General features: G+C 41.1%; 5 protein-coding genes and 1 pseudogene across 5 annotated transcripts; all 6 read right to left on the bottom strand.

Annotated features, from left to right (window-relative positions):
* Nucleotides 1–17,003: 17,003 nt before the first annotated feature.
* On the bottom strand, nt 17,004–43,479 carry LOC118809357 (E3 ubiquitin/ISG15 ligase TRIM25-like). The gene is made up of 3 exons (XM_036572584.1): nt 43,475–43,479; nt 41,550–42,081; nt 17,004–17,120 (listed from the first exon to the last, which is right to left on the bottom strand). Exons 1-3 carry the CDS (start codon nt 43,477–43,479, stop codon nt 17,004–17,006), a joined length of 654 nt encoding a protein of 217 aa, XP_036428477.1.
* Nucleotides 43,480–46,474: 2,995 nt separating this feature from the next.
* On the bottom strand, nt 46,475–66,479 carry LOC118811920 (tripartite motif-containing protein 16-like). The gene is made up of 7 exons (XM_036576511.1): nt 65,978–66,479; nt 58,621–59,205; nt 55,815–55,910; nt 55,178–55,411; nt 54,849–55,008; nt 50,294–50,353; nt 46,475–49,377 (listed from the first exon to the last, which is right to left on the bottom strand). Exons 1-7 carry the CDS (start codon nt 66,047–66,049, stop codon nt 48,842–48,844), a joined length of 1,743 nt encoding a protein of 580 aa, XP_036432404.1. The 5' UTR covers nt 66,050–66,479; the 3' UTR covers nt 46,475–48,841.
* A 2,186-nt stretch (nt 66,480–68,665) lies between these two features.
* Nucleotides 68,666–105,519, bottom strand: LOC118811923 (annotated as a pseudogene).
* Nucleotides 89,997–105,492, bottom strand: LOC118811931 (tripartite motif-containing protein 16-like). Its single transcript, XM_036576537.1, has 6 exons — nt 104,920–105,492; nt 102,272–102,367; nt 101,621–101,854; nt 100,119–100,278; nt 99,846–99,896; nt 89,997–91,050 (listed from the first exon to the last, which is right to left on the bottom strand). The coding sequence occupies exons 1-6, from the start codon at nt 105,490–105,492 to the stop codon at nt 90,518–90,520; spliced, it is 1,647 nt and encodes a 548-aa protein (XP_036432430.1). The 3' UTR covers nt 89,997–90,517.
* A 3,656-nt stretch (nt 105,520–109,175) lies between the features above and the next one.
* LOC118809352 (tripartite motif-containing protein 16-like) lies at nt 109,176–117,720 on the bottom strand. The gene is made up of 6 exons (XM_036572571.1): nt 117,093–117,720; nt 116,640–116,735; nt 115,897–116,130; nt 113,190–113,340; nt 112,938–112,988; nt 109,176–109,702 (listed from the first exon to the last, which is right to left on the bottom strand). Exons 1-6 carry the CDS (start codon nt 117,663–117,665, stop codon nt 109,176–109,178), a joined length of 1,632 nt encoding a protein of 543 aa, XP_036428464.1. The 5' UTR covers nt 117,666–117,720.
* A 6,846-nt stretch (nt 117,721–124,566) lies between these two features.
* On the bottom strand, nt 124,567–137,507 carry nup35 (nucleoporin 35). The gene is made up of 9 exons (XM_036576498.1): nt 137,428–137,507; nt 135,340–135,507; nt 132,929–133,056; nt 131,405–131,459; nt 130,617–130,758; nt 129,361–129,430; nt 129,132–129,260; nt 128,041–128,196; nt 124,567–125,877 (listed from the first exon to the last, which is right to left on the bottom strand). The coding sequence occupies exons 1-9, from the start codon at nt 137,447–137,449 to the stop codon at nt 125,800–125,802; spliced, it is 948 nt and encodes a 315-aa protein (XP_036432391.1). The 5' UTR covers nt 137,450–137,507; the 3' UTR covers nt 124,567–125,799.
* Between the last annotated feature and the right edge of the window lie 6,672 nt (nt 137,508–144,179).

The raw sequence follows: 144,179 nt of genomic DNA, 5'->3' as shown, positions 1-144,179 counted from the left end.
AGAAATTCCCACAGACTCTCCAACATCTCGTAGAAGCTTCCCAGAAGAGTAGAAGCTGTTACAGCTGCAAAGGGGGACCAGCTCCATATTAATGCCCATGTATTCAGAATGGGATGCCACAAGCCCATATAAGTGTGATGGTCAGGTGTCCACATACTTTTGGCAGCATATGTTAGCCTTATAGCTCCAATGTTAAAACTAAAGAAGCAAACTTCGGACACCCAACATGACTCAGCTGATACATTGCATTTGTGGTAAATGGGGCGGGGGGACGGGGGACTGTGGAAATTAGATTCACACTATTCCTTTAATAAAGCCTCTAAATGCTCTCAGCAAATAAACACAACAAAATGAAAAACAACAAGAGACTCACACTCCGCTGCGCTATTAGATCTATAACCTACTTTATTTCCCCCCTCAAGGAATGAGGTTAAATGCAAAGCTATTTACCTGGTGAGTGTGTGCTTAGAGAGAAACCTGAGCTGCTGCAGTAACAACACTTATAATCCCCGCAGCTCCGGAGATGTGCTGATTTTCAGCCACGCGAAACACGTTCCAAACCTACATTCCCTCTAACGTTAGATTTACCAGCCAAGCTTTTCTTCACAATTCGCACTTAATTAAGTGATCAGTCTGCCAGCAAGCCATTAACAAAATCACACAAGCGCCAATCCCCTAATTCTCAGCCTAAAGGCACATGGCGCTGGATTCTGTCACTTCCACTGGGCTCGAATACTACAGAGACCAGCAGCGTGACAGCTATTAAAATGGATCTAGACAGATAGAAAGTGAGAGAGTGTGAGCGCCGTGTTGGATTAACTCTTACGGCGTTAAATTAACGCAAATGAAACAGTGCAGGAAAGAATCCAGCACTGCGCGTTCGTTCTGGCTCTTGTTTCTGTCTTTTCTACACGCAGTGAAATGTTGCTGTGATGGTGATGCAGGAAATAAAAGCAATCTGCTCTGGATCACAGAATCTGACCTGAATTTGATTCCCGCAGCTTCTCTCTGCGGATGCTGCAGCTTTTTCTTCTTTTGGAGCAAGCGAGCTCAACTTCAAACTGTCAAAACACCGACGTCACTGCAGGAGCTGAACAACGGAACATTCTGTTGTGCTATTATTCCTAAATCTGAAGAGGAACTGGAACAGAAACAGTGTGCCCACTGCAATTTCTCTGACCTCACAGACTTAATCAGACAGAAAAGGTCTATATTTACAGTTAATGTCAAATGTACAGGTTCCTCCTTACCTCAAATGTGCTCGAGACATTTTTCTTGTCTAGACTCATAACAAGAACACATGGCTGGGGGGCAGCTTTTTAAACACTGGTTCTGGAAAGGTAGCTGTCAGTTCTTTCCATGTTTCATTACTCGCAACTGAACGTCAGATGAACAGTATCGTAATCTTATCACCAGCCCAGTGATCTCTTCCATATCTCTTCCATTTTACTGTATTTATGTTCTCTGCACATGCAAATGCTAATTGCTGGGTTATCAGATCTATCTGCCATGGACTTCCTTACAAGCTAGCAGGCTGCTCAGTTCACCCAGCCAAAGACTAGATTAGATTAGATTAAGTGACCCTTATTAGTCCCACAACAGGGAAATGTCACCTTCACATTTAACCCATCCATGCAGTGAAACCACACACACACTAGGGAGCAGTGAGCACACTTGCCCGGAGTGGTGGGCAGCCCTATCCACAGCACCTGGGGAGCAGTTTGGGGTTAGGTGCCTTGCTCAAGGGCACTTCAGTAACATGCTGTCGGCTCAGGGGATCACAGGGCTGGTTCCCTAACCTCCAGCCCACGACTGCCCCAGAGGAATTGCATGGACTGTATTTTGGGACTTTAAATGGCCTCTTTTTGGCTCTAGTATTCTGTCATTTATTCAGTCAATGTGACCACTTTCACAAAATGCCTTCTAGCTTATTAGAACTCTTTACTCTTAGATAGTATGATTAACATTATGCATTTCTAACTAAAACTAAGCATTATATGTGGTCAAGCTTCAAAAGAAAATATCACTGCACTTGTACAATGACAATAAATATCCATTCCATTGCATTAGCTTTGTAGCTGTAGTGCTAAAATGAAGCAAATTCTTAAACACCAAACATGTCTTGGCTGATTGACTCGGCAATGTGCTAATTTACATTACATCCATGAGCCAACGACAGGCTTGTTAGACAATGCTGATAAGCACAACAGCGCCCCCTACCTTGAGCTCTGCCTATACGAGGTGCTGGATTGGTATAGAAACTTCTCTCTCAGTTTGCTCCCACCATGATGAGTCTATGCTCCCCCACCGTATTTAGCCCAAAATGTCTTACAGTTCTCCCCAGACGTTCTTGTCATAACATCTGGCCGTGTGAGACTAGTCTGATGTTTGCTTCTTTAGTTTAGGAGGCTAACATAGCTAACAAGTAAAGGAAGCTTATATCTTAACCCATTATAGTTAGTTATAGTTTATATTGGCCTGCACTGGTCAGGCAGGTCATATTGCAGCTTTTGACAATCTATTTATTTTGGAATATACTAACAATAACTGGGCACTTGCCATTTTCTGAAGAGAAGAGACTGAGTTGAATGAGTTTGCTTCTTCTAGCTTTAGCACTGGAGCTATGAGGCTAATGTAGCTAACAAGTAATGAAAGCTCGTACCCCACCAAGTAGCACCGCGCTAATTATATCTCTCAATCAAGACAAACTCGCCTCAAGCTGTGTGGAGGTGTGGTTTCTGACACCGTATGACTCACTGTGATCTATAAACATGGACTGAAGTACATTAGCATAGCTAAACACAGTAGCAGCTCCATCTTGAAGGCTGAATTTTGTTTATAATTTTTCCAGCCTTATGGAAAACCGCCAAACGTGTATGCCTTGGCTGATTGAACACATTCAAGGTAAGAGGAGGAAAGGTGTAAATTTGATATTTGTTCTCCAAACTCTTCCTTAAGCAGCATCTTCACTGAGACTGAACTACAGGAGCTGGAAAGTCCAGGCACTCGCGGGATTTAGGTGAGAATTGTGAACACTAACGCTTCTTCGCAGAAGGTAAGAGGAGTGAGAAGTTGAGCTAATAGTCCAGCAGAACAGAGACTTCATCCAGGGTGAACTGTCAGACACCGGTAGACGCTCTGACAAACTGTGAAGAGTTTAATCTGACTGGAGATGACAACCAATACCCATCCTCTCCTCCACTGCAGCCAGCCAATATCATATAAAATATTTACCATTCTATAATATACAGAAACAGCCTTTCAGCAGAGTTTATCCAGCTCTTCCTCTGTTTATCCCACTTTCTCTCCCTGCAGAGCAATGAATCCAACACCTCTATTCTGAAGGCCAAAGAGTGTAGGCTAGTGGAGTGGGGGTCACGTCTGCCCCCAACAGTGAAAAGAAGCATTTTTGTCACCATTATTCACCATAATAGGCAGCTAGCTCTAACATTATTAGCATGTGGGCTAGTATTGTTCTACCATTCCACATGCTTTTGTTTTTCTTTTGAGTTTTTCCTTTTCAGTCTTTTTTGTTCTCAGTGGTTCTTCCTCATATCTTAGGAAGTCTATCCTTTCAGTCTCAGTTCCTCTCAGTGGTTCTTCCTCATCTTCTTAGGAACTTTCTCCTTTGCGTCTTTGTTCTTCTCAGTGGTTCTTCTTCAGGTTTTTACTGCGTTTCTCCTTTTGAATCTTGGTTCATCCCAGAGGTTCTACCTCATCTCTTAGGGAGCCTCTCCTTTTGCATCTTGGTTCCTCTCTATGGTTCTTCCTGCTCTTAGGGAGTTTCTTCTTTTGAGTCTTGGTTCTTCTCAGTAGTTCATACTCATGTTCTTAGGGAGTTTCTCCTTTGAGTCTTGGGTCATGCTAGAGGTTCTCTCTCATCTTTTAGGGAGTTCCTCCTTTTGAGTCTTGATTCCTCTCAGTGGTTCTTCTGTATGTTCTTAGGGAGTTTCTCCTTTTTGTTCTTAGTTGTTTTCTGAAACTGTCTGCCTCAAGTGCTTCAACTGTCTGAAGTTTATTAGACATCCACATTTCTGGCCAAGCTTATTTGGAACAATGGCTGCAGGAGAACTTACTATTGTAATAGAACTGAATTAACTTGACCATTTATGTACAATTATGGCTTTTATGTAGGACTGAAGCTCAAATTATTTTGCTACTTGGATTTTAAGTGTAATTTCCCTATAATTTTGAAAGGTTATAGCGAAGTGTTTCTTGTATAAGAATGCACATCTTCCCAGCTCTACACATGCCTGACAGTCACCTAATCGAGCAGCTAATTGCATCAGGTCCCCCGTCATCTAATTATCAAGTGAGTGTCTATCTTGGTGAAAAGAAAAGCTAAGTGTGCTGTGTGTGCCTCCAGCACCGGGAGCCATTATTAAAGCACAGAGAGGGTCTTTTCACTCCAATCAGGAAACAATAAATCTGAAGGAGGCCATCTAACCTCCACAAGCTGAGGCACACCTGCTCACAACCTAATTTGTGGATAGAGGTCTTTTTCTCCAGGCGTTCGAGTGAACAAGGATAAATCACTCCCTATTCCAATAAGGGAAAAGGCTTCAGTGGGTTTTAAATAGGGAAATGTGCTGGGGTGTGTGTAGAGTCAAACAGGCTCACTCATCATCGCTAGTCAGGCCACAGAGAGAGAACACAGAAAGCTGTGAAAGCTCCACAATGAGCCGCTCTCTGCACATTATTACACCTGCAGTTGCACCCCATGCTAGGCTATTCACCACAGCTTCAGTGCAGTGTTTGGGTCAAAGAGAGAGAGGCAGAAAAGAAGGAAAAGAGGAGAGAGGAGAAAGCATGTCACAGAGGTAAGAAAGAGTCTTTCTTCGCCCTCTTTTTCACCTGAAGAAAAGGTCTGAGCGCTCCAGCTGCGTTTTCATCAGGGAAATTTGAAGACTCCTGCCATCAGCAGACGCAGCCATGGCCAAAAGTGCAGCAGCTGCTGAGTCAGACAGGGTGAGTGGCATCCCTTAAGTGTAGGCTGGAAACGAGAGCGCTTTTAGGCTACAAGAGCAGGAGGGGACAGCGTGAGATGAGGCTTCAACAGCCAGCCACTTTCAAATCACCTTACCTGCCTTATTCATGCGGAAGCTGTTTCTCTTATTACATCACATGCTGGGTGGGAGGAAATTGTTCAGCAGCTGTAAGAAAATGTCTTTGCAGACCCATTTGCCCATTTTTGATGCTTTCAAAGCGTAGATGGTGAACACTGTAGGATAAGTCAGAATCACAGAGCTCCACTGAACACCTTCAGGATGAGTTAGAGCGATTAAGATCTTCGGGGTGAGTTTCAGCGATGAAGACCTCCGGGATGAGTTAGAGCAATGAAGATCTCCGGGATGAGTTAGAGCGATGAAGATCTTCGGGGTGAGTTTCAGCGATGAAGACCTCCGGGATGAGTTAGAGCGATGAAGATCTCCGGGATGAGTTAGAGCGATGAAGATCTTCGGGGTGAGTTAGAGCGATGAAGATCTTCGGGGTGGGTTAGAGCGATAAAGACCTCCGGGATGAGTTAGAGCGATGAAGATCTCCGGGATGAGTTAGAGCGATGAAGATCTCCGGGATGGGTTAGAGCGATGAAGATCTTCGTGATGAGTTAAAGCAGTGAAGATCTTCGGGATGAGTTAAAGCGATGAAGATCTTCGGGATGAGTTAGAGCGATGAAGATCTTCGGGATGGGTTAGAGCGATGAAGATCTTCGGGATGGGTTAGAGCGATGAAGATCTTCGGGATGAGTTAGAGCGATGAAGATTATCGGGATGGGTTAGAGCGATGAAGACCTCCGGGATGGGTTAGAGCGATGAAGACCTCCGGGATGGGTTAGAGCGATGAAGATCTTCGGGATGGGTTAGAGCGATGAAGACCTTCGGGATGAGTTAGAGCGATGAAGATCTTCGGGATGGGTTAGAGCGATGAAGACCTTCGGGATGAGTTAGAGCGATGAAGATCTTCGTGATGGGTTAGAGTGATGAAGATCTTCGGGATGGGTTAGAGCGATGAAGACCTTCGGGATGAGTTAGAGCGATGAAGATCTTCGGGATGGGTTAGAGCGATGAAGATCTTCGTGATGAGTTAGAGTGATGAAGTTCCATTGAAATTATTGGGCTTACCTGTAGTAATGATGCTCCATTGACCTCCTTTGGGATGAGTTGTAGAGATGTGCTCCCCTGAACATCATCGGGCTTACCTGGAGTGATGATGCTCCAGTGAACACCTTTGGGATGAGTTGGAATGATGAACCTCTACTGAACAGCTTTGACATGATTAGAGTGAAAGCTCCACTGACCACCTTTAGGATGAGTTGTAGTGATAAGGTTCCATTGAACACTTTGGGATTAGTTGGAGTGATGAAGATCCACTGGAATAATTGGGCTCACCTGTAGTGATGAAGCTCCATTGAGCACCTTCACGCTTAGCTGGAGTGATCAAGCTCCATTTAACTCCTTTGGGTTGATTTGAAATGATGGAGCTCTACTGAAACCCTTTGACACGATTCAAGTGATGAAGCTCCACTGAACATCATTAGGCTTACCTGGAGTGATGATGCTCCAGTGAACACCTAAGGGAAGAGCTGGAGTGATAGAGCTCTACTAAAACCTTATGATATGATTAGACTCATAAAGCTCCATTTACCACCACTGAGATGAGTTATAGCAATGAAGCTCCACTGAACCCCTTTGGGCTGGAGTGTAGAAGCCCTACTGCATACCTTTGGGATAAGTTGGAGTAATGAAGCTCCACCTTAGGGATGAGTTGGAATGATGTTGCTTCACTGAACACCTTTTGGCTTACTTGGAGTGATAAAGCTCAGTTAAACACCTTTAGGAGGAGTTAAAGTAATGTAGCTCCATTCAATATCTTTGGGATGAGTTGTAGTGATGCAGCTCCATTAAATGCCTTAGAGCTTAGTTGGAGTGAAGAAGCTTTAGTGCATACCTTTGGGATAAGTCGAAGTAATGAAGCTCCACTGAGCACCTCAGGAATGAGTTGGAATGATGATGCTTCACTGAACACCTCAGGGCTTAGCTGGAGTGATAAAGCTCAATGAAACCCCTTTTTGGACGAGTTAGAGTGGCATTTGTGATCCAGAACTAATCACCCAACATCAGTGCCTGACCTCACTAATCCTCAGCAATGTTCCAACATTGTAAAGCCTTCCCAGAAGAGTAGAGGCTGTTAACTGCATCAATAAACTCATCATTAACAGCCTTCATTTCAGAAGAAACCAGTCGAAGTCTGGATACTTTTGGTTCTGTAGTGTAAGTTAAACACAGTATGTGTATGTTGATGGTAGTATTTGTGGAAAAAGGGCTGATGCCTGGACACAACAATCAAAAGTATGTTCCATGGTCCACGTCTGGAGGGGGAAAATGCCGCTGCAGTGCTGGAGGACCGTGATGTTCGGTGACGCACCAGATCCATTTATAGCAGCCGAGTCCTACTGCAGCACTGCAGGGAGAAAGAAAAACTCAGCAGATCCTACACTGCAGGCCAAAAGCACAGGAACAAGCAGGGATTTTTTTAAAGGGCCAATATCATGGAAAACCCATTTTTCATGTTCAAAACAACAGTTTCATATAGTAAGCAAATAATGTAAAAGCTTCAAAACATACCATCCACTTAGAAGTCCATCCAGTCTATTTATGTAAACTGCAAGAACAGCCCTCTAACAACTGTGTAGTTACACATCAGCAGTACATACAATAACAATGTAACTGCTGATGTATTCACTGTTACAGACGGATTACAGTAGTACAGCTTGCATAAATCAACAAGTATACGCAAGTGTATTTTCATTATTTCTCTTATGTAATTACACGTGTGATTGGGGGAGGGTAATTACATTTGTGTGAACTACAGGACACATACGTGTTAAAACTACCCACATTACAGAATGATTTATAGCCGGAGCTCTGGTTACTATGTCATAACACAGTCATACTAACTACTGCAGCAAGCTAAACGTTAGTAAAGTTTTTCCTGTGCAAATACAGTGTAAGTACTCTCATCATATGGGTAATCACACACCTGTTACAGTCAGAAAGGTCATGTTGCAATTCATACAAATGTAATTACAGTCAACGTATTACACATGTGTAATAACAAGAAACATGCTGTTACAATTATTAAAATACACATGTAATTATATGAGTAAAAACTGGAGCTGATACACGTGTGTGTGTGTGTGCATAAACTGCACTGCTTTAATCCATTCATAACAGTGAATACATCACCAGTAGTCACACATAATTTGTTCCCCATTTAAGGCCAGACTGCAGGCAATCAGCACAGGGGTCATTTACTTATTTCCCTTTACAGTTAGTAACACTGTTTATCTTTACGGAATTAGTGCTGTCTTCACATGTTTGTCCTAATGGTGGTATTAGCCTGATAACTCAAGCACAGTCAAACCTGTCCAGTAGGAGAAGTACAGGACATTTCAATTGTACTTTATGTAGATTTTCCCCATCTACATATATTCAAATGATTAAAAAAATATCTGGTGAAAGTCAGGTCACTACAGCATTAAAGTTGGGGTAAGAGTTGGGTCTAAGTTAAGGTTTTGGCTGGAAGCTGAGGTTAGTGTTATAGGATTATAGTTAGGCTTAATAACATCTAATAACATCTATTGCTTTTAACTTACAACCTTGTGTAACAGCTTTACCTTAAAACAACAGCTTCAAAATCACATTGATGCTACACAGACTTGAGAATGGCGTCTCTGCCGTTGCCACTCTGGGCCTGCTATAGTGCTATGTAACTTTGGAGGAGCAGCACGAGAACCTCTCGCCAGAACTGCGTAACACTTTACGGCACCACGTCACACCAACAACTCAGCAGCTATAAGAAGAAGCAGCAGCTCGGTATTCCCAGCATGAACATCATGGCAGAGGCTGAGAAGAGGATGAAGAGGCTGTCAGAGGAAAAGAAAAATAGAAAGTGATTGAGCAAGAGCAAGAGTAAGTGTCGGACTGGCATTTACTCACTGGAGAGACCTAAAAGGAATAAAAGGATGCAGGTGCCTAGCTGGCCTTCCTCCTGTTGCACTAGCAAGTAATAACTTACTAGCTGGCTTACTTATCTTGTTGCGCTTGCTTTGCTGTGATAGTCAAGTTGTTGCCTCACTTGTCAGTCGATATGGCCCTCTCACTTCTGATGTCATTGCCAGTTCTATTTCCTTCAGTTTGCCAACAAATAGACATGTACCGCTGTCCATGAGGGGGCGCTCAAAACATGATTCGTAGTTACGACAGGGGTGTAAAAGTGAATTAAGTGAACAGTAGTGGGAGCCCAAGAGCAACAAAAATCAATTCTTGAATAACACTTCTTTAAAGTTCAGGTGCATTTAATAGATATTGGGAAGACTGTTAGCTATGGGGTGTTTTTCCATTATATATAGTGAAACTTTTGGCATCAGAAAACCTGTGCTGTGCTTTTTCCACTGGCCATCAGTCCAGTACTGAAAGGTTCTGTTTGTTTTTTTTTGGTACCTTCTTGAGATCCATACCAACATAACCTATTGGTACATGATGGTGTTCTCCTCTGTCTTTGGTAACACTTGGAGCTGAAGCTAATCACAGTTTAATGAATCAATAAGAGCACCAGAATGGAAACTAGAGTGATATACTGATGTATTGATCGACATTTTAGGGTTACTATTTTGTAAGAGTTTATGGGGTGAAGCTAGTTGAGAAGCTATTAGCATTTATCATTATTAATCCACAGAATGAGTGTTTTTCATCATATTTTCACACTTTACAGAAAAAAATTGAAAATTCTACACATGATTATGAGTAATTGTAGACATTTGTGTTGAGCTGAGCTCAAAACAGTGCAGTGTGTTGTTTTATATCAGCCCATAACTATAACTAGCAAGAATTAGATGCTTTAGAGCGCTATATAAAGACCAAAGACACAATTAAATAATTATACATGGTAATTGTGATGGGAAACGAACTAGAACTAGAACCGTATGCTTGTTTGGTCTCCATTTGATTCAGTTACTGTTTTTCAATGTGCAGAGGAAAAACAGCAAAGGGCAAGGTGAACATCCACAGTTCATCTACAGTGAACTCTCAAAATAAACCCCCAACTCTGGCTGAAGACATCCAGATAAACTGAGCACTCCTTCACACAGAACAGGCAGCTGAGAGAAGTCAGGAAAAAGCTTTTCTTCATCCCAAGATTCCAACTCCGCAGAAACGAGCCACCGTCTATCAGCAAAACTGGGGCATCTCGGTGAGATCACACAAAGCAGCGCTCGTGTAGCGGGCCTGTCTCTCTGAAGCCTCGTCTAGCATCTAGCCCACTTCTGCTTTGGAGTAATTACGAGACTATGAGGTTAATTACAGCCTGTCTGTTGAAAGAAGCACTGCTGTAGTGTTTAGCAGGCCAGAAGAGAAGGGTAAAGGCTCAGACTGAGAGAGCTGAAGGGGGGGATCCTCTCTCTGTCCCCGGAGCTTACACCGGCCAGTTAATTCCTAATTCCACACTACAAACTTCACTGAGCACAGAAATTAAAGCCAGAGCGCTCGCGCACTGTAGATTCTGGGGCGTCGCAAATCAACACGCTAGACAGAATAAGTCGTACATCACCTCAAAGGCATGGCTGGAGTTTTCCTTTTCCTCACTGCTGTTTCCACAGCAACAAATCTAAGCTGAGGAGTCACTCCGGAGGAATTAGATGGAGAAGAAGAAGTCTTTATTCGCCTCTTGAACACAGATTACGCTGCTACACTCAAGAAACTCTTCATTTTGCAGCTCTCTGACTTCATAACTGACAACTGACACACGTTGTTATCCTGTGGAGAGACGGGGTCGGTCACTCGGTCACAGGAGCCACGCAATGTCACACAACTCATTCACACGTGTGGGCAGTGTCACGCGTACACTAAACCCCCGTGTCCACCTGGGAGAAACAAACAGTACTAGAACTGAGACTGCAGCATGGACCAGGTGGGCAAAATGAAAACAATAAATGAAACAGTAGAAGCCATATCGCCCCCTACACTTCCTGTAGTGTATTACAGTCTGTCAGAATGACTGTGTGGATCATATGAACATTATAGAGCTTTTTAAATGAAACAGTTGAAGCCATATCGCCCCCTACACTTCCTGTAGCGTATTACAGTCTGTCAGAATAACTGTGTGGATCATATGAACATTGCAGAATGAATCCATCTGACTGCTGGAGTGCAGGAACCAAACTTGTGCTCCTCTAACTGTATAATTTTACAGTAAAAAAGCTATGTTTTATAGTATATACATTTATTTGTGTTTATTCTAATTAAGGCTGAATGATCTGGACAAAATATTGAATTCATTTCTGACCAATATTGTGACTTTGCTTTAAATTGTGATTGCTTTCTATAAAATAAGACCTTTTTTGGCCAAGAATACCAGAATATTTACTACTTAAAGCTTTAACAGTAAACATGCCAGACTGCCCGTCAGTAGTGGTTGTCGCAAGTTTATTGGTGTTTGGTTTTTCCTGATTGGTCTCACTCATCTACACATGGTCCCAAGCTATTTTTAGGTTAGATTTCTCCTTAAAACTTAATTTAATAAAGTAAGCTATAAAACTAACGAATGACAGTTCTTGCAATTTGAATATTACACTTTTTTAACTTATAATTTTAATTAAACAATCAAATTCAGTCCAAATTCTAATGTTCATGTTCTTTCCAGTGAAATCATGCTGCCCAGATAAAATAAAATTTTTTTGTGGCTCGCTAAAAGTGTACTAGATATATTTTCAGTGTTTTATGTACACAAAATGAAACAAAAATACAAGAAGTTGATGCACAAACAGAAAAAGGCTGTCACTGTGTAGTTTATCGCAGCCACAGTAACGTAGGAATGCAGGTCGTGTACGTTGGGACCGTGAGCTTGTGGTGCGTTGGCTGACCATTTGGCATTTGCATTTGTTTACTTGCATGGGTCATTTTTCTGACCTTAGAGTGCAAACTATGAATTCATTAGTTCTTTTATTCAGTGTTCATTGTCTCAGAAGGAGAACATTGGTTTGCAGCCATGGTTCCTGTCAATAAACCAATAAAAACACATATATAAACATAGAATAAGAAGAAACTGAACAGCATTGCGTTGAATGTACTTTATTTTAAATGTGTACATCGACTCCACATGAACAAAATACATTCAGAGAGGGGGAGTGGGGGCCTGAGGGGCTGCAGCACCTCCAGATTTGAGATTGTTGAACTGATGAACTGAAATAGCAGTCTGAGTAAAGACCGGTATGGGCATGTTTTCAGGTAAGGTTTGTATTTTTATTTTATGTTTTATTTATGTTCCGCAGTGGCCGTGCATTTTCATTACAGATGAAGTTGAATCACTTTTCTCCACCAATGTTGGTCACTTTGGAGGCGTCACTAAAACACTAGTGAGTGAAAGTATATGTAGAGCCGTAGGTCAGTTCTGAGGCCCAAAGCAGCTTAATATTGTTTATTTTTTAGCAAGTAATAATGTCCCAGAATTTATCAAACTCTGGTCAAACTCCATGTTTTGTTGATTTTTTTAATGAGAAATAAGTCAAATAATGGAAAGTGAATAGAATAAAATAGAACACATGTCCACAGGTTTTAATGCATAATTACTGTTTAATGCATAATTAATGCATAACAAAAAAAAACAAAATGAGGCCTGTGCAAAAAGTATGACATTATTTTTTTATTTTTTCCAGTATGTTGAACTCAACACAAACAGACACAGTGCACTAAAATGAGCAGAAAATGGATGTGTTAACATTTTTTTAACAGTTTCCCTGAATAAATTGCATCAACACAGTTATCGCAAAAAAGTAAGTAAAGTGAATAACAGTAATTGTGTTGTGTGGAGCCAGTGTACAAAGGCAGATTAGTGATTCTGGGGCCCTTGGAAAACAACAACAATATGGCCCCATGGATGGACATATTTCACCCTCTGGGAATGTGCCTGCATGTCAAATTTGATATTTATACATCTGTCTCTCTGTCTTTGTGATAATGCACGTCATCTGCCTCTCACCGTGTGGAACTGGTGGATTAGTGTGTCCGTCTACATTTTGTGCGAAACTGACCAATGGACCAATGGAGATCACTGTTAGTAAAAATGACCTCCTATAACATTTCTTGCTACCGCAGAGCTGAATGAGTGTTGCTGAAGGTGCTCTGCTGTTTGACCAATAGGTTGTGGATCAGGTAAATCAGGTAAATCAGGTAAAATGGTAAAATGGTGAAACTGACCTTGAGTTGACCCAAAGAACAAGAAACTGAATGAAGCTGGACTGAAAGCGTAAGTGAGCAGGTCGTGTTGGGCTGCGGTGCGGCCAGCGGGCGCCGGGTTTCGAGTCGCCGTGGGATACGCTCCTACACTGCTGCAGCTCCAAAACAGGATATTACATCTGCAGTTTCCCCTCACAGGCCCACACACTCTCCAGCTAATGTGACTGTTCTGACTTTCAAATAGTGGAGCCTGTCAGATGGGATCAGTTGGGCTAATCCCCCCATGGACCCATCCTGCGCCCGCTAACAGGTATTTCTGCCTCCGTGTGATAAGTGTTTTCCTGGCGGGGCGTCTGATGCGGACGCTTCTCTGCGAACAGGGATAAACAGGGTTTTTATCGGTCTGTGGTATTTGTGGGCCACAGGTATTTCAAATAGCAATTTGTTTGATGGCGGGAAACTCGCAGCAGTCCATGGAACCGAATAAGATTTCTGGGGCGCAATTAATTTTTTTTCCCCGACGCTCAAAAGTGTGTCGCGGTAAAGGAGGAGGAAAGCGTGTTTATGTTAAAAGAGGGACGTCAACAAAAAGCAGCTAAAGAAACACACATAGAAACAGAGTAAAGGCAGAGAGTAAACACGGCGGGGCTGATTTCCTCAGAGGAAGCTGCTCCTGCTTTTTACTGGCTTTGTTTGTTCCTCTCTGAACTCTTTCTCCAGATTGCTAATGAGGAACGGCGCTCAACAGAATATGAATTCAAACGCTGACTGGCGGCGAATGTTAACAAAGTCAACTACACATTACACTGGATAAATGGGACTGATGCCATCTGCAGTCAACAGCAGGATGAGGGTGTCAAAAGAATGGGGCGAATCAATAATAACAAGAAGAAGAAGAACAAGAACAAGAAGACGAGGAAGAAAAAAGAAGAAGTAGTAGAAAAAGAAGAAGAAGAAGATTGTGGGAATAAGTCTTTATAAATGTTTATGTAGATATAAGTCAGCTGTTAATGTAAATTATTGATTATAAGCCTTTATAAATGTATATGTAGGTTTACGTCAGTTGGTACTGTAGGTTATTGATAATAAGCCTTTATACATTATTGTAGGTTTAAATCTGTTATTAATGTTGGTTGTTGGAATAAGCCTTAATAAATATTTGTGTGTTTGAGTCAGTTGTTAATGTAGATTATTGGAATAAGCATTTATTAATATTCATGTAGGTTGAGTAGGTTGTTAGAATAAGCATTTATAAATGTTTATGTAGGTTTAAGTCTAGTATCAATGTAGATTATTGGTTATAAGCCTTTATAAATGTTTATCGCTGTTGTTGGAACAAAACCTCGTATCTCCAAAATGGTAACTTTATAGGAGAAGGAAAAAAAATACTTTAATTTTAATGTAAGCCAATGGAACCAGACTTTTTACCAAGTCATTTTGGGTCGTTTCTTTTGGTCCATTCATCATGAAATTTACACACAACTTGAAGAATAACAGGCATTTTAAATTATGTCAAAAACTGAAAATTGACGAAAGTGGAGATACGAGTTTTCATCCAACAGCAGCGTTATATAGGTTTGAGCCAGATGTTAATGTAGGTTGTTAAGCCTTTATAAATGTTTGACCAGCTTTAAGTAAGTTATTAATGTTGGAATAAGCCTTTATACATGTTTACATAGGTTTAAGTTAGTTGTTAATGTAGATTGTTGGAATAAGCTTTTATAAATGTTTATGTAGGTTTAAGTCAGTTAGTACTGTAGGTTATTGGTTATAAGCCTTTATAAATGTCTATGTAGGTTTAAGTCACTTGTTAAAGTATGTTGTTAAGCTTTTGTAAATGTTTATATAGCTTTAAATCAGTAGTTAATATAGGTTGTTAAGCCTTTATAAATGTTTGTCCAGGTTTAATTCAGTTATTACTGAAGGTTGTTGGAATAAGACTTTATAAATGTTTGTCCAGGTTTTACTGCCAGGTAGCCTTACGAGTCCTGCCCTTCAGTAAAGTGTCACAGAAATCTCTGACATATTACAGTATTTCTGTCTGTGAAAGCAGAATAAATGTCATCTAATCCCTCAGTCAGGCGTCCTGTGGGGGTTCCCCATCTGGACGGGGTGCAGAGCGCCTCCAGATAGACAATCACAGCCAATCACAGATCATTTGCTCAATTTCCCCCCACAGACCATCATTTTCTATAACCTGTCATTATGGGCCATTGGTGGAAATCGCCAGCGAATTCAGACTAAAGCTGTTCCCTCCTGGGGCTGTTTGGAGGTGAAGCTCAGGAGAGTCAGACCAAACCAATCGCTCACCTCCATCCACACCGCCGCTACACGGAAACTCTGATGGGAGAACAGGCTGAGAAGAATAAAGATAAAAAAGCTAACAAGCTCCTCGGAGACTTTCGGATGCACAAGAATTCCGAAGCGAGCGCGGAGGTCAAGTGAAGATGCGCCTCCGTTTGAATTATGATAGAGAGGAGGATGCATCGATTGGTCCTCTGCCTGATCCTTCATGCGGGCGTGTGCACACCCCAGGGGGCGCTCTTATGCCGCCCAAGCTGCCTGACCTCTGCTATCTCCACGGTTACAGCGTCAAAAGCAGCGATTACCGCTGACCTCCAGCACCAGGAGCAAAGACAGAGAGGAACTGTCTGAAATTCACACTCAAAGATTCAAACGCGCTCATCTGCAGCGCTCTGCATATCTGAGCAGCAGAGGTGGGAGAGGAAACCATGCTTAGAGCCATATTTAAAAAAAAAATCTACTTATTTAATCTAGTTTCCCCCACTTAACCCGAGTGTACTGGACTGAGAGAGGTGGATAATTACAATGCAATGCATAATAAATTGTATACTGCAAAAAAAGGAAGCTTAACATGAGAAATCATCTTATATTTTATCTAAATATCTAATATTTCTCATTTTGAAGGTGGCTGTATGAATATTATGAGATTATTCAACTTATTTCTATTTCCTATTTACTCATTTAAAGTAATTTAATTGAGTAAAATGGTCTCACAATATTGGTTTAATTTTGCCTGTTTCAAGCACATTTCTTAAAATAATTTCGCTTATCTGCCACTATAGCGAGATAATTTTACTTAATTAAATTACTCAAAACACAAAGTCTAGAAATAAGTTAAATAATCTTATAACAAGCTTTCGGCAATCTCAACTTAAAGAATGTTAGAAAAACTCACTGGATTTAAGATCATTTCTCTTGCCAAGATATTTTTTGCAGTGTAAACAGAAATTTCTTGAAAATTAACAAAGACAAAACTGAAACTCCTCTGAGTGGATCTACTGCACACAAAGCAGAGACTGTAAGTGAACTAGGAAGTTTGGCGACATACTTTAAATCTGAATGGCAAGATGGGGGGGGGGTGTCATCCTCAACTCTGACCTCAGTTTTAAACCCCAGTTTGAAAATGTATCTAAAACAGCATCCGTTCATCTTTCAACTGCCAACATTTATATAAGCTTATTTCAACAGCCCACAGCAACAACGGACATTTTAGTCTGGTATGAATCGGCAGCGTGTGTAGTATAATGAAGTCTGCTGATAGACATAGCCGTGTTATTATTGTTATTGAGGTTGTACAGTGGCTAATTTGAGAAAATTACACAAACACATTTGTACAAACAAGTCAGCCAATCAAATCACAACAAATTATATTCCTTATATTTCCTGGTAAAACTATTATAGCGCTTTGTTGTTGAACCAGGCTTGGTAACTACCCACCATGCACCGTGGGGGGGTTGGGGGCTCTCCTCAAGCCTGGATGTTCATCCTTATGATGTCAGGCTGCTTGGGGCTGAGCATCGCAGTGAACAATACAGGTAGATTTACGCCAGCGCGACCGCGGCGCTGGCTGAAGGCCATCCCACCCTGAGAGCAGAGAAATGCGCACAAGATGGATGGAACAGGATAACCAGTAAATACTGCTAAAACAAGGGCGTGCAGCCACAGAGGATGAGATATTTCAGTGTTTATGATGTTAAATACCGCTCCCAGTGTCGTTCATAAAGTCTACACAGAAGTGCACAGATTTATGAATGTAGATTTTTGACAACGTATATTTATGAATGACTCAGCACTGCCTGCCAATCAATCAATCAACCAACCTTCATTCAAACTCGGGGTACACAGAGGGAGACCCTCGTTTACAATGTAGCTGAGCTAACACGGAAAACAGGGATGGAAAAATTGGATAGTAAAAACAAATCAAATGCTAAAAAAGTAATAATAGTTCAAATAGTAAATTTAATAGTAATAAAGTAAACCATTTAAATTGCAACAATACAGTAACTGAATAAATAACAGATCAAATGAGGGTAAAATGAATGAAAATAATGAATCAAAGATGTAAAGCAATATTTTGGCAATGATAAAATAAACAAAAAGAATAATAAAAGTGAAACTACAGCTAAAACATACTAAAATCATTTTAAAAGTTAACTAGTATCAAGCAGAACAGCGTCAGGCTGATTGGAGGTGTTCAGAGACTAAAAGTTTCAAATGTTCAAAGCTTTAGAGTTTCCTGTAATGAAGTCCAGCTCACTGGTGCTGCAGCTAAACGCAGATTCTCCCAGTTCAGTAACAGCTCTCAGCACCTGATCCAGTCACTGGAACGAGTCTGATAAACTGCATTATTTACACTGAGCATTTCTGGATGGCGTACGGTCAGTAAGAGCTTTATAGATAAAAAGAAGCCAACACACAGCCAGAGATGACCAGGCAACCTCTTCATACAGTACACAGTGACCGTCTGTAGGGTCAGCAGGAATGAATCTTAAAGCAGAGTGGAGTACGGAGTCTAGAGATTCAGTCATTGCAGATGCAGATCTGTATATCAGTAATCCATGATAGACAATACCGGCACTTCAACACTGAGTGTGTTTACATGCGCTTAATAATCCAATAACTGCAGAAAATCTGATTTTGTCAGTAATCCGATCAACTCGTTTACATGCTGCAGCTAACATCGCGCCACTTTGCCTGAAAATATGAACATACATCATCTGGAAGATGAAGAATATTTAAATCCTTCATTTCCTCAAGTATGTAGTCGGTGTTTTGTTGCGTTGTGCGGGTGCTGTGTTAAACGCTGCTCGCTTATTTCCGGTACCGCCATCTGTTTTTGCACATGCACAGACTGAGAAATCCAAAAGAAATCAGAGTAAGAGTTTACATGCACTGAGAAATCTGATTACTGAGCTAAAATCCAGCTTCTTTATCAGATTTCTTTGCCTAATTATCCTCTTTAGAAAATATAAATTAAAAAACATTGAAAATATAAAACATATTAAAAAAACATTGAAAAATAGGTAAGAATAAAAAAATAGCTATGAGAACTTGACAAAAACCACCAAGACTTGTTCAGTAATTGCTATAAAATATTCAGCATATTCTATAAATTATTTGCAGTAATTATTCAATAACAAATATAACTACTAGGACAACTGTGTTTCCACTATGAATCATTCAGTATCTACTATAAATTATTCAGCATCCACTATGAATTACTCAGTGTCTATTATATATTACCTCAGTACTAACTTATTTGTATCTACTATGAATCATTCAGTATCTACTATCAATTCTAGTATCTCCAATGAATCATTCAGTATCTACTATGAATTACTCAGTGTCTATTATAAATTATCCAAAACAGACTAACTTATTTTGTTTCTATTGAAAATGATTCAGTTTGTTCTTTGAATCCGAGTTCTGTGGAGTCTAAGAGGTTAAATAGTGCAGATAAACTGCAGGACAAACAATGTAAAGTGCCTGTAGATGAAGCTGGTGTTATCTGTGTGTTTGATGGTGGTGAGAGGCGGTTTTTATTTCAGTGTTTTGAAAACATGCTCTTATTCTCCTTCCAGCACTCAGTCGATCGACCTGTGAACCAGGAGCCGAGCCCTCAGGGGTCTTCAGCCTCCGAACACACTGCAAACACACTCTACACACACTCACGCCTTTTCTTTCTGTCCTCATCAGCTGCACATATCAGATTTTAAAGCCTCTCTCTCCCTCTCTCTCCCTCTCTCGCGCTGTCCGGTACTCTGGGCGCTGACTAAGGCTGGATGAACATCTGACTGATTGGCTTCGGATAAGGTTCTGGCAGCCGAACACACTTTTAGTGCGGTCTACGATAACAAGTTCCCCTGAGTTTCTGCCACTTGTCATTCAGGTGATCAAACAGGGGAAGAGATAATGTCATATCTGCACCCGGCCCATAAATCAAAAAACCTCCCCCTCCTCCTTCAGCCCACACTCCACCGCCGAAAACACTCTCCACTCACTGAGGATCAGGTGCTGAGACCTGTCACTAAAACGGCAAAATCCATTTCAATAAATCAGCAGCGATTATTTAATAATCTGTGCTGCTGCTACAGTCTTCACTGTTTCTGAAGAGGATTTTCTCCAAAGTCACGTCACAGAAACATCACAAAACCAGCAACAGTGCTGCTCAAAATGGATTACGGCCAAACTGTGCACTGTTCTTTCAACTCGCATCTCACTGAAAACAGTGAAGAAACTGTGTGGAAATTGCAAATTTATAAACTTTTAATCTAAACCACATTAGCATCGGTTGGTGTAAGAGGAGAGATTTTATTATGATTGGAATTTGATGAAGTTATTGTTGCGATTTCTGTTGCCGCCCTCTAAAGGCGTCATTACCAAACATCAACTAAACAAACGTCGCTCAGCGCCGCCCTCTAAAGGCGTCGTTAACACACATCAAATAAACAAACGTCGCTCAGCGCCGCCCTCTAAAGGCGTCGTTAACACACATCAAATAAACAAACGTCGCTCAGCGCCGCCCTCTAAAGGCGTCGTTAACACACATCAAATAAACAAACGTCGCTCAGCGCCGCCCTCTAAAGGCATCATTAACAAACATCAACTAAACGAACGTCGCTCAGCGCCGCCCTCTAAAGGCATCATTAACAAATATCAACTAAACAAACGTCGCTCAGCGCCGCCCTCTAAAGGCGTCGTTAACACACATCAAATAAACAAACGTCGCTCAGCGCCGCCCTCTAAAGGCGTCGTTAACACACATGAACTAAACAAACGTCGCTCAGCGCCGCCCTCTAAAGGCATCATTAACAAACATCAACTAAACGAACGTCGCTCAGCGCCGCCCTCTAAAGGCGTCATTAACAAACATCAAATAATCAAACGTCGCTCAGCGCCGCCCTCTAAAGGCGTCGTTACCAAACATCAACTAAACAAACGTCGCTCAGCGCCGCCCTCTAAAGGCGTCGTTAACACACATCAAATAAACATCGCTCAGCGCCGCCCTCTAAAGGCGTCGTTACCAAACATCAACTAAACAAACGTCGCTCAGCGCCGCCCTCTAAAGGCGTCGTTAACACACATCAAATAAACAAACGTCGCTCAGCGCCGCCCTCTAAAGGCGTCGTTAACACACATCAAATAAACAAACGTCGCTCAGCGCCGCCCTCTAAAGGCGCCGTTAACACACATCAAATAAACAAACGTCGCTCAGCGTCACCCTCTAAAGGCGCCGTTAACACACATCAAAGAAACAAACGTCGCTCAGCGCCGCCCTCTAAAGGCGTCATTAACAAACATCAACTAAACGAACGTCGCTCAGCGCCGCCCTCTAAAGGCGTCATTAACAAACATCAACTAAACAAACGTCGCTCAGCGCCGCCCTCTAAAGGCGTCGTTAACACACATCAAATAAACAAACGTCGCTCAGCGCCGCCCTCTAAAGGCGTCATTAACACACATCAAATAAACAAACGTCGCTCAGCGCCGCCCTCTAAAGGCGCCATTAACAAACATCAACTAAACGAACGTCGCTCAGCGCCGCCCTCTAAAGGCGTCATTAACACACATGAACTAAACAAACGTCGCTCAGCGCCGCCCTCTAAAGGCGTCGTTAACACACATCAAATAAACATCGCTCAGCGCCGCCCTCTAAAGGCGTCGTTACCAAACATCAACTAAACAAACGTCGCTCAGCGCCGCCCTCTAAAGGCGTCATTAACAAACATCAAATAATCAAACGTCGCTCAGCGCCGCCCTCTAAAGGCGCCGTTAACACACATCAAATAAACAAACGTCGCTCAGCGCCGCCCTCTAAAGGCGTCATTAACAAACATCAACTAAACAAACGCCGCTCAGCGCCGCCCTCTAAAGGCGTCATTAACAAACATCAACTAAACGAACGTCGCTCAGCGCCGCCCTCTAAAGGGGTCATTAACAAACATCAAATAATCAAACGTCGCTCAGCGCCGCCCTCTAAAGGCGTCATTACCAAACATCAACTAAACAAACGTCGCTCAGCGCCGCCCTCTAAAGGCGTCATTAACAAATATCAAATAATCAAACGTCGCTCAGCGCCGCCCTCTAAAGGCGTCGTTAACACACATCAAATAAACAAACGTCGCTCAGCGCCGCCCTCTAAAGGCGTCATTAACAAATATCAAATAATCAAACGTCGCTCAGCGCCGCCCTCTAAAGGCGTCGTTAACACACATCAAATAAACAAACGTCGCTCAGCGCCACCCTCTAAAGGCGTCATTACCAAACATCAACTAAACAAACGTCGCTCAGCGCCGCCCTCTAAAGGCGTCATTAACAAATATCAAATAATCAAACGTCGCTCAGCGCCGCCCTCTAAAGGCGCCGTTAACACACATCAAATGAACAAACGTCGCTCAGCGCCGCCCTCTAAAGGCGTCTTTAACAAACATCAAATAAACAAACGCCGCTCAGCGCCGCCCTCTAAAGGCGTCGTTAACACACATCAAATAAACAAACGTCGCTCAGCGCCGCCCTCTAAAGGCGTCATTAACACACATCAAATAAACAAACGTCGCTCAGCGCCGCCCTCTAAAGGCGTCGTTAACAAACATCAACTAAACAAACGCCGCTCAGCGCCGCCCTCTAAAGGCGTCATTAACAAACATCAACTAAACGAACGTCGCTCAGCGCCGCCCTCTAAAGGCGTCATTAACAAACATCAAATAATCAAACGTCGCTCAGCGCCACCCTCTAAAGGCGCCGTTAACACACATCAAATAAACAAACGTCGCTCAGCGCCGCCCTCTAAAGGCGTCATTAACACACATCAAATAAACAAACGTCGCTCAGCGCCGCCCTCTAAAGGCGTCGTTAACAAACATCAACTAAACAAACGCCGCTCAGCGCCGCCCTCTAAAGGCGTCATTAACAAACATCAACTAAACGAACGTCGCTCAGCGCCGCCCTCTAAAGGCGTCGTTAACAAACATCAACTAAACAAACGCCGCTCAGCGCCGCCCTCTAAAGGCGTCATTAACAAACATCAACTAAACGAACGTCGCTCAGCGCCGCCCTCTAAAGGCGTCGTTAACAAACATCAACTAAACAAACGCCGCTCAGCGCCGCCCTCTAAAGGCGTCATTAACAAACATCAAATAATCAAACGTCGCTCAGCGCCGCCCTCTAAAGGCGCCGTTAACACACATCAACTAAACAAACGCCGCTCAGCGCCGCCCTCTAAAGGCGTCATTAACAAACATCAACTAAACGAACGTCGCTCAGCGCCGCCCTCTAAAGGCGTCATTAACAAACATCAAATAATCAAACGTCGCTCAGCGCCGCCCTCTAAAGGCGTCATTACCAAACATCAACTAAACAAACGTCGCTCAGCGCCGCCGTCTAAAGGCGTCATTAACAAATATCAAATAATCAAACGTCGCTCAGCGCCGCCCTCTAAAGGCGTCGTTAACACACATCAAATAAACAAACGTCGCTCAGCGCCGCCGTCTAAAGGCGTCATTAACAAATATCAAATAATCAAACGTCGCTCAGCGCCGCCCTCTAAAGGCGTCATTACCAAACATCAACTAAACAAACGTCGCTCAGCGCCGCCCTCTAAAGGCGTCATTAACAAATATCAAATAATCAAACGTCGCTCAGCGCCGCCCTCTAAAGGCGTCGTCAACACACATCAACTAAACAAACGTCGCTCAGCGCCGCCCTCTAAAGGTGTCATTACCAAACATCAAATAAACAAACATCGCTCAGCGCCGCCCTCTAAAGGCGTCATCAGCAAACATCAAATAAACAAACATCGCTCAGCGCCGCCCTCTAAAGGCGTCATAAACGAACGTCTCTCACTGCTATAGAGGTTATTGCACATTGTGTTATTTATAAAACTCATAATGTGTGTTGATAAAGTTTTCTGCTTTTCTGCATTTTTTATGTTTAGCATTATCCTGGGGAGGCATGTCTCTGCAGTTTCTCTTAGATTACACTCCTCATTTTGTGAAGGCCCATCTTGGGGGTCAGCCATGTTGCTTGGGGCAGTGGGAGTTGGGTCAGGCCAGGCAGAGTGACCTTCTCCATCCAGTGCAGAGGGACAAGAAACAGCAGCTGGTCAGCTGGAGAGTACAGCTGCCCGCAAACGCAGGAACAGCCGGCTCTCTAAACACCAAACCAGCGTTCAGCATTCAGGCCCTAAATACCCCATGCCCCCCGGCTATGGCCTCCAATCCCCACAGCCTTCACATGCAGTATGCTCCAAATTATTCACTGTCCTCAAGAGCAACAATAAGAACAGCAGCAGCACTTTTGCTGTAAATAGAAAAAAAAATCCTATTTATTTCTTTATTTTCTATGTCCTAGTATGTCTACTCTCACTAGACACTTTATCAGAAACCCCTCATCATTAAATATTTCGTTTTTTTGTTTTATCACCTTCAGTATAATAGTGTTCAGCTAATAAATGTGGACTCTCTTCTCACAACTCATTACTTTTAGTGTAATGATGTAAATTGGTGTAGTGCTGACACAATGGTGCAGCATAACCACAGTAATGAGTGTAGCGTAACTATGAAAAATAGTGTAGCACATTCATGGACATGGGTAGTGTAGTGTAACCATGGAAATGAGTGTAGCAAACCACAGTAATGTGTGTGGCGTAACCAAGGAAATGGGTATAATATAACCACAGAAATATGTGTAGCGCAAGCATAGTAATGAGTGCAGCACAACCATAGTAATAAGTGTAGTGTACCCATGAAAATGGGTGTAGTTCAATCATAGTACTGAGTGTGGCGCAACCACAGCGTTTTCATGGAAATGGGTATGGTTACCAAGGAAACGTGTGTAGCATAACAACACAAAAGCTTGTATCATCCATGGAAATGCATGTGGTTTAACAATGGAAATGGGTGTGGCATAAATATTGAAAAGGGTGTGGTGTAACTGTAGGTGTAGCGTAACCATTGTGACTGCTGGCCAATAAGAAAAGACCTATAATTCTATAATTTACAGTATATAAACTCTACATCACTTTAGTTTTGGTGTGAGTGAGGGGTGGCTGGATTTGGAAACTCCTGTGCCCAAACTATGCCAGGCTGCAGTGCTGAAGCCAATCCTGAGTCCAGCACAGAACGGAAGCTCCGTTCGGAAGCTCGGACGCAGACGCATGCTGGGGTGAGAATAATTAGAAAACTCCCTGTAGCTTTTCTCTCCGCTGTTCGGGAAACCTGTGGCGATTCCTCATCTTCCCCACGGTATTCCTCCCTCTGACTGCATGCAGTGTATGCACAGCAGCAGTGTGGGGACTGACTGACCAGTACATACACACACTGATGTGTAGGGTGTGTGTAGTGTTTCCATAGTCTTTTATATGAGCCTGTAGAAAGCAGGCAACGTCCCCACCAACCTAAATGTCCACATTCTCTTTAAACTAGGGGATTCGGCCCCCACAAACACATCAGTATGCACATGATGGAGCGGTCTGTGGCAAAGGGGTGGGGGTGGGGGGGGGTGTGTGGTTGATATTTAAAGCTTTTGACATTAAGCAGAGATCAGCGCTCTGACTCAGACTTTTCATTAACATGGCTCACTGTATGGAGACGTTCTGAGCAGGAGTGAATCAGTAAATCCCGACTTCATTCCCGTAACTCCTTCATATCAGCAGGTACAGGAGCTGGGCTGAACCTCACTGCGGTGGAGAGAGTGAATCACGCCGGGTGTTTTCTGAGGTAAATGCCATCACTGTGCTGCTGTGGATGTGGAGTGACTAATGCAAAAGCAGATGTTACGAGTCTGACACTGTACATGCAGCAGCAGATTGTCTTTATCTTCACACCTCAGCTATATATACAGCGCAGGAACAGAGAACCGAGTCAAAAACAAACTGAGCTCTACAGCTAGAAGAAGCACTGTAACTGCAGAATTCAGCCATGACTGCAGTGTCTTAATCCGTACTGGAGCTGGATTATCTTTAGGAGGTCAGTAGTGTAATTTGATGGGATTTTACTGGCTAATTCGTACAGGATAAAATATCTGTGTAAATTACCCAAAATTACCCCAGGTAGTCTGGATATAAACGTCATAGCTAAGAAGTTCACTTCAGCATTAAGACTAGACTTAAATGAGTGTATACAAACAAACAAACAAACAAAAAAAAAAGTCCCAACATTAGGCTAGTAAAGTGGACCATCACCAAAAATGCTGTAGATTTAAATTTTTCATTCTCCATTCTGGATATTAATTTTATTAGATCTTCATTCTGGACGTTGATTTTATTAGATCTTCATTCTGGACGTTAATTTTATTAGATCTTCATTCTGGACGTTAATTTTATTAGATCTTCATTCTGGATATTAATTTTATTAGATCTTCATTCTGGACGTTGATTTTATTAGATCTTCATTCTGGATGTTGATTTTATTAAAACTTCATTCTGGACGTTAATTTTATTAGAACTTCATTCTGGACGTTGATTTTATTAGATCTTCATTCTGGACGTTCTACAACTTTCTCAGTCATTTTATAATCATCTACATTTCCGTTCATCATTCTGTACATTGTAACATTATATAACCCACTAGACTAATTTAATACATCTATGTGCAGCCAAACCGGGTTTAATCTAACTGAAAACAGAGGTTGTAAACTTTTCAACTCTTCCAGTAACAGAAGCCTGATTGTGTCTGTTGGAGCGTAATCTGGACTGAGATTAGCGCTGATTCTCCACAACGCTGCCTTCACTTTACTCTCTCCTCAGAGCGCTGGAGCGGAGCTCAGCTGGGCAACGTCCTGCGTTCAGCTTCCAGCTCAGTGACTGTAGCAGAGTGAGAGCTTATGGAGGCAGGACCACGTTAGTGCCTGAATTAAAGCGAGAGTTCAGTAAAATATTCACTCAGGTTTCCTCTCGTACCCCGAATGTAGTCGATCAGCCAAGACATGTTTGGTGTCTGAAGTTTGATTCTTTAGTTTTAACACTGGAGCTACGAAGCTAATGTAGCTAACAAGTAATAGAAGTTCACATCCCACTAATTAGCCTAGTGCTAACTGCACAGCACTCACTACTCAAATTGAGTGGCGTTGTTAAAGGGATGGTTTGACCTATTTAACCATCACTACGTCTGCTTTTTACAGGCTAGATTCAGTTTTGGTTCCACATCATATTATATAAGAATCTGATGTCTTTACACCCCATAGAGCCGTCAGAGAACGTTCAGCTTAAATGTGTGACGTTACAGTGAATTTCAGTTGGAGTTTGTTTGCGCTCATCACCTCATACTCCAAACACTTATCCAATTACAGTCATATGCACAGGTTAATAAGATCGCACTGCTACCACCCAGTCTAGGCTGGGCTGCTACATTAAAAGTAGACATCCCTGCCCTCCCAGTTCCCCAACTTACACTCCCACAAATAAAGGTACTAAACTGTCACTGGGTCAGTTCCCCTCTTATCACTGTGGTGGTTCCCTCAAGGGTCCATCTCAGTACCTTTAGTCAGGGAACATAACTGAACCATAATCCACTGAAATGATATGTTCTAAGCTGTACTGACTCCACACACCCCGTCTCGTCTCCAGGCTTTTATTTTACTGTTCTGTTTTAAAACATTCGGTTATGAAAAGGTACAAATACGAACTTTTCACCTGGAAAAACTTATTTAAGGTTCACAATCAGACCTTAAAACCACTGTTGGAGCTTTGAGGGAACATTTACACTGTTTGTACCTTGATGAGTGAAACATGTACCTGAACAGAACCTTTATTACTAACAGTGCACACGTACAACCAGTGTTGTGATAATAGTCGAGTAGTTTTATTTCTAGTTTAAATGGGCCAAACCATTCATTTAAGTGTGTGATGATTCAGGTATGCAGTTAGCTCCATGCTAAGTGGTGGGTATAGGCTGCCATCACTTGTTAGCTACATTAGCCTCATAGCTCCAGTCCTAAAACTAAAGGAGCGAACTTCAGACACCGAACACGTCTCGGCTGATAGACTGAGGTGAGTAAACTGGGGGAATTCGATTCTCTCAAACTATCACTTTAATTTCTATCCGTTAGCTGGAACGAAGCTTTTTCACGGCCCCTGCTCTGCTTCAGTCCACATCTACTCCATCTCCAGCCCCACCCTCTCAGTAAGAGGGGCTAAATGAAGAGGGATTCTTCATTACCTCCATCCAGCAGCACAGAGAGCTCCGTGGAAGAATAATCGGTTCACGTCTTCTGGAATGAGAGAGCTTGAAAGTGATGGAAAATCCTGCATCCCTACTGCGCTCTGCTCCCATTCCTAATGAAACAAAGCTTCTTTCATATACGGCACCGGAGCCCACGCACACGCGCACGCGCGCGCACGACGCCGAGGGCCGAATGCATTAAGCAAAACCACAGCAGCGTTGTTGTATTGATTCTTCACACAGGCTGCTGCTCTTAGGGGACTTTGATGAGAACCATTTCGAAAGAGAAGTAAACCTTGATGACTGTAAATCGGGAGATATTATTATTGATTTTTGTTTTTTTTTTTCCAGGCCTCATTCCACCCTGAGCCAAACAGAGGATCATTTCATCCACGGTGGCTCTCTTTCTCCAACTTAATCCCCACTCCTCGTTACGCAGCGCCACCCAGCCCAGATTAGCCTATGGCGGGTTACTTTTCCGCATTGCTGCATTTCCGGATTTAATTAAATCTATAAATTAATGAGCTTAATAGGGGCCTGCAGAAATCCTATTGCAGTTAAAGTCCCCTTTAATTCCATCCTGATCTCTTTAACGTACAATTACACAGCCACTAACAGGGCCTGCATCCTGCATGGTTTGAATTAGGCCACAGATTACTCAACGCAAAAAATAGATAAATAAAAAATAATAATGACTCCTGTTATCTTCCTCCACTGTCCATCTTCTCTTATAAGCATGTGAGGAAAATAATCAGTATGCCAAGAAAAGGCCTAATTAAAGTGATAGTTAAGGAATAAAAAAAAAAACTCATTTACACAGCACCCCCCCCCACACACACACACACAAACACACACACAAACACACACACACTCCTTCCCTCACTTTCCTCAATGTAATCAATCAGCCAAAATATGTTTGGTGTCTGAAGTTTACTTCTTTATTTTTAGCCTTGGAGCTACGAAGCTAACAGTGGAGGCTTATACCCCACCAATTAGCATGGTGCTAATGCCACAATGGCATGTCTACACCATCACTTTTACCTCAAACATACCACAATGACAAACACAGCATTACATAGACTTGCATTAGCAACAGCTTAGTTACCAATAACACCGTAGACTTATTAGCTAGCTAATTAGCAAAGCTAGCTAGCTGCAGTCATTAGAACAAAACCTGGTGCCCATTCACACTGCAGAACATATCTGAACAAGAGAAACATCGTAAATATAGTCAGATTATCTGATATTTTCATTATGAGATTGAATATAGATCTCTTATATATATATAGATCACACACACACACATAGGTCAAGAATATATTTATTTCTAGAAAACTGTTTACTTGCTTACTAATTTTGTCTTCATATTCTATGAAAGCATGTAATTCCATTGGCAGGTTATTTTACTTGTTTCAGGTATTTTTCTTCTTATTCTTTGAAACAAGCAAAATTCTCTGCGTCATTTCTCAAAACAAGTTCAATCATCTGCCAACGCAGTAAAACACTTTCAGTGGATAAAATGACTGAAAACAAGTCAAAATGTACAGAAACAGCTTCAATAATCTTATAATGTTCTATAATCTCATCTTGAGAAATATCAGATATACTGACTACATTTAAGATGTTTTCACTTGCTTGATTTTTTTTTGCAAAGCAATCTAAGTGAGTTACGTAATGTTACCTGATGAAAAAGTTAATGTTATTAATAAGTTATACGACTGACGATCACCAGGGATCTAACTCACGATCTCCTGATGACAGGGCCAACGCACATAAGCCTAAAGCTGCCTACAGAAGCTTTCTTTAGAAATTAGGTGCTGAAAAGATGTTAGTCTTGTCTAAATTCAAACAAATAAATCTTTAAAAAGCATCAAACTGCACTTTGTTTTTCTGTAATTTTATTGGCGTTACTCTGTATGACACTATTATCTGTAAACATGGACTAAAGTACATAAGCATTAGCTAAAATAGTTCCATATTGATGTCTGAATCTTGACCACACTTTTTACAGATAACAGATCAAAACTGAAGCTGAAAGTGCTTTAGAGATGTGTTAAAGTTCATAACGGTACTAAAATGAGAAAATGAGTTGAATACATGAAAGTTATCAGCAGTAACTGCAATAAAAGACATTAGCATGAGTAAAGTTAAAAAGACAAAGGCAAAAAGAGCTGACATAACAGAACTAGCAGTTCTCCAAGCGTGTTGAGCTTAAATGATGTGTTCAAAAAGCAGCAGTTTGTAAAAATGTGGTGAAAAAAAAGAAAAGAAAAAAGCTAATTTAAAGAGTTTTTTTCTGATTTTTCTTAAAAGTCTGTACTGAGCTTGACAGCGTTTACTATATTTTTAGAAGGCGTTTGTAGAAGGTCATTATCTGCAGATCTAAGATCACCTAAATACTGAGGTGCTCGGCCCATTTACAGATTTAAAACAAGTGAAAGAACGACTTAGAAAGAAAATGTAAAGTGGTAGGAGCTCTCATTCTGTACGAGTTGTAGAGGATGGATTATTTTCTCCAGTAAGATGATCATTACAGTGATCAACTGTGCTGAACAAACACATCCACCAAGGTGAGATAGAAAAAGCCAACCTTTAGCGATATCATAAAAAAAAGCAAACTTCAGACAATAAACATGTTCTGATTGGTTACATTTGGGGTGGAGAGTGTGGGGACATTTGGTCCACTCAAGTTTTCCTTTCTGTAATAACAACATTTAAGATCTACAAAATGTTTGTGTAAACGTACAGAGGACAGCAGTTAACTGGCTGGATAATTCTCACAAAACCACCTCAAAACATTTTCATAAATATCTCAATCACACAAATAAACTACAGGCGTGTTATCTAGTAGATCGTTTAAAGCTCTCTATGCTCCACCAAAACATTGATTAATTAATTTTTACATTACATAATATTAATTTTTTCTATTTTAAAGTTGTTTGGTATTTTTTTTACCCCCTCAACGTGTGTGGTTCTCATGACCAATATGTATCATTTTTCCACGCCTTTTAATTAGAAGTAATGAGTTTGTATTACCTGTAAGTGTTGAATCTCTAATGTTTGTAACAATTGTTGTAAATTGTAAAAATGCACCAAATTAACCAAAACAATAATTACAAAAAACAGTTAAGGAAAAAGAAAAAAAGCTGTCAATTATATGTATACATAGTTTTAAAACACTTAGTCTGGCAACAGTGTACAGACTGTGAAAAGAAGAAGTTGTGAGAAAACAGTATTTACAGATTTATCTTCCTTGCTGTGTTGCAGTGATAAGAACAGTCAATAAATTGAAAAGTGTTACTAAAAATTATTTGAAAATACAATAAAATCTTTTAGGTTCATTTTTAATTATTCAAACAGACATGATTGTTTATATATCCAAAAAAAGAACACATTAAGTTTTAATCAGTGTAATTTTTCCAGGTTGTGTCCCAGTGTCGGTGATGTTTGTGAGAATAGCTCGGCCGTATTGTGCGACTGCAGTGAGGGTGTTTTTTCCAGGCTGGGTAATTAAGAGAGAGTGGAACGTGCTCAGTAAGTGAAGTGGAGTGTGTCATCGTGTCAATCAAGCTTTATTCTGCAGTCTTTGTGCCGAAGTGCTCCAATTTCATGCTGAAACGTTCAGTAATATTGGGGCGACACGTCTGAGAATAAAATAATCCACGAGCGGAGCGAATTCGGAGCAGCGCGCCGGCAGGGTTTTATTTTTCATAGAGATTTATACACACTGAGCAATGGAGGCTGAAATAACTACACCTTCCAAACGAGAGACAAAGTGCTCAACTTCCAGTTCCCTAATGTGAAGGAAAACAGTTCTGAATGATTTATCATCAGGCAAAATAAACGTTTCATACAGCTCAGTAACAGCAAAGCCAGTGAAACAGCAAAGCTGGAGACGTTAATGTTAATTAAAACACATTTTCAGAACCAGAAATCTTTACTGGAGCAGAAATAAATATGTATCAGTGAGAAAGAATTCTAGAAAATGCACTAAACACAACGTAAATGCATACAAATATAATATAGAAATGTAATTGACCAAAGATAGAAGGATGTTTTTATATTAGCCAATGATGTCTGTCTGGTCTGGCCACACTTTTAAGGCCCATTTTCACCAATTATTACAAATATCAATTATCATGAATTTATCATCTGCATACTCAGCCTCATTTGCTTTTTTATGGTTTGACCATTGGCTGAAACACGCTCAGAAAAGAAGCTACAGCCACTGTGTTTTTACACTGTGTACTAAATGAACTTTTTGCATCTAACCAATGATTGCACTGCCATCTAGTGGCCACTTGTACAAACACATCCCACTACAATCCAGACTACAGGACCTAAACAAACATTCTTAGTCAGGTTTGCTTATTTAGTTATACCAGGCTAATGTAGCTAGCACTTAATGGGAGCTTATAGCCCAACAATTAGCATGGTGCTAACTGCATCACTCACCTCGTGAGTGTGGAGGTGTTCAGTAATTTCTAATAGACCTGATTATGTGGTTTCTGACACTGTATGACTCACTGTGATCTATAAACATGGACAAAAATAGCACAATGCTAATTGGTAGGCAAGCTTTCATTCCATTACCAGTTAGCAACGTTAGCCTCACAGCTTGAGTGCAAAAAGAAGCAAACTTTAGCCTTTTGTTGAGCTGTAAAAACAGCATTGGCTGCTATTTCAGTTTATTTCCCCTAACTGTGTTTTTATATGTTAACTCATGCGTAGAGATGATTTAGCATTAGACTACATGGACATTGGGCCTCGTTCTCCAATATGTTCCTGAGTTTGTTCTTAAATGTGTTCTTGAGAAAGATCCTAAGAAAAAGTCTACATCAGATTCATGATGTGTTCTTAAAGCGCAGAACTGTTCTCACCTTGCTCTTGAGTGTGTGTAGATTCGGTTCTTACCTAAGAACAAATCCCAAATAAGAGAACACTGGCGAGTCAGAGTCTTCAGGAAAACTGCGTAAGTGGGTTTCTTCTTAAGAACGGTTGGAGAATGAGGCCCGATGCTCTTAAGGGGGCATTTCTGTCATTCACTCCTAATGTTCTCTATAAAAATATCACAAAATAGCATGATGCTACTTAGTGGAGTATAAACCTCCATTACCTGCTAGCTATAATAGCTGCAACAGCTCCAGTGCAACGCCGAAGAGGCAAACTTCAGACACCAAACAGGTCTTAGCTGATCGACTACATTTGGAGTTAAAGGATAAGATTTTTCACTATTTCTCTAAACCAGAACGCCACAAAAGTTCCATCTAACCTCTTCAGCCTTAGAGCAAGGTCAGCGCACGTCAGGTCCAGCTGAACATACCAACAACATGGATGTGCTAACACTAATGGTCAGTGCCACATGGTGCCCTAGTTGTGTAACAGGTCATTAATGTAAAAGGACGTAAAGCAGCCCTGATCAGCCTCTTTCCCACCGCACTGAAGGTGCACCTGGGTCAAGGTGAGCGTTCAGATGCCTCAGGTGAGGAAACAGCAGCTGATCAGGATGGATTACATCACCTGCAGGCCCACAGGACACTGCCTGACCCCCTCGTATGCACCTTCAGCCTGTCAGACCTGAGTCACCTTCAGCATCCACTCAGCTGTTTAAAGCCCACAGGCTTAAAACCAACACACACCAGCCTCAGCCACACACACACACACACACACACACACACACACACACACTTCTTTTTATACTTTATCAGGACATGGGGTCATGTCCCCCTTTGCTGGCTGTGCTACATGAACAAGAGTTCAACTTAATTTCATTCACTATGTACTGCAATCATGCTTATAGAGAGAAATTGTGTAATTGTGATTCATATAAAAATGAAAGTGATGTTCGGTTTTTCCAATGGCAGCCAAAAAACCCTGAGGTTACTCTGTTTGTGGATCTGAACCCCAGTGACCAGCAATGTTTTATTCACTACAGTATTTAATCACAACACCATGTGGTTCTAACCAAGGTGTGACATACAGAGGGTCCTGGTGGGTCCAGGTCCAATGTTGTAGCCCTTGGCAGGCTAGCCTAGTGAGCTAATGGCTAGACATGCAAATTCTGCAATGCAAAACTTTTGAGAATTTCAAACACAAAATTTGTGAATAATCACTTTCCTGATAGCGAGAGGACAGTGGATCACTGTCCGCTCACTGATATCAAAGCTGGCGGTCGACTGGTGTTTTGCTCAGTGTTTTCCGGGCGGACCACCGGTGGTTAAGCGGAGTTTTAGACGAAATACCACTTATCATCGCTCATTGTCCACTCACAGTCCAGTTTACTGATTTTTCCTTCCTTCCTTTCTTTAGTTATACTTTGAAAATTAGTAAATAATTTTAATGTAGCTCAGTGTCAGCAACATTTTCTATGAGGTCATTTTATATCAGGCCTAGTCGTTATTTTTTCTCTCAGTTGTTTGTGATATTTGTCTAAAATAAAAGTCTCTGTCCATTTAAAATCTGTTTGAGGTGATTAAAAACTAGTTAGAGCTTGTATGCAGGAGAGTGATCTGGGTGGTCCGAAGGTGGACCAGCAGAGGCCAGCAGTCAGTGGGGGGCCGACCTTGTCAAGCCAGTGGACTGATATATGCTGCTATCTGGGATTGTCTGGCTGTAAACTTAATGTAGAGCCTTTCTTTCTGTTTTTAGTCATGTAGCATTTAGCATGCTAACACAGCTAGCAGAGGAAAGTGATGAAGTTGTCAGCAGTTTTGTACAAACCCAATTCCAAAAAAGTTGGGAAAGTAAACAAAATGCTAATAAAAACAGAAACTGTTCAGTGATTGGTAAATTTAGTTTGACCTGTATTAAACTTACCTTATGAACCTCATTGCTTCATTTAAATAAACACTGATTTAAAATCCTACAGCCTACATCATATTTTTCTAAAAAAGCTGGGACAGGAGCGTGTTTACCGCTGGGTTACATCACCTTTCCTTTAAACAGCACTTAAAAAGCGTTTAGAGACTGGAGACCCAAACTGATCCAGTTTTGAAAGCGGAATATTTTGCCATTGTTCTGTTATACAAGTCTTCAGCTGTGCAACCATGCGGGACATTGTTGATATATGACTTCCATTTTGCATCATACAGCCTGCAGTTGTGGATGCAGTGACGGACGGTGTTCACTGACATTTTATCGAAATATTCCAGAGCCCATGTGATAATATTACAGAAGCATGCAGGTTTTTAAAGCAGTAACATCTGAGGGGTCAAAAGTTATTGGAATTCACTTTTTGGGTGAAACCTGTGGACTGAAAGTTGTGTGCTGGGTCTAAACATTTCCTCCAGTTTTTCTATGAAAAATCCTTACCTGGAGGAGATGATGAGAGAGTGGAGCATGAGAGGGACGACTGCATTGACTCTTCTGGTGACTGCAGTGTCCTTAGTGGATGATGCAGGTCATTATAACTCTTGTCCAGTATCAAAAAGTCAGCCTGAGCTGTGTGGTGGGGACTGAAGTTGCTCTGTGTGTCCACTTGTGGTGAGGTGTTTGATGGTCCTTTATAATGGACAGGAGGAGGTGGAGGAAGCTGTGGCTGCATTTGTAGTGTTGAATCAGTGCACGAGGGCAGATGAATGGCAAAGAGCAAAGAGAAGGTCGTCCTTTAGTGCTTTCACTCCAGTGCAGCTTAAGTGGGCACTAACTGGCTTTAAATTCTCTGCTCCCCTCTCTGCTAAAATTATCAATATAATTGAGTCTTTTTAGGCTGCTTTGATTAGTTCTTTGAGCTGGAAGAGGCTCACTGATGAGCTGTCAACTTTAAGTGTAGGAAATAGTTCCATGGAGTCATTTTTAGGATTTCTGCCCACACGCAAAACAGTTTGATCAATTTTCCGGTACTGGGAGAGAATTTAATTCTAAGACAGCATGTTAGCACTGATTTGCTGTCTGTGGTTCTGATAGTGGAGTCACATTTTGTAATCAACTTTACTGACTTTGCTTTATTGTCTTTACCGCTGGGAATCCCCTCACTCTACTGCACTTCTTCCACAGTATACAGCAGCACTAGCCAAATTAGCCTTTTTAGCGTTAGCGGTAACGTTAACTTTCCCAGCCCATGATAAACAGTCCAGTGTTGAGGACATTAACAACGACCTGCTGCATTCATGCTTTTGGTTTTGCTCCAAGCTTATACTGGCTTATACTCACACATGGCTCAGTTCTCTTCAGCGGTTTTGACTGAGCTCTGTCAAGCTTTGTCAACTCTGTTGAGCTTGCTAGCCTTAGCATGTTGAGCTGTGTTAATGTTAGCTTCTAATGACACACTCGAGTTAACAGCATAACCATTTAACCAACACTTCTCCCATCGATTCTTGGTTTGAGTTCTGGCAGAATGGTGAGCATTCCTGTATCTAGTACAGAGATTTTCCGCCTCTAACAGTTGGAGCAGCACGGAGAAACTGCTGAAGTAAGAGGGGCCATTCTAGTCTTGAGTGCTGTGCGTGAATCCTGTCATTCTGGTGGACAAACCAGATAAAAGTGTCCAGTTTTAAAAAATTCTGTTCCTTTCCAAAGGATCTATCGGTAACACTTTCTATGAATGTCACGTTTGTAAGCATTTATAAACACATTTATAACATTTTATAATGCATTCATACGGCATTATAAACATGATTATAAGCATTTCTAAAAATGAATTACACTTTATAGCCATGTTTATTATACATTATGAATTGTTATTATAATGCATTATAAGTAGTGTTGATAACATATTATAATGTCAGTGCCAAAGAAGTCAGTCCCAGCTTGGAGAGCGTAAAGTAAAGACAAATACCAAGCTAACGGTGGTGAACATTACCTTTCCCACATTGGGTAAAACACTGATGGCAGCTCTAGTTTAAACTCTGACATTTGAAGCCTGTAATGTGCTTTACTGTGAATGTTTTAGTGTTTCAGTAAATCCTTCAGTAAATACTTCAACTTGAAGCCTCACTCTGAACACTGGAGGAGGCTTTAGTACAGTACGCTTCACTTTACTTAGAGCGGACAAATACGACTTATGAGCGCTTATAATTTGTTATGAACAGTACTTATAATGTATTATGTTAACAATTCATAATGTATAATAAGCATGGCTATAACATGTAATGCATTTTTATAAATATTTATAGCCATGTTTATAATGCCTTATGAATGCATTATAACATGTTATGAATGTGTTTATAGATGCTTACAAAGGTGACATTCATAGAGAGTGTTACCGATCTATCTTTAAAAGACTAAAAGCAGGCAGAGAGCAGGCAGAAAGTATGCAGACAGTGACAAAGCAGGAAGCGAATCAGAAAAATAAATGCATTAAATAATAAAGCTTATGATTTTCTGAGATCTAACACCTCAGAAAGATATTTGCAAAAATAGTTATCTTTTGATGATATTATGCATTGTAGAGAGTAAAATATCTAAAATTTGACGACGTCTTCCTCTCGGCCTTCTTTAATAAGGACATGTGAAGGACGTTTTCCTGAGTCTGACATCATTTTAAAGCAGTTAAAAACACAAGCGCTGCTCACTGCTGCTCATCTCACTCTGACTGGACTCACGTCATGCTGGTTATCATGGTAACATCTACACTAAGTGGTTCTCTATGTATGCGTGTCATTTTGGATCTGATTACTTGTAGTGAGCATGTAAACAGAGATTTTCCATCAGATTGATGAGCAGAGTGAGAATAAACACCTTAGTCTTCAATTATAATCAGAATTTGTTCTATCAAATTGGCAAAAATCTCTGCATGTAAACACAGCCATTGAGTCCATCCTGTGCACATCCTTTACAGTCTGGTTCAGAGCAGCCACAAAACAGGATAGGAACAGACTGCAACGAACAGTAAAGACAGCTGAAAAAAGAAAATCATTGGTGATCCCCTGCCCACCCTCCAGGACCTCAAGAACCAGGAAACAGGCAGGAAAGATCATTACAGATTCCTCACACCCTGGACACAACCTTTTTCAGCTCCTCTCTTCCGGCAGCTGCTACAGAACCTTGAACACTAAGACTACCAGACACAGGAGCAGCTTCCTCAGGCCATCACCCTCATAAACAGCTGACCAGTGATGTTATCTGCTGGGCCATAGCTACTCCTGTTTTTCTCCAGATAGTTATTACACCCTGCTTCACATCCAGACCAACTGTGCACCAGTTTTATTCCCATACATGAGGTAGATTAATGTTGTTTGCACCACCACACACATTTACGTATATTGCTTACCCCTACATCATCTGTAGTTTGCTTGTATATGATGTATTGTCTGTAAATAATATGTACATTGTCCGTATATTACTTGTCCATATACAGTCTGCATATTGCTTGTATACTGTATATATTGTATATTGTCTGTAAATTATTTGTATGTTTGTATACTGCATTTAATACTATTGAGTCACCAATGGCTGGAACCAAATTCCTTATGTGTATCAACATACTTGGCCAATAAATCTGACTGATTCTGATAGGTGGGGTGTATGTTTCCATTAATTGCTGGCTACATTACCCTCCAGTCTAAAACTAAAGAAGAAAGTATAAATGTTTAATTCCTACCATTTGTTTTCTGGTTCCTTGGTGGGATGTGTTATTACAGATGAACACTAGATGGCAGCATGGCCATTAGTTTGTCCAGAAAGCCTCAGCTGAGGTCGGTTTCTCTGGATGTCCACTCTAACAGAATGTAAAAAGACAGCGACTATAACTTCTTTTACCAATGATCAAACAACAAAAAAGGTAACAGGACAGAATATGTTGATAATAATTGGTAACATTCATGATAAGAGCTGATAAGGTTACAACCTGAGACAGCTGAAGAAATTCAACCTGCCACAGGGTCTGATGATCCAGTTCAACACAGTAATTATCGAGGCCATCCTCACATCTATAACCATCTGGTTCGGTTTCTCATTATCATCAGGACAGCGGAGAGGATCATGGGATGTATCTGCCAACACTTCAGGACAACTACAACAGCAGACAGCAGTATTACAACTGACCTCTCTCATCCTGGACATCACCTCTTCCAGACTCTCCCCTCTGGTAGAAGATTCAGGACCATCAAAACCAGCACAGCCAGACATGCTAACAGCTTTTCCCCCAGAGCTGAAGCTCATTAACCACAGTGAACACTCACACTTTACTCTTAAACTGACCACCAAACCTCCTCATTGTATTACAGTAACTCCTCTGGAACAGAATGATTATTTACACAGCTGTACAGATGTTAAATTTCTGCAAATATTCATATCATTCTGTAATATTCTATATATAACAGTTTTTATAGTATACGTCTATTCAGACCTGCGTATGTAGAGATATTCACACATCTCTTTAGCTACTCCATAGCTTTTTATTCTTTATTCTATATATATATATATATATATATATATATATATATATATATATATATATATATATATTTCTTCTCTTTGTTAAATACTTGTTATCAGTCTGTGTTTGTCTGGTCTGTTTAGTGTGTTAATTCCATACATGTGTGACTCACCAAGACAAACAGAGTAACAAACTTGGTGAAGTAAAGTGATGCTGATTCAGTTGATCACTCTTAGTAGAATGTTCTGAACAGAACAGACATCAACACAAAAATAGAAAACATTATATATAATATGAACAGAATAGATTTAATCTCCTTGATATGTATTTTTACCTAAGCCCAGTGAAAAGTTCTTGTACATTTAGTATTTAACAAATAAAAACTTCGGAATCTAATAATGATTCTTAATTAGCAGCAACATCTCCAGAATCATGACATTGTGATGATGATGACATGATTGTCCATGTGGACAGTGTTTCTCCAGAACATCTTTGCCTCTGTTTGGATATTTCTCTCAAAAGTCTTCACCAACGTAGAGTTCAACGGTCCACATCTCAACATCTCAAGGTGTCGTGTCATCCACATCTCCTGATGTTTCTACCACAAATCTTTCTCCAGTCCTGCTTCTCTTATTACATGTAGAGGTATACAGGTTGAACAAGTATGGTGACAGTGGGGAGCCCTGTCGAACTCCTTTACAGGTCTGGGACCTGCTTGATGGTCTATTTGTCCATTTTCTGTGATGATGGTGGGTTTGATCACTGTAGAGGTTCCTCCACAAAGAGATCTTCTTGTATACCCTCTCTCTTGAAGACACTCTATAATTTTACGTGGTAGACACAGTCAAAGGCTTTGCTGTAGTCAATGAAACATGTTAACATCCTTCTTGAATTCCTTGATGTGTTCAGTTATCTACTGTACATCAGCAATAACGTCTTTTGTTCTGCCTTTCCTGAATCCAACTTGCATGTCTATCAGCTCTCATACAATGTAAAGCTATAGTTTGTGTTGAATTTTTTTCCTTTGAACAGACCAGACAAGCACAGACAATTAACAGCATTAAACTAAAGGAAAAGTAAAATAAAAACTCCATAAATAGAATAAAGAATAATAATAAACAGCAAATATAAAAGGAGCTCAGGAGATGTGTGGATACCTGTACATATGCAGATATGAATGTATTTACATTAAATATACTACAAATACTATTATATACAGAATATTAAAGAATGATAAGAACATGTAAAAATGTACTTTGTACAGTAGTGCAAATAAGCATTATGCTTATTCTCGTATGTGATGGAAGGGAAATGTATGGTCGTTTGCACACTCTGTCTGGTCTCCTTTACTAATAAGTTGTTAAACTAAGAAAACCAGCAGAATTTCTCAAGTTTAATTTTTCAATAAACAAAATAGACTTTTAGTCACACAGAGCACAAACATGCAAGCATTCAGTTTCCAGCGTCCAGCTGAGAATAGCAGAATGTTCTGTGTCAAAACATTTAAGTTCATAAATCCAGATAAAGATTTCAGTTCAGTTTAAATAAACAGCTTTTGAATTTGAAAAAATGCCATGAGGGGCCCAATAAAGCACAACATTAACAAGACTGTTCTCACCCAGCTTCATGACTTAATTCCAAATTCCAAGATTAATCCAAGTGTTCCAAGGTCTTAGAGTAGAGAGAAAAGTGGAAAAACTGAGAGGATTATATTCCTTTTCGGTTTCCAATCAGATTCCAAACAAACTTTCTGCCATTGTTTGTTCTCCCCAAGATGGCTGGAACCTCCTTTTCCTGTCCAAGACAGGAACTACATTCAGTTTAAGAGTCCCATTTCCTGTTTGAACATGAACTAACTTAACAACAAAATATGAAAATAAATAAATGAAAACCAGATGTGAGAGCAGCTCCAGTCATCCTTTACCAGTAAATTTGCTACAGGTTTGCTTATGCACTTCATGTTTTTCTGTTTCTTTAGAATCAAAAAATGAAAATATTTGGTAAAGTTATTTTTAGAAAACAAGACTTTACATTCAATAATAAATTCATCAATTTAAATAATAGTAAAATATCTGTATATCACTGTTGTTGGACAAAATCTCGTATCTCCAAAATGGTAACTTTACAGGAGAAGGAAAAAACATGGAGACAGAATTTTTTCAGAGTCATTTTGGGCTGTTTTGGTACAGGGTTTTCTTCTAGCATCTACTAAGAAACATAAATCTGGTATGGATTGAAAGGTTAGAATTTGCACTTTCCACACAATTTCTCCACTTGTTTCAATGAGCTATTAGTCAGAAATAATTCATATAAAATTACTTGCTTTTTATTGGTGGCATTAACTGTAACCTCTATGGGTTAATATCTTTATATGGAAAATTGCACTTTGCATCAAAAACAGGACTAAAGAGATTTCACATCAGAAAGCAACTGCATTAAAGTGTGCAAAATTCATAAAACAATGAAAATGTATTACAGACCCCACCTCAATTCTCGATGAGCAGCTTGTAGTAAAAGAGGTTTATATTGAGTTCTTACCTGTTTCTCAGCTCGTTCTGCTGCAACTGATACTGTATCGTGTCCTTTGTGGTCATCCTTGATACACAGCATGCAGATACACTGCTGGTCAGTGCGACAGTAAACCTCCAGCAGTTTCTCATGTTCAGAGCAGATCTGCTCCTGGAGGCGTCTGGAGGCTTTGACCAGTTTGTGCTTCTTAAAGGCAGGAGACTGATAATGAGGCTGGAGGTGAGTTTCACAGTAAGAGGCCAGACACACCAGGCAGGATTTGAGGGCTTTGAGTTTTCTCCCAGTGCAGAAATCACACTCCACATCTCCAGGTCCAGCAGGAGAAGCAGTGTGGAGCTCCGTCTTCTTCAGTTTCTCCACCACTTCAGCCAGCATGGTGTTTTTACCCACAACAGGCCTCTGAGTGAAGGAGCGTCTGCACTGAGGGCAGCTATAAACCCCCTTCAGATCCTCCTGATCCCAGCAGCTATTAATGCACACCTTACAGAAACTGTGTCCAGACAAACTGGACAGCTGAATTGATCCACTGAGAGACCGCCCTCTGCCATTTTACAGAAATTCTACAACAACAAAACCAACTAAAGTCCAAACAGCAGCTCAAACAGAGTGAACCTCCTGCTTCTTGGTTCAACAACAACACGTTCCATAGAAGTTGGGATGGGTCATGTTTACCTCTGTGTTTCATCACCTCTTCATTTAACACTCTGTAAGTGTTTGGGAACTGAGGAGACACTGATGTAGTTTGGAAAGTGAAATGTTTTCCTGTTCTTCTTTGATACAGGATTTCAGCTGCTCAACAGTTCAGGTCTCCTTGGTCATATTTTATAATGCAGCAAATGTTATCAGTGGTGACAGGTCTGGACTGCAGGCAGGTCAGTTTAGCACTCGGACTTTTTAATATGGAGCGATGCTGTTGTAATACATGCAGAGTGTGGTTTGACATTGTCTTGCTGAAATAATCAAGGCCTTCGCTGAAATAGACGTCGTCTGGATGGCAGCATATGTTGCCAAAACATGTATATATTGTTCAGCATTAATGGTGCCTTCACAGATGTGCACGTCACCCATACCATGTGCACTAATGCCCCCTATACCATCATGAATACTGGCTTTTGAACTGTGCACTGATAACAAGCTGAGTGGTCTTTAGCCCAGAGGACACAGTGTCCATGATTTCCAAAAAGAATTTCAAATGTTGATTCGTCAGACCACAGGACACTTTTCCCCTCAGTTCATTTTAAATGAGCTCTGGCCCAGAAAAGGTGGCAGCATTTCTGGGTCCTGTTTATATATGGTTTCTTTGCGTTTTAGAGTTTTAACTTGCATTTATGGATGCAGTGATGAACTGTTTTCACAGACAGTGTTTCTGAGCCCATGCAGTGATTTCCACCACAGAATCATGTCTGTTTTTAATACAGTGCTGCCTGAGGGCCCAAAGATCACGGCCAGCAAATACTGGTTTTTGGCCTTGTTCCTTTATGTACAGAGATTTCTCAAGATTCTCTGAATCTCTTGAATTCTTCTCAATGCTCTTTTATACCCAATCATGTTATTGACCTGTTGCCAATCAACCACCAGGTGTTTTTTAGCATTACACAATTTTACCAGCCTTTTGTTGCTCCCATCCCAACCTTTTTGGAATGTGTTGTTGGCATCAAATTTAAAATTGGCAAATATTTTTCAAAAAACAATAAAATTGATCAGTTTCAACATTTAATATGTTGTCTTTGTACTATTTTCAATGAAATATAAGGTTTAAGTGATTTGCACATCATTGTATTTTGTTTTTACTGACATTTTGCACAGCATCCCAACTTTCTTTGGAAATGGGGTTGTATGTGTTTAGATAACTGTGCTCTGAAAAGTTCTGTGGTTCAAATTCTTTCTCTGTCAGTGTTTCCATCTGCATGTCCAAATACTTCACGTTCACATACTCCATGTTCTCCACACTGTTTTCGGAAGTATTTGGTGGTTGTTGTAATAAAACGTTGTATGTCTGAAATGGTGACCTTATAAGAGAAAGAGAAAACCTAAACATTACATATCAATTAACTATGTTAGTGTAAGAGTTTTATAATAAGAGGTTATGGATCATTTCTGTTAGTCCATTCATCATGAAATGTTTCCACAATGTAAAGAGCAGCTGGAGTTTTCAAGTAGTGACATAACCTTCTCATGTCACGCCATACAGGAGTCCTCTTAAGTCCTGCTGGAGCTGGATTAAATTTACCAGAGGAGGTCAGTAATGTAATTTCTCAGGATTTTACTAGACAATACATATGGGATAAAGAATCTGTGTAATTTACCCAAATTACCAAAGATAACCTGGATCTAAACATCAGATCCTGAACGTTTACTTCAGTTTTAAGATTAAAGTGGTCCAAGCAACCAAACAAATGACCAAAAACAATTTCCAGTTAATGCCAGACAGAATAGGATTAGGCTAGTAAAGTGGATTAATTTAACAACGCCCAGTCTCATTTCATTTTTCATTCTCCTTCTACTTAGACCATCACCAAAGATGTTGACTACAGGTTTCCTGTTCTGAAATTGAGAATAAAGGAACTGTGCAAATTTAATTTTCTATTTTAGTACTTAATCTATTTTAGCACTTAGTTTCATCTCCTGCTCACCATAAAACAGAAAAAATAGAGGTGTCTTTGTCTATTAGTAGGATTTGTTCGTATATTTCCAATATATAGCCTATCTAATGATAAATGTTCAGATTTGTAAGAATTGGTCCAAAAGATTGTTACCATAATACATACATACATACATACATACATCATCTAAACTGCTTATCCTTCTGGGTTGCGGTGGGGTGCTGGAGCCTATCCCAGCTGTCATTGGGCGGAAGGCAGGATACACCCTGGACAGGTCGCCAGTCCATCGCAGGGCAGACAGACAGCCATACACATTCACACACACTCACACCTAGGGGCAATTTAGCAAGTCCAATACTAATAATAACAATTTTTAAACTCCATTAAATATTAATTCATTATTGCCATACTTCAAACAAGACATGGCATCTTTTCATTTGTTTTTACTGACTGTAATAATTGCTAATGATGATAAGAAAAAAATGAATGGAAAGAAGAATCATTACAGCAGTGGTGGAGAACTGAGGGCCAGAGTCAGGCAGAGTGTGGTGATTTCTCTGCTCTAACACACCTACTAAACTTGACAACTGATGAGTTGAGTCAGGTATGAAAATCACCAAACTGTGCAGGAATCCAGCTGTCCAAGACCGGAGTTCTCCACTCCTGCACTACAGAATATAGTCAGAATGACCAAGATAAACAGATGGCCTCTAGATGTCACTAGAAAGACGGGTGTAAAATGTCTCAAAACCTCGATCAATTTTTCAACAAAACTGCTTTGAATGCTTCAGTGTTTCACAAAGCCTGATTTTACCCATCACTACCTCTAACATTTTGAATGATTCTCTCTCAGCAGCCCTACTCAAGTGTTTTTCACCAAATTACAAAATCAGACTCGAGACTGGCATGTGGCAAGGAAAGCTTGAGACTCGAGACTCAGCAGAGGCCAAACTAAGGGCTGCCTTTATGTAGAGGCAGACACAGGTGTGACTGGGTGCCATTAATTATTATGAGGCAGCTCTCTACCTCCCCCTGGTGGAAGCAGTGGGTCTGGTCAGTGATTGGGTGACAGTACTCCTGGTCCTGCCTGTGGCAGACTGAGGCTGACCCCTAACGCGCAGACTTCCAAATGATCCACATATCCAAAAGGAGCGGCTAATTATTGTTCCCCACAGCCCTGAGGCTTTCAGCCCAACTTAACTCTAAATATTAGCGAATCAAAACAGAGGACAGTTAAATACATCACTCTAAAGGCACAATAATCAAAGCAGCTTGTTTCTTTCTAAGGCATAAAGACAAACTGGGAAATAAACAGAAATTAATTAAGACTATTCATATTCTTAAAACAACAAAACATTAAGTGGAGTTAAAGAAACCAAGAAAATGATGAACATCCAGATGAGGCCAAGATCATTTCCATTGTAGTGATAATTTGATTTGGTGCAGAGTAATCAGATCTATATTTATCAATACAATCTACTGATCTGAGCTACACAGTTTATATTTAGATCCTGAACAAACAGTAAACCCAGGGTAGAGGCTGTGAGTGAATGTGGTGTGGACACTATAGAGGAGGGTCATTGTATCAGAGATGCTGTAGAAGGACAGAGTTCCTGCACTGTAATCCACATACACTCCTATTCTACAGGAGCTGGGCACTGCAGGGAGGACAGTCTCTTTATTACTGTGTCTGAATGAGAATCTGGAGGGAGAACAGAATAAACTCCATGATAAACGCACTCCTCTCTTTCTGCTGATGTTTTTATATGACACTGCACTATAAACCCCCCCCCCACTCCCACTTCACTCAACCTCCCAGTAACAGTGTCCACTCACACTCTCTCTGCACAGAACCTGACAATAATCAAATCTCTCTGGATGGTGAGGATACAGCTGGACTGTTTCACTGCAGGTCACCACTCTGTTCCCCTCAGACAAACGGAAGTGTTTATTCACGGTGTTTGGATCCAGAGTGAGTTCACAGGAATCTGAGGCAGATAAACACAACATTCACTTTAGTTCAGTTAGACTAAGTTCAATTAAATTCATTGAGGATTTTTTTTTTATCCCAGGCCTTCAGTTCCCGTCATTGTCAGAAGAAGCTCCCTAAGATCATGAGGAAAAACAGTGAGAGGAACCAAGACTCAAAAGGAGAAACTCCCTAAGAACATGAGGAAGAACCACTGAGAGGAACCAAGACTCAAAAGGAGAAACTCCCTAAGAACATGAGGAAGAACCACTGAGAGGAACCAAGACTCAAAAGGAGAAACTCCCTAAGAACATGAGTGTTTGATTTTTTTTTATTTCAAACAGAAGATACATGGATTACACTTGACATTTCTCATGCATTTTCATGTCTCTTCTCAAAACAACCTACCAATGAAATTTAAACACTCTTAAAATTTCCTACTGCTGCTCACTGATTATGATCACTGTGGACTGGCGATGGCAGTTTACTTGAAAGTGAAGGAGAGTAGAGAAAAAACCTACAATATTGTTTTTTACTTAAAAGGCATTTGCACAATTTTTTTAAAATTTGTTTTTTAAAAAACATTTCACACCAAACCACTCTGAATGACTGTTTATGTCTCAACCACTGAATTATTAAGAGATTTGAGTGGAAAAAATAATATCAATCCACCTATCAACGTTCTGATTTTCCAGATTACAGACTCTGTTCACCTGTTCTCTGTATCATATGATCTAGTTAGTTAGCCATAGTTATTTGTGAGGTATTACTTCTTTCTATAGCTACTAAGTGTTATTTCTCATGTGTTTGTTTTCCATTCCGGTTCTGACCTGTAATCTCTGTTTTTTGACTCTTTTTTTGTTTTTTGTCTTCTGGTTGCTCCCTTCTGGATTTGGTTGCCTGACTCTGGTTGTCATGTTTGCCTATTTTTGTATTTTATTTTATGCTGGATTTGACCATTGCCTGTTCTTTGACAACGGCTTTGGCTAACGAATGGACTAGTAAATCTTCTTTTGCTCGTTCTATCTGCGAGCGTCTGACTGTTTCTGTCCCATTACAGGCATACGGTAAGCATATAAAATAGAAAACAATATATTTACTTGTAATACTAAGAAATACTGTTGAAGAAACATGGTGGACTTTTATTTTAACAAAAATGTAAAAGATGGCAGCCCAGAAACATATGACACTAAATCTAGTGAGTTAACCAGAAAGACTTCAACAGCTAGCCAATGATTTTTTTCTCAGGTTTAATTGGTAATGTGGTGTTTCACACTGTTCAATCCACGTCCTACATCTCTCTTATTGTGTGCTCAGTTTAGGAAATGGGTAAAGGTTCACTGCCCTCTCAAAACTCTTGAGAAATTGGGTTTCTGATTTATTCCTCACACATTATGTAATGTTTTGAAAGCATACCTGTGCTTGTGTAGTTGCTAAGCTACGATTGGTCAATCGTTGTTTAGTGACAAGTTTTAGTGAAGGGTTAGTGTAAGTCAGGGGTATCCTGACCAATGACTGACACAGTGCTTAGTCACTCAGAGAGCTTGTTAAAATGATGGTTAGTTCTGCTGCCCTTGCTCAAGTGGTCATACCCAGCAAATGTGATAATCATATCAATGCCTGTGTGTGTAGTGTGTGAATTATTACTACTAGCAGATTGAGACTGCGATGCATCATGTAGCAGCAAACTTGTACAGACATTCAGAATGTGTCTGAAGAAAGTGGCAACTTTCTTTTATGATTTTATGAAATCCCCCATTATTAGTTTATGATCTTTATACTATAGTTAATTACTGTTAAACTGTTATATGTCTTTTCTCAGATAAACAGCCACAGTAGCAACAAAATTACTAAATTACTACAGTAAATTTACTGTAACTAATTGGCATGTAGCACATAACTACTGTAATTAATATTTACAACTCTCATATTGTAATGCGTGTTTACAGTAATGACATATTGCACTGTACTATTAAATGTAGTACAAATCTTTATTATACAGGAGAAATATTTACAGCAGTATATTAATCAACAATATCCTCTTTTTGAATAGTATGTATGTGAAAGAGTTAAAACTGAAGTTTTTAAACTGCAGGTAAACTGTATCTTAAAAGTGTAAAGAGCCACAAATCCTAATTAATGAATTTTAACAAAAAAATGTTTCATATTAGTTTGACAGAAACTACAAATATCTATAGTTTTAAAAGCTAACAGGCTAACAGGCTTTCTAAAAACATTAGCTTTGATGTGAAGTATGTACTAAAGAATTTACTGACAAACTGCAACAAAAATGTTACATGTAGCTCCAAAAGTCAGTGTTTAAGCTGAGGCTGTACAGTATTAAACTCAACATGGGAAAGTAAATATATACCAGTGTTAGCTCAGCGTTAACATTACGATAGAAATCCCATAGAGACTCAATCCCACAGGTAGCTGAAATCAGATATCTAATCATATTACTGCTACAGAAAAGTACGTTGGGTTGGCTGGTTTTAGAGTCAAGCCAATGATATGGTATGTTTTGATGTAGTAATACAATATTGTTACTGTAATATTATAGTAGCCATACAATAACATGTTTGATACAGTACAATCTGTTTGTACTGTAAATATTTTCCCAGAATTTAATACAGGATGCTGTATAACAAGTACCATACTAGATTGAACACATTACCATATTGTAGAAACTACAGAAATTATTTACAGTGCGGTGGAGAGCATTTAATCATCTACTGATTTGAACTGCACAGTTTAACTGATGATTCCAGAAAAACTGTAAACCCAGGGTAGATGCTGTGAGTGAATGTGGTGTGGACTCTATGGATGAGGGTCATTTTAGCAGAGACGCTGTAGAAGGACAGAGTTCCTGCACTGTGATCCACATACACTCCTATTCTACAGGAGCTGGGCACTGCAGGGATTTCAGTCTTTTCATTGTTGTGCATGAATGAGTAACCAGAGGGAGAACAGTGTAATCTCCAAGACCGTTCATTAAGTCCAAATGCACACTCAATACTGTTTCCCTTTCTTCTAATGTTTTTATATGACACTGCTATACAACCCCCCCCACTCCCACTCCACTTAACCTCCCAGTAACAGCGTCCACTCACACTCTCTCTACACAGAACCTGAGAATGACTTTCAAATCTATCTGGATGGTCAGGATACGGCTGGTCTATGGTACTCCAGGTCACCACTCTGTTCCTTTCAGAGAGACGGAGGTATTGGTTCGCTGTGTTTGGATCCAGTGTGAGCTCACAGGCATCTGAGGAAGGTAAAACACAACACTCAGTTCAGTTCAGTTTAGCCTACCTCTAGAGAGACTTAAGAGAATGACGAAGAACCAGTGCAAGCAGGCATGTACATAGATAGACTTTGGGCAGAGATGGGGCAAGGTGGGTTGAGCCCCTTTGTTGTTTTTTAGGACCTTTCTGAAGAACAAATTCAAAAAGTTAAGCAGTTAATAAAACTCAGCACAGAAAAAATCTAAACGAGCAGAAGATCTCACAAAAGGCAAATAACCAGTATTTTAAACTGTGTTATCTATTATACTGAAGAGCCAGTGTGTTAACACAGCTAGCCCATTAGCTATGGTAACTTATGTTAGCTTCACGTAATGAGTTACAAATCCAGCATGTCAGGACATGTTAGATAGGAGAACTGCCTAAATTTAACCACAGGAATGATTTCTGGAGCACCACAGACATAATACGCTATCTATAATATTAGATAGGAGCCAAATGCTGCCTTACACAGCTGCCTCCCAAACGGACCCCATCTTTTTTTTTTCTGAAACATAATTAAACCATATCTTTCGATGAGATTACAATATATAATAAATTAAATTGATATATAATAAATTGCATTAACTTAATAAATTGAACCAAGACCCAAAAGGAAAAATCTCCCTGAGAGCATGAGGAAGAACCACTACTCAAAAACTACACTCAAAAGGAAAAACTCTGCTGTAGTATGTGACACAGGTCTGTGGTTCAGGTTCTCCACCTTCATCCTGAGTTTTTAGTGGATTAGTACAGTTAAGAGGTGGATACTGAGAAAGGATGAAGAAGGTCAATTAAATTGTTGATGTAGTTAAATTTCAATAAAGCATGATGACGTAAGTCAGTTCATAATAAGATAAGAAAATAACTGAGTAGCTGATGTGTGTGAATCAGACTTACAGTGTAGAAACTCCTCTCTGGTTTGGGGTTCAGGAAGGCAAATGATCTGGATTTCTTTCACTGTTAAAACAGTTGAACATGGTTACATTTTCTTTCTATTTTTTCATTTATAAGACATTATATGGTATACATAATATCTTATAATGTGTGATATAAGCTTGCGTAAATGCTTATAAGTAGTTATAGTGACATGCATAATATGTTATAAAACAAGACTGTCACACCAGCTCTGGTGAGGATAGTGTAGACTATCACAAGCCTGTAGGTGTCCAAGGAATATGGGCCGACCAAAAATAGCACATTCAGTGCACGAGTGTTTACTGGTGCAGTGAAAAGGTGCAAAAAGTGTGCAAATGCAAAACTTTTACAAAATGGAAAAATAAATGAAAAAATAAAACTACAATTTTTAGAAGATTTAGTCTAAAATCCTACTCTTTACCAAAACAATATTCTCACTGGGTTGTCCACAATCACCCTCTTGCCCCCCTTGAGGAATACGAGACCAACCACCTTTTGTAGCCTTCCCCTAATGGTCAAGATGCATAAACCACTCAAGAGAAAAAGAGGGGAAGACAAACATCACAACCACAGCCCTTTAACATATATCTTCCATATATAAACAACAAATAAAAGGCATAAATCAGGTCACACACAGTAAACCACAGAAACATTAATTGTCAAAGAAAAGAAAAGAACAGAAAACAAAAATGGTAACATATTTAAACCCTTCAGATTCTTTCTGTCAGAGCTGAAATGTTGACCCCCCACGTAAGTATAAACATTAGCATGTGTAAATGTAGTAGAAGTATCTGTCTTCTGACAAGCAACCTTGTTGTATAACAAGATTAAACTGATACTGGGCTAAATATCCAAGCTAGTATGTAACTGAAACTAGGAGGTTGTTTAGGAGTAAGGGTTGCTAAAATAGAGATAGAATGTGTGTGTAGTGTGTGAGACAACAACCAGAGAAATAAGACTACATATTAGTCTGACAAACCTGTCCTGTCACATCACCCACCACCTCTCCTGAATTGCCAAAGTGGGGCAATTGTGAACGAATGTCCACCAGGACATTCTGAGTTCCTTTCCTGTGACAGAGATGGAAGATATATGGCTTCAGTCCAAGGTAATACTTTGTGATCTGCGAGTTATGGTCCCTCATAATATTCCTCCATGTTAGTGCTTTGTGCTCCATTTCTAATATGAATTCTCTGCCTAACAGGTTGTATCAGAGACTCTGCAAGGCCCACTTAATGGCAAGAGCTTCCTTCTCCACTATAGAATGCCTTGCTTCCTGTGGCAGCAACTTATGGCTAAGGTACAATACAAGATGCTTTTCACCCTCTGGACCTTGGATTAGAGCAGCTCTGATTCCAACAGCTGAAGCATCCACCTGCACAACAAATGCTTTGTTAAAATCTGGACTAACCAGTACCGGCTCTGAGCATAGTGCATCCTTGCAGGCCTGGAATGCCCGCTCACAGTCTTTTGTCCAGTGGACTGGATTCTTCGCCGACTTTAGAGTCAGCTTGGTTAGTGGAGCTACGATGGTGGCGAACTGAGGGATAAAGCAATGATACCATTTGACTAAACACAGGAAGGAACAAGCTTGGTTTTTTTGTGTGAGGCCGCGCTTCCTGATGGCCTCCACTTTGTCGAGCTGTGGTTGGACCAACCCTCTTCCTAATCAATAGCCTAGGTATCATGTAAAGTCAAATGGTGAAAAGTTGCCAGTGGGCCAAGAAGTCCAAACGGCATGACAGTGAACTGTAAGTAGTACCTACCACTAACCTTTACAATGGTCAAGGGTTGTGATGTACTGTGCATGCCCTAGCCTCTCCAAAAGTTCATCAACCCTTGGCACTGGGTATGCATCAAACTTGGACACTGTGTTGATCTTTCTAAAAATCAATGCACTCTCAGTGACCCATCTGGTTTTGGAACATTGACAATCGAGCTGTACTATTTACTTCCTTAAGGTTCTATGACACCCTAATCCAGCATTCTACGGATCTCTGCCTTAATGGGTTCCACCAATCTCTCCGGCACCCTGTAAGGCCTCTGCCAGATTGGTGTTCATCCTTAAGATGAATGACATGCTGGACCATGGTTGTCCATCCAGGCCTGGACTGGGACACCATTTGAAAACAGTGACCAAAGACTTCTGTCGCTGCAGAGTGAGGTGGTCCAACTCTAGACAAGGGAAAGGACTCCATGAAAGCTGCAATTTATAGATTACATCTCCACCTTTTCCTTCCACATGCTGGATCATCATTGCCATCTGTGGATCCTGTTGCTCCTTCCATTGCAGGATGAGGTTCAGATGATAAATATGTGATGCCTTATCTTTTTTTGGGATGGAGGACCTCATACATGACAGGACTGTGCTTCCTCAAAACTTCCATTTAGCCAGGAGTTTGTTTGTGGATGTCGGAAGTAGTAGGAGAACTCTCTGACCTGGCTTGTGCACAAGTGCTGCAATGATTTTGGTGGTGGTGATGGACGGTAAGGGAATTGCTTCAGAGAACCTGGTGGCATAATCACATATAACAAGATTGTACCTGAACCCAGAGCTATTCTGCTCCAGCGAACCTACAATATCCATGGCAATATGCCTAAATGAAGGTGATACAACAGGCATATTCTAAAGAGGTGCTCTGTCTGAGTGGCGAATATGACTGGTATTCTGGCATTCCGAATAAGCACTACAATATTTCTTGACATCTACATACATTGAAGGCCAGTAAAACCAATAGCCCATCCATCCGATAAGTCGCTGCTCTGGATGGACGACCTGTTGGCGTGTATACCATCACATTTGTCACCAAACCAGTTCAGCTGGGGGCCAGCTGTCATTTCTAGTTATTGATCCCTCCAAATTTTGTTATATTAGGACTGCCTTGACAGAAAAAACAAGCCTCAAATCTCTTGACTTGACCGAGAGATCATAGCATTGTCAGAATTTTTTTCAGTTCTTAATGTCAGATCCACTTCTGTAGAAAGCTCAGAACCCATACAAAACACAGAAATCCCCTGACTTCTCTGAATTTTCCTATTTGCTTTTCCTATTAGAAAGCTATGGGGAGTACATTGATGAAGCCCTAGCTCAAGGCTTTATTCGCCTTTTGTTGGGCAAGGTGTTTCACTAAGTTAGATCTCTGTAGTGCCTACAATATAGTCCTGATCAAGGAAGGGGGCAAATGGAAGACAGCTTTCATCACCACTAGGGGGCAATATGGGTACCAGGTGATGCCAGAAGCAGAACGTCCATGGTCTCAAATTGCTGTTGATTTTGTTACAGATTTGCATCCAACTGATGGTTTTATCATGATTATGAATATTGTTAACCGTTTTCAAGGTTTATTCCTTTTAAGTCCCTGCCCAGTGCTTTTGACACTGCCTTAGCCTTGTACACAAAAATTTTCTTATAACCTTAGAATACCTGAAGATATTGTTTCTGATAGAGGCTGTCAATTTACTTCTAGAGTTTGGCCTGGATTTTGTGAACATGTTGATATTAACGTCAGTCCCACCACTGGGATAATGTGAGCATGTGAATCAGGAATTAGGAACATTTCTTTAAGTGTTTTGTCAAAACAGCCCTGCTGATTGGTCTCAGTTTTTGATTTGGGCTGAAATTGCACAGGACTCCCTGGTTTGTTCATCTTCTCAAATGACCCTGTTTGAGTGTATTATAGGTTATCAGCCCCAACTTGCACCCTGGACTGTTACTCCATCTGACATCCCAGCCATCGACAATTGGATGAGGAGCAGCAAGGAGGTCTGGGAACAGACACACTGCAGCATTAAGGTGGTGGCCAGCATGCCAAGGAACAAGCAGACCAGCGTTGCTTGTTCAGCCAGGAGACTGGGTTTGGTTGTCCACCTCAGGTTTGGGGAGAGAAGTCGTAAGTTACAACCCAAGTAAATTGGCCCATTCCAGATTTCCATGCCAGAGGACGTCCTTAAAAATCTCCAGTTCCTGTCCAGTCAGATCCAGTGTCCATTCCAGGAACCCTTCTCCTGTCCAGCACCAGGACAGCTCTGGGATTTGTCTGCCAGTGCCTTTGATTGGGTAGGCGGTGGTCGTCGACTAGATCCACCTATCACCATTCAGCCTGTCTGGACATCTAATCATGTTCATGTGTTCCAATATGTTTTTGACCTGTCTGTTAGCCTGGTCAATTTTCACATTTTGTATATTTTTTTAGGTAATATTAACAAGAAAATGTTAACAACCCCTCACACAACCAACTTAAATGTCACATCTCTGCACACTTTAATGCAAAATTATTTGATAAATAAAATACATTGGGAGGAAAATGTGCAGAAATATAAAATTAAAATAAAATGTGGCATGCGCGTAAGTTTGGACATCCTTTAAGTCAGTACCATATGCTGAAATCACAGCCTACAAGATCGATCTACAGATTGTCAATAGTATTCAAGCCTAAAGATGGTGAAAGCTTGCACAGTCTTGAGCTGCTTCAGCTTCTTTAAACAATTTAAACTTTATGTATGTATATCTGTAAGCTAATTAATTGCAGTAATTTACCACAAAGTGATGAGTTTCTGATCTCGTCTTCACAGAGATTTACCACTTTGTTCCTCAGCTGAGACACAGACTTTATGACCTTCTCAAAAGAGTGGACAGGACGGGCAGTGATGGAGGGTAAGACTGCAGATACAGGAGGAGCCGAGAGAGACTGGAAACTCTACACAGAGACACAGAGAGAGATAAACACAGAGCAGAGAGATCATAGAATCAGTAAAACCCTACAGTCTGTATGAAATCACACCTACATGTTCTTAAACCAACAGATCATCAAACTCTTTCTGTCCTGAATTAAAGGCGTTTGGTGCTGAAATTAACACTGCTGTTACCTGGAGGAAATGGATGTGGTCCTCAGTGAGTGAGAGCTGCTCCAGCTCAGTGTTTCTCCTCCTCAGCTCAGCAATCTCCTGCTCCAGTCTCTCCAGGACTCCTTCAGCTCCTCTCACTGCAGCCTCCTCCTGAGCTCTGATCAGCTCTGATAGCTCAGAGCGTTTTCTCTCAATGTAGCAGATCAGCTCAGTAAAGATCCTCTCAGTGTCCTTCAGTGCTGCCTGAGCAGAGCTCTGATACAGCACAGAGAGAGACAGTCATTAATACCATCAACATGAACATATTTCTACAATATTATTTTCTATTTTATTTGAAAAAAAAAACATGAACTTGAAAGAATATTATTTGTAGACATAAAAATTTAAATCTAAAAACCAGTAATTATTATTATTTTTTTTTTTTTTACTGAGCAAATATTAATCCAAATAATGGTGATTTTTTCAGGCTGTGATGAAAAGGATAAAAGAATCAGTCAATGGCTCCTCACTGGCTGACTGGAGGAGAATCCTGACTGATCCTGAATCAGATCTTCTGGAAATCAGCTCTTCTGGAAATCAGCTCTTCTGGAAATCAGCTCTTCTCAAAATCAACCTTCTAGAAATCAGCTTTTGTTCTTCTGCTCTGCTCCAAACTCACCTTGTGATACTCCACCGTGTTTTTCAGCTCCTGAAGCTTCTTCTCTCTCTCCTGAATTTTCTGCTGGTATTCCCTCTGAGTCTCCACCAACTGCTTCTGCCAAAAAGTGAACAAATACATAATTATGTAGTTCTGTTTTTTTTATGTAAAATATTTGCATGTACTTACTATTTCAATTTCTTATCAGCCTTCAATTCTGCAATTTTTCTGTAGCATGTGCAAAATAATATGATATAATAATAAGCTGCTAATTGCTACACTATGTAAATGTTATTCAATAAATACATCGTTACACAAGTACCAAAGCTTTAAACAATTGTGAATTGCCTGGTCAATTTTCACATTTTGTATATTTTTTTAGGTTATATTAACAAGAAAATGTTAACAAACCCTCACACAACCAACTTAAATGTCACATCTCTGCACACGTTAATGCACAATTATTTTGGACATCCTTTAAGTCAGGACATCCTTTAAGTCAGTACCGTTTGCTGAAATCACAGCCTACAAGATCGATCTGCAGATTGTCAATAGTATTCAAGCCTAAAGACGGTGAAAGCCTTTCCAAATCCTTAATCTTTCCTTTCTTGAAGTAGTTCATACGGAGCCCTGCTGGTGACATCCCGTATGAATAAAAATAATGTGTGGCCATGACTTAGTAAGGCATGGGAATGAGATCACAGCTTATTAATTTGTGGCCACGCATTAGGATCTCATTCCCATGCTTTACTAAGTCGTGGCCACGCATTATTTTTATTTATAAAGGATGTCACCGGCAGGGTTCCGTAAATTCAAGTTGATTTTAATGTATGTTTTGGATCATTGTCTTATTGTAAAATCCATCCTTGTTCATTCTTCCATTTCTTCACTGACTGTGGGGCTTCAGCTTCTAGGATTTATTAATATTTTGTACAAAATAATTCTTCTGTCCAGTCAATATCTCCTGGGCCACAGGGACAGTTGGCAAAAGTTTATTTTTTTATTTTTTTTTATTTTTTTTTTTTCATCAAATGCAGCTCCTTTTTTTCTCCAAACATACTTTTGGTGATTGTGGCCAAATAATTTAATATTCATTTCATCAGTCCACAGCACTTGTTTCCAGAATGCCTCTGCTTGATTTAGATGCTGTTTGCATATGTGTGCAATGTGTGCAGCAATGCAAAAAGGGCCAGTGGATCACTCTGCCTGTGGCAGCCAAATCTTCCTGCAGGTCATTGGTAGTGATGTGGGGGTTTTACTTTGCATATGTGACCAGATCACTAGCAGCTTTTTCAGAGTCTACTGCCTTTCCAATTTTGTCTTGACTGCAATAGTTCTCCTTAACTGTCCTTTCTTAATGACATTTCAGACAGTGAAAATAAAAGCAGGAAGAGTCTTTGTAAGAGTCAGTTATCCTTAGTTTCAGATCTTCAGTCAGCTGCTTTAAGAGCCAGTGCTTGTTTAGGTCTAAGCACACCACCTTGAGCATATTTATTATGCTTTGGACTTGGATTAAGGCCAAATGAGTCAAATAAGCTCTAAGACCTAAAAAAGAAATAAAACTAGTGGATCAACTGAAAAAAAATGATGAACATCTCCAAATTGATGCCCGTTGGTATTTTATTTTTTTTCCAATATGTTAAACAAATAAATAATAATTGTTTAATCAAAGTTGTAGAAATGTGTAATATTTAAGTTCCATAAAGAGGTTGTGTTAACTTGTAATGTTTCATTTGACCGTTGTGTTCAAACTTTCACATAAAATTGTAATTACATTATGATCAGCATCAACAGGTATAATTCTGTACAAACAAAAATTCGGTAACACTTTCTATGAATGTCACCTTTGTAAGCATCTATAAACACATTCATAACATGTTATAATGCATTCATAAGGCATTATAAACATGGCTATACATATTTATAAAAATGCATTTCACGTTATAGCCATGCTTATTATGCATTATGAATTGTTAACATAATACATTATAAGTACTGTTCATAACAAATTATAAGAGCTCATAAATCGTATTTGTCCGCTCTAAGTAAAGTGAAGCGTACTGTACTAAAGCCTCCTCCAGTGTTCAGAGTGAGGCTTCAAGTTGAAGTATTTACTGAAGGATTTACTGAAACACTAAAACATTCACAGTAAAGCACATTACAGGCTTCAAATGTCAGAGTTTAAACTAGAGCTGCCATCAGTGTTTTACCCAATGTGGGAAAGGTAATGTACACCACCGTTAGCTTGGTATTTGTCTTTACTTTACGCTCTCCAAGCTGGGACTGACTTCTTTGGCACTGACAGTATAACATGTTATCAACACTACTCATAATGCATTATATTAACAATTCATAATGTATAATAAACATGGCTATAAAGTGTAATTCATTTTTATAAATGTTTATAATCATGTTTATAATGCCGTATGAAAGCATTATAACATGTTATAAATGTGTTTATAGATGCTTACGAACGTGACATTCATAGAAAGTGTTACCAAAAATTCTGTAGAAACAAAAATGTAGAAATTTTTTTTTGTTTGTTTTTTTTTTAGGAAAACAAGACCGTACATACAAAAATAACTTAGTTATATCATTCCAAAATATTTCGAATCCGCACTTTCCTCACAATTTTATCATCAGAAATAACTGCAACTTCTAAGGATTAATATCTGTCTTTTTATTGAAAATTGTACTTTGTGTAAAAACAGAAGAGATTTAACTTTCATTTTATAAGCATCTGTATTTATCTGTGCTACATATAATAACATGTAATATGCCTCACCTCTTTATAAGTACTCAGAAGAGGTTTATATTGAGTTCTTACCTGTTTCTCAGCTCGTTCTGCTGCAGCTGATACTGTATCATGCCCTCTGTGGTCATCCTTGGTACACAGCATGCAGATACACTGCTGGTCAGTGCGACAGTAAACCTCCAGCCATTTCTCATGCTCAGAGCAGATCTGCTCCTGGAGGCGTCTGGAGGCTTTGACCAGCTTGTGCTTCTTAAAGGCAGGAGACTGATAATGAGGCTGGAGATGAGTTTCACAGTAAGAGGCCAGACACACCAGGCAGGATTTGAGGGCTTTGAGTTTTCTCCCAGTGCAGAAATCACACTCCACATCTCCAGGTCCAGCAGGAGAAGCAGTGTGGAGCTCCGTCTTCTTCAGTTTCTCCACCACTTCAGCCAGCATGGTGTTTTTACCCACAACAGGCCTCTGAGTGAAGGAGCGTCTGCACTGAGGGCAGCTATAAACCCCCTTCAGATCATCCTGATCCCAGCAGCCATTAATACACACCTTACAGAAACTGTGTCCACATGGAATGGTCACTGGATCCTTCAGTAGCTCCAGACAAACTGGACAGCTGAACTGATCCACTGAGAGACCGCCCTCTGCCATTTTACAGAAATTCTACAACAACAAAACACAAAGTCTGAACAGCAGCACAATCAGAGTGAACTTCCTACTTCCTGGTTCTTTCTGTGAGAGAAACGTGCTCAATACAGATCAGTTTCACTTTCACTTCTACTGAACTGGGAGTGGGAGGTGACAGAAAAAAGAGAGTATAAAGGGACGGGGGAAGTTCAGATATTTGTTGCCAAAAGTTTTGTACAGGTGTGCAGTGCCAGGCTGTGTTTCCATTGTTGTTTCCATTGTTGTTTCCATCATTGTTGGTCACAAAAAGGGCACAGCCTGCTAATGGATTTATGCCTAAATCGATACCTTCAGAAAAGATGTACATGGTACATGGGCAGGACTAACTTGCTCATGTGAGAGTCCAGCTGAAAGGAGGGTCAATCAGTGAGAGCACTGCAAATTGGAGAAAGTTGGCAGCAACATGCAATATTAGACAATATTGGAAAAGATTAATACAGCTCTTTCAGCTGAAATGGGGCTGGTGTTTTAAGTTACTAAGAACCATGTACATACATTCTTGTACAAGCAAGACCTTTAAAGCCGCTTTATTTGAAAAATCATAAATTTAGAGATGAACAAAAAAAACTGATGTAATGGGGAAGCCATGCAGACACAAACCTGACAACTGCAAATTTTAGGAGGTGGAGTAACACAAATTCAGAAAATATAGGACATAGAGCATGTCATGCATGCCAGGAAGGCAAGAGAGAAACATAAAGTTGACCAAAGACGTAGATGTCATGCCAAGGCACCTAATGATTCCCAGCACAAGACCACCTAGAGGAACAGGACGCAAGTGTCTCATTCATGATTCAGACTGTAACCAGGTAGACTTTGTAGAAATTGACCCAGACAGCAAGCATGTTCGGGCCAGATTACCTTGGCCGTCACAAAGTCCTCCTAGCAGTCGTATCAGCATTGCGGACTTGTGCCACATTTGGGCCAAGTAACTGTTAACAGCACTGGACACACCGCCGGTCAGCGGACTCAGAGCGCATTGGGGCTGGACCTTTAAAACAGACGCGCCTCATTTAAAAATTGTGCCTCATTTAAAATTTGCCCCTCCCCTTTTTCCCCCTCAGTCCTCTGCAGTCATCAGTTTACTTTGACTGTAAAACTCGCTGCTGCTTTTGAGGTAAGGTGTGTTTTGTATTTTAAATATTTGCACATTTATTAGAATTACGATCAGGTATCTTGGGTTTTATCGTTTAACTTTTAATATGTTATTCAGTTTGACAAGAAAATAAGCTGAGTGGTGCAGTCTCTAGAGGGGGAGGACGTCAGCGCTAGCTAACCTAGTTATGTTAGCTGAGGTAGTGAGTCAAAATGTCTAATTCCAACCTAAATTAACATTCGAGATTTCTCTTTAATTATGTTTAATAACGACACACTCTTAATCTTACATTATCCCCTCGCCCGGCTGTGTAACTAGCCAGCTTAGCTGGGTTGTACTGTGAGAGGCAGCTGTTAGCATTCATTGGAAAATGTGAAAATGTTCTAAGAGCAGCTTTAATATTTCTGCCTGTTTTAGGAGAAAAACAAGTCTAAAGAAAACAGAAAAGTGAATTTGAGTGACCAATGTAAGAAACATCCATTAGCTGGAATCTAAAGTTACCCTATATTGTGGTGTGGAGCTAGCCAGCTAATGTTAGCTAGCTAAGCTGTATTAGCCAGTGTAAGCAGTATCGTTAGTTTAACCATCTTATTTTTATCTGCTTTTTTATAGTGTCGGATTTTACTATTTTTACCTAAAGAAATGGGAGGTTAATGTTACTTTTAATTATTTTTTTTCTTGAAACTGCTGAAATAACATAAACCAGTAACACAGTCCTCGTATTTGGTTAAAAGTGTGTAAAATACCCCTCAGAAACAGAAACGGGTTCCCCCTCAGAAACAGAACCGGGTTCCCTTTGATTAATCTTTTATTAGACAAAGCTTCAGCTCACACACTGCTGCTCCCGCGGCCGCTTCGGACTCAGGGTCAGTCTCAAAATTACGAAAAGAAAGTGTTTCTGCTATCATTACTAGCATTATTGTCTTTGTATGTACATCTGCTGATTTGTTCAGAAGCATCAGCAGAGCTATTTACAGAGATACTAAAGCTACTACTACTAGTAATAATAATAATAATATTAGCTTCACTTGTTTCGTCTTGTCATTTTGAGACGGTCTCTGACTCTGAATCAGACAGGCGAGCACAGTGATGGCGTGAGTTGAACCTTTTGGCAAAAATAAAAGAATAGAAAAAAGACCAGGAAAAGAGCAGCGCGGTTCAGTACAGACTGGGTTTGTTGTGTTTATCTTTAATATGACCATGAAAGTGTAATTAATCCAATAACACAGAACGTAACTGCGAATGTCACACGAACTTTACCGTCCGATGTGGTGTGTGTAGCCTGATTGTGTGAAAGCTGAGACACGGCCTTGGTGGTCTGAGGTGGTCCTAAAACGGTCACAGTAACGCAGCCGGTGTTTTTAAACATACATGCAGCACCGAGCGCTTTAACTACCGCAGCTCAGTCATGTCGACGTGTCGGAATACTGTTTCACGCTGTGGTTTGCATTAAATAAACCAATAAAAGACCGTGTTTTACCGTCATTATGGGCCGTTACCGCGGTAGCTCGGTTACTCTTACCGGGCTCAGGCCAAGGCCCGATATATAAAACGGATGCGCCTAATTAAAAACATTCCCCTTTCTTTTTTCCTGCTCAGCGGTCTACAGTCATCCGTTGGTATTGGTCTGTAAAGTTTGCTGCTGACTTTGAGGTAAGTTAATCATTACTTTAGATATCTGCACATATGTGATCAGGTATCACAAATTATTACATTTGTTTAAATTATTACATTTATTTTTAAATATTTTATTCAATTTGACAATCAAATAAGCTTAATGGTAGAAGAGTACAGACAATTTTAGTTCTGTTTAAACAAATTACCGTTGGAGTCTTCTCTTTAAATATCTTTAAGTTCAAATAAATTTTGGCTCTCCGCCAGGGCCAGGCTCCTACACCTCTCCCCGCCAGAGCCAGCCAGGCTCCTACACCTCTCCCCGCCAGAGCCAGCCAGCCTCCTACACCTCTCCCCGCCAGAGCCAGCCAGGCTCCTACACCTCTCCCCGCCAGGGACATCCAGCCTCCTACACCTCTCCCTGCCAGAGCCAGCCAGCCTCCTACACCTCTCCCCGCCAGGGCCAGACAGCCTCCTACACCTCTCCCTGCCAGAGCCAGCCAGCCTCCTACACCTCTCCCCGCCAGAGCCAGCCAGCCTCCTACACCTCTCCCCGCCAGGGACATCCAGCCTCCTACACCTCTCCCTGCCAGAGCCAGCCAGCCTCCTACACCTCTCCCCGCCAGAGCCAGCCAGGCTCCTACACCTCTCCCCGCCAGAGCCAGCCAGCCTCCTACACCTCTCCCCGCCAGAGCCAGCCAGCCTCTTACACCTCTCCCCGCCAGAGCCAGCCAGGCTCCTACACCTCTCCCCGCCAGGGACATCCAGCCTCCTACACCTCTCCCTGCCAGAGCCAGCCAGCCTCCTACACCTCTCCCCGCCAGGGCCAGACAGCCTCCTACACCTCTCCTCGCCAGGGCCAGCCTCCTACATCTCTCCCCGCCAGGGCCAGCCTCCTACACCTCTCCGTCAGGGCCAGCCTCCTACACCTCTCCCTGCCAGGGCCAGCCTCCTACACCTCTCCGTCAGGGCCAGCCTCCTACACCTCTCCCCGCCAGGGACATCCAGCCTCCTACACCTCTCCCTGCCAGGGCCAGCCTCCTACACCTCTCCGTCAGGGCCAGCCTCCTACACCTCTCCCCGCCAGGGACATCCAGCCTCCTACACCTCTCCCTGCCAGGGCCAGCCTCCTACACCTCTCCCCACCAGGGTCAGCCTCCTACACCTCTCTGCCAGGGCCAGCCTCCTACACCTCATCGCCAGGGCCAGCCTCCTACACCTCTCCTCGCCAGGGTCAGCCTCCTACACCTCTCTGCCAGGGCCAGCCTCCTACACCTGTCTGCAAGGGTCAGCCTTCTACACCTCTCCGCCAGGGCAAGCCTCTTTCACGCCCCTTTTTTAGCCACTTTATCTAGACTGGCCTCTGTTGTTTTCCTCTGTAACCAACCTCTTTCACCACTTCTTTATATCCAACTTCCTCCATGTCTGCTATAGGGTGAACATTCTTCTTCTAAGGTTTCACCCACCCTTTGAAAGGTCATGACCCCAATAAAACTGTGGGCTGCAAATATTGGCTGATTTGGGCCAACCAATGACTTGGTCAGACTCTTAATTGAACAATAGTGCCAGTACTCCTCTCTCATTCTTATCATGTATTTTCAATGTTGTAATTGTAATGGCTATTACAATTTCAGTGTACATCAAAAAATCTAGATTAAATCTAGGAGAAATCGCTAGATTATTCAATTACTAAAATAATTGATAGTGACAGCCCTGTTTTAAATAAAGTCATTAATATGTTGGATAGACGAAAACAATTATAAAGATCGTTACCGTTCAGTTCACCGTTCAGCTGTCGACCGCAGCAGTGATGAACTGTAAGAACTTTAAGTGATTTGAATTCCAGAATACGGATTAGAGCCCAACCAATATGAAAACTGTGACTGATACCAGTAATGATTGTTTAGAGGCTGGAAATTATGTTAACACTTAACAATATTGGCTGGTATTATTTTATATTGTAGTATTTTATTTTATATTGTTTTATCCTCCAATTCATTTTAGTTGAACTGTGCTTCACTGATACAGTTGTCACTTCTCAATGGTCACACTTCTTAATTTGACATTGTAAAACTCAGCATGGTAGTATTTAGTATTCAGATTGCCAGTTACCCTTTATTATTGTGATGACGTGATGAAGGTATTTGGTTTTATTTTTCCCTTTTTGAATTTACTGTTTTTTGAAAACATTCATTATTAATGATTTGTAAAAAAAAAAATATGTGGGATATGGAGCTTTTCATGACTCTGGAACGGATCTGGTGCAGATGCAACAAGTCAGGGCCGGATCCGTTCCAGAGACAGCTGCTTATATCAACTTGAGCTTGGACCTCTTCTGAACTGGGTCCATGCCACATTTGGGCCAGATACGAAGATAATATTCAGACCTGCACCAATTCAGGGCCGGATGTAACGCTGTTCTTTGCTCATCTGGGCCGGTTTTTAATCTGTTTTGGCGCAGATCCGTAAAACAGATCAGTTCCGGTATTGGGCCATTGTGCAAAAAGACACCGGGCCAGCTTTGCTTTGCGGATCCGGACCGGATGCAGCGCTATATTTGGCCCTAATCAGGCGCAGTGTACATTTGTTGTCTGGGGAACTATTTGCTTAAGAGACAGGTAAATGCTTTCAACCATACTTTGTGTATGAGAAAGTAATTGCTGTCTGAGTAAAAATGGAAGTTGACACAGGTGCAGCTGTCTATCAAAATGGTTCTATGAATGCTGGTTTAGGTCCTAAAAATATCAAGACTAACTGAATGAAAAAGGGTAAATTCACAGCCTAGGTGAAGTGTAGTATAATGTAGTCAACAGCAGTGAAGCACCAGTACATACCTGGAAATGGGCAACTGGCCCATTGGAGAAAATACACATTCACTTAGCAAAGAACCATAAACAGATGTATTAGTAGTAATGGATAGGTATGCTAGATGGCCAGAGGTTCTTCACATGCATTCTTCTACAGCAGCTAAAACTGTTGAAGTACTGTGGAACATTTTTGCTTCTTGTGTTCTACTTAAAGAAGCAGTAACTGATAATGAACCTAAGTTTACCTCCAGAGAATTTGATACCTTTAAGGAATAAAATGGACTTAAAGGTACCAGGTTATCTGCCTTTAAACCTGCTAGAAAGGGGGTTGGCTGATTGGTTCAGAATCTAAAGAAATTTGTGTCAAAATGTAAAGCAGTTGGTGGTATGACCTTGGAGCACCGTGCTGCAGTGTTCTGGCACAACACCCCATACTAAAACTGGAAAGACCAGTTAAACTGTTTCTCCAGGACAAGTTTATACCTGACTGACACTGATTAAGACACTGATTAAGAGTTTGCGGAAAGAACACACTCTGAATACATACACAGGACAGAGAACCCTATTAAAATTTACAACCCCATTTCCAAAAATGTTGGGACACTGTGCAAAATGTTAAAAAAAAAAAAAAATTCATTGATGTGTAAATAATGTAAACCATATTTTAAAGTAAATTGTACAAAGACAACATATCAAATGTTGAAACTGAGAAAATATACTGTTTTTTTTTTTTTTTAATATTTGCCCATTTTGAATTTGATGCCAGCAACATGTTCCAAAAAAGTTGGGACGGGGGCATGTTTACCTCTGTGTTTCATCACCTCTTCTTTTAACTGCACTCTGTAAGTGTTTGGGAACTGAGGAGACCAATAGCTGTAGTTTTGAAATTGAAATGTTCTCCCATTTTTGCTTAACATAGGATTTCAGCTGCTCAGCAGTTCAGCTGCTCAACAGTTCAGGGTCTGTCATATTTTTCATTTAATAATGTGCCAAATGTTTTCAGTTGTGACAGGTCTGGACTGCAGGCAGGTCAGTTTAGCACCCGGACTCTTTTAATACAGAGCAATGCTGCTGTAATACATGCAGAATGTGTTTTGACATTGTCTCGCTGAAATAATCAAGGCCTTCTCTGAAAAAGACATTGTCTGGATGGCAGCATATGTTGCCAAAACATGTATATATCATTCAGCATTAATTAAAGAATTAAAATAGGCTTGTATTGAGTTCTTACCTGTTTCTCAGCTCGTTCTGCTGCAGCTGATACTGTATCATGCCCTCTGTGGTCATCCATGGTACACAGCATGCAGATACACTGCTGGTCAGTGCGACAGTAAACCTCCAGCAGTTTCTCATGCTCAGAGCAGATCTGCTCCTGCAGGCGTCTGGAGGCTTTGACCAGCTTGTGCTTCTTAAAGGCAGGAGACTGATAATGAGGCTGGAGGTGAGTTTCACAGTAAGAGGCCAGACATACCAGGCAGGATTTGAGACGTCACATTCCATCTCCAGGTCCAGCAGGAGAAGCAGTGTGGAGCTTCGTCTTCTTCAGTTTCTCCACCACTTCAGCCAGCATGGTGTTTTTACCTAAAATGGGCCTTGGAGTGAAGGAGTGTCTGCACTGAGGGCAGCTATAAACCCCCTTCAGATCCTCCTGATCCCAGCAACTATAGCATATATTACCATCATTGCTGTGATTTTCTACAAAACAATCCTAAAAAAACTACAAAAACTGTCTGTTATCAGGACTCACAAAGTAAAAAGAGATGGCCATGGACTCTGGACAGGAGGACAAGTTTAAAATAATGTTTAATGATTTATGTTTATTGACATAAAAGCTGCAAAGGTCATTGTTTTTCTGTTAATCACTGGGGAGAAGTCACACTATCATTTTATCACTATTTACCAAAACCTGTCATGACAAATCTGCCTTAGTGTTCTTACAACACAACCAGAGCACACTGCTACATAAAATAAGTAAGTAAATGTGCATGCATATACATTATACTATTTTTCCCCTTCAACACTATTAAACAAACTACTTATACTGTAATTAATGCATTATGAAGTGGATTGATTCAGACTGTGTTTAATGTGCTTTATAGCGACAAATTAAATGTTTATTTCATAAGAATTTAGAGAAAATTGTTAGTTTAACTAGCTACATTAATAAATATATATTGATCAACTCTGAAATAAACCATTAACCACTGATACTAGCAAACTTGAAAAGCATTGCTAACTTGGTAAATTTAAAACAACAGTACTAACTATAGATTAGCCACTAAAGTACAGTTACATTGACTATAAGCTAGCAAGAACCAAGCTAAGTACCCAGACACCCATGCATGTCCAATAGGTGTTGACATCAACTGAGGATCAGAAAGCAGGTTGATTAGCTCAGCTCCTTCTTTTAAATTTCTTTTGGAATGAAGACAGGCACTCATTGATGAGGTCATAGACTTTAAGAGATTTTGATTCACTTATGTGTTTTGTAGGGTAATGTAGTTCCTGTTTTTCAAGGTTGTTTTCGTCCCGCTACCTCACACACTCACTCAGGTTTGTTGACGGTGGAGCGGAGGGGTGCTGACATCTCAGGGAACTTCATGTCTCTGTTACCTTTCTGGTTTCTCCTTTTTAGTGAGGCTGTAACAGCTCAACCTGCCCGAGTCTGTGTTGCACTCTGTCACACTGTATACTGTAATCAGTCTCTCTTAACAGAACTAACTTCAAAACTCTTTCAAGAAACCAAGAGATAAACTAGTGTGATCATGCAACTAGCATTCATTGTACAGTGTGTTTTTCAGCTAGCCAAGAGACACACCGGCGCCATCTTGGCCTTGAAAGCCAGAATTCACTGACTTAAACTTGAAGAATAACTGTTTCAAGAAAGTGAAAATAAAAAAAATCAGAGAAAATCCAAGAGGATCAGGAAACCAGAGAGATAAACTTGTGGGTAGAGATGGTAGAAACAAGCAAGACATTCTTGAAAGTTTTCATTCTTTTAGAATTCTTGTGTTCAAAGCAAAGGTTTTAAAAAGGTTCAAAACACACATATATGAATGTATAGTAAAATATACATATATAAACATTACAGATAGTGTTAGCCTACATGATGTCAGATCACACGTGAAATCCAGATTTCAGAACTGACTGATTTATTTTTCTATAATAAATCAGTCCTATAGTTCTATATTAATGTTTCAAATCTAAGTCGAGCTTAAGTTGGTGTTTCAAAACATTGCCTTCAAATACAAATGTCACATGATCACAAACAAAGCTTCAGAATGTGAATGACTCACAGAACGCTGAAGCTTCGTCCTGTGATTAACGCATTGGCTGAGTCCAGATTCCCGAAGGGACCATCCACAAACTCCCAGATTGTTTAAATGTAATGTAACAGGTTTTTGTGTGCAGAGAGCCAAATAATATTCACAAGCCAGCAACAGTTACCTGTGAATGTATTTTTTTCTAAAGCTGTGAAGATGACGAGCAATAAATCAAGTTGTCTTAGGCCCAGCAAAGCCTTTTCTTTTAAAAATTCTGAAAAATAAAGATGTGGCTGCCCTTTCTGATTCCCAAGTCAACTTCCAGTGACATAAGCACAATCGCAGTGTTTAACTTTTCAACTGCACTTTTACAATTAAGAGCCCCCCCTCAACATATAGCATAACTACTGATAATCAAAATAATTATATAATAAAGTTATATGATATGTAAAATCACAATAATCAGTCTAACAATTGTTACTTTAATAGATGAAGTAGCTTAATAATTGAATATCTTTTCCTTTATTGTTGCAATCTTGAAAAAAACAGTCTTTCTTTCCATACATTTTTTCAATACATTTTTATTTAATCATTTTTTACAATGGATGAACAAATAAAATGAAAAAAAAAACATTACACAATACAGTCAGAATGACAGATTTAAGGATGGGCTAGTAGATGTCCCTAGACATACGGGTGTCAAACGTTTAAAAACATCAAACCATTTTTCAGCAAAACTGCTTTGAACACTTCACTGTTTTATGAGGCTTCATTTTGTCCATCACCACCTCAATCATTTCGAATGATTCAGTATGAGCATCACTTCTCAGGGGTCTTTCGTCAAACTGCCAGCGTAGACTTCAGACTTGCACATGGCAAGGGGAACTCAAGACAGCACAGAGCATACAAAGGGCTGCCTTTATGTAGAGGCAGACACGGGTGTGATTGGTTGCCACTAATTACTGTAAGGCAGCTCTTTGCCTCCCCCTAGTGGTGGCAGTGGGTTTGTTACTGACTTGATCTGAAGTGGCTGAAGTTCACTATTTCCAATTTCAGTCTGAACTCAGCAGTTTGTTCTACACTTCAGTCCAAATTACTTTTAGAACAAGACACAGTACAGGACAGCATCAACAGAGAACAGTTACATATATCAGTCTAAAGACACAATAATTAAAGGAACTTGTTTCTTTCTAATGGATGAAAATAAATTGGAAAATGGTCATGTAGGAACGAATTACGACTATTCATATCCTTAAAATAACAAAAGCATAAAGTGGATCTCAGAAGAAAATAAATACAAGAAAAATGTGGAACATCTACATAATTTCTAGATTATTTCCATTGTAATGATAGTTTGGTGTGTTGGAAGGTAATCAGATCCACATTTTTCAATATTACCTATGGATTAAGCTGCACAGTTTAACTTTAGATCCAGAACAAACAGAAAAGCCAGGGTAGATGTTGTCAGTGAATGTGGTGTGGACTCTATGGAGGAGGGTCATTGTTTTTAAGATGCTGTAGAAGGACAGAGTTCCTGCACTGTAATTCACATACACTCCGATTCGATAAGTGCTGGGCACTGCGGAGATTTCAGTCTCTTTCTTATTGTGCCAGAATGAGAATCTGAAGGCAGAGCACATTAATTTCCAGGACTGATTATTATGTCCAAACATACACTCAGTATGACCCTTCCTGCTGATGTTTTTATATGACACTGCAATATCAACCCCCCCCATTCCCACTCCACTCAACCTCCCAGTAACAGCGTCCACTCACACTCTCTCTACACAGAACCTGGACAAAATGTTCAAATCTGTCTGGATGGTCAGGATACGGCTGGACCGTGTCACTGTAGGTCACCACTCTGTTCCCCTCAGACAGACGGAGACATTCATTCACTGTGTTTGGATCCAGTGTGAGCTCACAGGAATCTGAGGACAATAAACACAACATTCAGTTCAATAAAATTCATTTCTCAACACTAAAATGTATGTATCACTGTCTACAGCAGACATTGTCCCAAATCATCATTAATCCAGAAACGTGGCTTTTCCAGAAATCAGCTCCCCAATGAGCATCACTGAGTGAGACAGTATCCAGTATCTTCAGAGAAATCTGGATTGAGTTTACAGACAACCTTCTCTCAGGTTTTATAGCTACCGCCACAAAAACAGAAATATCTGATCAGTCATATGACCCATATGAGTGTGAATCAGACTTACAGTGTAGAAAATCCTTTCTCCCTCGGGGTTCAGAAGGAATAATCTGGATTTCTTTCACTGTTGGAACAGTTAAACATAATTACTTCAATGGCTTAAAGCACTGAGATGTACATTTACTTCAAACTGTTACAGTGCAGAGAAAATCTGAGTCAAAACAAGATAAACATGTTTACAATGAATTAATGAAAAAACAGAGAAAGAATGTGTATAAATAGTGATATCCTCTCTCTCTTTTTCCTGCTACTATCTTGGACTACAATATACAAAAACAATATATTGCACTTGTACAAACACAGTCTTCAGCTGCTTCAGCGTCTTGATACAATGGGTATTTTTAGAATTTATTTATATATGTTAGTAAAGCTTAAGTTTAATTCACCCTGAAATGATGTGTCTCTAATCTCCTCTTCACAGAATTTTTCTACTATACTCCTCAGCTGAGACACAGACTTTATGACCTTCTCAAAAGAGTGGACAGGACGGGCAGTGACGGAGGGAAAGACTGCAGATACAGGAGGAGCCGAGAGAGACTGGAAACTCTACACAGAGACACAGAGAGAGATTACATTTATGGCATTTGGCAGACGCTCTTATCCAGAGCGATGTACAATTTTATCATTTTACACAGGTAGGCAAAGGTAGTGTTAGGAGCTTTGCCCAAGGACTCTTATTGGGATAGTGTAGGGTGCTTACCCAGGAGGGTATGGAACCCCAGTCTACAGCATAGAAAGCAGAGGTGTTACCCACTACACTACACCAACCACTACACACAGAGCAGTGAGAGATCATAGAATATCAGTAAAACTCTAAGCTATGTAAGAAATCACACATACAAGCTCTTAAACCAACAGATCATCAAACTCTTTCTTTCTTGAATCAAAGGCATCTCGTGCTGAAACTAACACTGCTGTTACCTGGAGGAAATGAAGATGGTCCTCAGTGAGTGAGAGCTGCTCCAGCTCAGTGTTTCTCCTCCTCAGCTCAGCAATCTCCTGCTCCAGTCTCTCCAGGACTCCTTCAGCTCCTCTCACTGCAGCCTCCTCCTGAGCTCTGATCAGCTCTGATAGCTCAGAGCGTTTTCTCTCAATGCAGCAGATCAGCTCAGTGAAGATCCTCTCAGTGTCCTTCAGTGCTGCCTGAGCAGAGCTCTGATACAGCACAGAGAGAGGCACCCTTTAATACAGCAACATTAACACTAACATCAACATGCAAAATGTTCAAACACAAACTGCTTCGTAATGAGACAAAGCAGATTCAGAAAGTTGGTGAGGGATCCATGCACAGGTTTATTAACAACAGGGTAATCCAACACTCTTACTAAAAAGACCAAGGTAAAAAGATCATAACAGTAAATCAGTCCGAAGAGCTCAAAAAGCAGATTCCAAAAATCAGACAGAGGTTCAAAACACCAGAGAGACAAACAAAACAAATGCTCAGTACTCAGACTTAAAGGGACTGACAGTACTTTCCACTGACTGGCTGAGTTTGGGGAGGATTTAAGGTGAGACTGATTAGGGAGGTAATGAGGTGCAGGTGGCTTGATCCTGTGAGCAGGGCTAGTACTTGAGAGAGACCTCTGGTGGCCAGTTAGGGAATTACTGACAATACTGTAGCTCCCCCCGATGCCAAGGAGCCCCGCTGCTTGGGTTGACCCCGTGGTCATGGGTCAGGATGGGCTCAGTGAAAATCCCTGATGAGACAGGGGTCCAGAATATATTCAGACGTGTCTACCAAGCCTCCCAGTCTACCAAGTATTGGAGAGTTCTACGACACCGCCAAGAATCCAACATGGCCCGGACCAGGTACGCAGGTGACCCATCAACGTCCAAGGTCGGGGGGGGCCTCCACTGGGGTAGAAACTTAACGACCAGTAGTAGAAACAGGTTTGAGTAGTGAAACGTAAAAGTGGGTGATTTTCTATAATGGGCAGGTAACTGAAGCCAGTAGGAAACAGGATTAATCCTCCTGACAATTTTAAAAGGTCCTATATTTCTGGGACTTAGTTTCTTACTTGGTAATTTTAATTTCAAATCCTTGGTGGACAACCATACTCTCTGACCTCCTTCATATGTAGGGCAGTCTCTGAGACAATGGTCAGCTTGAATTTTCTCTGTTCTTATTGCTCTCTGTAGGCGAACATGGGCTTCCTCCCATGTCTGCTCACCTCTTCTCACCCAGTTGTCTATGGCTGGAACTTTGGAGGGCTCCCCAGACCAGGGAAAGAGAGGATGTCGGTACCCTAGCACACATTGAAATGGGGTTAGACCTGTGGAAGTATGGGTTAGTGAATTTTGTGCACATTTGGCCCAGGGTAAATAACAGCGCCAGTCATGTTGGGAGTTGCTATATATACATACTTCACTGTTGGAATGGGGATGATAATCAGAAGATAGGCTGACTGATGTTCAACAATTTACAAAAGGCTTGCCAGACATGAGAGGTAAACTGGGTAATCCAGTGTGAAACAATATCTTCTGGGAGACCATAAAATCAGAATACTTCACGAAACGGCATCTCAGCAGTTTCCATGGCCGTAGATAATTTACTTAAAGGAATGAGTTGACAACCCTTGGAGAAACGGTCAATGACCACCATGATGACTTTATGTCCCTGGGAGGAAGGGAGGTACGGCATAAAATCAATAGACAAATGGGACCATGGGGAGGGGTTCCAGCAGCCCTACAAAATCTGTTACATCTTTACTCATCGAAAACCACCGAGATTATTCCTTACCAGATGTGTGCGTTGGATGCCAGGGTGCCCCGAGCTCAGCGATGAATGTACCCAGTTGAATAATGTAGTACAAAGTGCATGGGGAACATAAAGCTTGTCACATGGGCAGTTGGTGAGTGTCGGATCAGATGCTTGTGCCTGTTGTATTTGATCTATGATTTCCCACCTTATGGGAGCCACTATACAGGAAGAGGGGATGATGGTTTCGTAACTGACTGGGGCATGATCTGGTTCATGGAGGCATGAGAGAGCACACGCTTTGGTATTCTTAGATCCAGGTCGATAGGTCAGAGTAAAGTTAAATCTGGTGAAAAAAGGGCCCCCACCCCCCCCCCAGTTTGACGTGGGTTTAAGCACTTGGCTGCCTTTATGTATTCAAGGTTTCGGTGATCAGTGAGAATCATGAATGGATAAAGGGCCCCTAACCAATGCTTCCATTCTTCCAATGCTGCCTTAACGGCTAATAATTCTCTGTTACCAGCATCATAGTTTCATTCTGGGGGTTGAGCATTCTGGAGTAGAATGCACATGGATACATTTTCACGGGTGTAGCGTTATGTTGTGATAGTACAGCCTCCATTGCCGTGTCAGATGTGTCTACTTCTACAACGAGCAGTTGGGTAGGGTCTGGATGTGTCAGGATGGGAGCAGTAGTAAATCTGGACTTTAGTTCCTTAAAGGCATTATCAGCAGCTTCATTCCATTTGAGAGATTTGTGATTTCCTTGTAACAAGGATGTCAAGGGAGTGGCAATTGAGCTGAAACCATGAATGAATCGCCAATAAAAATTAGCAAACCCAAGAAACCCCTTGAGCACTGATGATGTAACCCAGAAAGGAAATCACATATTTGTGTAACTCACATTTCTCAAGCTTTACAAACAGCTGATGATTTGTAGTCGTTTCAATATGTGTCTGACATGAGTGATGTGTTTTTTCCTTGTTTTTGAGTAGATTAGGATGTCATCTATGTATACAATGACCCATTGGTTAAGCATGTCACAAAGTACTTGACCGGATGAATGATTGGAACATGGAAGGGGCGTTTACCATATGACATTACCGTGTACTCGTAGTGCTCACTTATAGTGACAAATACCATTTTCCATTCATCTCATTCACAAATGCAAATCAAATTATAGGCACTGTGGAGTTCCAATTTGGTAAAGATTGTGGCTTGGCAAACTTGTTCTAAGGCAGAAAGCACTAAAGGGAGAGGGTAACTATAATTTACAGTAATGGCATTCCAGCCCCGGTAATCAATGCAAATGGTCTCAACCCACCTTCTTTTTTCTCAACAAAAAAAGACACTGTTGTGGCTCAGGAGTAGAGGTATGGATTTACCCTTTTTCAAGTGCTTCTTGAATGTTTTTTCCATTGCAGAGGTTTCAGGAATGGAAAGGTGGTAAACTCAGATCTTAGGAGGGGTGGTACCTGTCAGCAATTCTATAGCACAGTCCCAGGGATGGTGAGGGGTATCTGTGCAGCTTTGGTTTTACTAAAGACCACAGAAAAGTCAGAATATTCACCAGGGAGCAGGACTTGTTTTTGTGTGTCTGGGCTCTCAATGGAAGTGGTGAGGCATGGGAGGGCCAGACAGCAGGTGTAGCAACGAGGACTCCAATGTGTGAGATCTCATGTGGCCCAAGGAAAGGTGGGGGTATGAGTGGCTAGCCATGGGTATCCTAACACAATGGGATTTTCAGGGGAGTCTATAACAAATAATAATGCTGTTCCAGTACGGAATAAGCCAATGGTGAGTTTCAAAGGGGTAGTGGTGTCAGTAATGGTGCCTGTGTCTATAGGTTGGCCATCTATGCCCTTGATTTTAAGGACTAATTTACAAGTGATGAGGGGAATGGATCAGGATGCAGCAAACAATCAGTCAATGAAATGTCCAGCTGCTCCAAAGTCTTTTAACCAGTGGCATGTCATTAGCACTCTTAAGAAGGAAGTTCTTCTTTTCAGGGCTTTCCAATTTTCCCAGAAATGACCCTTTTCGCCACAATACAAACAAAATCCTTTCTTAAATGTGTGGAAGGAGAAAATTTGTGTGCTGGGGTTGAGATTTTGGACAGAACCCACCAAAGTAAATGACAGTTTAATTAGTCCATCCAAGGTAAGAGCAACATCCTTGAAAGCCATTTCAGATTTTAGTGCTTCATTAAGGCCAGTGCAGTATACAGTTTTTAAAGCCTTGTCATTCCAGCCACTTTCAGCTGCTGGGGTGCTAAAATGTAAGTGAATACTCTACAGCTGTGTTTTTTTCCTTGTTTGATAAGGAGGAGTTATTCTCCCAGATCCTTACCAGTGCATGAAAGATTAAACACCTCTTAGAATTTTTGTTCAAATAGGAAATATGTCTGCTTATCAGAAGATTGAGCATTCCAAACTGCAGTGGCCTACCTCAGGGCTTTTCCTGTGAGCAGACAAATGCTATTTTAGATGCTGCTGGCAAATAGCTGAAATAAAGGGAACATTGCATCAAAAAGCCCTAGCATAATTCAGGAGTTCCATTGTACTTCTCCGGGATGGATAGGGGAGCTGATATTGGTGGAAGGCTTGTGATATGAAGGGGAGCTTGGATGGAGCAGGAGGTGCTGATTGTGGCAACAGGGCTCTAATGGAGTGAATGAGCTCCTTCATGGTGCGATTGAGTTGCTGTAGGTGTTGTTCATGTGATCCCAATAGCCTCCCCAAGCAATTATCACTTCTTGAAGCTCCTGTGTGCCTGCTGGATCCAAGAATGGCAAAGTATTCTGTGACAATGCAGATTCAGAAGGTTGTGAGGGATCCATGTGCAGGTTTATTAACAACACTCATATGAAAAAACCAAGGTAAAAAGGTCATAACAGTAAGTCAGTCCAAAGGGCCAGACAGACAGAACAAAAGGGATAAAAAGCAAAAGCAGATTCCAAAAAATCAGGCAGAAATTCAAAACACCAGAGACACAAACAAAACAAACACTCAGTCCACATTCCAAGATGGTGGCGCGTGCACACACTGAGGCTTCTCTCTCTCCCGACAAAATGGTGTTTTTGTGTTTTTTGTCCTGCGAGTCACAGGGTTTTTGTACATCTTCGTCGCGTTTACCTGTCTTGAAGCGTACATACACCCACGAGTTCCTGCTTGACATTGGCAGAACCTCATTTTTAGAGTTAAACTCGCAGCACAAAGAAGAGCTACAAGTCTGCGGTTTGCTTAGTAGTCCGGCACAAACACTGCCCCCCCATTCCTGCATCTCACCCAGAGTGGAGGCGCTACAAGCGGCATGAGCAGAAGCAGAAGAGGGGTAAGCACGGAGGTATCCGAGCTAGGCTAGCGGCTAGCCCACATAAGCCGGCCATCCCCACCATGCTACTGGCCAACGTACGCTCACTGGACAACAAACTGGGCTACATACGCCTGCTACGCACAACCCAGAAGTCTGTGAGAGACAGTTATGTATTTGTGTTTATGGAAACATGGCTCAGTAACAACGTCCCGGACCAAGCCATTCAGCTCAAGCGGCACATAAGTGAGCCGCAGACAGCCCACCCTGATGCTTTTCTCATCTTGGCTGGAGATTTCAATCATGCAGACCCAAAGAGTGTGTTTCCAAAAATATATCAACACATTGACTTTCCAACATGGGGAAAAAACACACTGGACCATGTTTACACCACCCAGAGGGAAGCTTACAAGGCCATTCCCTTCCCCCACCTTGGTGCCTCTGACCACATCACTGTTAGGCTAATGCCAGCATACAGACCACTGGTTAAAGTCACCAAACCAGTTCGGAAGCAGGTACAGGTGAAGGGTCTTCAGAGACACTTAAAGACTGTTTTAACACATCAGACTGGAATGTGTTTAAACAAGCGGCAACCTGCAACACCACCACAGATCTCCAGGAGTATGCCGACACAGTCACTGGCTACATCTCCAAGTACAATGAGGACGTGACTGTTCTCAAGACCATCACAGTTTGGGGAAATCAGAAGCCATGGCTAACAGGGGAGGTCTACAGGCTACTGAAGGCTAGGAATGCTGCCTTCTCAGCAGGAGATGAGGTGGGCCTGAGGGCAGCTTGGACCAACCTGTCCCGTGGCATCCGAAAGGCAAAGAGGCAGTACTCCAGGAGGATAGCCCATCGCTTCAGCGACAGCAGAGATACACAGAGCCTGTGGCGGGGGATACAGACCATCACAGAATACAAGCCCCCACCGCAGACCTGTGACAGCTCCACCTCTCTGCTGAATGAGCTTAACAAGTTCTTTGCCCGGTTTGAGGCAGATAACAACATGCCTACCCCGAAGATCCCACCCCCTCCTGGAGACCAGGTGCTGATGCTGTGCCCAGTCAGTGTAAGGAGATCATTCAGCAGGATCAATGTTCGAAAAGCTCCTGGTCCTGACAACATACCCGGTTGTGTGCTGAGGGACTGCGCTGATGAAGAAGATGAAGGAGTCACTTTAATGTTATTTCAGGACCTTCTTATATTTATATTATTTTTTATTATTCTATTTTTCTACAATTAATGTTTAATGTTTATTTTTTTACAATTAGTGTTTAGTGTTTTTTTAGTGTCTATTTAAATTCAAACTTTTCCTGTTTACCATCTATTTGATGTTATTGCTACACCATGGGGTCTGAGAGTAACGCAATTTCAATAATCTGTATGTCCTGTACATAATGTAGTATTGACAATAAAAGCAGACTTGACTTGACTTCAAGGAACTGGCAATACTTCAAACTGTCTCAGCTTGGAGAGTATTCAAGGAGAGTCCTCTAGTGGCCAGATAGGGAATTACTGACACTTAAAAAAAGTGCTTATCAAACAAAAATTCTAACAACTTTTTGTTTTTTTCCAGTAATTTATACAATTCAAACTATTTCTAAATACTTGAAAATGTCCTTTGCAATCAAAAATTCTAACAACTTAGTTTATAAAATTATATCACTGTTTTCTACAATTTTCTTTTCTTTTCAATTTAAAACAGAATTTTTTTCTAGAAATCTAGCTTTTATAAAAATCATTTCTTCTAGAAATCGACCTCACCTTATGATACATCACAGCATTCCTCAGCTCCTGAATCTCCTTCTCTCTTTCCTGGATTTTATGCTGGTATTTCTTCTGAATGTCCACCAGCTGCTTCTGCAAAAATAATTATGTTGTTGTTTTGTTAATTTTCTAAGTGAAAAATGTTAACACCATCTTTATATTGAACAAACTTAAAGATGACATTTTTTTCAAATTTGAATGCAGATCTACCTACAGATTTTCAGTGAAATTAATGCCTGGGGATGGCGAATGTCATGACTCCCTTCGGCTCTGAGGTCTCTTTGGACTCCATCTCCCAGAACCCCCTGGGGGATCACGTGACGTGACTCCTGCCTCACTCACGCGCTCCAATCAGTGCTCTAACTCTGCAGAGTACTGACCATGTTCACCTGTAGTTCATTGATTAGTATAAAGCCCTGGCTTGTAGGATAGGTTCTTTGCGAGGTATTTTTTCTCTTTTTTGGATTTGACCTTTGCCTGGTTTGTGACTTTGATTGTGGATTACATCATTTGGATTACATTTACATCAATAAAGCCTCTTATTCAACTTTTACCCACGAGCGTCTGTTTCATTCTGTCATATTAAATAATACCTCACAACCATGCAGATGGCGGATCCGGAGGCTTTTCAGAAAGCTTTCACTGAGCAAGGACATCTGCTTGGCCGACACCAAGAAGTATTAGCCAGGGTATTCGTTCCCTTGAGTCCTTAGCTCATGAAAAGTCAGAGCAACAAGCTCAGCTGGCGTTACTGGTTAACTGTGTGAAGGATCTCACCATTCAACTTCATACCCTCAGTACAGCCAAGCCGGAAGTGAGTTCCATCAGTCCTCCAACCCAAGCTAAAACTTTGAATGCTCTGTTTCCAGTGAGTAAGCCAGACAAATTTGATAGCAACCCCAATAAATGTTGCGGGTTTCTGCTCTAATGCTCTCTTTTTTGATAATTCACCCGCTAGCCCAGATCACGCTAAAATATCATTTTTGGTTTCACATTTGTCAGACAGAGCCTTAGAATGGGCTACGGCCAGTTGGTCTCATGTTCATAATTTGTCGTACAGCCAATTTCTGAAGGAATTCAGGACCATATTCGATCACCCCTATGAAGGAAAGATCAGTGGGGAAATTTTAACAAACCTCCCTCAGGACAGCCGCTCTGTATACACCTTGGAGTTCCACAACTTTTATTAGTGGCTGGAATGAAGCTGCCCTTCTCATTCGGGCATTTTAACAGAACAGGCATGCAGAGACGATTATCTTCTTTAGATCAAATTATTACCCTGTCTATCCACTTCAATACTATCCACATCAATTTTTGAAAAACCGCTGCAAAACCAAAACAGAACATTCAAGGAGAAGTACTGTGAAAACCAGAATCACCTCGGAACCCCTGGTGCACAAAGACTATGAAGAACCCATGCAATGTGACTCCTCCCACTTATCCAAGGCAGAGAGACTCCAACAGCTGAGAGACGGCCTTTGTTTGTACTGTGGTGGTGCCGGTCATCTAATTCAGGACTGCAGGACCAGGCCACCCATAAAATTGACGCCAACCCCTGGAAAGCACATAGAGAATACTCCATGTGCTAATGTGGTGAGTGTTCCCACAAAGATGTTGGTTCTAAGTCATTTTTATCACCAGCCATTGTCTGCTGTCTTCAGGTGTCTGTTGTCGTTTCAGCCCTTGTAGATTCTGGAGCTGAGGGGAATTTCATCCATTCCCACCTAGTAGAACAACTTCAGGTTCCAGTGGAAGACCTGTCAAAGACATTGCGAGTGGCAGCGTTGGATGGAGCCCCTGTGGGAGCCATTTTGTCCAAGACTCAACCCATTTTATCAAAACCAGCACCCTGCATACTGAACAAATTTCACTTCTAGTCATCGAACAATCAGAATTTTAACTTATACTAGGTTTTCCTTGGTTAGAAAAGCACAACTCCACAAGCTACCACCACATTGACCCTATGACTGTGCTATAGATCTCATAGAAAATCCAGTCCTTCCCAAATCCCGAGTTAATCCTTTCACTCAAGAGGAAGAACTGGCTATGGATATATAAATATACCACCACCATGGGGCATTATGAGTATCTTGTGATGCCTTTTGGGCTTTCGAACACCCCCTCTGTGTTCCAAGCTCTTATCAATGACGTTCTGAGAGACTTGAGGATTTTCTTGTGTACCCCCCTGACTTAGATTTACACAAAAACCATGTTCATACTGTGCTTAAGAAACCTCTAGACAACAATTTGTAGGTAAAAGGAGAAAAAGAGAGTTTCATATCCAATCCCTTTCATTTTTAGGTTTTGTCATTAGTTCCAACGGGGTCGTCATGGACGACAAAAAGGTGAATGCTGTTCTTAATTGGCCAACTCCATCTTCAGTCAAGGAGTTTCAGAGATTCCTTGGCTTTGCCAATTTTTATCACTGTTTCATTCATGTAGTATTGCTGCTCCCCTAAACACTTCACTCAGAGGCAATCCTAAATGACTCCAATGAACTGAACAAGCAGAAATAGCTTTTCAAGCGCTTAAGGAATCTTTTTCCACAGCCCCTATCCTCAAGCCTCCTGGCCCTTCTGAACCCTTTGTAGTAGAGGTTGGCGCTTCTGAAGCTGGTATAGGAGCAGTTCTATCACAGCATTCTGGTAATCTGCTGAAGCTTCACCCAAAGCGTTATATTTTCACAAATTGACACCAACGGAGAAGAATTATTGCATAGCCGACCATGAACTGTTGGCTGAAAACTCACGTTGGAGGAATGGCATCATTGGCTAGAGGGAGCTAATCACCCATTCCTTGTATTAACTGATCACAAAAATCAACTTCAAAAATGACTACTAGTGAAATGCCAAGCAACTCAATGCCCGTCAGGCCAGATGGTCCCTGTTCTTTTTAAGATATAATTTTAACATTACATACCGCCCCGGATCTAGAAATACTAAATCGGATGCTTTGTCCTGTCTACATCAAAATGGTACTGCTGACTCAGACCAATCCGACCCTGAATCCATTCTGCCTCCTACAGTGACTGTGTCCTCTGCACAGTGGGAAATAGATGACGAAATTGGGAAAACCTTAGAAAACTTTGAAGTCCCCAATCAGTGTCCTCCTGGTACGCTTTATGTACCCCTACAGTTTCATGATAGATTGATCACCTGGGCCCACTCCGCTCTTACTTCTGGTCACCCTGGAGAAATGCGTACACAACAGCTGTTGTCTAATCGATATTGGTGGGAAACTATGAACAGAGATATTCATTCTTTTGTCGCTTCGTGCAACACGTGTTCACAATGCAAGACCCCAAAGGCTCTACCCTCTGGAAAATTAGTTCCCTTGCCAGTTCCGGTTCGACCCTGGTCACACATTGCTGTTGATTACGTCACTGACTTACCAGACTCACAGGGCTATACCACCATACTCACTGTTATTGACCGGTTCTCATGCAGTGTCAGATTTATCCCATTTGCAGCCATCCCTACAGCCTTTCAAACAGCTGAGGTCCTATTTAATCAAGTGTTTTGTTCTCTTTTTTTTGTTTTCTTTGGAGTCCCAGAGGACATTTTACCAAATAGAGGTCCCCAATTCACTTCACACGTATGGTCTGCCTTTTTCGAACATGTAGGAGTATCTATTAGTCTAACTTATCATCCCTAATCTAATGGGCAATGTGAGCGCATGAACCAAAAACTTGGGAAATTTCTTAGAATGTTTTGTCTTAACAATCCCTCAGACTGGTCCAAATTCTTCTTGAGGGCTGAGGAATGCCTTGGACAGGCATCTTCCCTGATGCCCCAGCTGTCGATGCCTGGATGCAAAGGAGTGAGTGTGTTTGGGAAGAAACCCACCAGAAAATAGAGATCGCCCTCCAAAGGAATAAGAAGAAAGCAGACCACCACCGTGGTGAAACACCCATCTATCAGCCTGGAGACCAGTGTTTGGTTCTCTACAAGAGACTTCAGAGTTTTGAGGGAAGTAAAAAGTTGCACCCTAAATACAATGGCCCATTTAAAGTGCTCAAACAAATAAATGAAGTGACTTACAAATTAGATTTGCCCCCTCGTTTCAGAGTCTTACGCTCTTTCCATGTTTCTTTATTGAAACCTGTTATTTCAGGGCCACTGGATGAGGCCATGCCGGATGTCATGCCAACCCTTCCGCAGGTGATAGATTGCTGTTCGTCGGTTGCTGTACTCCTGGAGATGTGGAGGTGTACTCCAGTGCCTCGTGAATTGGGAGGGATACGGCCCTGAGGAGCAGTGTTGGGTTCCCGCACGGGATGCACTGGATCCCGGTTTGGTCACGGACTTCCATAGTCGTCACCCGGAAAAACCTGCTCCTCCCTCTGGTTCACCTCCTGAGAGTCTGTCAGCGCTGTGGCAACTCAGGTCTTGCTCCTGTTGAGATCTTCGACGTGGGAGTGGTGGTCGTCCTGGCCAGCCTCGTTCCAAGGCCATCCCAGACTCTTTGGCGGGGGGTTACTGTCATGATTCTCTTCGGCTGAGAAGTCTCTTTGAACTCCATCTCCCAAAACCCCCTGGGGGATCATGTGACTCCTACCTCACTCTCGGCATTCAATCAGTGCTCTAACTCTGCAGAGTACTGATCATGTTCACCTGTAGTTCATTGATTAGTTTAGTATAAAACCCAGGCTTCTTTGTGAGGTATTGCTTCTTTCCTAAGAACAACTGAGTGTTTTCTTCTGTCTTGTGTATATTTCTGGTTCTGACATTTCTGCTCTGTTTTTTGACCTGCCTTTTGCCTGACCCCTTTTGGACTGTTTGCTTGGTTACGTCTGTGTTTTTGTGTTGCTTGCCTTTTTTGGATTTGACCTTTGCCTGTTTTGTGACTTCGATTGTGGATTACATTTACATCAGTAAAGCCTCTCATTCAACTATTACCCATGAGCATCTGTGTCATTCTGTTGTGTTACAGTCAACACCATTCCAAAACCTGTTTTGTTTCTTCAATGTATGTTTTGGATCATGATATTTTGAAGAATTTAATCTTTCCTCTGTCCAGACAGCATTAACTTTTCCCTAAGAGCAGCCACAAAACAATGTGCTCTTTTCATTAAATGCTGCTCTTAATTCCTCCAATAAACAGATTTTTCTTCAACCTATGGATTTTCTTTGAAATAAAGTCTGGGGGTGGTGAAGGCTATTCCAAAACCTTAATGTTAAAGGTTGATTTAATGTTTGTTTTGAATAATTGTCTTATTGCAATATCCAGCCTTTTTTCTTCTTCAGTTTTTTCACAGACAGTGGGACATTAGGTTCAAGGATTTGTTGAAATTATAATAGATTCACCCCTTTGCTTGAAAGTTGGCAATGTGTCATCTTCATCAAATGCTGCTTCTTTTTTTTCTTTAAATATTCTTTTGTTGATTGTGGCCAAAAAAATGCATTTTTATTTCATCAGTCCACAGTGCCTATTTCCAGAATGCTTCTGGCATATCTGTATGTTGTTTTTCTATACTTCAGATGTTGACTTTCAAACTGTGTTCAACATTTGATGTTTCCTTTGTAAATTCCCTTCCATGTAGATGAGGTTTATGCAACAACACTGCTGAGTTGACCAGTGTATCACGCTCCCTGTGCCAGCCAAATCCTCCAGTAAGTCATTAGCAGTAGTGTGGGGGTTTTGCTTTGCACACATGACCAGACTATGAGCATTTTTTTCAGAGAGTTTTCTCAACTTTCTAAATCCTGTCCCTATTTCAACATTTCACCTTAACTGCTATTTCTTAATGACATTTCTGGAAGTGAAACTGCAAGCAGAAACACCTAACTTTGTAAGTCAGCTATCTTTAGTTTCAGATTTTCAGTCAACTGCTTTTTTTTAAAACCAATGGCTGTTGAGTGTAAGCACACCACTGTGAGAGGTTTGAAAACCGTGTATACAATAATAACATTTTATCAAATTCAACTCATACTTACAAACTTACTGTTTTCTTCTGCTTACAAACACTAATGTGTTATGGAATGAAAGTTTAGAATCTGAACTTTCCACACATTTTCTTTTCTTGTTTCAATGAACTATAAGAAAATTTCAAATCTGTGTCCTCATAGATTCACCATAGATTTCTCTTTCATTTTATGAAAGCAACTGTATTAAAGTGTGCTACGTTCAGAAAGTGAAGAAAATGTAAAGCTAAACACAGCTCTCTTCTTGGTGAAAAGTCAGTAGTAAAATAGGCTTGTATTGAGTTCTTACCTGTTTCTCAGCTCGTTCTGCTGCAGCTGATACTGTATCGTGTCCTTTGTGGTCATCCTTGATACACAGCATGCAGATACACTGCTGGTCAGTGCGACAGTAAACCTCCAGCAGTTTCTCATGCTCAGAGCAGATCTGCTCCTGGAGGCGTCTGAAGGCTTTGACCAGCTTGTGCTTCTTAAAGGCAGGAGACTGATAATGAGGCTGGAGGTGAGTTTCACAGTAAGAGGCCAGACACACCAGGCAGGATTTGAGGGCTTTGAGTTTTCTCCCAGTGCAGAAATCACACTCCACATCTCCAGGTCCAGCAGGAGAAGCAGTGTGGAGCTCCGTCTTCTTCAGTTTCTCCACCACTTCAGCCAGCATGGTGTTTTTACCCACAACAGGCCTCTGAGTGAAGGTGTGTCTGCACTGAGGGCAGCTATAAACCCCCTTCAGATCCTCCTGATCCCAGCAACTATTAATGCACACCTTACAGAAACTGTGACCACACGCAACGGTCACTGGATCCTTCAGTAGCTCCAGACAAACTGGACAGTTGAACTCATTCACTGAAACACTGGCCTCTGCCATTTTACAGAAGGAGACAGAGAAAGAAACAGAGATGCTGTCAGCTGGATTTACTTAGTTAGATATGCTCATGTAGTTTTTTGCAGTGGATAATGGTTTATTGCTTATCTGTGATTGGTTGCTGAATATCATGCGATCTGAGTAACAGAAAGTAAAAGAGAAAAAAGCTTTATGGTTTGTGCTGCAGCTGAATCAGACTTTGTTAACAGAAGTGCAAAGATATGACTATGCACTTCAGACAGGAAGACTAGATAAGTTAATGTTCAATTTTGAATAGTCAATGTTTATTGATATAAAAGATAAAAGGTCAGTGTTTTTCTGTTGGTCACTGGGGAGGAGTTGTGCAGTGTTTTGGCACACTAACATCATTTTATCCCTATTTAGCAAAACCTGCCCTGACAAGTCTGTCTTATTGCTCTTATAACATAGCCAAAACACACTGGTACATACTCAAATAAGCATGCATGAATGTACATCATACTCATTTTATCTTCAACTGTAATAAATAAACTGCATATGCTGTAATTAATTAATTATTCTAGTGGATTGCTTCTGACCATGTTTGATGCATTTTATAGTTACAAATTGAATGTTTATTTTATCAGAATTCAGAGAAAATGTGTAGTTAAGCTAACTAACTCAAGTGTAGAGTTAGCAACTCTGACACAAACATTAAAACTCATTAGCTAACAGCATCACTAACTCGGCAGATTTAAAACACTGCTAGGTATAGATTTGCCAGAAATTCCAAGGCACTAAACCAGAGTAAGGTTACAAATTCACTATGAAAAAGCTCATGAAAAAGAGGTTTTGATTTTCATGCCTTCTCCATCTCAAACTGCAGACTCTTAAAAATAAAAAATGTGAAATAACAGCTCGCCTTTACAGGACATTAGCATGCCAGCAAGAAGCAAGCTAGATAGCCAGAGAACCATGTCAGTCCAGTATGTGGCCAAATCATCTGAGAATCTTTAGCTGGTCAATTAGAAGAGAGGCTCTCATTGATGATGTCATAGACTTTAAGAGATTTTGATTGGCTCATGTTTTTGTGATTTGCTGGCCCTGATACTTATATTGAAATTGTTGCCCTCAGGACAGGCAAAGTCAGGAGATGCCTGGGGAGAGATATTAAACAGTGAGTGAGCAGTCAGTTCTCATGGTCGTTGTGTTGGAAGTGGGACAAATGTGTAGGCATGAAGAAAAGTGACAAGGGCCAAATCGTTATGGCCACATGACTGAGCCAGAGCGTCTCTAAAATGGAAAGGCTTGTGCGGTGCTCCCAATTAAAAGGAGGTACAAACAACAGACCAGCAACAGGTTGTTGGGCGCCCAAGTCTCATTGATGCATGAGGGTGATGCAGGCTATCCTATCTGGTCTGAATAGACAGAAGGGCTGCTGTGGCACAAGTCACAGAACTGTTTAATGATGGTTATGGAAACAAAGTGTCACAACACACCGTGCATCACAATCTGCTGCATATGTAATTTTATATGTACTTTGTGTGACCCTGCACATCTGCCTCTGTGTGCTGCATTCAGATGACAGAACATATTCCACAAAAAATCCACGTCTGAGCCATGAGGAATTTGCCTGAGACAAGATTGCAAAACAGAAAAGGAGCGGAGTGGATCTTTATGTTCAACACCACATCACAAATCCCTAAACAGATCTGCACTTACTGTACTTCATTTTGGAGGAGAAAAACTCCACCAGGTTTAATTCTTTCTACTCAGCTGTGTAAACATTAGCAACATTAGCAAGTGCCCTAACCACCACAACCAGCTCAAAGATTTAGAATCGTATCTCTACATTACAGTAAACTAATCACCGAGCTACAGTGGTGAGAAATCAGTTTCTCAAGGATTTTAATCAAACCTCTGTAATGGCAAACAGGATTGTAAATACACCAGTGAATAAATATTTGTCTTGGAGCATTTTTCATCACAAATGTGAGTAAATCTGTCCTACTGTACAACAAACATTGGCTTTCCAGTTCAGTGTTACCTCCTTTTCTGATCTTCTACGTCGTTAAAAGTGAAACATGACGAGCAGAGCTTTTCACCTGAAGTTAAACGCTTTTAAATTTGATTGAGTGTAAACGTAGGTACAGCTGTTTAGTTGAATTATTGGTGCAGCTAGTCAGCGATTGATTTCAGACAGTATTAGCCACTGTTTACGGTGTGATCGGAAGCCGTTTAATGCTACTATATACTCTTCTGCATTAACAAACAAGGAAGTGTGACAATGTTCTATTGGGGTCAATATATTTAGAATTCTGTTCTTAGAAAAGCAATTCTCCACCATCAAAGACCACAGCCTGGACAATTCTGGTCTCTGACTGCAGGGACACAGGAGTTTTGTAGGCATTTCTGTCATCAAATAAACATATGTTGACTTCCAGACTACTTCCCTTCACTTCCCAACTGCACTGCACACAACATCAATGTGCAAATGATTTTTATGAGCATCTCCCCAAAAACTGATTATAAAGGCCATCACACATCTCACAAAGCAGCACCAGCACCAAGCCACAAGTATATTAAATAAACGTTCTGTAAATATTAGCTGGCATCTGAGGTACTTTGAGGAAAACCATGCAAACACCCAGCATGGTGAAAATCTGCATGAATACAGGTATGACACTAGAGCATGTCCGAGAAAGTATTATAAAGAATTTATGTACTGCTCTATTTTACTTTTGGAAGTGGAGCAATAAAACAAAGTCAAATTTAATAGCTGTATTTTAATCTTCATGGTCACATGACTCATCAGAATATTTTACCGTATTGTATTCAGGCTGTTTGTGTTTGTACTGCAACAAAAAATCTGCTTCAGAGAAGTTCCAGCTTTAAGTGACTTTCAAACAATTATCTAAATTTCTTTATGGTGAAATTAATAATGATTCAGACTGTTGTAAATATGACCAGCAGGTGGCGCAGTTCTGCACCTTCCCTCCTCATGTCCCATTACAATTACATATCGGCACTGTTTAAAGAAAAACAAATATATCCAAAATAGTAACTTCACAGGGGAACTTTTAATTTTATTCCAAGTAATTTGGAGCATTTCTATTGGATTAGTCATCATGAATGTTTAACACAATGTTAAGGGCAGCTGCTGAGATCAAATGAGGTAGAAAAATAAAAATTGCAAAAATGGAGATGTTTGTGTTTTTTGGCAGTAATGATATGTAATTGCTGTTGGAACAAAAACAAAATCTCCAAAACAGTAACATTTCAGAACAATGAAAAATGTTTTTAAATGAATGTAGCAAGATTTTATTGCAATTCATTTTTGATCATCCTCTCAGTCCATTAAAACATATAACTAAGTATAGTCGTTTTGTATGACAGTCATCATAATTACACTAGCTCTGTATTTCTGTATTTAGCTAATACTGAATGTGTTTAGTAACATTTAAATACCACTCAGATGTCATTTTTGTAGCATTTATTTTTGATATGCAGTACATAACATTTTTATACATTGCACTGTGTTACTGTAACCAAGATTTAGAACCATTACAGAAGAGATGCAATACAAACAAAACTACCCTCTCCAGTTTCTACAGGAATTTAACTGTTTCATGTTTCATACTGACACCGATAATAACTGAGTTTATGTGAGTATGTAGAGTGAATTATTACCATTAATAAAAAGAGAAAACCTTATTTTATGTTTATACTCTGCTGTATTTCCTTCACTACAGTGATTTTTTTACTCTCAGAATATAATCATTGTTCTTAACTCTGTATTGATTAGATTTGACCCAAAATCAGACTTTCTAACCGTTACTGTGCAGAATAGAACACCCCCTCCTCCCTTTAAGACTTATTTCTGTGATAATAAACTCAGTTTACTTGTTATCAAACACTGAGTGCTACATTAAGGTCTCTTAATTAGCAAATTAGCAAAATTCCATTAAATAATATTAAAAATATAGTTTAATTATGATTATCTCCTTAACAATGTACATTTTAGAAGTGATGAACAAACATGAACAAACAGTTTTAAGCAGGTGCACTCAAACGTTTGGCTGATAACACGTATAGACAAATAAAGATTTCAAGAGAATCAAAAAATGCTTTTTTTAAGTCATAGAGTTTGATTTGCTCTGTAAACACTGTTAGTTTCACTCCCCAATCCACAGTCCACATATAGAAATTGAGCTGAAAATTTGTTTTGAATTTCTCACCGTGATGTCACAACCATGAACATATTTCCATATGATCACCTATTCAGCCTGCAACAGGTCAGCTCTTCTCATGGCAGCACACTTAGAGAATAAAATTACAGTGTGACAAACTGTCGTGATATCAAACGGCATCTGTCATTACGATCACTAGACACAGTAATTACATCACACTCTGAATAGAATCTGTCACGACAGCATGTGACACACGACACTCACAAGACTTTGCTTTCTTTTCATGTTTCTGGGTGGTGAGTTAATATTAGTTCACCTCAGCATTAAAATCTGCCAACTTTATAAAAGTGTGATTTATAGCTATTTAAACTGTAAAATTTTATGCCAGAAAAATGAGAATGAACCGATTCAGTTCCAGATCAGTTGCTGCTGTAGAATCAGGTGATGCGGTCAGTCAGAGTGAGCACCTAATTCAGAAATCTTCAGGAAAACGCTGCAGATCTGAGCTCTGACAATACAAATAAAAAGCTTTCTAAAATGTCTGTAGATCAGCTGAATAAAAGACGGTGAGCTCGCTCCACAACTTCCTCCCAAAATGCCAAACTCTTCAAATCTACAAGATTCATGTCCCATATTTATCATTCAGAACAGAGAATATCAGTGGATGGTAAGTTTGTATGTATGTGTTTACGTTATTTAGGGTCATCACTCCGTGGATAATGTTGCTGTAATCTGATTACTGTATTTTACTTTTTACAGAACACTATTACATTTATTCCATTACTACCCAAATCTCTTCTGGATTTCATTTGGGGCATTTATTGTGAAATCAGCTCCTCTTAAAATATATTCTGAAATAACACAGTTAAAAATCATACAGATTTTAATAAAAATGTGTTTTTTTAAAAAACAAATGTTTTTACTGATTAGTGATTCAACTGTTGGTGTTTTAAATTTTTACCCTGGATTTTGTTTTGTTTTGTTTTTTGATTGTTTCAATGGAGAAAAAATAATATATATATATATATATATATATATATATATATATATATATATATATATATATATATAAATAATATATTGATTATTGATCTTGCCAGACGTGAGTTTTTGGACATGTTATTCAGGCAAGTTTTAAGCAAAGCTAAACTGTTTATTAATTGTTTATTTGCATTTACAACTTTTTGATTTTATTTTTGTTTATTTTTCCTTTAGTTAAATTTCATCAAAAAAGGTTCATCAAAACGTTTCACATATTTATAAACACACACGCATACACACATTTTCTAAGCTGCTTATCCTTCTGGGTCGTGGGGACATATTTATAGATCTAGTCGAATTAAAATGTACATTTTTAATAGATGAATTTACAGTAGCTTCCATTTTATTTCAATTACAGCTTATTACTGTAAATGTACAGCAGAATGGAAAAATTACACCTGTTTTAAGTTGGCATCAAGGGAAGAAAAAACTTTAGTTAAAAATATAGAATTTGACCAATTAAAGTCTGTATATATAATATCCATTTTACTGATAGTCTGCTGTGGTGGAGAGAAATGAGGTGTGAATATTTCAGCTTCATCTACTGATCTGAGCTGCACAGTTTAAGTGTTGAGTTTAAACCAACAGTAAACCCAGGGTAGATGCTGTGAGTGAATGTGGTGTGGACTCTATGGAGGAGGGTCATTGTATCAGAGACGCTGTAGAAGGACAGAGTTCCTGCACTGTGATCCACATACACTCCTATTCTACAGGAGCTGGGCACTGCAGGGAGGACAGTCTCTTTATTACTGTGTCTGAATGACAATCTGGAGTGAGAACAGATTAAACTCCAGGACTGATCATTATGTCCAAACACACAATCAGTACTGACTCCCTTCCTGTTGACATTTTTATATGACACTGCAATATAAACTCCCACACTCCCACTCCACTCAACCTCCCAGTAACAGCGTCCCCTCACACTCTCTCTACACAGAACCTGGTAGACATAAAATCTGTCTGGATGGTCAGGATACGGCTGGACTGTGTTACTGTAGGTCACCACTCTGTTCCCCTCAGACAGACGGAGGTATTTATTCACTGTGTTTGGATCCAGTGTGAGCTCACAGGAATCTGAGGGAGATAAAACACAACATTCAGTTCAAAAGCTGTCACAAAGCTCATAAAACTCCTCTGAGAAGTCTGGATTGAGTTTACAGAGAATCTTTAATGCTGAGCAGCTTCTGGTTGCTGTTGTGTTTGATTGTATGTCTGTATTTTACACAGTAAGAGCTCAGAGACAGAACACACTGACTAACAGAGCAGCTCAGGAACTGATCATTAATCAGCTGCAGCTCCTTCTGTCTGTTCACCCTCTAATATCACTGTTATTAGTTTCTTCAACAGGTCATTGGAACCTTGTGATTCTCTCAGATTGTTTAACACCTGATCAGGTGTATGTTTTTTTTTTCATTTACTTTGATTTGTAAAAATACTGTTTCATTATAATTCACCTAATTCCTTATTGGTGGCAACAAATTATCCACTTCAAGCAACTGCATGAATGTTTATGTGAATATTAAAGATTTCAATAGTTGCTGTTTCAGTCAAGTTTATTTCAAAACTATAATTAAGGGAAACTCAGCAAAAAAAAGACACAGAAGAAATAAACTCAACATAGGAGGAGAGTGAAGAAGAGGAGAGTGGAAAAGACAGGAATGGAGAAGAGGAGAGTGGAGAACAAGAGAGTGGAGAAGTTGAGAGTGGAGAGGAGGAGAGTGGAGAACAAGAGAGTGGAGAAGAGGAGAGTGGAGAGGAGGAGAGTGGAGAAGTGGAGAGTGGAAAAGTGGAGAGTGGAGAACAAGAGAGTGGAGAAGAGGAGAGTGGAGAGGAGGAGAGTGGAGAACAAGAGAGTGGAGAAGAGGAGAGTGGAGAGGAGGAGAGCGAAGAAGTGGAGAGTGGAAAAGTGGAGAGTGGAGAAGAGGAGAGAAGAGAGGAGGAGAGTGGAGAGGAGGAGAGTGGAGAAGAGGAGAAGAGGAGAGTGGAGAGGAGGAGAGTGGAGAAGTGGAGAGTGGAGAAGAGGAGAGTGGAGAAGTGGAGAGTGGAGAAGAGGAGAGTGGAGAAGTGGAGAGTGGAGAAGAGGAGAGTGGAGAGGAGGAGAGTGGAGAAGTGGAGAGTGGAGAAGAGGAGAGTGGAGAAGTGGAGAGTGGAGAAGAGAGGAGGAGAGTGGAGGAGAGTGGAGAAGAGGAGAGTGGAGAAGTGGAGAAGAGGAGAGTGGAGAAGTGGAGAGTGGAGAAGTGGAGAGTGGAGAGGAGGAGAGTGGAGAGTGGAGAGGAGGAGAGTGGAGAAGAGGAGAGTGGAGAGGAGGAGAGTGGAGAAGTGGAGAGTGGAGAAGAGGAGAGTGGAGAAGTGGAGAGTGGAGAAGAGGAGAGAAGAGAGGAGGAGAGTGGAGAGGAGGAGAGTGGAGAAGAGGAGAAGAGGAGAGTGGAGAGGAGGAGAGTGGAGAAGTGGAGAGTGGAGAAGAGGAGAGTGGAGAAGTGGAGAGTGGAGAAGAGGAGAGTGGAGAGGAGGAGAGTGGAGAAGTGGAGAGTGGAGAAGAGGAGAGAAGAGAGGAGGAGAGTGGAGAGGAGGAGAGTGGAGAAGAGGAGAGTGGAGAAGAGAGGAATGGAGAAGAGGAGAATGGAGAAGAGGAGAGTGAAGGAGAGTGGAGAAGAGGAAAGTGGAGGAGAGTGGAGAAGAGGAAAATGGAGAAGAGGAGAGTGGAAAAGAGGAAAATGGAGAAGAGGAGAGAGGAGAAGTAGAGAGTGAAGAAGAGGAGAGTGGAGAAGACGGGAATGGAGAACAGGAGAGTGGAGAAGAGGAGAGTGGAGAAAATGAGAGAAGAGAAAAGAAAAGTAGAGAGAGGAGAAGTAGAGAGTGTAGAAGACGGGAGTGGAAAAAAGGAGAGCGGAGAAGTGGAGAGTGAGAAGAGGGGAATGGAGAAGTGGAGAAGAGGAGAGTGAAGAGTGGAGAAGAGGAGAAGACGGGAATGGAGAACAGGAGAGTGGAGAATAGGAGAGCAGAGAAAAGGAGAGTGGAGAAAAAGAGGGTGGAGAGTGGAGAAGAGGAGAGTGGAAAAGAGGGGAATGGAGAAGAGAAGAGGAGGAGAGGAGAGTGGAGAAGTGGAAAGTGGAGAAAAGGAGGGTGGAGAGTGGAGAAGAGAGGAATGGAGAAGAGGAGAATGGAGAAGAGGAGAGTGAGGAAGTGGAGAGTGGAGAAAAGGAAGGTGGAGAGTGGAGAAGAGAGTGGAGAAGTGGAGAAAAGGAGGATGGAGAGTGGAGAAGAGAGTGGAGAAGTGGAGAAAAGGAGGATGGAGAGTGGAGAAGAGGAAACTGGAGAAGTGGAGAGTGAAGAAGAGGAAAGTAGAGAAGAGGAGAGTGGAAAAGAGGAGAGTGGAGAAGAGGAGAGTTTAGAAAAGATGAATGGAGAAGAGGAGAGTGGAGAAGAGGAGAGTGGAGAAGTGGAAAGTGGAGAAGACAGGACTGGAGAACAGGAGAGTAGAGAAGAGGAGAGTTCAGAAGAGAGGAATGGAGAAGGGGAGAATGGAGAAGAGGAGAGTGAAGAAAAAGAGAGAAGAGAAGAAAAAAGTGGAGAGTGGAGAGGAGGAGAATGGAGTGGAGTGGAGTGGAGAAGAGGAGAGAAGAGAAGTGGAGAGTGGAGAAGAGGAGAGAAGAGAAGTAGAGAGTAGAGAAGAAGAGAGTGGAGAGGAGAGTGGGGACGAGCAGAAGAGGAGAGTGGAGAGGAGGAGAGAGGAGGAGAGTGGAGGAGAGGAGGAGAGTGGAGAAGAGGAGAGTAGAGAGGAGAGTGGAGAGGAGGAGAGTGGAGAAGTAGAGAGGGGAGAAGAGGAGAGTGGAGAGGAGAGTGGGGACGAGGAGAGTGGAGAGGAGGAGAGTGGAGAAGAGGAGAGTGGGGACGAGGAGAGGAGGAGAGTGGAGAAGAGGAGAGTGGGGACGAGGGGAGTGGAGAAGAGGAGAGTGGAGAAGAGGAGAGTGGAGAGGAGAGTGAAGAGGAGAGTGGAGAGGAGAGTGGGGACGAGGAGAAGAGGAGAGTGGAGAAGAGGAGAGTGGAGAGGAGAGTGGGGACAAGGAGAAGAGGAGAGTGAAGAAGTGGAGAGTGGAGGAGAGGAAAGAGGAGAGTGGAGTGGAAGAGAGTGGAGAAGTGGAGAAGTGCAGAGTGGAGAAGTGGAGAGGAGGAGAGTGGAGAAGAGGAGACTGGAGAGGAGGAGAGTGGAGAAGTGGAGAGGAGGAGAGTGGAGAAGAGGAGAGTGGAGAGGAGGAGAGTGGAGAAGAGGAGAGTGGAGAGGAGGAGAGTGGAGAAGAGGAAAGTGGAGAAGAGGAGAGTGGAGAAGTGGAGAGGAGGAGGGTGGAGAAGAGGAGAGTGGAGGAGAGGAGGAGAATGGAGAGGTGGAGAGTGGAGGAGAGGAGGAGAATGGAGAGGTGGAGAGTGGAGAAGAGGAGAGTGGAGAGTAGAGAGGAGGAGAGTGGAGAGTGGAGGAGAGGAAAGAGGAGAGTGGAGAGGAAGAGAGTGGATAAGTGGAGAGTATAGAGGAGGAGAGTGGAGAGGAGGAGAGTGGAGAAGTGGAGAGGACGAGAGTGGAGAAGAGGAGGAGAGTGGAGAGTGGAGAGGAGGAGAGTGGAGAAGAGGAGAAGAGGAGAGTGGAGAGGAGAAGAGAGTGGAGAAGAGGAGAAGAGGAGAGTGGAGAAGAGGAGGAGAGTGGAGAGGAGGAGAGTGGAGAGGAGGAGAGTGGAGAAGAGGAGAAGAGGAGAGTGGAGAGGAGGAGAGTGGAGAAGTGGAGAGGACGAGAGTGGAGAGTGGAGAGGAGGAGAGTGGAGAGGAGGAGAGTGGAGAAGAGGAGAGGAGGAGAGTGGAGAGGAGGAGAGTGGAGAGGAGGAGAGTGGAGAGTGGAGAGTGGAGAGGAGGAGAGTGGAGAGTGGAGAGGAGGAGAGTGGAGAGGAGAAGAGAGTGGAGAAGTGGAGAGGACGAGAGTGGAGAAGAGGAGGAGAGTGGAGAGTGGAGAGGAGGAGAGTGGAGAAGAGGAGAAGAGGAGAGTGGAGAGGAGAAGAGAGTGGAGAAGAGGAGAAGAGGAGAGTGGAGAAGAGGAGGAGAGTGGAGAGGAGGAGAGTGGAGAAGAGGAGAAGAGGAGAGTGGAGAGGAGGAGAGTGGAGAAGTGGAGAGGACGAGAGTGGAGAGTGGAGAGGAGGAGAGTGGAGAGGAGGAGAGTGGAGAGGAGGAGAGTGGAGAAGAGGAGAGTGGAGAGGAGGAGAGTGGAGAAGTGGAGAGGACGAGAGTGGAGAGTGGAGAGGAGGAGAAGAGGAGAGTGGAGAGGAGAAGAGAGTGGAGAAGAACCCACCCACATTTGGCTGAAACTTAAAAAAGGCATTACTAATTGTGAACCTGACCTCTATATTTGTGCAGCTTACACTCCTCCTGCAGAATCCCAGACTATAACGAAGAGTTCTTCAACAACCTCCACACAGAAAGCAGCCATTTCCAGGCTCAGGGCAATGTGCTGCTGTGTGGAGACTTTAATGCCAGAACAGGTTCTGAATCTGATATAATTGACACCCAAGGAAATAACCACATATTTAAGGCCTCCCCAAACCTGACCCCCACGTCAGCAGCACGCAGTAACCCTGACTCTGCCGTAAATAGGAGCGGTAAGGAGTTAGTGCAGCTCTGTCGAGGCCTGGGCCTGTACATGCTTAACGGTCGGATCCGAGGAGACTCTTTAGGTCGGTTCACTTACTGCTCAGCTCTTGGGTCTAGTGTAGTCGACTACGCCATTACTGACATGGACCCCTCCTCTATCAGTGCATTCACTGTCAGACCTCAGTCACCACTATCAGACCACTGCCAAATTAATGTGTTTCTGAAGAGGATTCAACAATCAAATAAATCAGAGAAGTCCTGTAAACTAATACAAATCAGCCCTACGTACAAGTGGACTCTTAACAGTGTGTCTGAATTCACCAGTGCAATCAGTTCTACAGAGATTACTAACCTTATTAACCAATTCCTAACAACAGAGTTCCAGCCTAATGAGAGACACATAAATCTGGCTGTAAAACAAATTAATGAAATTTATAATGAATCTGCAATCAAAGCAAACCTCAGTAAATCAAAGAAGAAAAGACAAAGACCCCACAAAGAAAAGTGGTATGATGAGGAGTGTGAAATTATAAGAAAACAACTTAGAAAGCTATCTAATCAAAAACACAAAGAACCACAAAAGGCAGAACTGAGACAAAAATACCATGAAACACTCAAGCAATACAAGAAAACTATTTATCAGAAAAAAAAGCAACATTACAACCAAACTCTACAAGAAATTGAAAATTCTATTAACCAAAACCAGTTCTGGGAAAAATGGAACACTCTAAAAACACCAGAAAACCAGGAGATACCAATACAGAACGGAAACACATGGAAAACATACTTTGAAAATCTATTTAAAGAAACCCCAACAGAAAATCTCACACGCAACCAAAATTACATAAAAAATAAATTAGAACTTCTCGAATCTGCTATCAAAAACAATCAAAACCCATTAGATTACGAAATTACCCCAGAAGAATTGGCCGACGCACTCCAAAACCTAAAAACGAAGAAAGCCTGCGGCCCTGACAGCATCAGGACTGAGATGCTGAAGAGCAGCTCTCCTGACCTGCACAGGGCCCTGCTGAAAATCTTTAACCTGGTTCTTCAAGCTGGCTGCTTTCCTGAATCCTGGAACAGGGGGCTTATTTCCCCGATATACAAGAGTGGAGACAAATTTGACCCCAACAACTACCGAGACATCTGTGTGAGCAGCAACCTGGGGAAGGTTTTCTGCTGTATTATTAACACCCGAATACAGGCCTTCCTTACCGAACACAGTGTCTCAAGTAAGAGTCAGATTGGCTTTTTACCAAATCACTGGACTACCGATCATATTTACACCCTACACACCCTAATCAACCAGCACGTCCACCAAAACAGCAACAGTAAAATATTTGCATGTTTCGTTGATTTTAAGAAAGCTTTTGATTCCATTTGGCACACTGGATTATTCTATCAGACTCTACAATGCGGTGTAGGGGGTAAAGTATATGACATCATCAAGTCCATTTATCTGAACAACAAGTGTGGAATTAAACTCGGCGACAAAAGAACAAAGCACTTCACTCAGGGGCGCGGGGTGAGACAGGGCTGCAGCCTGAGTCCAACCCTGTTCAACATTTATATAAACGAGTTAGCGGTGTTACTGGAACAGTCTGCAGCTCCTGGACTCACCCTAAACCACACGGAAGTGAAATTCCTGCTCTACGCAGATGACCTGGTGCTGCTGTCGCCCACAGAACGAGGGCTACAGCAGCACCTGGACCTGCTGGAGCAGTTCTGTCAGAACTGGGCCCTGATAGTCAATCTGGACAAAACTAGAATAGTAATCTTCCAGAAAAAAAACAGATCTCAGGAAAACAGACACCTTTTCACTCTAGGAAACACCGCCCTAGAGCACTCGTTACACTATGATTACCTAGGACTGAAAATCAGTGCCTCAGGAAACTTTGATCTGGGAGTGAATGCACTGAAAGAGAAAGCGCGGAGAGCTCTCTACGCCATCAGGAGACAGTTCCACAAAATAGACATCCCTGCATGCAGAATTCTGCAGAAATATATTAAAAGTTCAACGAAAAACACCTACAAATGCATGCAGGGCAGAATTAGGCCGATTTCCACTGATTATACCCGTTCAGAAAAGAGCTTTAAAATTCTGGCAACATCTAAAATTCAGTAATTCAAACTCACTACAATATAAAGCACTTAAAGCCCAAGAGTTCAGCCCTAAACCCAGTCCCCTCTGTCAGCTGGTTCTGAGACTAACTAACCCACTGACCCCTAACACACAGCAGCCTCAGTCCAGCACTGCTGACCAAAGTCCAATCAGAGTAAACCAAATTATCAGACACAGTAAAAACACCTATCTGGAACATTGGGACAGCGAAACCAGAACTCAGTCTAAATTACAGAACTATCGGGCCCTAAACAGAGAGTATGAATTGGCAGAGTATCTCTTCACCGTCAGAGACCCACAGCAGAGACAGATCCTGACCAAGTACAGGCTCAGTGACCACAGTCTGGCCATAGAAACGGGCAGATATAAAAAATCCTGGCTGCCCAGAGAGAGAAGACTGTGCGGTCACTGTGAGAGCGGTGAGGTCGAGACAGAGCTGCACTTCCTCCTTCAGTGTGAAAAATTCAAATTGGCACGAGAAAATTTCATAACAAAATTAAAAACATTCTCCCAAATTTTCAAATTCTAACAGAATCTGAAAGACTACCGATCTTCCTTGGTGAGGGCAGCTCAGCGTCTCTCTCTGCGAAATATGTGGCAGCTTGTCACAGCCTGAGGGACAGTAACACACTCCACACCCCCACCTCACTGACCCCCCCCAAACCCTTCACTGTATATAGGTTAAATACACCGATTGTAATTATTTTTATTATATATGTTGTCTTATTTTATTTATTTACTGTATTTATTTATTTATTTTACCAAGCTTTACAACATGTATTATATTGTCTTATTTTATTTACTTACTGTATTTATTTTAACATTGTTGCTGTTATTTCAATGACCATTATTCATTGTTACCGTTAATTCTATATTTGTTTTTTAGTTCTACAAAATATGTTCCGCTTTGAGTTGAATTTTATATGCTTTGGCAACATTGTACTCAAAACAGTCCTGCAAATAAAGCTACTTTAAATTGAATTGAGTGGAGAAGAGGAGAGTGGAGAAGTTAAGAGTGGAGAGGAGGAGAGTGGAGAGGAGGAGAGTGGAGAAGCTGAGAGTGGAGAGGAGGAGAGTGGAGAAGTTGAGAGTGGAGAAGTGGAGAGTGGAGAGGATGAGAGTGGAGAAGTGGAGAGTGGAGAGGAGGAGAGTGGAGAAGAGGAGAAGAGGAGAGTGGAGAAGAAGAGTGTGGAAAGGAGGAGAGTGGAGAAGTGGAGAGTGGAGAAGTTAAGAGTGGAGAGGAGGAGAGTGGAGAAGTTGAGAGTGGAGAAGTGGAGAGTGGAGAAGAGGAGAGTGGAGAAGTGGAGAGTGGAGAGGAGGAGAGTGGAGGAGTGGAGAGGAGGAGAGTGGAGGAGTGGAGAGGAGGAGAGTGGAGAAGTGGAGAAGTGGAGAGTGGAGAAGTGGAGAGTGGAGAGGAGGAGAGTGGAGAAGTGGAGAGTGGAGAGGAGGAGAGTGGAGAAGTGGAGAGTGGAGAAGTTGAGAGTGGAGAGGAGGAGAGTGGAGAAAAGGAGAGTGGAGAAGTGGAGAGTGGAGAGGAGGAGAGTGGAGAAGTTGAGAGTGGAGAGGAGGAGAGTGGAGAAAAGGAGAGTGGAGAAGTGGAGAGTGGAGAGGAGGAGAGTTGAAAGAAGGAGAGTGGAGAGGAGGAGAGTGGAGAAGAGGAGAGTGGAGAGGAGGAGAGTGGAGAAGAGGAGAGTGGAGGGAAGCTCTAATAGGGTGGATCTCAGTGTGACGTTACTCTGTGGTTCAGTTTCTCCACCTGTTTGTATTGGATTAGTACAGTTAATAGGTGGGTCTGTTAAAGGAAACTGATTTAAACTGTTGATGTGGATGAAAATCAATGAAATATGATGATATGAAAAGTTTGTTCATAATAAGATAATAAGTGTTACTAGAAGATCATTTATGTCCTGTTAAATGTGAGCAAGGGGTTCATAAGGTGACTGTCTGATTTGATAAATATGTTTGTTGTTGATTCATTCGTCCTCATATCCTCTCCTTACCTCTCCTCCTGTCCTCAGAGAGGATCTTAGACATGAGCAACAGATTCAAGGAAAGGAAATGAAGACGCTCGATTACAGATTTGAGATTCAGCCCACAGTCTGTGAATCAGACTTACAGTGTAGAAACTCCTCTCTGGTTTGGGGTTCAGTGATCTGGATTTCTTTCACTGTTGAAACAGTTAAACACAGTTAATCACTAAAAGAGCTCAGAGATTTACGTTTACTTCAAACTGTTAAAGGACAGAATGTCTCTCTCTCCTGTTGTACTGCAGCTGCCATCCTTGTACAGTGTAGGCTTACAAAGCACTGCACTAACACAAACACAGTCTTCATATTCTTTATAAAACTGACAGAATGTATGTCTTAAGTTAATAAATTTAGTAATTTACCATGAAGTGATGTTTTTCTGATCTCCCTTTCACAGAGATTTACCACTTTGTCCCTCAGCTGAGACACAGACTTCACTACCTTTTCAAAAGAGTGGACAGGACGGGCAGTGATGGAGGGAAAGACTGCAGGTCCAGGAGGAGCAGAGAGAGACTGGAAACTCTACACAGAGACACGGTGAGTTACAGATACAACAAAGAGAGATAAGAGAACATGTAGATGAAGAAAAACAACTAAAACTAATTCACATAAATTCAAAAATCTTCAATAAAAATCACACCTACATGCACTTTACCCCTTAAATGGCCAGCGTCCACCAGCAGGCCCAAAGTTTCATTACACACTTCTATAATCTATAAGAACAGCTCAGCCAGTTTACATACAAGTCCCTGTAGTTACTGAATAACAGCCTTAGTATGTAATGAGTCTGGAAATTTAAACCCAGACATCATCAAACTGCTCTGCTCTGTTTCTGCTTTACAGACATTCACAGCTAAATCCACTGATCAGACCCAGCATAACTCAGCATTGACTTTCAGTAGTGATGCTGTAACACAGTTGTTTTTGCTAGTTAAGTTTTCTGTGCCTACTAATTTGATTTGAGACTGTCTGTAGGCTCAGCCAGGCTTCTCAGTATGGAGTTAGTTTTGTGCCAAAATGTTAGCTAACTTCAAATAGCTTAACCAATAGCCAATGTTAGTTAGATTAATACGTTACTATTTATTTGAGTATTACTGATAAATCATTTCTATTAATTTGATACTAGAAAGCTAGAAACCATCTAGCTAATGTCGAGGCTACAAGCACACTAGCCGACTGGGTACCACAGCCACGAACGTACCTTGACCAATTGGCATAAAGCTGCTTAAGAAAAGATGCCATGATTGGTGGACTGACAGGACCGGCCCTTCACGATTGAGCAAGTTTTTCAGTTTCGAATGAAATCAGACTGTTTTGTTGAGCAAGTTCATTAGCTGCGCTCAGAGCACCGCTGTCCTCTCAAACCGGAACATTCCTCTCTTAAACATCAGGATCTTCACTCAAACATTTTGGCACAAAACTCACTCCATATCTCAGCACTGCAGTAACACTGACGTGGTGGTGGTGTGTTAGTGTGTGTTGCGCTGGTCTGAGTGGATCAGACACAGCAGTGCTGCTGGAGTTTTTAAACACCTCAGTGTCGCTGCTGGACTGAGAATAGTCCACCAACCAAAAATATCCAGCCAACAGCGTCCTGTGGGCAGTCTCCTGTGACCACTGTCCTGTGACCACTGATGAAGGACTAGAGGATGACCAACACAAACTGTGCAGCAGCAGATGAGCTATCGTCTCTGACTTTACATCTACAAGGTGGACTGACAAGGTAGGAGTGTCTAATAGAGTGGACAGTGAGTGGACACAGTGTTTAAAAACTCCAGCAGCACTGCTGTGTCTGATCCACTCGCACCAGCGCAGCTGGATGTCCAGATGGATCTCAGTGTGGAGGTTCTGACGCTGCTGTTACCTGGAGGAAATGAAGATGGTCCTCAGTGAATGAAAGCTGCTCCAGCTCAGTGTTTCTCCTCCTCAGCTCAGAGATCTCCTGCTCCAGTCTCTCCAGGACTCCTTCAGCTCCTCTGACTGCAGCCTCCTCCTGAGCTCTGATCAGCTCTGATATCTCAGAGCGTTTTCTCTCAATGCAGCAGATCAGCTCAGCGAAGATCCTCTCAGTGTCCTTCAGTGCTGCCTGAGCAGAGCTCTGATACAGAGAGAGAGAGAGAGAGAGATAGAGAGAGTGAGAGAGACAGAGACGCCTTTTAATACACCAACACTATCAAAAATAACTTTCTAAATTAGTCATTATTGCATTATTGTAATTCTAATGTTGTTTTTTTTTCTAATGTAATCTTTTTTTGTTTTTTATTTAAAAGGACAGTTAAAATTTACACAATACAAACCACAGTCATAAAAACTGAAACATAATTAATGAGAAATATGTTTAGTTTTTTATAGTAAATAAGCATTAATCCAACTAATGTAATGATATTTTCAGGCTGTGATGATAAAAGAATCAGTCAGTGGCTCCTCACTGGCTGACTGGAGGAGAATCCTGACTGATCCTGAATCAGATCTTCTGGAAATCAGCTTTTGTTCTTCTGCTCTGCTCCAAACTCACCTTGTGAGACTCCACAGTTTTCTTCAGCTCCTGAAGCTCCTTCTCTCTCTCCTGGATTTTCTGCTGATATTTTCTCTGAGTCTCCACCAACTGCTTCTGCAATGGGGAAAAATCAAACATTAATTATTTAGCTCCGTTTTTAAAGTGAAATAATAGCTTATTATTTCAATTGGTCATTTGACTAAAATTTTGCAAATGGTTTGCAACAAATTGTCAAATTCTGACTGTAAATGTGATATTTATGGAGGAATATTAATATGACAGAAATCACTGCTAACAGCGATACTATGTCAATGTAATAAGACAATTACACAGTTACTTAAGTCCTGTTGTGTGAGAAAGTTTAGAAACTCCTGGTGAAACTATACACTGTTGATTTTCTAATTTTAAAACTGTGGAACAAATGTAAATATGACATTTTAGAGATTTTAGAGCACCGTTATTATTTATTGGCTACATTGAACATATTGGAAGAAAATAAAATATAAAGTATGGCATGTGCATAAGTTTGGACACCCTTTAGGTCATTACTTACTAAGAACCCTGGGTGCTGAAATCACAGCATATAAATGTTTGTCTACAATTTTAAGATTTTAATAGTATTGAAGTCTGAAGATGGTGAAAGCAAATTCATTACTTCTTATTCACAGAATGTAAATAAAAATATAGTGCAATGATACGCAATCATGTAAACCATATTTTTAAAGGAAAATACTACAAAGACAACATATCAAATGTTGAAACTGAGAAATTTTATTGTTTTTTTTTTTTGTTGTTGTTTTTAATATTTGTCCATTTTGAATTTGATGCCAAAAACATGTTCCAAAAAAGTTGGGACGGGGGCCTGTTTACCACTGTGTTTCATCACCTCTTCTTTTAACAGCACTCTGTAAGTGTTTGGGAACTGAGTGTTTTGAAAGTAAAATGTTTTCTTGCTCTTGTTTGACACAGGATTTCAGCTGCTCAACAGTTCAGTGTCCCTTTTCTCATATTTTAATTCAATAATGCACCAACAGCATTGCAGCATGACAGGACACTTTTCCACTTCCCCTCAGTCCATTTTGAATGAGCTCAGGCCCAGAGAAGGTGGCAGCGTTTCTGGATCCTGTTTATGTACAATTTCTTCTTTGTGTTTTAGAGTTTATTATTTGCATTTGTGGATGCAGTGATGAACTGTGTTCACAGACAGTGGTTTTCTGAAGTGTTTCTGAGCCCATGCAGTGATTTCCACTACAGAGTGTTTTTAATGCAGTGCCATCTGAGGGCCCAAAGATCACGGCCAGCAAATACTGGTTTTCAGCCTTGCCCCTCACATACAGAGATTTCTCCAGATTCTCTGAATCTTTTACTGCTATTATGTACCGTAGATGATGAAAAGCAAAAGTTCTTTGTTATTTTATGTTGAGAAACGTTATTCTTGAATTGTTGCACTATTTCATGGTGCAGTCTTTCACAGAGTGGTGAACCCCTCTTCATCTTCTGAAAGATTCTCTGGGATGCTTTTTTATACCCAATCATGTTAGTGTTTTTTTTCACTTTACCACTTCACAACTTTTGTTGCCTCCGTCCCACCTTTTTTGGAATATGTTGCTGCTATCAAATTCAAAATGGACAAATATTTTTCAAAAAACAATGAAATTTCTTAGTTTCAACATTTGATATGTTGTGTTGGTATTATTTTCAATGAAATATAGGGTTTAAATGATTTGCACATCATTGCATTTTGTTTTTATTTATATTTTACAGTGTCACAACTCTTTTGGAAATGGGTGTAACGCGACAGAATGACGTAGACACTCGCAGATAAAAGGTGAATGAGAGGCTTTACTAGTGCAAATAGAATCCACAATTGTAGTCAGGTCACAGGCAATGGTCAAATCCAGAAAAGACAATATACACAAAAACACAAACATAACCAGGCAAAAGAGTCCAAAAGGGATCAGGCAAAAGGCAGGTCAAAACACGAAAAAACAGTCAGAAATAACGCTCAGTAGCTCTATGAAAACAAGCAATACCTCGCAATGAGACTATCTACAAGCCTGGGCTTTAAGCTAAACTAATCAAGGAAGAACAGGTGTTACTGATCAATACTCTGGGGAACTGGAGTGCTAATTGGAGCGTGAGAGTGAGGCTGGAGACAGGTGATCTCCCAGGGGATTCTGGGAGATTGAGTCCAAAGAGAGTTCAGAGCCGAAGGGAATTGGGACAATAGGGTTGTAAAAGGTTTTTTTTTCCTTTCAGGAAAACTAGACTGTACATACAATAATAATTTTTCACCAAATTCAACTCAATATAATATCTCCCCTTCAACTAACAAACGCTAATGTGGATTGAAATGAATTGAGAGCTAAAGGATAGAATCTGCACTTTCCTCACTATTTCTCCTCTTGTTTTAATGAACTATGAATAAAAACCTATAAAAATTTCCTTTTATTATCTGAAATCCTTGCAATGTATTAGGGTTAATATCTCTGGCTTCACGTCAAAAATTGCACTTTATGTCAGAAACAGAACTGGACAGATTTCACTTTTTTCTGGAAGTATTTTATTGTGCTACATTCAGAAAACAATGAAACTGTATAACAGACCCCACCTCACATTTCTTGATGAATAGTCAATAGCAGAAAAGGTTTGTATTGAGTTCTTACCTGTTTCTCAGCTCGTCCTGCTGCAACTGATACTGTATCATGTCCTTTATGGTCATCCATGGTACACAGCATGCAGATACACTGCTGGTCAGTGCGACAGTAAACCTCCAGCCGTTTCTCATGCTCAGAGCAGATCTGCTCCTGGAGGCGTCTGGAGGCTTTGACCAGCTTGTGCTTTTTAAAGGCAGGAGACTGATAATGAGGCTGGAGGTGAGTTTCACAGTAAGAGGCCAGACATACCAGGCAGGATTTGACGGCTTTGAGTTTTCTCCCAGTGCAGAAATCACACTCCACATCTCCAGGTCCAGCAGGAGAAGCAGTGTGGAGCTCCGTCTTCTTCAGTTTCTCCACCACTTCAGCCAGCATGGTGTTTTTACCCACAACAGGCCTCTGAGTGAAGGAGCGTCTGCACTGAGGGCAGCTATAAACCCCCTTCAGATCCTCCTGATCCCAGCAACTATTAATGCACACCTTACAGAAACTGTGACCACACGCAACGGTCACTGGATCTTTCAGTAGCTCCAGACAAACTGGACAGATGAACTCCTTCACTGAGAGACTGGCCTCTGCCATTTTACAGAAATTCTACAACAATAAAACCAACATAGCAACACAAACAAAGTGAACTTCCTGGTTCTGTCTGTGAGATACACATACACAGTAGAGATCTGCTTCAATTTCTCTTCTGCTGAACTGAGAGTGGGAGGAGACAAAAACAGGCAGATCGAGAAAGAGAGCGATTACATGAGATCTAATGCATGTTACCTTACCTGATTTTCACTCTGAAAATACAGATTCTTAAATGGTCCTTTTTGTAGCTCTACGTTTCAAGCCAAAGAAACATATGGTATCACCACATTAGCACCCTAGAAGACCCTGGGCAGGTCTTTTCAAATGAGGTCATTAAAAGCCAAACTTACCATGAAGAGGGTAAATCATCAAGACAAACTAGTAAAACTGACAAGAACACAATGAGACACAACCTAGTTGTAACATGATAATGACTAATAAACATTAACCACAACAAAATGTCCCTTTAACCTGGGAGTTGCGCATATGAGAGCTACTTCTCATGGCCACACCCCTGAGATCCCCATGGCAACACAGAGCCCATGGCAGACACCACAGTATAGGGTCTTTTTTAAACCCATAGCCTCTTTCTACAGGCTCCCTAGTGGCCATTCACTTAGTGTACTAGAAATCAACTTAAAACCCATTTCTAAAAACGCTATACTACAAAGATAACATATCAAATGTTGAAACTGAGAAATGTTATTGTTTTTTTGAAAAAAATCTGCCCATTTTGAATTTGATGCCAACAACACATTCCAAAAAAGTTGGGACGGGGGCCTGTTTACCACTGTGTTTCATCACCTCTTCTTTTAAAAACACTGTGTTTGGGAACTGAGGAGACACTGCTGTAGTTTTGAAAGTGAAATGATTTCCCATTTTTGATTGATACAGGATTTCAGCTGATCAACAGTTCGGGGGCTCATTTGTCGTATTTTTCATTTCATAATGTGCCAGATGTTTTCAGTATTAGCTGCCAGCTTGAAGTTAAGTTCTACCCATCCCACATAAGTTATCACAGCACCACTGGCAGGTTCAACTTTTAAAGGGTCAAGCGGATCAGTTATTTCAGCCCCTCAGTTTCATGTCAGGTAAGTGCATAGCTTTCCAAGCTTCATCAAATGCACATTTCTATGACCCAGTGTCCACCAATAATTCGGTTTTCTTGTCCTGAAGATAATTTATGATACACTTTTTACCCAGCTAGTTTGATCACAGTTGACTGTTTCTTACTCAGAATGCAGTTTATAGAAACTAGACAAATGGTACATTTGTACTTTATTTCATTCATTAAAAGCACATATCAAAGGAAGCTGCTGTTTGTGAACTTCCTGCTTATATATCTTCCTTTTTAGGGCATTTATATTTGGAGGCACCGCTTGGATGTGTTATGAGGTTCACTCCCCAGAAAGTGGAAATTTCCTCTCATTAACCATCCCTCTAAAACAACCCAGACGACAGAGAGTGCAGTAAAACTGTTAAAGTGGAGGTGAGGCCTTGTTTCCAAAAGAGTTCCAGAACATGCTTACTCAAGATAAAATCACTGTAAAGCACGGCCTCTTATGACTTGTTGCTTTAAACTTACCTTAAAATTGCTTTAAAAATTGATTTAAACATTTCTAATTTTTTTTAACATTCCATCTAGTAAAACATTTGTTTAACTGCAAAATCCTTTCCAAAACACTTGGGATGCTGTGCAAAATGTAAGAATGCAATGATGTGCAAATAATTTAAACTCTATATTTAATTGACATAGTACAAAGTCAAAAAATCACTGTTGAAACTGAAAAATTTTTTTTCATATTATTTTGCTGGTTTTGTAAATCAGAAACGTTTCCAACAAATTATACTCCGTTAACATTACTGAAGAAAAAATGTGTAGTTCAACTGAGGAACCTCAAACAGATGGAACATGCATTTTATGGCTACTTTGAGAATTAGTTAACAAGATTCTTCACACCAACACTTTCATTTATAAATACAACCCCATGTCCAAAAAAATTGGGATGCTGTGCAGAATGTAAATAAAAATAGAATGCAATGATGTGCAAATCATATAAACCATATTTTAAAAAGAAAATACTACAAAGACAACATATCAAATGTTGAAACTGAGAAATTTGATTGTTTTTTTGAAAAATACATGCCCATTTAGAATTTTATGGCAGCACCACTTTCCAAAAAAGTTGGGACGGGGGCCTGTTTACCTCTGTGTTTCATCACCTCTTCTTTAACAACACTCTGTACTGAACTGAGGAGACACTGCTGTAGTTTTGAAAGTGAAATGTTTTCCTGTTCTTGTTTGATACAGGATTTCAGCTGCTCATCAGTTCAGGGCCTCATTTGTCGTGTTTTTCATTTCACAATGCCAAATGTTTTCAGTGGTGACAGGTCTGGACTGCAGGCAGGTCAGTTTAGCACCCAGACTTTTTACTACACAGCCATGATGTTGTAATATGGGCAGAATGTGGTTTGACATTGTCTTGCTGAAAAAAGGCCTTCCCTGAAAAAGACGTCGTCTGTATGGCAGCATATGTTGCTCCAAAACCTGCATGTATCATTCAGCATTAATGGTGCCTTCACAGATATGCATGTCACCCATTCCATATACACTAATGCCCCCATATACCATCACAGATGCTGGCTTTTGAACTGTGCGCTGACAACAAGCCAGATAGTCCCTCACCTATTTAGCCCAGTGGTCGATTTGTTGGACCACAGGACATCTTTGCCTCAGTCCATCTTAAATAAGCTCAGGCCCAAAGAAGGTGGCGGCGTTTCTTTATCCTGTTCATATATGACTTTTTCTTTGCATGGTAGAGTTTTAACTTGCATTTCTGGATGCAACGGCAAACTGTGTTCACAGACAGTGGTTTTTAAGAAGTGTTCCTGAGTCCATGCAGTGATTTCCACTACTGAATCATGTTTGTGGGCCTGAAGATCACAGCCAGCCAATACTGTTTTTTTGGCCTTGACCCTTAAATACAGAGATTTCTCTGGATTCTTTGAAACTCTTACTTGTAGTATGTACTGCAGATGATGAAATCCCCAACCCCGGGGTTTCGTTTCTTATAAAAGTGAAAGTGAAAAAAAGGTTGAGGTTTTAGCATAGAATTAAAACACACAAAATGTGAAGGATATTTGTTTAATTTGAATAAGAGAGTTGTACATTAAGTGACCTTGTCCATCAATATCACTATCAAACTAAAAATAAAAAGAAAAATCCCTTTTTGTCTTTCCTGATTTTTAGGAAATTCAGATGTAATTTCTTGTTGAGCATGCAACTTATGGAATATTCCAGATATTTAAGAGGGGTAAATGTGTTGAGGTAACAGTGTTGATAGAATGTTAAGGGAATAAAATATACCTTTTTCATTACTTAAAATGGTTGACTGATGACAATGTTTATGAGTATGAGATGTTAAATGGACTCACATTAATGCAAAAATCTTAAGATTTCTGAAACATTTTAATGACGATGTATGGAGTGTAGTTATAATGGACCATTTCTAACTGCTGATAAGTTTAACTAATGTTTTAAGCTATTTATCAGAAATGTGCTCATAAGTTGTTTTGAAGGACATTTTACCTGTGTTTACAAGGTCTTTTATCTTCACTTTACATACATATTTCTAAATGTAACCTTAGTAGGACACAAATGGCACCTCAATTGTGGAATCACCCATCTAGTGACTTAGGCAGCACAGTTTAAGTGTTGATCCTGGATAAACAGTAAAGCCAGGATAGATGTTGTCAGTGAATGTGGTGTGGACTCTATGGAGGAGGGTCATTGTATCAGAGATGCTGTAAAAGGAAAGAGTTCCTGCACTGTAATCCACATAAACTCCTATTCTACAGGAGCTGGGCACTGCAGGGATTTTAATCTCTTTGTAGTTGTGTCTGAATGAGTAACTGAAGGGAGAACAAATCAAACTCCAGGACTGATCATTATGTCCAAACACACACTCAGTACCTTCCTTTCTGCTGATGTTTTTATATGACACTGCTATATTAACCCCTCCACTCCACTCAACCTCCCAGTAACTGTGTCCATCCACACTCTGTCTACTCAGAACTTGAGAACAAATATCAAATCTCTCTGGATGGTGAGGATACAGCTGGACTGTGTTACTGCGGGTCACCACTCTGTTCCCCTCAGACAGACGGAGGTTTTTGTGTGCTGTGTTTGGATCCAGTGTGAGCTCACAGGAATCTGAGGAAGATAAACAGAACATTCAGTCCAGTTCAATTTAATTCAACTTAACTAAAATGTATTTATTTATTACTGTCTACAGCAGACATTGTCCCGAATCAACATCAATATAGAAACATGGCTGCAGCTCCCCAACGAGCATCACTGAGTGAGACAGTATCCAGAACTCCATCCAGCTGTTAAATTAAATATAAGTGTGTAACTGAAATGATATGAAGGCTGAGTTTCTATCAGCTGTGAACAAGAGAATAAACCTCTCTACATCACACTCATAAAACTCCTCTGAGAAATCTGGAGTGAGTTTACAGAGAATCAATGCTGAGCAGCTTCTGGTTGCTGCTGTGTTTAATTGTTTGTCAGTATTTTACACTGTAAAAGCTCAGAGACAGAACACACTGACTAACAGAGCAGCTCATATTATATATATATATATATATATATATATATATATATATATATATATATATGTATGTGTGTGTGTGTGTGTGTGTGTAAAAACGGTCGGAATGATGGGAAGGGGCAATGTGTGAGTCGTTCACAAGCCTGAAGAGCTGATGATGTTGAGTGCCCTCCTGATTACACTGATGTGGTAAATGTCCTGTAGTGAGGAGAGGGCTCCTCCAGAAATTGACTGTGCAGTTTTGATCACACACATTTTATACTCTCGAATCCTAAGTGGTAAGAGAAGAGGGTGGTGGGGGAGGAGAAGGGTTGAGGAGAGAGGAGAAAATGCTGAAGAGCTTGTGTGGATACACAGTACACAGGTTGACTAAGTATATTTTTATTTTCTGTCAGTTCAAGGTAATGCACAAGTAATGTTTATTGACTGGCATCGGCAGCACCGCTCTTGCTTGGCTTTCATCAGGATCAATGTTACCAGGTAGTCTGGAATTATGCCATATGTAACCTCCAGATTCCTTACGAGATTGATCTACTGAAATAAGTCAACCAGGCCCAACGTCAGGGGCTCATAACCCACTGCTGTTTGTACATGCATTAATAGGAGGTAGCAAAACAATCAAAGTGAAACTAAAGCAGAGGCAGCACACAAAGTTTTTGTTTTCACTTTGTGTTTTCTTACTGCCGCTATAGAAGCATGAACAAATAGTATTATAAAAGGCTACATTAATAAATATGGTAAGATTTGAATGCATTGCTTTGCATTGTAGGGATGATGTGGGAAGATAAATCTGCAGGTTTCCAAAGGGGACAGACAACCTCTACTCCCTGCTAAACCCATTTGATTATTTTGCCCCTATTCTTGACGGTTAGCATTTTGCAAACTGAGGCACTCTGGTGGGTTTCTTTTCCTTAGTGGTTTCCGTAGACAAGCTGTTGCAAAGGAAAGCTCAGGTTGAGTATTACATGAAGTTGGAGGTGGAGCCTCAGTTAATGTTTGCTGAGAATGAGTGGAGGCGTTACTGACAAGTTGAGGTGGGAGGCTCACACGCAAAGGCAGAATCTGGGTCTCCCTCTGAGGTAGCTGCTCAGCAGCTGTCCCTGATGAAGTTGAGTGCCCTCCTGATTACACTGATGTGGTAAATGTCCTGTAGTGAGGAGAGGGTTGCTCTAGAAATTGACTGTGCAGTTTTGATCACACATTTTATACTCTCAAAGCAGTCCTGAAGCACCAGTGTTTCTTCACTCCACACTTTAACAGTTTTAATTACTGGGGAGCTTGCTTGAGGATGGAAAGAGAGGCACAGAGATGTGGTCGGACTATTCAAAGTGCAGCTGAGGTACAGCTTTGTAAGAGGCCCTCACGTTGCCGCAGACTTGGTCAAGGATGTCGCTCACCCTCGTCGAAGGGGAAGACAGTCCATAAGTTGCAGCGGCTGAAATTGCCAGGTACGATGTACACTGCATCTGGGTGTACAGTCTCTTGCGTATTGATTACGTTGTGCAGCAGCCCCAGTGTGATCACAGAGTTTGTGGTGAAACATAAACAGCCAGTATAAACTCTGCTGAACTCTTTCGGTACTTAAAAGGATCTGCACTTTGACATCAGCAGCTCTATAGCAGCTGAACAGTGTTTTTGAAAGTCTGTACATCTGAACACCACCTGCTGTTCACACAAACGCAGACGCCACCGCATCCATTCTTTCCCGAAGCTATTGTGTAGTCCTCGCAGTGCAAAGAGTGCATTCAGAGCTGATCACTGAGTCAGGCCTGCTGTCTGAGAGCCAGGTTTCCAGGAGAATAAGAGCACTGCATTCTCTGATTTCACACTAAGTTGTAAAGCCTATTTCTCAGCTCATCTAGCTTGTTTTATGTTTGCTCAAGGTAGAAAACATTAGCTAGCAGCACGCAAGGTAGCAGCAGCCAAGCAGCCCTAGCTTTTAGCCTAGCGTGCAGCCCACCTCTCTTACCACAGTTCCGCATTAGCTTCTGACCATGGCTGTGATAATCACCCAAGGCCAGAGCTGCTGTGACTTGCCGAGTAGAGTCCGAATGTAGAAGAAAGTCAAAGTCAGAAAAGCTGAAGATAAGTTCATGGAGATTTTTACCATATCCAGTAATGTCTCTCTACTGTATCATACTGTTGCATAGGTGAACTGTACATTTAAGATAAATACTAAAGCTAAACAATAAATAGCATTGGGGTCAGGAGGACGATGCAAAGACGTCTGCCACGGTGGGCACCTTCTCCTCATATTGTAGCATTTTGGCGAAGGAGACACAGGAGAAGTCATGGTTTTTGCTATGTGACGTGATCATTATTTACACCAGCAGAAAAGGCACATACAAAGCCACTGGAATAGCAGGCAGGTCACTCCTAGCCATACACTTTCTCTCTATGGTTACCTCACAACCTCGCAGCCCAACACAAATCAACACAATGACACATACACGTTTCAGACCAACAGAACAACAATAACAACATTTAACAACAGCAAATGCCTCTTTTTACGAGGGGTAGGGGCCAACCGGGGAGGGGGCCCACAGCACAGCTTTGCATACTAGGCCCCTAAAGCTCCTTTCCCAAATCTGGAGCCAAAAATTGCGTCCACTGTACAAAGTTATGAGCACATTTTTTTTTCCATATGTGCCATTTAAGTCATTTTATTCAATGTAGATAAAAACACATGGATAGAAACCTAGCTAGTGTCAGGACAAACTCCCTGAAAGCATGAGGAAGAACCTCTGAGAGGAACCAAGACTCAGAAGAGGAACGTGTCCTCCTCTGGGCTGAACTAGATAGTGGATTTATACTGTGCGTGTAAAACAGACTTACATTGTAGAAAATTCTCTCGGCTTTGAGGTTCAATCATCTGGATTTCTTTCACTGTCGAAACAGTTGAACAGTTATTTCAAATCACTGAAAAAGAACAGACTTACATTTACATTAAACTGGTAAGGTACAGAGAAACTCCTCATATATATATACATCTCAGAGTCACAACAGAATATATTTTTCTTCAGTTGCTAGAGCTTCTTTATACTGAGATTGAGATTTTATTTCTGTAATAAAGTTCCAGTAATTTACCATGAACTGATGAGTTTCTGTTCTCCTCTTCACAGAGCTTTTGCACTTTGTCCCTCAGCTGAGACACAGACTTTACTACATTCTCGAAAGAGTGGACAGGATGGGCAGCGATGACTGCAGGTCCAGGAGGAGCCGAGAGAGACTGGAAACTCTACACAGAGATACACAGTTAAAGATCGTAGAGTATCAGTAAAACTCTACAATCACACCTCCACGCTCTTCAGTTAACACTTACAACTCTAAGAAAATATGGTGCAATTGTTTTGGCATTTTAATTAATTACAATTATAAAGTGTTCACATGAAACAGTCATAGCTACCATATGTTGCGATCTTCAGGGACTCTGGGCTACTCAGATATGCCATTATTTGACATGTCAGTGTTCACAGAATGTTTGATATAAATTTGGCCAATTTTTGATCAAAAGTATACTTAGTAATTTTTGTAAATTTTTGTTTATACAGGCCTTCAAAACAAGGGTCAACCCACAAATAATATTTTCATAAATTGTTTTAAAAGGTGCCTCCTTCTACTGCTTATAATTGAGTAAAAGTAAATGATCAAATGGATTCATGCTGAGTGCTAAATCTGACAGACAGTAAGACCGGGTTTTTTTTTTTTATTGAGTTGGATGTTTACCATCAGCTGTTTTGGTGGCGCTATTCTGAATGTCCTTTTTAGACGAAAACACTCAACAGACCCTCAGTAACATAACAACATATCAATGATTTTAGGGCAGTCGTAAGCCTTGTGACAGGAAGGTCACCGGCGGACAGTACGTGACTGAAGTGCCCTTGAGCAAGGCACCTAACCCCCAACTGCCCCCTGAGTGCCGTGGATCGGGCTGCCCACTGCTCCGGGCAAATGTACTCGCTGCCCCCTAGTGCCTGTGTTCACTAGTGTGTATGTGGGTGTTTCACTGCACGGATGAGTTAAAATGCGGAGATGAAACTTCCCTGTTGTGGGACTAATAAGGGTCACTTCATTTTATTCTTAATGATGTGACAGCAGTGAATACATTCAGTAGATAATCAAGAGACTTAATTAACTGTGTAAATAAAATTTGAGTATAATCTTCTGAATTCTGTTGTTTTTCCACTTTATTTGGAGTGTCCAAATAATATCTGTAGATGTTCAACTGAGAGGTCACTGAACATGTAACAGATCTAAGACAGACCATATCAACATCCTCAACAAGCTGGTACAGACACACTGACACCATCCTGTAACTGGTGCTCAACTGGATTAGGTTTTGGTTAAAGTTAGGGTTAGGATTAGGGCCAGGGTGAGGGTTAGGATTGGGTTTTGGGTTGAGGTTAGGGTCAGCGTAAGGATTAGGCTTTGGGGTGAGGTTAGGTTTAGGGCAAGGGTTAAGTTAGACTCACTGAGAGCCTCTCAAAATAAAAATAAAATCCTCTTCACTTTTTCACTGAGAGGTTCTCAAACAAACAGAAGGGTATTTTTCTTTATTTAGTAGAAGTGCCCCGAGACAAGGACTGAAATTCCTATTCTTTTATGTATTTTTTTTTATTTGTTTTTAAACTTATATGGGGGAGTACCTCAAAAGAGGCAATAGTTGAGGCTCAAAACCAGAGACAGTTTTACCGTGGTTACCGCTGAGTCAGAGCAATGTGCACATTGCAGCATGAACTCAAGACTGAGCAACGTGTGAGCTCCCCTTAAATAAGGTGCCCACAGCTGTCACCACTCAGCCCTAATTACCCGCATCCTGGCTCTCTGACCCTTCCTAATGGCCGGAGATGGCCTAGCAGGCCACCTGGACGTTACAAACAAGAACAATACATCTACTTAGTGAGGGTAATGTATAAACAGTAAGTCTTTGAGATATTCAACATGTAGATGCTTCACTACTGCTACTTCACTGATTTGTTACTTTGTTAAGTTTATCAATCATCTACAAAGTACCACTCAAAATAAAGTGTTCCCACTGTTTTAATATTTCAAATCAACATAAATTGAAAGACAACTGAATATTATAAGTAGTATATTTATTATTATTATTTATCTGTTAAATATTTATTAGCTCCTGATTTCTTTCATTTTGAGAAAATGATTTTGAATTGGAACAGACCCAGTCTTACTTACTGGGACACAACCCTCTGTTACCTAACTCCACCCCTCCCCTCACTCTCTGAGAGAGTAAACAAAGCATGTGCAGAGAGCATAGACCCCACATGCTCCAGCAGGTTTGCATTTGATGGGTTTTTAGCTGCAGATTTCTGATTCACTTGGGACACAGGGAAAATTCCCAGACCAAAACACATGTAGTAGGGGATGTAAATGGATGGATATAATGGAGTAGATTGGAGTGGATTTTGAGTTGGATTACTGGCTGATACTTTTGTGCAGCTGGGTGAAATCATGTTGACAAGAGAGGGTGAGCTCTGCTGATTACTGTGATCATGTGATCCTGTGTCTATTGTGTCTCTTTGTTGTGATATGAACCCTAAAATCAGAGAAATATAATCAGTGGATTTTGGGACGTTTTTCGAGCCAGATTACTGACTGACGCTCTCACATTTTCAATAATCTCACTCGAGAGAGGGCAGGGTCTGCTGACTGCTGTGATGTGTGTGTCATTTCTGTATCTTAAACCATTCTGAAGTTGCGATGGTTAGAAGTCAGCTGTGCAAGCAGCCCACAAAATGTTAAAGGCATGTGGTACTGAAACTAACGCTGCTGTTACCTGGAGGAAATGGAGATGGTCCTCAGTGAGTGAGAGCTGCTCCAGCTCAGTGTTTCTCCTCCTCAGCTCAGAGATCTCCTGCTCCAGTCTCTCCAGGACTCCTTCAGCTCCTCTCACTGCAGCCTCCTCCTGAGCTCTGATCAGCTCTGATATCTCAGAGCGTTTTCTCTCAATGCAGCAGATCAGCTCAGCGAAGATCCTCTCAGTGTCCTTCAGTGCTGCCTGAGCAGAGCTCTGATACAGCAGAGAAAGAGAAAAGTCAGTAGAAGCAGCTGAATCAGTCAGATCAGTCTGACGCCTGATCTGAAAGGTGGAAAAAAGCTATACAAACATGGAAAGATGTATGGACAACATTTAGGCTACTATTCAGGCTGTGATGTACTTTAGTTCACGTTCATAGATAAGTGTTAGACAGTGTAACCAACCACATAATCGAGTCTATTAGAGAATAAACAACTCCACACGGTTTGAAGTGAGCGAGTGATGATTTAGGCATTCGGCACCAGGCTAATTGGTGGGGTATAAGGATCTATTACTTGTTAGTTACTTTAGCCTCGTCTCTCCAGTGCTAAAACTAAAGAAGCAAAACTTCAGACACCAAACAGGTCCAGGGTTATCAGCTGTTCTAGGAATCAGCTCTTTTGAAAATCAGCACTGTTAGATACCAGCTCTTCTTGAAATCAGCTTGTCTAGAAATTGGATCTTTTTAAAATAAGCTCTTATACTTCTGCTCTGCTCCAAACCTTGTAAGACTCCACAGCATTCCTTAGTTCCTCAAGCTCCTTCTTTCTCGTCTGGATTTTCTGCTGGCATTTCCTTTGATTCTCCTCCAACTGATTCTGCAAAAGTAACAAAGTTTCTTGCTGCAATTTATTTTCAGGCTGTACAAAAGATGCTGGATTGAACACTTAGAATGTGCAATTTGACAGAAATCCCAGCATGTTTTTATCAGAAGCAAGAACAGTGACTTGTAAGAGTTTAATGTCTTTATATGGGAAAGTGCATGTTACGTCAAAAACACAACATTGACCACATGATATGCAAAAAGACAAACTTGTACTTCAAGGATACAAGCTAAATTTATGAAAACATGAAAGTTAAGCCCCACTTTACTTTTTGTTAGCAGTAGTAGAAACGTAATTGAAGTAGAAGTAGAATAGCAACAGAAGCAAATTGGAAGCAGTGTAAGTTCTTACCTGTTTCTCAGCTCGTTCTGCTGCAACTGATACTGTATCGTGTCCTTTATGTTCATCCATGGTACACAGCATGCAGATACACTGCTGGTCAGTGCGACAGTAAACCTCCAGCCGTTTCTCATGCTCAGAGCAGATCTGCTCCTGGAGGCGTCTGAAGGCTTTGACCAGCTTGTGCTTCTTAAAGGCAGGAGACTGATAATGAGGCTGGAGGTGAGTTTCACAGTAAGAGGCCAGACACACCAGGCAGGATTTGAGGGCTTTGAGTTTTCTCCCAGTGCAGAAATCACACTCCACATCTCCAGGTCCAGCAGGAGAAGCAGTGTGGAGCTCCGTCTTCTTCAGTTTCTCCACCACTTCAGCCAGCATGGTGTTTTTACCCACAACAGGCCTCTGAGTGAAGGAGCGTCTGCACTGAGGGCAGCTATAAACCCCCTTCAGATTCTCCTGATCCCAGCAGCTATTAATGCACACCTTACAGAAACTGTGTCCACACGCAACGGTCACTGGATCCTTCAGTAGCTCCAGACAAACTGGACAGCTGAATTGATCCACTGAAACACTGGCCTCTGCCATTTTACAGAAATTCTACAACAATAAAACACAAAGTCCTGAACAGCTCAAACAGAGTGGACGACCTGCTCCCTCGTTCTTTCTGTAAGATAAATGTAAAGTAGAGACTGGTTTCACTTTCAGTGGGAGGAGACAGAAAACCAGACAACTGATAAGTCCATCTAAAGAATGCTGTCAGATACAGATTCATATCATCACTTTCTGACTGAGAAATATGCTCGTTTATTGTGTTTCCCTGTTACAAAACATGTCCTTTGATATATTAGTGCCATTGTAAATAAAGGATGGCGAAGTTGCAGTCCAGAGGAATAGAATTATCTGGTCCATGAAGTAGCCAACAGTAAACGCTGGATGTCTCCTCTGGGATATGTGATAATACTGCCAAAATTGAGGAACCCAGTCTTAAGAAAGCTGCATGCTGGACACTGTAGCATTAGTTATATGAAAGCGCTGGCACATAGCTATTTCTGATGGCCAGGCTGGACAGTGAAATTAAAGAAACTTCAAAATCGTGTCCATCATATCATTCAGCCAGAAACATGGCAAATCCTTCCTCAGTACATCCACTGGAGTGGCCAACAAGTCAGTAGGCTATGAATTTGGTAACCACTGAATCAGAAACAACTATCCAGGTTTTAAGTAAGCTGTTTGGAAGGTTTGGCATGCCTTAGAAGATAATCACAGATAATGGCTGGGAAAAGGAGGAGTTTCTATAGAACAATGGGATCAAGCTCCTTACCATCCTTCCACTAACTGGCTAGCTGAGAGAATGATCCAAACCCTCAAACAGGCTCAAAAAATTCTTGCTCAAATATCGCAATTCCCCTCATGTGTCAACTGGGTTATCACCTGCATACCTAGTGATGAAAAGACAGCTGTTCACACACCTTGGCAGGATGAGGCCCACACTGACTAAAATGTTTGTTAATTAGAACCAGCAAAATCAAGTAAACTGATGTCAAAGGTGTTCTAAGGACTGGCAGTTCTCTAACAGTGACCTCAAAACTACACAATCAAATAAAAAAAGCTGTCCTCAAAAAGACTGGACTTGTCTTAAACAGCGTCAACACTCAAGACAACCAGGTCTTGGCGAAGGCATGCTGAGCAGCTACCTCAGAGGCAAACCCAGAATTTGCCTTTGCACGTGAGCCTTCCCACCTCAACTTGTCAGTAATGCCTCCACTCATTCTCAGCAAACATTAACTGAGGCTCCACCTCCAACTTCATGTAATACTCAACCTGAGCTTTCCTTTGCAACAGCTTGTCTACGGAAACCACTAAGGAAAAGAAACCCACCAGAGTGCCTCAGTTTGCAAAATGCTAACCGTCAAGAATAGGGGCTTTGGTGTTGCTGTTTGTTACCAAAAGGGGCACAAATGTTGTTGCTAGATATCTTATTTCAGGGGGAAAGGAATATGTGTTGCCTTTAAGAGTAATCTGTCTATAAAGTCATCTTTAGTTGTAGTTCAGTAGCTCACAGATTTAACGGTAGTGTAGTCCCTTTCTCTAGTTGTTCCCCACTGCTGAATAACAAATTAGAAAGCTGAGAATGGTCATATGTGAACATTCACATGTAAGAAGTCATATATAACATGGGATTTTTCTAACCTGCTGTACAAATTCTTAGCTATTCTCCGTTGCCGGATTTGTTAACCCAGTGAGTTGGGGGGGGGGCGGCAACCAAGGAGTACCTGGGGGTGGGAGAGCACTGTTGTATTCAGAAAAAAAGTTAAGGAACCACACATTCAGAAGAGAAATCAACAGGAGAACATTTACAGCAAGTCATTAAACGTCTCTTTTTAGGAAACCTGCAGAAACCTTCATCTTCCCACATCATCCCTACAATGCAAAGCAATGCATTCAAATCTTACCATATTTATTAATGTAGCCTTTTATAATACTATTTGTTCATGCTTCTATAGCGGCAGTAAGAAAACACAAAGTGAAACCGAACTGCTGCCTCTGCTTTAGTTTCACTTTGATTGTTTTGCTACCTCCTATTAATGCATGTACAAACAGCAGTGGGTTATGAGCCCCTGACGTTGGGCCTGGTTGACTTATTTCAGTAGATCAATCTCGTAAGGAATCTGGAGGTTACATATGGCATAATTCCAGGCTACCTGGTAACATTGATCCTGATGAAAGCCAAGCAAGAGCGGTGCTGCCGATGCCAGTCAATAAACATTACTTGTGCATTACCTTGAACTGACAGAAAATAAAAATATACTTAGTCAACCTGTGTACTGTGTATCCACACAAGCTCTTCAGCATTTTCTCCTCTCTCCTCAACCCTTCTCCTCCCCCACCACCCTCTTCTCTTACCACTTAGGATTCGGTCACCTTTATTGAGAAGGTTAATAGAATCTGCTAGTCTTTTTCCTCTGACTCTACTCCTTCCATTAGTCCTCATCTTCCTGCTTTTAATCCCTTAACTTGCTTTTCTTCTCTTTCCACAGACGATGCTACACAAATCCAGCAAACCAACCACCTGCCCTCTGAATCCCATCCCATCCACATTGATCCAGTCAATCTCCATGGACCTACTGCCCTTCATCACTTCTCTCATAACTCACTGTCATCAGGTCACATTCCATCAGACCGCAAGGGTGGTTCCCATACTGAAGAAGCCCATACTGAAGAAGCCCATACTGGACAGCTTCGATGTCAGCAGCTACAGATCGGTATCACACCTTTCTTTTCCCTCAAAAATTCTTAACCATGCAGTCTATAATCAACTGTATCTCCTTCTCACTCAGAACCAGCTCCAGCACCAAAACCAGTACGGCTTTAAACCGGCACCCTCAACAGAAACTGCCCACAGAGCAGTGACTGAGAAGCTCCAGGCAGTAAGATCAGCCAAATGGTCATCGGTTTTGATTCTTCTTGAACCCTCTGCAGCTTTCAACACAACCACACAATCCTTCTGTCTCTCCTCACAAACCTTAGAATCATTGACTCTGTGTGGAAGTGCTTTGAGGCCTATCAGGAGGGTCGCTCTTATCAGGTAACATGGAAAGGGTCCACATCCTCTCCATGCAGGCTCTCCATTGGCGTCCCACAAGGCTCCGTGCTGAGTCTCCTCCTCTTTTCACTCGTTCTCTTGGTGATGTATTATCCTCTCATGGCTTCTCTTACCACTGCTATGCAGATGACACCCAAATAATGCTTTCCTTCCCACCTTCTGATACTCAGGTTTGCAGTTGCATCTCGGCATGTCTGACTGACATCTCTTAATGGATGAGAGCTCAGCACGTGAAGCTCAATCCTAGCAAGACTGAGCTGCTATTCATCTCTGGAACTATAGGACCTCACCATGATCTTGCCATCTCATTCAAGAAATCTTTGGTCATTTTGTCTTAAGATGCAAGAAGTCTCGGTGTGACTCTGGATAGCCAGCTATGGTTCTCAGCTCATATTGCAAACCTGACTCAGTCATGCAGGTTTCTCCTGTACAGCGCTTTCTCTCTCAAGAGGCCACCCAGGTGCTAGTTCAGTCTCTTGTCATCTCAAGGCTTGACTAATGCATCTCGCTCTCAGCTATGCAGCCATCAGCCCCCTGTAACTCCAGAATGCTGCAGCACGGCTCATCTTCAATCTGACTAAGTTCAGTCACGTCACTCCACTGCTGTGCTCCTTTAAAAACGGACCAGCCCCTCCCTCCTTAATGGCAATGGACAAAACTCGAACTGTACCTCGAGCCCTTCGAGCTTCAGGTACAGCTCAGCTTGACCCGACATCCTTCAAGACGTGTGGAAGACAAGCATCAAGACTTTTCTCTGTCCTGGAGCCCAGGTGGCAGAACAAACTCCCACTGGCTGTCCGAACAGCAGAGTCTCTTGCGGCCTTCAAACGCAGACTGAAGACACATCTCTTTATACAGCACTTAAGTGAGCACTGAGTTAAGTACTCATTGTAATGTATTGCACTTTGTCTAAGTCCAATTCTTTTTCTCTACGTGTCAGCATAGGCTTTTGTTTCTAGCAACATCTGAGCTCAGGAACAGCTTTTACTCCAAGAGGTTGACTTCATTGCATGAAACAGTGGAATGTAACAACCAGGATACATTGCGACTGGATTACAAATAATTAAACTCACAAGACACATTCACTATATTCAACAAACTTAAATGGAATGCGTTTTCTATATCCACACACGATTAGGAGTGGAAAAGCATCCGACTCTAGTTATTCCCATACCAAGAGCCCTTTCCACTTATTGGGCCCATTTGTACCTTGCATCAATGTGTTTTCGGTGACAGGATCACATTGAGATTGCACTTGAACGCATCAAAATCCAGTTGTAAACATCCAAGGACACACTATGAGCAGAGTAGAATTGGATCACTTAAACCAGGGTTTCTCAACCTGTGGGCTGTGCACCACCAGTGGGCTATGAAGCGCCCACTAGTGGTCCCCGGGCCTGTACACAGGGGAAGGCAACAGTTTGCAATGGGCTGGTAACAGCATTTTAAGTCATAAAAATGTAAGTGGAAAAAAGATTCATTTAGGCCTAATAATTAAAAAAATGGAAAAATACATTTCAAAATTCTAACCAATATAAATAACCACAAAGACACAAATACAGACATCGCTGTCGCAGGCTAATTAAACATCATCAGTCTGAGACTGCGCAGCTGCCGGCACGCAGTTCAGTCAGCCAGCTAGAGATGGAGAGGTTTCTCAGGGTATTTCTCTATTTCATTGTGGACCTATCAAAATTTTTTTTCTTTAGTTTGCTCCATTTTGACATGAGTGAACACTCGGAATTCAGGTCTGCATCAAACAGCTGAACTGGTCTGGCAAACCCGCGCGTCTCAGCCCGCTTCCAACCGAACCCTGTTAAGTTCACTGCTGGTGGGATGCATTTTAGGATGAAGCGAATGAAATCCACCCTCTTCTGTCAACACATCAGCACTGAATACTGTCAGCATAATCTGCCTGTTTCGTCTGACACTTTACAGACTCTCATTTGTTCTCATTTCGTTCCTGCAGGTCAAGCTGCAGCTGATAAAAATGACAGACGAGCCTTAAAATGATGGCAGAGAGATTTTTGATTTTTGGCGTAGACTCAGCGATCTGAGTAGTTAAACACCAATTGATAAACCAATCACAAAGAAGCCGATATCAAGTAGGGTTTATTATTATTGTTGATTATGACGAAGCAAATCCAAAAGCCCACTGGGTGGAGTGAGGTTTACTTCAAATGAGGTGCTAAAACCCTCAAAACTAAAAAGACATCTCCAGACCAAACAGTTGCTCCTGTGGGAAAGTCAGTGGAGTATTTTCAGTGAAAACGCGATGGACTGAAGCTCAGAATCACAGTCGACATCTATCTTTATTCCCCATCTCTGTAAACGTTTTAACATAACTGCAAATTTTGGTTTCTATGACAGAACAAAAAAAGGACAAATTTTTTTCAGACCCTAATTCACAGTTCTTCGGTGTGAGAATTTAAGAGAAAAACTCTTAAAAAAAAATTATGAAAATTGTTTTTTTTTTTTGCTGGCCGCTGTGCTTTACAGTTATAAACAGGTGGGCCTTGGGGTGGAAAAGGTTGAGAACACCTGACTTAGGGCGTTTTCACACTTGGGCCGTTTCAGCCTCTGAAGTGGACTCAGACAGTTCAGTTATGGTTTTTTTTGCATATGTGAACACGCCAAACGAACACAGACCCTTCTGAACGGCCCCAAAAACGAACCAAACTGAGGTCACCTCTTTTAATTTATAGTTTGTTTTGTGGTTTGATTGATTTGTACATTGTGAAAACAAAACAGCCCAAGGATCATTTATAAGGTTCTACTCAGGATAAAGCCTGTCCGTGATTTGTGACAACAGCACTGACATATTAAAGTGATAAAATGCGAGAGCCCACATGGCTTTACCGTGTTAAAGGCTCAAGCTGGGCAGGCAACGCAATTTTAAGCTGCTTTTTACACTAAACTCAAATTCACCGCTGACGCAGAGTTTCGACAGTGAGGAGCACAGCCGAAGATGGAAGCCACTGCAGCAGACACCCAGGGTCATTTGTCCAATTTTGCGTGATGCACTTCAGCCAATCATTTCAGCGCGGCCAATAGGAGAGCAGCAGGTGGGTCTGGTGGTTCCTCTCACCTCCTCTCGAGTTCTAATGGAGTTGATGTCTGAACAAAAAGTGGTCCGAGATCTCGAAGGACCAGAAAGAAAACTTACAGTATGAACACAAAATGAACTGAGGTCATTTGCAGTTTGTTCCCTTCCAGGTTCACTTTAACAGAACTCAGTTTGGTTCTTTTAAAACAAACTATATGTGAAACACAGTTAAACCACAGTATGAGGGCCAGAGATGGATCTTCGCCACATCTGTATACAATTACATGAGAGGAAATGTATCTGCCGACCGCTGACCAGTGGGTGAGGAGATAAACAAGGAAATGCGAGACGGAAGGTGCAGAAGGCTGGAGATTCCCAAAACAAGATCCTTCTCTCACCTGTGGGACGATGAAAGTGTCCAAGCCAAGCTTGATGACTCCTATCACAACAGGGGAAAAGTAAAAATTTAAACTAAAACATGCACTGATGTGTTTCACACATGGGGGAAAAAGTAGAATCGGACCTCAGCTGGTCAAACTGAGGACACATTTTAGTGGAAACTGAATCCAGACATGGAACAAATAATGTCTCTTTGGGTGCATCTTAATCTGCATTCTTGAAGTCTTTCATGAACTTGCTTTGACGTCATTTTCCACTGCCCAAGCTGCATTCCAACATTCAAGAACGTAAAAAAAAAAAAAACAGACAAGCGTTCAAATATCCAGATGTGAAGATCGGATCTATGAACTTTTCACCCCTCTTCACTGCTGAAAAGCTCCATATTATCTACAAACGTCTGGAACTTTAAGGATAAATGAATCAAATATACTAAACTGTTAGAGAAAGAAATATTTATTTACACAACTTGATTAGAAATACAGAAGAGAGCAGATACAAAATGTGAAAAAGAGAAGGAAACAAAGGAGGCCACTAGAGTTTGACCAGTTTCACCAAACAGGACGATTACTTTAAAATCAAGTGTTTCCGAATGCAGATGCATTTTTGAGCAGACGTTTTTAAAAAGTTGGCTTTTCGTCTTATTAAAACCATCAGTATCAAACAGCCAAGTGCAAACCAGAATGATTGAATATATTTCTATTAAAGAGATGTTAAGCACCCCGAAAGACGGCAGAGTTTAAAGGAAAATTCCAGCGTTTTTTTAAACTTCATTACTTGAAAATCTGTTGATTTGAAACAGACGTCAATGGGCTGCTGCTGAGTTCCGTTATACTATTACTTCTGTGCAGCTCTTCAGTTAAATGTGTTTGTAAATTAAGCTGTAAATCTGTTTAGTTATTTTTATTTTTTTTAGAGATGGGACTACTTTTCCAGAGGGAAGAACTGTTGATTAGCAGTGTAGTGGTGTGGGAGGAGTTCACAAAGGCTCTACCTGATTGCCACTGATACCAGAAAACCTCAGGAAAAGTCACCAGAACAACTTTTTTTCCCCCGCTGTTGCTCTATTGTTGTAAATTTCAATAAAACTTTCTTTCAACGTTGTTTTCGTGCAACATTCCCAACATTCACAGAACTCAGCAACTTCTCATTGGCTTCTATTATTAGTGATTTTTAAATAAACAGGTTTTCTGTTCTTTTCCAAGTTCAGGAAAACCTGTAGAAACTACTGTCTGGCTCATCGACGGATGAATACAGCAGACAGAGATCAGGTGAAAAATGCTGGAATACTCCTATAAGGCTGTAATGTTAGGAAGGCAGAGATTTCCACTCATGGACCATCAGTACAGCTAAACTCATGCAAATGTTGCCAAATATTCATTTTCTTGAAGGAAAACCTTGATTTTCAAACTCACAGATCAGCCACACTCCTACACAACTTTCTAGTCATTGACATGAATATTCCACTGTAGAGTTTTGGTATTGAGACCATTCTGACCAGATCATTTCAAACTATACACTCCAGAGAGATGCAGTCCATGTGAAACAGTCTATTGTAGCGCACAGCCCAATCCACTCATTTCGGCAGGCTCCATCATTAAAGTGCTCAGGAATACCTGGTTAACATCTGGTTCACAGCAGCATGTGGGCTTCAGGGCTTTTACAGCAGGACATCACCAGCCGAACATGTACTCCATCGCTTTGGACACAAAACTGTCATCTTTTCTTGGAGTATCTCTGTCTGACACCACCTACAAAACAGAGGACTGGTAAAGCTGACAGCACAATAATACACCTAAACTAATTATTAACACATTGCAGATAATAATAGACACATTACATTTAGAGTTTGGAGACACTGAGCCTCCTTTGGACATTTTCCAAGAAGTATTTTTCTCCAGCAGAGTTTCTATTCAAACATTTCACAAATGATATGCACATTTACAAAAATTTGGCAGGAAAAAAAACGCTAATTAAAATGTTTCCATCCACTAAAAGTTATGCAGAGAAACGTTAGATGACATAAGCTACCATGACTAGGAGCTGCATCAAAACGAGCAAGGTAGAAAATTTGACTCGTTTTTGTAGAATCATCTTCAGAGTCATTTGACATTTTTTTTTTAAGGCCGCATTGTTTGCAGCTCAGCAATGGCCCTCATAAGGGCTGAAATCTTCATACCACCCCGACCACGTCAACCTTGCATCTGAGAACACAAACACACCACACAGTTCTGGAAGCTTGTTGTGCAGAACCATTTTTCACAATGCTGAAAGTGCCCTTCAAAAAGCTCTGCACCCTGATCAGACTGTCTATAGGAATGTTACTTATGGCTTCATATGTCATAATTTATTTGAAAAACCTTCTTCTATCACTCTTTTTTGCCTTTCAGCTTTAGTGTTATTCTAACTTTTCCACTTCGTTCTAGCATAAAACTCTTTTTTATGATATTTGGGTGTTTTTCCGAATTTTTAGCCTTTTTCAGTCAGTTTTATTTTTGCACATTTTCAAAATTCACAAAGACTGAAAACCCACTACTGTTACTTTTCAAAGTAATAAAAATCCCTGTAAATGCTTAGTTTATCATGATACGTTGTGTGTATTTATCTTCAACACTCCTTGGTTTGAAGTTTTGTCTAAATAATAAAAATAGTTTGATCATTTTATTTTCCAAACTATTGTTAGAAGCTCATACTGAAACTCTTTTTGGTCCAAAAAGGTTTTAAAAACCTGAAAGGTTTAAGTGTTGGCATGAGAACAAGTGGAGAAAAGTGTGGACTTCGGCTTGATTCCCAACATAGAGCCATTACCAGTTGATCTTTAAGCTTTGCCAATAAGAAAATTCACCTTTCCTTTTCATTTTTTATCTTTAATAACCGCTTTCAACATGAGAAATCAATGTAGTTACTGCTAACAGATAAAACAAACATTTATTTATTTATTTTTACTCACTATATTAACTAGAGATGCAGCAATCAGGAATTATGACCAATTCTTATTTTCTTTGTTGGTCATATTTTATTAGGCTTTTTTTTTTAACCCAAGGTTCATACTAGAGGTCTGCGCAGGACTATTTTTAGTTTTGATTCTGTTGCTCCCACAGAAAATTGGAATCACTGAGTGTTACATGCACTTAATAATTCGATCATAATTGGATTTCTGCAGTTATCCGACTATTCAAATGGTCATGTAAACACCATACTCTGATCTAGGAATCAGATTAAGAAATCCGATCATTAGAGCTGGATTTTAGCTCAGTAATCAGGTTTCTCAGTGCATGTAAACTCTTACTTTGATTTCTATCTGATTTCTCAGTCTGCTCATGTGTAAAAACAGACGGCGGTACCAGAAAAAGCGAGCAGCGTCGTGATACCAAATACATGCTTGATGAAATGAAGGATTGAAATATTCAGTCGCGCAGAATCTGCATGTTGTTCATGTGATCGGCTGCTTCACAGCTCTTCAGAATGACTTCATTCATTTTAACTGTTTTACTTTATAATTTTATATTGTCTATATATGATTTAATGATCGTTCTACTTTACTGAGGACATTTAGTAGTGTGCTTCTTCCCACTCCTGCCTGCAGTGCACTGGTCACCCACCCACTCAGCACACACAACACTGAAAATTAGACCCACATTCAGCAGAAGTGCAGACCTCCAGCTCACACTGTGTGGGCTAAAGGACCACATGAAGCACAATAAGACATTTTCAGCACTTTCTCTTATCCAAAGTCACAATATAACACTACATTAACGAATGAGTGAATAAATAGCTGTATTTGTTGTTTAACTGTACAGAATCCTCATTTTCTGTAATATACTGTAAATAAGAGATGTTACATGCCCCTCATACTCTGCACATCTGTACGTATTCACACCATCTCTTTAATCCCTGTCTGTGTGGTGATGTACCTGGTATTCGCTGCCTGAGGCTTTGTAAGCAGCACTGAGTGGCCTCATGGCCGACCGAGGAGTGGACACAGACTGACCCGGGGTGTTGTTAGCCCTGACCGGAGGAGTGAAGACCCCACTGACGCTGCCGCATTTCTCTGAGCTCTCCATGACACTCTGAACGATAAACCGCCACAGAGAAAACAGCCGACACAAACAACCACAGATTAAAATTATTAATTATGAACACATCATTTACAAAATATTAAATATTAAAATCTTCAAAATACGTTGCAAATACAAACAGAGATAAATCAAACTTCATTCTTCAGAAAGATTACTGCTCATTTTCTCTCATGCTGATATAAATGTATTATTAATTTTGCCAGTTTTTGCTTTAATTTGTTCTATTCGCTGATTTTTCTGATATATTTTTTGTTTCTGGAATCACTCTTCTGCTCCTGAAATTTCTTTTACTTCTGACTTTTAGCACTACTTAACGGGGGGGTGGGGTCTTACAACATGGTGCTCACCTGTACCTACACTCTCTATTGGTCAGCTGATTTGGAGTGACAGTCCTTTTGAAAATAAAACAGCAAAATCAACATATAGAAAAAATTGAAGCAAAAACTGGCAAAATCTATAATAAATTTATATCAAAATGAGAAGTAATCTTATTGACAGAAGTTTGATTTAACTCTCATTATTTGTATTTTTTGGACATTTTGACACCAAATATGTTGCTTGAGGATTTTAGTATTTTATTTGAAACATCTGGCACAAAATTAACTCCATACTAACAAAGCTAACAAGTAACGTATGCTTGTACCAATTAGCATGGTGACCTATTTGGTGTATGACACTGTACAACACTATAAGCATGGATTAAAGTACATTGGCACAGCTAAATAAGCACAATAACAGCCCTCCTGAAGTCTGAAGTTCATCAATGCTTTTGTCCATTATTAAGCTTCCATTACTTGTTAGCTTTGTTTGCCTCAGAGATCCAAAGAAACACACTTTGGACACTGTCCAGGCACCTAAAGACAAACAATCACTTTAAAATAATTAACGACACGCTGATAAAAACTAGCTGAATAAATGCATCTTACCTTATCAATACAAGGTTTAACACCGATCATAATAGCCTCTCCGAAGATTTTCCCATCTTTACTGAGGGCCTTCCTCGCCTGCAGTTTAGACTGATACTGGATGTGCATCCAGTTTCCTGCATTAGACATCTGTCAATTAAAAATGACACCGTTAGTTCAGAACTGAGTGTTACAGAACATACTACAGCAGTAACAGACGCCTGATTAATTATCAGAGAGAAACACTTACTACATGTTTGAGTATGTTTCCGTACTGTGCAAACTGCAGGAGGATGTAGGAGGCTGAAGCTGGAGGGAACCTGTAGGAGATGAACAGAACATTGTACGTTACTGTTTGAGCAGGTAGCGCCGGTGCTAGGACAGCTGCACGCGCAAGTTAAAATACTACAGCACTGCAATAAAAACTACATAATTCCTCTAAAATGTATTAATCCCCATTAAGATTTTAATTTCAATACAACAAAATAATAGAGCTTTAATGTTAACTTTGTTAAATGTGTAATGTATCGCCGCTGTGCAAAAAAAGGAGGGCAAAAAACACTCAGCTTTTAATGTAAATTCATGTAAAGAGATTTTATTCCAAGTGATTTTGGAGCATTTCTATGGTTCATCATGACATTTTCACACAACCTAAAGGACAGCTGGTGTGTTGAAATGATGTAAGAGAAGACAAAATTGGAGATAGAGATATATACTTACACGTTTTCTATATAATAATTTAGACTCCCTACAAGAGGGCACTATAGCACTCAAGTAGCTACTTCCTGCATCTTTAAAAGAAAAGAAACCCATGCATGAACCCACACCAGCGGGATTTTGGCAGTTCCAGGCAAAGATTTCAAAACAGGTTTATTAACATAATAATTTTGTTCTAAAAAGAAAAACAGGCTAAGTCCATAATAGTGGCTATTGTTGCATACAGCACTACAGCCCCAAAACAAACAAGCTTTACACCTTTTGTAGATTACAAAACCTTTAGTTTATAGGTTTCTAGATTTCTGTTGTGTACAAACTAACTGAAGGACAACAACTACAATAAACACAAACACTGCAGAGCGTTTAAAAACGGCTGGTAGGCTTCAGAGAGACCTACTGGAACAAAAATGAGAAACGGATCTAAACAGACTTCTTTTACAGAAACAATGAAAATTCCAGGTTACAACTGAGGCTGGCAGCAGGTCAGACCATCTGTTTTTAAATATATTTGAGAGACAATACAGAGTTTCACAGTGAAAAATGTCACCTGCAGTTAAATAAGCCATAAAGACTGTAAATAAAAAAATCCTTATTAAATATAAACTGACACGCCCACATAATCTTGCATACAAAAACTACGTAACAGAGTACAATCACTGTTAAATAACAATCACTAAATAACTAAATCAACAAACAAATAAATAAACAAGGAAACATATTTTAAATCTGTGGGAGACTCTGAATTGTTAAATTATTGTAGTCACCAAATACACAGTGACACTCTCTTACCCAAACACTGTGACCCAGGTCTCGTCCAGCTGATCTTCTGAGGACAGGGCGTCTCCCTGAGTGAAGAAAGGATCTACCTGTGCAGGTGAGAGGGTGCTCTTCCTCTGCTGACCCAAACCCGCAGGGCTGAACATGCTGGCAGCTGCAACAGGAGTCAAGCACATCAGATTTCAACCAAACTTTCTTTGTGTGTGTATAACCAGTCAGCTTAACAGTGATCAGACATGAAAACTTATCAGCATTTAGAAATTTAAGATTAAGTGACCCTTATTAGTCCCACAACGGGGAAATTTCACCTACGTATTTTAACCCATCCATGCAGTGAAACACCACATACACACTAGTGAACACACACTAGGGGGCAGTGAGCACACTTGCCCAGAGCAGTGGGCAGCCCTATCCGCAGTGCCTGGGGAGCAGTCGGGTTAGGTGTCTTGCTCACGTACTGTCAGCTCAGGGGATCAAACCAACGACCTTCCGGTCACAGGGCTGGTTCCCTGACCTCCAGCCTACGACTGCCCAAAGCTAATTAAAAAAATATGCTAATACAAATCATGTACAAATATTGTTCTGTAGATTACCACACCAAAGTCAAAAATCTCTTTTTCTCCCAAAGGATGGAAACTGCTGATGCACTTGCAGACAATTCTAATGTGTTGTGTGCAACTTTGCTTTTGAACAGTCTGTTTTAACTGTAAACATGCACAGAAGTCAGTTCTGTGAGTTTTACCATGTAAAGCCAGCCTCACTGCCTTTCTAACACTAAAAGCTGTGAGGTAAATCCTCACCTGTGCCTGGGGTTCCTGTCACACCAGCCAGTGGAGTCTGCAGCACTGAAAAAGGCTGGAAAAAAATGAATTACATTTTAAAATACACAAATTAAGATATTACATTAAAATGAAACTAACAGTTAAAAAGCGAAAGTTTGCTTCTTTAGTTTTAGCACTGGAACAACGAGGCTAATGTAGTTAACAAGTAACAGAAGTTTATACCCACAATTAGCATGATGCTAACTGCATGTCTAAATCATCACACACTCCTCTCAGCGTGAAGGTGTTCAGTGTCTCTAATAGACGTGATTGTGTGATTTCTGACATGTTAGCAAAGCCAAAAACAGCAGCAGCAACTGAAGCCTGAATTTTTCAGACACCAAAACATGTCCTGGTTGATCAGCTATATCTGCGAAAAGGGAAAAACCTGCACCATGTAATGTTTGGTGTTGAAATTGAAAGTGTTTACATATTGACGCCACATGCAAAGACCCAAAAAGATGATCCAGCTCAATGTTTAGGTTAAATCAACCTTGTACTGATGAAGATAATGACAACAGTTGATAAATCACTCATCCCGGAAGACGTGTCCTTTACCAAGGCCCAGTATCATTTCACCCCTCACCCCTACCACTCAGCCCTACCCCCCCCGTTCTGAGTGTTCACGTCTAGGGGTAGGTCGTCCTGATTCTTGTTGAGACCGAGGGCTGAAGTGTTAGAGCTACATGACCCTCCAAACGGAGGTTTTTCAGAGACACTCCAGTGTGTTATGAGAAAAATGTGAGAATTTTCTCTGTTAGAAAAACACAATAGTCATTGTTTTATGTTAGTTTAATGCTGTTTCAGTGTATTATGGTCGTTTTCTTTGTAATAAGCATAAAAATCGCTAATAGCATGCTAATGTCTCGGTAGCTGGCTAACTTTCCCGTTCCACCTTAAATAGTCCAGCAGTTCTGACGCCTGAAGCGCCAGAATGTAACTGCTGCTCCATTTAAGGTGGAACGGGAAAATTCGAACGAGAGGCTGGAGAATATCTGACTTCAGCTTCAGATCACTGAAGAATTAGGGGTGGGTGATCATAAATAATTGCCCCCCTCTTTGAAGTCATATGATGCCCTAAATGTAACTAAAGCCCAGCAGTGAGGAGCTGAACTTTAGCCTCCTCTGCTGTCACTGCAGACTGGCAGGGTCGCCTACAGAGCAGCGCTGGTAGCTGTTAATGAAGTGATGCTCTTTTTATTTGAGGGTCCCATTTCAGAGGGAGGATTTCAAACACTACCCTGTAATTCAGTTCAAGGGGCAAAGAGAACCTCGAAAACAAGAGGTAGGAGTAAAAATACGCAATGGGACAGGGCCCATGTTTTGACAGTTGTTTTTGAATTCTCTGTCAATCAACAGATTCATCTGCTTGGGGGCCGAAGCACAACCCACGCTATAAAACGTTCCTCCACACACTGAGTGTAGTTATATATTTCCAAATCCCCTAAACTTACACAGTGCAGATTTAAGTGTTTTCACTAAATTATGTCAGTGAGATGTTACCTGTTTTCGTGATGCCAGAGGAGACATTCCGATCACTGGACTGGACAGGTCATCATAGATGCTCCTGACTGGAGGAGCGCCGCTCTTGTCTTTGGGTGTGGGAACCACAGGCTGAGGAGGAGAACCACCTGATGGAACCAGAACAGTTAGATCACATTACAAACAGAACTCCTCACACACATCTGATACCATGATATCTACGCCTTGTGTTAGACCTTCAGGGCTATTTGATCCTTTAAGTCCCATGTGTCAAACACAAGGCCCGCGGGCCAGATCAGCCTTGCCCCACAATCCTATCCGGCCCACAAAAGTATGTTAGTTTTCTATTAATATTAGCCTGTTTCACAGTGCGCTGCACTATAGTGCCCAGCATGCACTGCAACGTAATGTGTGCTCTGACACTCCTACCCCAACAACAGGCTATAGGACAGTAATTACACCTCAATTCTACACAATTCTGTGCAATTCCACATCTATCATATCACCAAAATGCATTTCAACCAACATAAACACTGAACTTCAGCTCAGCAGCTCAGAATCTGAGCCCAAGTCTTCATGAACCTGCAGCAAAGAAAGGATACCAGGCGTCTAGCTTAGGTAGGTTTAAAGGACTGAGCACCTGGGGACACTCAAATTTTAAATATGTCAAGTAATATTTCAAGGTCTAATATTTCTACTACAAGTGTCTATTTTACTGTTGAAGTTTTTGTGTATTTTGAATAAACAGTGGCCAGTTTGGGTTACAACACAACATCAATTAAATTAAATTAAAAAACTTTTTTCTCTGGCCCACAGATTTGATGAGATTTTTAATATGGACCTTCTACTGATTGAGTTTGACACCCCTGCCTTAAGTGGTCATTTTCTGGTATTTTCTTCGTCATCAGACCTTCATATGTATAAGTATTTATACATATGAATATGACCATGGCATTTTCACCTCACTGTCACTCAACCATACACTTTAATATTTCAGTGACGGCACTTTTTAAAAAGTACCTCAATGGTTTCTTTTAGTTCCCAAGTACCTCACTTTTAAAAATGATCTGAGTGTGAAGAACCTTTTGCAGGCTTTTCAAAAAGCCTTCACATAATATAAAGGGGTCTACACCAATTTTAAGGTTCTTCCTAGAACTTTCATTACAGTGGAGGTTCTTTAAACATCAAGAAGGTTCTTCACACTCACCTCATCATAAATAGTTCTCTAAAGGATTTTTGGAAGGTTTTCAATTCAATACAATGCAAAATGTACAGAGGGACTAAAACCATACTTCACCTGCCATTGTTGCAGGTACAGACATCTGTGCATTAGTGATGCACCAAGATAGTGAAAAACGCAGTCACACAACTGGAACTAAAATAAGGTTTTTTGTTTTTGTTTGTCTGTCTGTTTCTCAATGCGGCATTTTTATGCTTTTGACGACACAAACAAGAATAATACTATTTAATGAAGAATACACTTTTATTAATTATATAATCTGCTTTCAGTTGAAGAAAACTGAGCTGACATTAACTACAGTTTACAACAAATAAACTAAAGTGAATTCAGTATGTACAGAGTTTTCATAGGAACAACACTACAGGGAACAATAGTTTCACACGGCTGATATTTTCACTGTTAATGTGCTGATCAAACCATTTGATCATGTCTGTGCCGACCGGCACAAGAAACATACAGCACGCTTAATCACTACTTCTCCTTTTCCTTATTATTCAAACAATTTGCCAAGTACTCATTTCTGGCACTTCACTGAAGTCCTATATAATTCTTTGCTTTTTATTTTGGCCAAAATTTCTGGCCTTTTTTTGCTTTTGGCCAAAAACCACAAGTACAGCTTTTGACCATTTTTGCCCGAAATGTTTTGATGTGTCTTGTCCACTTGTATTGTGTGGTCCAGCAGCTAATGAAAGCTAGCGTCCTAGTTTGGGAATACAGCTACAGTTAGCAATGGCCTCTAGCGTAGCTAACTAGCTACAGCTAAACAACGTCTACCAAATTCACGCTACATATAAAAGCTCTTCTTTCTTTTGAAGACAGAAATATTACAGAAATCGCTGCCATGTTGTACAGAGAGGCTGCTTGATGTGAGCAGCTGCAGCAGCAGTAAACAGGGCTACACCACACACAGCATTTTAGCTCTGTTTACAGTTAAATCAGGGCTTCCATCCACTTCTTATTCTCACTATTTGTCACGACAGTGCACAAAAACTAACATATGTCTGCTGTAGCTGAGTGTTTGAGCATTATAGTTCACTACTGTAACATTTCGTCATCACTTCTGCAGTGGTTGTGTGGAGCGGAAGTTAGTTTACCCTGCTAGCGCGGAAACCGGAAGTAATCGCGACTAATTCACTGATCACTGTGGATGAAAGGGATTCCAATAAAGTCCATCTTGGCTCTTGACCTGTACCTGCCAGAAGAGGAGACCTCATCTCAGCACCTCCTCCGGTCAGGCTGATGGTCCTGGGCTGGGGGGTGGTGGGGGCTGGCAGGTCCCCCATCAGGAACCCAGGCAGGAACTGAGCCCCAGGGCCAGGCTTTGGGGAGGTGGGGGAGCCCAGTGCCATTGGTTCAATACCTGTTACGAAAGAGAGAGAAAGTGTTTATTTAACAAATTTACTTCTCAGCCAAATAACTTGGGCAAAAAATCAAGTCTTTCCAACAGAAGGAGGCACGACGGACATTCCTATTAGACCAAAGTTCACTTCTGGTGCACGTTATTCAGCTCACTGGAAAATCTGCTGTTGTGAAATCCTCATAAACACTTTAAACAAGAGCTGAACCAACACAGCAGAACGAAGTTACACCCAAAAAAGTTGAATTAGGAGCTGAAAGTACATTTCTATAACAGAACTTAGGATTACTTTACGCTGTATATCCTCCCATAGAATTACTATTATAAGTTGAAAATACTCGATTTCAATAATGCCCTCCACATACCCAAGGCCATTTACAATTAGCGCGTCACATAACAGCCGCGGACAATAAACACAACCAAAAAAATAAAAATCAAATCAGGAGAGTAGAAAAAGAATAGTATTGAGAAAACAGGAAGGTTTCAGGTGGCCTTTGGAGGAGGATGGGGTGGCGTGTGGAGATAAGACAGTTCCACAGTTTAGAGGCTGTAGCACTAAAAGATCTGCCCCCAAACATGGAGCATTTAAAGGCAGGGACCACCAAAAAGCCCACATCGGTGGGCCTCAGAGTACCAGCAGGGTATAGAGGAGACGAAGACCAGTTAAATAAGGGGTGCTGGACTATTTAGGACCTTCGACAACAAGAGAAAAACTTTTGACTTGGTGCGTAAAAAACTGGATAACCAGTGCAACTGATAGAGAACCGGACTGACGTGAGCAGTTTTTAAGAAAGCAAGTAGCAGAGCTTTGGATGTATTGAAGCGTTTGAAAGCGTTTTTGCAGAGATACCAATAAAAGGAGAATTACAATAATCTAGGTGTGACATTACGAAGGCAGATCGGTGTTTCATCATCTTTTATACTCATTATAATTATTTATAGCTACATCTGTTTATCAACAGAATCAGCTAAACTGAACCTGTTCTTATTGAAAATATTGATTATCCCACAGAAGGGTTCTTTGAGCGCTTATACCACAGAAGAACCTCTTTGTTTCCTAAAGTACAGGTCAGAGAGTGAGGAGAACCTTTAAAACCAGTTTAAGGGTTCTTTACAGAAGCCCTACATGATGTGGAAGCTCATAACCTAAACGAGCTGGTTCACACTCACAAACCTCAACGGTACGGTTCTCTAAAGAACTGTGCAGTTATTTAATAACGGTTCTAATAGAGTCTTTCTGGTACGTTTATGTTAAAGAGAACCACTACAGGCTCTAGATCTGCACTGACAGAACGGTTAGCCACACGGCTAACTAATGCAGGAGCCCGGCTGCTTTCCCGCCCTTGTTTCGTCAAGAGTTCGATCCGATTGGACACAACTCACAGCAAATCGTAGCGCACGACTGGGCAGCACCAGCCAATCATGATCGAGTACGCGGGGTCTGCCAGAGCAGCGGCGGAGGAAGGACAAATAGCAGCGGAGTTAGCTTAGCACGCTAACCGCGGTTTAACGTTACCGAAATAACACGGGATCACGGGACCAAGCGAACAAACCAACTCTGCCGCAGATCATACTGATAAGCTGTAACGTTAGTTATGTATAAACGGCATATATAAACACATTTTTGTGCATTTTGAAGCAGCTTTAACGAGCTAATGCTGCTTCTGGATCGAATTTTTCCGTTCCACCTTAAATGGTGCCGGCGCTACAATGTAACTGCTGCAGCATTTAAGGTCGAACGGGAAAATTCGAACGAGAAGCTGTTTAGCAAACACTGCCGGTATTTATCACTGTAATGTTATAGCCGCCGTACTCCAGCGCGCCCCGCGTGTCCGTGCAGCTTATCATAGTAGCCTGACTCTGATTAAGCGCCTATTAGCGGAGTTTATAACTGTAAATGCAGAATTATAAAGCGTTTATTACCCAGCGCTCCCTGAGCGTCCATGCTGCGGATTCAAACCAAGCCGGAAACGACGAGATGCGCGAACGACAGAAGACAAGTGCGCGAAAACATAATAAAAGTCCGATTTAAACATAAATAAATAACAAATGAACAAAATCTCAAGACACAGAAACATCATTCCGCTACCAATAACAGGACACCCAGGACGACAGTTTTACAGTTTTGATTAGGCATATATCGAAAAAAGAATTAAAGAAATTAAAATTAAGAAAATTTTTAACAATTTCAGGTTAAAAAAGGTTAAAAAAACAACAAAACTATTGATGCTCATTGATACCATTTTTTGCCCTCCAGGCCATTTACGCAACTTCTCATGGAAGAGTTCTAGAATTATTTGAATAGGCTTTAATCTAATCTAATCTAAACTATCGCTATGCTTTTAAATGTGACAAATTGTCCTCTTTTGCGTCCGCCCTGTGATGGACTGGCGACCTGTCCAGGGTGTATCCTGCCTTCCGCCCGATTACAGCTGGGATAGGCTCCAGCACCCCACCGCGACCCAGAGGGATAAGCGGTTTAGATGATTTTAGATTGATTTGTCATATTTTTCCATTTTTCTTTGTGGATAAGATGGTCATGCTAAACACATCAGCGGTTATTTCCTTTGAAGAAACAAACTGAGCAGAATGTTTAGGTCATGTTGGGTTACTACACGAACTCTGTTCATGTTTGGAAAGCTTGTCACCTTGAATGTTTTTGGCATGTAAAGCATGTTGTAACCTGAAACAATCGTATGGCTTGGGTTTTTTAAAGTATACTGCATTTGTAAATCTACAGAAATAAACGTTTTATTTCTCTGTGATAATCCACCTGGATTAATCCTAATTTCTACAGTTTATAAATGTTTATTTATTGGCAGAAATGTGCATGAGAAGTATCAGATATCAGCCTCAGTGCATCCCTCGAAATTACATACATTTTTGGAAATTTGGGGAAAACTTGTTTTTGGGAATCTCATGACCTTACATGTTTTTGTGTATGTAAAGCATGTTCTAATCTCACACAATACTAGTTTGGATTAACTCTGCATGTCTATCTCTGCAGAACATGGTATATTTGTTGTACTTTTTTATTTATTTATTTATTTAAATAAATATATGTCAGTTATGTACTGTGCTCTATTTTGAAATGTGATATCATGAAAATAAGACACTGTATCTGGATTGGAGAAAATCAATATATACAGTTAATAGGAAAAATAGCTGTTTGGAGGTTAGTTGATCCTCCCAACAAGTGAAATTGAGGATTCACAGGAAGGCTGATGTAAAAAGTTGAAGTGTGGGCTGTGGAGGCTCAGCAAGGCTTCACTCTAACCTCTCCTCCACCAGAGGACAGTCTAGCTCTAGCTCTTCACTGCTGTGCAGAAATAAAAGTCCTGGTTCATTCAAATGTAACTCTGCCGTTATATAAACATTGGGTTGTACAGTATAACGAAACACTGGCTACTTCTCCATGCAATGATTACAAAATAGATAAAAAAAAGAAAATCAATAGTGCAAAGACAATAAAAAAGTACAAAGTCTAAAGGTGCATAGACAGTGTTTACAGATATGTGCATGAAAAATATCAGATATCAGCATCAGTGCATCCCTCGAAATCACATAAATCTTTTGGATATTTGGAGATTTAACTGTACTTAATTGTATTTAACTGGGGAAATTTAACTGTACTTTTTTACTTTTGTACTATTGTTTTTAGTGTATTTCTACTTATTCGGTGTATATTTTCTATTTTTTTTTTTTTCTAAGATTATATTTGGTGAATGGAGGAACAGCAAAGTAAGAATTTCACTGTACAGTGTAACTGCCTGTTTCTGCTGTGCGTATGACAATAAAACTCTTGAATCTTGAATGAACAGTAACTGAAGGCAGAAGCAGAATTTAAGGTGCGAACTATAGTTACTATACTAACATAAATAAACCACAATAAATATGTATTCTTGTGTGACTTACAGCTTAGGCGTTAACAGTGTGTATTAGTCGGAATTGCACAGTATGTTGAGGTAAACCAGATCAGGTGTGCAAATATGTGTTCATAAAGAGCATCACAGATGTTCTATTCACAAAGTGTGCAGTGCAGGTAAATGAGTATTAGCAGCTCAGTGTTGAAGCATACAGCTTACAGCTTAAATGTTCAGACATAGTGAGTTCTAGTCAAAGTGCAATGTGTGTACAGTCCCATTAACTAGTGGAGCTCATGTTGAGTAAACTACAGGGTTTAGATCAGTTATAGTCCACATTGTGTGTATTCATGTTCTGTTTGGTGTTGCTGATGTGACCAGTTTAACAGCTTGTGGGTAAAAACTGTTCTTGAATCTGATGGTTCTGGTTCAGATATTCCAGCACCTCTTTCCGGATGGCAGAGGCTGAAACAAACGGGGAGTGGCTGGGGTGTGTGGGGTTAGAGGAGATGTTGCTGGCTTTCCTCAGACATCTCTTGTTGTAGATGTACTGTATGGGTAGAGGGCAGCTGTGGTGATGTGTTGAGCAGTTCTCACCTCCCTCTGCAGAGACTTACGTGCAACATGTTACATGTGCTACAGCTTGTCTGGATGTCTTCCACAGTGGATCTGTAGAAGTTGCTCACCATTTCCACCACTGTCCCCTCGATGCTCAGTGGTCTGTGCACTCTGCTTTCACTCCTGAAGTCAACAATCAACTTCTTGGTTTTGCTTAAACTGAGGGAGACATTGTTGCCGGTGCACCACTCTGTAAACCCATCCTAACAGACTGTGGTCTACAGGTGCGGAAGTCCATGATCCAGCTGCCCAATGAGTGCCTTATTCCAAGATTCTTTAGTTTGGAGACCAGTCTGAACAGGATGATGGTATTGAAGGCAGAACTGAAGTCATTAAATTAACCATTCTGAAATAGGTGTTTGTTTCTTCTGGGTTGTTGAGTGCAGTGTGCATTGGCAGAGAGACCACATCATCAGTAGATCTGTTTGTGCAGTAGGGCTCCAAAGTGCTAGGAAGACTCTTTGTGTGAGCTAATACCAGTCTCTTGAAGCACTTCATGACTGTGTGTGTGAGAGTGATGCGACAGTAGTCATTCATGCATGAGACGATGGGTTTCTTGGGTACTGGGATGATGGCTTTGAAGCAGGTGGAAACGGTAGACTGCACAAGATGTCCGTGAAGGAGACCTGGAATGCTATCTGGACCTGCTGCTTTCCAAGGTAAGACCTTCATCAGTGCTCTTCTAACCTTTTCTATAACCAGTATGAGTGCTGGTCCCTCTGTGGAGGCAGTAGTGGTTAGCTGAGCCTGAGCAGTGGTCTCAAGGTGGCCATAGAAGGTGTTCTGTTCAGCAGAGAGATTAACTGACTTGGAACCCTTGCCACATGCGTCGCGGATCTGAGTTGGTGTTGAAGTTGACTGCAATTTGTGTGCTGTTCTTGTGTTTCGCAGCCCTGATGCCAGGCTTTAGGTCGTATCTGGCAGCTTTAAGTTACTCACTGTTGCCAGATTTAAGGGCTGCATCACATGCCCTTCAGCGGACCGCGGACTTCCATGATTCTTGGTTTGAAAGTGTGCGAATCTGCTTTGTTTAAGTCACATCACCTAAAAACGTCTTGATGAATCCACTGACAGATGTTGTACGTTCATTTACGTGAACGTGAAAGTCCACTGTGAGCAGACTGTTGGTGTATGGGCTTCATCAACAGAGAGATGTGATCACTCTTACTGAATGTAGGCAAGGGGTGGTGCTGTAAGCCTCCTTGACATTCGTGTAGACGTAATCCAGTGTGTTTTCCCCTTGTGTCAGGGAGGAGACATGCTGATGGAACATGGATAGCACTGTTCTGAGGTCTGTCTGGTTGAAGTCCCCTGTGATGATGAGTGCAGCTTTCAGATGAAGAGACTGCAGCTTGCTAATAGCATTAGCTTGCATTGCTACCACTAGCTTAGCGTCGCTTTGTGAAGGGATGTAAACAAACATCATGTAAACAAACAGGCCTGCATCATGAACTCCAAATCAGCAGAGCAGAAGTGTTCAACAACAGCTGAGTTGGTGCACTATGAAGGAAGTTAATGTGCTGTGTTTTGTGTGTGTGCATTGAAGTTGTATTTTAGGTTGCCTATTCTTGTGTTTCTCCTTATATGGTCATGTTGTCACACCTGTTACTTGTCCTGTATATGCTGGGTCTAATCTTGGCATCAGTCCAGCTATAAAAGTGTGACAGTCCATTGTATAGGGGGGCTGGCTGGGTGTCTGGAACCTGCGCGCGCAACAAATAAACTTCACCTGTCCAGACAACAGATCGAGTCTCCCGGGTTTGGATTCTATCAACTATGAATCATTCACAAACACACACTGTCCACTGCCCTTCGTTTTGAGTGATGCGGCCATGCGGTCAGCATGGTGCGCTTTTAGTCCCTGTAGCACGATAGTCAAGTCCTGTAGACGGCTATGAAGCCAGGTTTCAGTAAAAATAAAAACACACAGTTCCTAGTTTGGCAGTCTGTAGCGAGCCTGAGTCTCAGCTCTTCCAGCTTGTTTTAAAGTGTTCAGATATTTGTGAGGAGTAGGCTGGGAAGTGGTATTCTATAGGATTATAGGGTTTACATGATTCATATATCACTGCACTCTATTTTATTTACATTTTGCACAGTGTCCCAACATTTTTGGAAATGGGGTTGTAAATAGCCCAAGGATGTTATGAAGTCTGTCTTTCCCTCATCCCCCTGTCTGACCTGGACGAGGATAAACACACTGCACAGGTCCAGTTTCATGAAGACTGAAGCCTGCTGCAGAGATTCAAATTCTGAAGCCATCTGAGGCAAGGGGGGCACCTTCACTGTAACTTTGTTCAGGACCCAACAATTTATGGGATGGAGGTGCTGCACCTAAGGGTAAAGGTGTGTTGGGTTACAACCCCAGTGCCCAGAGACTTTCAAAGGTCAAAACAGGAAGTGAGTGCTCAAGAGAATTAATAGGTAATTTTAGAGCGGTCACTAGATCAGAGTCGCTAAAGTTCCCTGCAGCTCTGGAGTCAACAGACACCCTGAAGGTTTTTTCCCAGGCAGGGACCCCCAGGAGATGGTGCCATTAAAAAACACCCTAAATGTCAGGGCAGATGTATTCGGGTGCATCACTGATCTCTCTCCTGCACTGTTAGTAATAAAGGTTCTGTTCAGGTACATTTTATGTTCATCAAGGTACAAACAGTGTAAATGTTCCCTCAGAGCTCCAACAGTGGTTTTAAGGTCTGATTGTGAACCTTAAATAAGTTTCTCCAGGTGAAAAGTTCGTATTTATACCTTTTCATAACCGAATGTTTTAAACAGAACAGTAAAATAAAAGCCTGGAGACGAGACGGGGTGTGTGGAGTCAGGGGCGACCTGAGCAGAGATGGCCTGAATGACTACAATAGAGAGAGCAACCCTCACACATACATGCGTGCCTCACTCCTGGGGGAAGAGATAGGTGCTGTCTAATTGCACGGGCTGCTGTATTGACTTGAGGGGCTCGGGACAGGCAGGAGGAGCCCGGGGAACAGGGAAAGGAAGACAAGGCAGAGGGTAACATCTCACCAAGTCAGCCTCACGTTCTCTATGGTGGAGGGATATCATGAGTGGTGTGCTTGTTTTTTTAACGCATCACTCAGCCCCAGCTGTTTAATCCCCCTTGAAGAGGTACAGTTTTACAGTTTATGTTGAGCGATATTTTATACAGGAAATTGGGCTACGTTCTAACACAGCAGTGATGTACAGTTTTCTAATGAGTCATTTTTAATGTAAGGTAATGTAATATCAGTAAGCAGTGGCAGATCCATAAAAGCTTTAACTTAGTCATTGTAGCTTGTGCAGGGAGTTTTGGCAGGGTGGCAGGCAGGGAGTCTATTTAGTACAGATTTAGGTGGATAGGTCTATCCATACAACCCCATAAAAATCTCACAAACTGTGTTTGGAAAATAACTGAATAGTATTCCCAAGTATGTGTAACAAGTCAGAAGTAACAATTTACATAACATTTGGGAAGAAGAGTAGTTACATTTTCCAATCTCTTTATGTCTCACAGTATAATAACATCAGGCTCCAGTCTGACAACAGTGCAATCATTATACCTGTTCTGCCAACAATAGCCAGACATTTCCCATTAACAAGCATGCTAAATTTACAGGCACACTTTCTGCACAATAAAGACAACATAAGTGAGTTCAAATCAGACAGCAGAGATTAACTTTATTTTCTACACCAAATAACCAAGAACACCCAAACAGAATTAAAGATGCGCTGGCCACTTTTCAGTGGCTTCTAGGCAGACTTCTCAGTCCTTTCCTCATGGGAGCTTTCCAGCTCTATACTCTTCAGTCTCTCGTTGCTGCTGCCCCTCTCCCTCCCTCTCTCCCAGTGCAGTTGGAATGTAGGAATGTAGTTATACTAGACATGACACCCATCACTGACAGCGCTTGATTTGATGCCAAGTGCTTGTGCTCTTTGCTCTGGTGCTCAGTGGTGAAAATCTCAAATAAGTGTAACGTAGGTTGAACCCTAAACTTTTGAAATATACACATGCTAAATGAAATGTAGCCTACATGATAAGTATACAAATATTTATTACGTTACAGACTTTCTTTCATTTTAAAGTTCAGTGGAAGGTCACTATTCACTATTTAGTTGGTCAGGGCTTGCATTGATCACTCACTCTATGCCAATAATTATTTTGTGATACTCTGTTTGCCCACTCCTGTTAAATTAGATTGAAGA

The sequence above is a fragment of the Colossoma macropomum genome, unplaced genomic scaffold (assembly GCF_904425465.1).
Source record: "Colossoma macropomum unplaced genomic scaffold, Colossoma_macropomum, whole genome shotgun sequence".
NCBI lineage: Eukaryota > Metazoa > Chordata > Actinopteri > Characiformes > Serrasalmidae > Colossoma > Colossoma macropomum.
This window is presented reverse-complemented; position numbering and strand designations above follow the sequence as displayed.

Coding starts and splice junctions, on each gene's coding strand:
- LOC118809357 (XM_036572584.1), bottom strand. Junction 17,121..41,549: donor CAGAACGAGCTGAGAAACAG/GTAAGAACTCAA, acceptor CTCTGCTCTCAG/GGTGGGATGGCCTTCAGCCA.
- LOC118811920 (XM_036576511.1), bottom strand. CDS start 66,049: ATGCTGTGTACCATGGATGACCACAGAGGGCATGATACAGTATCAGCT. Junction 55,009..55,177: donor ACCACATCCATTTCCTCCAG/GTAACAGCAGTG, acceptor GTCTCTGTGTAG/AGTTTCCAGTCTCTCTCGGC. Junction 50,354..54,848: donor CAGAAACTCATCACTTTGTG/GTAAATTACTGC, acceptor CTGTTTTAACAG/TGAAAGAAATCCAGATCATT.
- LOC118811931 (XM_036576537.1), bottom strand. CDS start 105,492: ATGGCAGAGGCCAGTCTCTCAGTGAAGGAGTTCATCTGTCCAGTTTGT. Junction 102,368..104,919: donor CAGGACGAGCTGAGAAACAG/GTAAGAACTCAA, acceptor TCCCCATTGCAG/AAGCAGTTGGTGGAGACTCA. Junction 99,897..100,118: donor CAGAAAAACATCACTTCATG/GTAAATTACTAA, acceptor CTGTTTCAACAG/TGAAAGAAATCCAGATCACT.
- LOC118809352 (XM_036572571.1), bottom strand. CDS start 117,665: ATGGCAGAGGCCAGTGTTTCAGTGGATCAATTCAGCTGTCCAGTTTGT. Junction 116,736..117,092: donor CAGAACGAGCTGAGAAACAG/GTAAGAACTTAC, acceptor TTACTTTTGCAG/AATCAGTTGGAGGAGAATCA. Junction 113,341..115,896: donor ACCATCTCCATTTCCTCCAG/GTAACAGCAGCG, acceptor ATCTCTGTGTAG/AGTTTCCAGTCTCTCTCGGC.
- nup35 (XM_036576498.1), bottom strand. CDS start 137,449: ATGGACGCTCAGGGAGCGCTGG. Junction 135,508..137,427: donor GGACGCTCAGGGAGCGCTGG/GTAATAAACGCT, acceptor CTTTCGTAACAG/GTATTGAACCAATGGCACTG. Junction 133,057..135,339: donor GAGGTCTCCTCTTCTGGCAG/GTACAGGTCAAG, acceptor TGGTTCCATCAG/GTGGTTCTCCTCCTCAGCCT.